Source organism: Leptosomus discolor, chromosome 1 (genome assembly GCF_034619465.1).
Source record: "Leptosomus discolor isolate bLepDis1 chromosome 1, bLepDis1.hap2, whole genome shotgun sequence".
Classification (NCBI taxonomy): domain Eukaryota; kingdom Metazoa; phylum Chordata; class Aves; order Leptosomiformes; family Leptosomidae; genus Leptosomus; species Leptosomus discolor.
In genome coordinates this window covers 100,940,156-101,062,051 of record NC_141391.1, presented here as the reverse complement: position 1 = coordinate 101,062,051, position 121,896 = coordinate 100,940,156, and the positions used below count along the sequence as shown (strand labels likewise).

At 40.1% G+C, this 121,896-nt stretch overlaps 4 protein-coding genes across 6 annotated transcripts; 2 read left to right on the top strand and 2 right to left on the bottom strand.

Moving 5' to 3' along the window:
- Nucleotides 1–2,516: 2,516 nt before the first annotated feature.
- On the top strand, nucleotides 2,517–7,490 carry RIPPLY3 (ripply transcriptional repressor 3). Its single transcript, XM_009949431.2, has 3 exons — nucleotides 2,517–2,537; nucleotides 6,047–6,114; nucleotides 7,343–7,490. The coding sequence occupies exons 1-3, from the start codon at nucleotides 2,517–2,519 to the stop codon at nucleotides 7,488–7,490; spliced, it is 237 nt and encodes a 78-aa protein (XP_009947733.2).
- Nucleotides 7,491–17,356: 9,866 nt separating this feature from the next.
- PIGP (phosphatidylinositol glycan anchor biosynthesis class P) lies at nucleotides 17,357–21,473 on the bottom strand. Its single transcript, XM_086482134.1, has 4 exons — nucleotides 21,392–21,473; nucleotides 20,057–20,129; nucleotides 19,414–19,532; nucleotides 17,357–17,597 (listed from the first exon to the last, which is right to left on the bottom strand). Exons 1-4 carry the CDS (start codon nucleotides 21,471–21,473, stop codon nucleotides 17,467–17,469), a joined length of 405 nt encoding a protein of 134 aa, XP_086338260.1. The 3' UTR covers nucleotides 17,357–17,466.
- Nucleotides 21,474–22,964: 1,491 nt separating this feature from the next.
- TTC3 (tetratricopeptide repeat domain 3) lies at nucleotides 22,965–89,000 on the top strand. Its single transcript, XM_086477693.1, has 45 exons — nucleotides 22,965–23,039; nucleotides 26,003–26,048; nucleotides 27,243–27,375; nucleotides 27,785–27,869; nucleotides 29,116–29,169; nucleotides 31,316–31,439; nucleotides 32,391–32,476; nucleotides 33,258–33,352; nucleotides 35,244–35,306; nucleotides 39,019–39,073; nucleotides 39,762–39,924; nucleotides 40,037–40,085; nucleotides 41,205–41,328; nucleotides 44,886–44,940; nucleotides 50,537–50,597; nucleotides 52,954–53,020; nucleotides 55,096–55,233; nucleotides 56,276–56,356; nucleotides 57,094–57,206; nucleotides 59,512–59,638; nucleotides 61,240–61,362; nucleotides 61,542–61,643; nucleotides 62,339–62,431; nucleotides 63,100–63,164; nucleotides 64,552–64,688; nucleotides 66,918–67,232; nucleotides 68,050–68,313; nucleotides 68,756–68,802; nucleotides 70,432–70,488; nucleotides 71,883–71,959; nucleotides 72,811–72,963; nucleotides 73,322–74,222; nucleotides 76,180–76,245; nucleotides 76,953–77,102; nucleotides 78,382–78,521; nucleotides 79,931–79,999; nucleotides 80,715–80,811; nucleotides 81,810–81,910; nucleotides 82,564–82,657; nucleotides 83,256–83,354; nucleotides 85,474–85,895; nucleotides 86,358–86,478; nucleotides 86,633–86,842; nucleotides 87,058–87,147; nucleotides 87,762–89,000. The coding sequence occupies exons 1-45, from the start codon at nucleotides 22,965–22,967 to the stop codon at nucleotides 87,870–87,872; spliced, it is 5,898 nt and encodes a 1,965-aa protein (XP_086333819.1). The 3' UTR covers nucleotides 87,873–89,000.
- A 1,758-nt stretch (nucleotides 89,001–90,758) lies between these two features.
- On the bottom strand, nucleotides 90,759–115,425 carry VPS26C (VPS26 endosomal protein sorting factor C). Of its 3 annotated transcripts, none has more exons than XM_086482112.1 (8): nucleotides 115,369–115,425; nucleotides 106,682–106,825; nucleotides 105,265–105,414; nucleotides 101,000–101,080; nucleotides 98,362–98,436; nucleotides 93,416–93,566; nucleotides 92,920–93,072; nucleotides 90,759–91,286 (listed from the first exon to the last, which is right to left on the bottom strand). In XM_086482112.1, exons 1-8 carry the CDS (start codon nucleotides 115,423–115,425, stop codon nucleotides 91,204–91,206), a joined length of 894 nt encoding a protein of 297 aa, XP_086338238.1. In that variant the 3' UTR covers nucleotides 90,759–91,203. The 3 variants fall into 3 exon arrangements, with proteins under 3 accessions (XP_086338238.1, XP_086338246.1, XP_086338254.1); XM_086482120.1 differs by having other exon boundaries at nucleotides 115,384–115,425; XM_086482128.1 differs by lacking the exon at nucleotides 101,000–101,080.
- Between the last annotated feature and the right edge of the window lie 6,471 nt (nucleotides 115,426–121,896).

Sequence of the window (121,896 nt, the reverse complement as noted above, 5' to 3'; positions counted from 1 at the left end):
AGGAAAATCAGTCTGACTTTCAAATCTGACCTAAGCTCCTCCCTGCTGGAATAAAGACATTGAATTTAAGCAAAAGCAGTAAAAGGCGCAAACCCCCCACACGTGCAAAGGTATATGTACAATGTTTTATAATACAGGACAATTTCAAGGGAAAATGATGTCTCCAAGAGAAAATATCCAGTGGTCTTTATCTGTGAGTCCAGCCCCTTCTTGCTGACTGGACACGTGCTACCTCCAGCTGGATCATAACTTGAAAAAGAGCCGCAGGGCTTACCTCGGAGGGATCTGACTCCCACTGAGAATTTTCAGTGTCCTCTCTAACCGACTGTTTTGATGGTTTCTTCAGCTAAGTCAACTAGAAGGAACCTAATTCATGCTAAATAATCAATGGACATTCCATTTAAGTAAAGAATATTACTTTTCTCTATTTGGGAAGAAAGTTCACAGTAGAAACCAATTATATTTGGGACCTGAATCTGTTCCCTTTGATATCAATGTGTAAACAGCACTGGTGGAAAGAGAATTCAGCTTTAGGTTCTTATGATCCTCTGCTGTAGTTGGGAAATAAAGGAAACAAAGGGAACTGTAGCAATGAACAGCAACAGAGAAAATCAGACAATGTCACCCACCAGGTAATAAACTGTTATTGTACAATATAGCAGGCTATGAGTGATGCACAATACGGATGAAAACAGCGGGAAGAAATCTTGGAAGAGATCTGTTTCTCTTCAGTCTTTGTAGGCTTAAAGCACATATTGCATGCTTTGAAATAAAAGTTTCCTCAAAGTGATGGCATTCATAACACTTATTCTTTGATAGACAAAGTAATCTTCCTTGGCATAAGCTTTCTTCTCCATCCATCAAATAGCAATCATACTAAAGGAACATCCCTGCAGTCTTGAGGAATTCACTAGGCCTGACTTTAAATCCTCTCACCTTCAGTAAGTTTTGGTATCTTTTTCAAAGTTAGGACATGGAAAAGACTTTAGGCATTTAAAAAAAGATTTTACATTTAAAATTCTCTTTGAGTCCCTGTTACACTTTTTTAGGAGAGGATATTGATGAGTTTTCCCAAGAAATGCAAAAAGATTATTTACATCATATATTTCCCGTAGAGCAAATGTGGATTTTGTAAACCAGCGACAGAAAGATAAAGGCCAGAGATTATTTTCCATGTGATTTGCTCAACACAAAGCCTCTGTTTCCCTAGCAGAGCTCTCTTCAGGATGGCCTGCCCACGTGAGAGCCCTACGTGTTTGGGGGAGACCAAAGAAATCTCATTAAGGACTGTTTCTCTCCCTTTACCTGAGGCCGTGTTTGTTTTAGGTAAGTATTCTTTGGGAGTTAAGATAAAGGAGGGGCTGAAAGGCCCAGGCAAGCGCCCAGCCTGCCGCAGGCTTCAGACCATCGAAGGCCATGGAAGGTGCAGCTGCAGGTCTCCCGCTCCAGGCTGCCCCGGGCCCCATCTGTCATCGCTCCCGGGGCGCCTGGCGGCAGCCCCGACAGCAGCAGCAGCAGCAGCCGCCGCCCCGGCCCCGGCCGAGGGAGCACCGGGAGAGGTAAGGCAGGCACAGGGGTCCTTTTTCAGCAGCCTTCCTTTCAAAACTCCCACTGTAAGTATCGCTTGAATGCAACGATTTCAGCATTGAGTAGACAACAGAAAACAGTACCTGACTGCAGAAGTAAAGGGCAAAATATGTTTCTGAAAGCGTTTCAGTTGGAACCGCTGTTTTATTTGTTTCACCGATATTTTGTCCTTTTCAGTCAAATATTTCAGAACTTATAAATGGAAGTAAATGAAAATTAAGGCTATGGTAACTGATTTATTATTATTTTTAAGTTTATTTATCTTTTGTATCTGAAAGCACTTTTCCATTTCCCCAACTGTACGGATCTGTTACATGGCAGCAGAGATGGAAGGTACTGTTACAAAGGGCATCCATAATTGTAGTGTTCTCCCCCAACAAAAGGCAGACGTAGCACCCACCACTGCGTATGCTCTCTTGAGCTGATTAGATCAGATCGTCCATGTCAGTTTAATGCTGGAGCTGCTTACTCAACAGATAGCCAGCCACTCAATGACGACATGGCATCTGTATTTAAGCATACTGTCGGAGAGGGAGGGTTACTTTTTATGTTGTAGCAGTGCCGCATAAATAAGAAGATTTCAGTATTAGTTACATCATCATTTGGAGTTCAATGCAGTCACTTTGAGTTGTGAAACCTTAAAGAGAAATGACACCTTGGTTAAAAATGTGCAAGTGATTGTCTAGTTTGTTTAATCAGATCGTAGACAGAAGACAGACTAATATCGCCACAGAAATCAGATTTACCAAATCAAAATGTGTTGAGAAAAAAAAAAGTTATTTAAAAACATGCCAGCAGAATCTGATGAAAGGAGCTGTGCTGTATGAATATTCCCACAAAGAATTAACTGTGGGAGCGCTATTCTATCTTAATCTTTCAGCAGCCCTGCTTTATGGAGGCCCTGGATGCTCACAGCAAGAGATGGTGAGATGACAGAGAATCAACAAATGGTGAGACTAAATTCTGGGGAAAATAATCCTTATAGAAAACAGGTGCAGAAATTGAAACTATTTCAATACAGGAATGGAGGCTTGGTCATCTATTCGTTTGTTCTTTCAAGTGTTTCTTCAGTGTTAGAAAATATGGTTCAAATTACAGTGTCCTGTACATGGTAATGCTAAGAGTACCTCTAATTTTGTATCAGATACAGAATCATTATCAGTTCTTAAGCTGCAGAAAAGCACTACTTGCTTAAAACAGCCCTCGTTTTAACACCAGTCTTTATTTGCTTAATTATAAAAATAAGAATATCCTCAGTTTGAAATTTCCAGGCCTAGTCTATATGCAATATTTTGTACATAGGGGGAATTTGAGTGAAAATTACTTCAAGGTGAAATTTAAAACCCACACTTCCGGTTGCACAATTTTATTGATTGTTTTGGGGAGGGAGCTATAGGTAAACCAGCTAGGAAATCAGCAGAAAATTGCATTTTAAAGTAGCTCTTCCTGCCAAGTGCCGTTGGAAGGCACCACGATTATTAGTTTTACTTACTCGTGTAGGATTTGTTAGGCTTAAAGGACAAAAAGAGAGGTTGAAGCACATTCAACATAGGTCCTGACACTGCGAACTTTAAAAAATGTATTAAAATGGTGCTACTCCCATGCTTAATTTTAAGCACCTGCATAAGTTTTTGCTTCCATCCGATCCACAGTTACATCGTCAACTTTTTACCAACGGCTCAGCAGGTTAAGACAAGAACTCTCCCTTGTGCAAGTCTCTAAAGACTCACAATTTCCACTATATTCTAACACGTGCAACACCTTTTTACCTTGCACTTTTTGTCTGCTGAGGATGGAGGTTGTAGGTGTACAGATCTGAGAGAGCACCACACTCCTCCCGGCAGGCATCTTGGGAAAGCCTGCAGAAGAACATCTTTCCCAGCAGTGTGCCAAGCTTTGCCAGAGGCACCTGTACATTTGCTGAGGATGGGAGAAGTCTTGCTCTAATGAGAGTACACGCTTATAGTGATGATTTCAAGAAACTAAGGCTTCTGAAATCAGGAAGTTGTGATTTATTACTGAAGTTATGTTTTTGTAGACAATTTTATTCAACTAGCTCAAAAGTTTCAATTCATACTTGGGCTTTTGCGCACTTGTGTGAGAAAAACAAACCATAGATGAAGTTTTCCACATTTATGCTAGTGGCCTGGCACTGTTTCAAGCCAAGCATAACTGAAACAGTTGGTTTCAATTTTTTAATATTTCTCCTTCTCGCCAGAAGCTTCTCAGATCCTTCTCATCCATGTCTTACGGCTCATCTACACTGCTTCAGCATCCTAGATGCCTCTGTACCTTGGGCCCTAACGAGGGCTGAAGGAAGGCTGTAGGAGCCCTTTCATATGCTTCTTAACAGGGCCACAACAACAGAGGAAAGATGCTTGGATACTTTGTGTGGTGCATGGGTGGGAAGAGGTGCTCACTAGTGCAAACCTACCTCTCACAGCTGTGGAAAGCGAGAGGTATCTTCCTCAGCGAGGTTACTGTGTCTTCTAGCAGAAGGCCTTCAAAGATGGACTGAGCACGATGTTTTTGCTAGTTAGTTGCATGCTGGCAACTTTCATTTTCTGCAACGGATACATACAAATCCTGATGTTTTACAGATCAATAGACACTCCAAACACTGGAAAGTGAGGCAAATAAAAGTTTCATTATCCTCTGTGTAATTAAAAAGATGTTTAGGAATATACATATGAGAATCCAACCTGAGGAATCAAAAAATGCAGAGCAAAGCACTAAAAAAAATAAAAATACTGCTAAAAAAAATTAAACTAATAATTTTACCTCTATTGCCAAGAACATGTGTTACAATGTACCCTGTAGTTACCTATACATAATATACTTTTCCTTATATGAAAGGTAACACTTTTCCTAATACCTAAATTCAAATACATCATTATTTACGCCTGAAGAAAAACCATTAAAAGTAATTTGAAATTACTATTGCCGTATCTACAACAGAATACAAATTGACACTGAACATTTTCTGCTGTATACGAACTTAGATTTTGCAATTAATTGGCTTTTATCAGAATTGCTTTTCAGAAATGCTGTATTATAGTCTGACAAGAAAAAGCATATAATGTCTTTAATCAATATGTATTATTAAATATATAATTATTAAAAAATATGTATTCCAAAGAGAAGACAGAGAAAATACAGGTCAATAAAGATTAAAAAAGACTATTTTCATTTTTATGTAAATATGAAAGGAGAAAAATAACATATGGTATTTAACACCGCTATTATGGTCACATCCACAATGTTCAGCCAGATCAGGAGTCCATTTTACTTAGGCAGTGTGGAAACAAAGTAAATGAGTCTCCTGATTAAACACCAAAAACGCTCAACAAAACCCTAACAGCCTGAAGACAAATCATTTTGGCTACAAGACAAACAGGTGGGTGTGAGAGAAATAGACCAACATAAAAGTTACAGAGAGAATGCTATAGGACTTCTTGCTCAGTCTATAGCCCAAGGGCTTTTTGGGGCCCACCAAATTATCCATGCTGAAGCTTGCTTCCTCAGAAAGACAGATGAATCACTCTGACAGTGGAAAAAGTCATCTTTGTCTCTTTATAGCAGAGCGGACAGTTTGCAGATTCTGTTCACTAGAAGTCCTAGTATAGTGAAGCGAAATCTTCCTATTCTATGCAACACAAAGGTTATAGCAATAGGAGGAAAAAAGAAGTCGTCTTGTTTTAAGATGTGGAACATGCCTACAAGATGAAGTGATAGGGCTCAGCGAATTTGGGAGATGCTTTCAGGTTTACGTTCCAGGCTTATAATCCTAATAGGATTTAGTAACATTAACATTTCCAAATCATTGGTTTTTATTGGTTTTTATTGTGACCTTAATTTGAATAAATTTATTCTGTGCTAAACTTAATTTTGATGAGATTTAAAATGTATTTTTGCTACCTATTCTGTTGCATCAAAATGCTTGCTTTTTTATCACTGTTTGCGCAGAAATATGAGATGCCAGTTGTGTCTTGATTTTACTGTTTGGACTCTTAATGTGCTTGTGTGATCTCTGATTAGAATTAAGCTTGCAAACTTCAACATTCCAACTCCAAACTACTGGTTAGTGTAGTTAAAGAGGTATTTTGTAAAACCCTAACCTCCCAATCCTTTAAACTGATTAAAAATCCTTTTTTCTTCAATCTCGTGGTGTTATTAGTTCAACAGTTGCTATAGATATTTCGTAAGAACTTTCATAAGCAAAATGTACAGTTTCATGGCTTTATGGCTCATAAAATGTACAAGTTCAAATGCTTTGTTAAATATGCAACTACTGGCAGACTATGAGCACATATATTCTCTGAAATACACTTAGAGTAAAACAACATGCAGCATGGCAGACAAAGCAACATTACCACAGAATTTTACAGTTACCTGTAGAAGACAACAGTGAAATCTTAATTTTTAGCCTATTCTAAATAATAAACATGTCTCTTTACAGCCAGAACCTGACGGTCAACTAATAAATTTTAGATCAAAAGGAGCCCTGGGCTTTCAACATCCAGTGAGGTGAGTTAAATCCTATCAATTGATAGAGGAAAAATGACACCTTCCAAGCAAGACATAATCCTTCTTGGGAGAAGTATGTTTGTCTTTGGAGTCTCTTTTTAGTTTAACTACTCACCAGACTCCATAGATTTTTATCCCTCCCCAAGGAAAGACACGCAAGCTGAAAAGAATCTGAAACAATATGTTAATAACAAAAATAAGAAAAAAGGAATCTTGAAAGAAACAGTGTGCTTCTTCCCCGTCTAATTTATATTTACATTTATTAATATGATAATAAGCTCACAAAGCCCAAATAATTAACATGAACAGCTGCTCATGGAATGTGAATTGTTACAGATATGTGTCTTGAGGTATCTTAAATTTGCTCTTGAATAAAAGCTGAACTCCAGGTAAAGCTTTTCCTGTGCTTGGGGGATTTATAAGGGTTTTCACCAACATTTGGATTCTTTAAGGCTTAATGATGCAGAAACTCCTGATTTAGACTTTCATTTGGAGGCGGAAAATTAATGGACTATCCCTCCTCTTTACAAGCATTTCTTTTTATAAAAGTTGTGGAAGCTTATATTCTGTGTGACCTTTATCACTGCCAAATTTAGTTGAAAACTGGCCAAAGTGGAACCAAGAGGAAGAGATGTATATGCATATGCACCCAAAACCACATCTGTATACAGACTACGTAAGTTTTGATTTAGTGAGAAAGCTGGTAAAAACCTGAAATGTAAATTAAGACATTTATGGTTTCAATACAAAACAGTAATAATTTTGAAATAAATCTCTCTCGGTGTGCACCTTCTCCTCCACCTGGAGACGCAAAATCCACTAAGAGCAACCTCCGTGCAACAGACAACCCACCTCCATCTTAGCCTGGTGTCTTAATCTTAATTCCAGAATCCCCGAACATTCCTCACACTTCCCCCAGTTGCATTGGACACTTCCATTCTGAATGGTGCTAAAAACCAAACCATCTCAAGTACACATCATTGCCCTTGCAACACTTTATCAGGGTGGGACCTTAGATAAATTCAATACACAATTTACCCAAAGCAACTGAGGTAACTTAAAATCAACAGTACATTTTAGTTACCAGCTTTTATTTTAAAAGACAAGTAACCCTAGGATATTTCTCTCTCCAAAGAAAGATAAAAATAGGGTTTAATACTCAAGCTAGCTTAGCTGGGAAAGCATCGTGTACTTCTACATTTTCTCTTAAAATATGTTTTCTTATTAGGCTTTATTTGCCCAAATCCAAATCCCAAAAGTTTCTTAATAACATCGGAGAGAAGGTTCTGGCAAGTTTTCCAGTACAAGCTACAATTCACTTCTACAATGATGACGCTGACTCTGAGGAAGATGAAGAAGAAACCAATTCAGCCTGATAATGAACAGTGGTCAGCCCCGACAAACAAAAAATAAAAATTAAAAAATCAAGAGATAAAAAAAGACCTGCCAGAAACACACGGACAAACATCTGACTGAACAAAGAAATATACCAAAGCTCAAAAGAAAACTATTTATAACTATCTTACCAAGAAGAATGAGTCAGTGCAACTGGAAACTAAGAGGAAATCCTTTTGTTTTGAGAGACTTTTGAATAAAACCCTGAAGCTGAACAAAACATTATAAGGGTTAAATCAAGTTGGTTCAAGTAACATGGATTAAGAACTTTGACCACTGTACTTAGTTGCTATTTTTTACATTGCAGTCCTGATAAAATGAATATAGGATTGATCATGAGGCAAAATAATATAATGTACAGCCCCAAAATAATCCAAAGGCTTTGAAACACAATGTTTGAATTTAAACAAGAAATTATTTAAAATGGAAATACTATTGCTTATTAGCTTAATGGGGCCTGGTTATTCTGGTATAAATGCTGTATGCCAAATCGACCTAATCCATTTCTAGTATAAAAAGAAATGTCAAGACAAGTTCTCAGTGACAGTCCTGTCATTCTGTTATTATCAGATTTCCCCCCTGTAATCAGAAAAGTGCCTTTTTGTCGGTTAGAAAAGGTCAGCTTTGCTTAAAAACTATGATTTAATTTAATGATGCATTAAAACATGCATTATGTGCTACCTTCTTGTCTTCACCACAATATTCAAATCTTATTTCTATAGCTTAGTGTGCTTGAATCTGTGATTTCAATATAACTGACCTACTGTTGATTCCCAATTAGCAGGATCTGGATGTGTATCTCACCACCTTGACATTTCTTTTAGATCGATGTTCAGATGTTTAGATCAATAACTTAAGTTACTAATTTTTATAAGCATCTTTATGTTATGTACAATGTAGACACATTTATTCCAATGCTGTTATACCACTAGCAAAACCTGCTTTTTCAGTACAGTTTATTTCATTCAGAGAATTGGTATAATCTGTTCTGGTTAACCTTTTGTTTGCATAAATTGTGTGTGCTCAGAGAGTTTGCCAGTACTTGTCTTGCTACACCAGCATTTTTTAATTAACTCAAGGATTAGCTATTTGGCATCACTATGTTTCAGAATTATTATGCTTCAGGTGTCTTATCTCTAACCAAAACTGCCACAGTTTCCCCAGAGACAGGGCAAAGGCAGAATCCAAGATTCTTGACCTTTTCTACGCTACTGTTGGTGGTGTAGATAAGGTCAGACAGTTGCAAGAGCCACTTGAAGTGTGCGTCAGATCTTCCTCTTAGTACAATGTACTGTCAAACAACGTGATCGTGTTATAAATTCTAAGTCTAGCAAATTAGGAATCCAAATGAATGAACGTATTAGAACGGTGGATTTTTTAAAAATCTCCATTTACAAATGAAAAAGTAGATCTATGAATTAAATTTACACAAGGAGACAGCATTCTACAATATATGGAATTACAAGAACCAGTTGAAATTGTAAAACCTGGTGTGACACAAGAAAACTCAGCTTTTACATTTCACTCACTCATTCATCATCTCCACATCCTCATTCCTAACATACGGAACTAAAATACAGACGTTTTAAAGTCTTTCACTTCTCTCACAAGATATCCTAAAATTATTTATGCTCCAGCTTCATCATTATTCAGTCTGTGGCACAAACAAACAGAAAAGGGTCCAAGATCACTTAACAGGTCAGTGATGATGTATTCCCTACATCTCAACCTATTGTCCATTAAGCCTCAACTTCGTCCTTGCAAAGTCTCCATCAATGCTCAGCTGAGTTCACTCCCAGCATTTGGAGTTCTGCCCTCACCTTCCAGTCCTGAACAGGGCTTTTTCTCACCTTTTAAGACACCTCTGTGTGCAGCTGTGCTGCCATTTTAATCTGTGTGATGACATAAACAAGCCTGGTTACTGCTGAATTGCTCAGGCCTTCATTGAGGTTTACTGGAATCCAGAGGCATGTGTTGAGGGCACCACCTCTTTTACCTGTGAAAATGGTGGTTACCACACAATCCCCACACAGCACGGTGCTCCCCAACACACACACTGTCCTCAAGAGCCATTTGCCTTATACAGATATTGCCACCGTTTAAGGATCCGTCATGTAAAAGGAACACTCTGTAGGTTCTTCTTTGCCAATCCTCACCTTTCTATTGAGACCATGCTGCCAGGGTTTACAGCTCCTCTGCCTGCCCTGCAGACACCCAGCAGTGAGTGGGCTGTGGTTACTCTTTAGAAAAGCACCAGGTGAGACCCGTGTGTGCTTGCGGACACAGATGCCCAGCAAGAGCTGGTGTTAATATTGTTGCAGGACAGCAATAAGGAATATCCGCAGGACCACGTGACATAAATGGAGGCCTGCTTCAGTTGCAACTGAGACTGATCTTCCTGCATTAAGGAGATGTTTTGAGCCAGAGGGATTAGCGTCAACAGGCGGGACTATGTGTTGGCGCTGAGGACTGGTTATTAACTCCTGACAGGAACCTTCAAAAGCTCTATCTGAAAACACCGTAACTGCAGCTTGGATGACCAGCAGAAGTTATCATGTTCTCAGAAAGACAGAGCTTTTGAAGATCTGTGCCTGGAGTTAATACTCAACCTTCAGCATCAACACATCATCTTCCAGGCACTCACTCCACTTGTGTGGGGCTGTGTTAACCTGTCCTATACTCTCACTAGCTGGTGGTCAACCAGTCTGGAGAGGCAAGTGGCTCACTGAGATCTGTGAAAAAGGCTCCTGGACTTTCCAGCAGCAGCATGCTGGAAGACTGCCAGGTTCTAAGTAGATTTTTGGCTGCTGAAGTCTACTGAATATTTTGAGAAATCGAAAGCATTGGTTTCAGTTTGCTGTTTCTCAGGAGTGTAAAGAACTTTGGTCAGTAGAAGAAGCTTCAGATGGGGAAACTAGTAAAACAAACAACACGAGAACAGACACAGTGTAGACCGTAGGTACAGTGAACTGGCACAGTGTAGTGGCCATACATACTAACAGAACTACCACATCAATACTGGATGGGGCATCTTATTCCAAGTTTCCTGGTAACATGTCCAGGCAGAATCTGAACATTTTAAACTTGTCCAGAATTTCCAGACCTACAGCAAACCAAGTGGGACAGTAGCTTCATTAAAAATATTCCTAGGCAGAAAAGAGGAGCAGTTTTAGACAAATGCTGGAGGTTTGAAAATCCCAGATAAGTGGCCACTGAATAAATGCAGATTGACCTCACAGAATGTGAGCCATAAGTCTGCTGCATCCTAGAAAATGATATTCATACTTGACATGAAGGCAATAAAGGGGGGCGTATGATAAAGTATATAGATTACACAAACAATAAAACAGATCAGAACTTTTCAGCCTGGAAGACATGACTGAGTACATAAACGTAGTCTTTAACATCTTAGGTGGCTTGTAGATGGCAGAGAATGATTGAACAACAAATGAAAATAGTGAGCAGTGAGTTTAAAACAAAAGGAAGCACTTATCCCAACTTGTGATTAAGCTGTGATGTTGTTGAAGCTAACAGTTTACCTATTTACAAAAAGTAAATTAAAAATTTTCATAAGAAAAATACAAAGATACAACATCTGGTTCCAAAGTTTCGCATTGTTGCAGGCTGGGGAAGCATTCTGGGGAAACACTACTAGCTTCTTGCCCTAACCTTTGCTCTTGCTATTATAGCAGGCACTACTAGCCAGTGCCAGAGGCAGAACATTAGCTATATTTATCTTTGATCTCCCACAAAATAGCCATTTTAATATTCATTGAAGGGCTACATCCTGGATGCATCAGATGTAGATTTAATGACATTAAGCAAGTGCTGTTACAAATCGCCATCTCTGAAACAGAAAAAAGAATCTTAAGTGTGTTCTTTAAGACAGTAGAACAGGCACTGTTATTAGAAAAATACAATTGGATAATGGATGACAGTCCTATCAAAGGCTGTTAGAAATATCAAAACAAATCATCTTGCACATCTGCCGAGGTCTGACAACATTGTATCAGCCTAAACCGGTTCAATCTCTCAGTCTCTGCCACACATTCCATTTGGTTTCCCCTGTACTGTCAAATTCCATTTTCAAATTAAGGTAATATTACTGTACTAATTATCTGATTGGTAATATTTAAACACAGTCATTAGAGGAAGCCAAAACTGTATTATACTTTTTCTGCCAAACCAGCATCTTTTTTTGTTGAATAACTGTCTTTTCATGTTACAATGCCAACATACCCTTATCTGCACACTTGAATAAAATATGGATTGCGAACCCTTACCGGTTTGTTAATAATGAAGAGGCTAAAAGTAAACTAATATAGCATCTCTGTTACTCAACTGCAGTTAACTTTCTGTTTTCAGTTCTGGTTTGTTACTTCATCTGCGATTTGACCTTGCTAAGTTTTCAGTGACCTTAGAACCATCCATCATTTACAGGAAAAAGATAACAAAGCATCCCCAAATAATGAGTTTATCATGAGCTTACTACTTCAAAGACAACGCTAGAAACACAGCATTTTACAGATTAAATTGTTGGCTCAGGATCTCTGTTCCACAGAAATTCCCTTAGTAGTTCAACAGCTGTAACATTTCCAGCAAATGCTACCTTTCGATTTTCATTGTCTAAAATTATGGGAGTTAAAAGCCAAGTTAATGTTCCACTGGTATGTGAATGCTGGAGAGGTATCCAGACAATGTCTACAATTTTATATTACTATTGTATGTATGCACATGAAAAACAAAATTAAAGTATGTTCATAAAACCATCTCGAATTCTACTTCCAAGCTCTTAAGACAAGCTCTTGAAGGATACGTATGTCCAAGGGAAGCATACCCTCACATGACCTTAAAGTTTGCTGAGTGTTCTTTCTAAATATGATGCAGTAATAATTTGGATTAACAGAGAAAGAACTATCACAGAGACAATTTTTTTTCCTAAGCTACATTTATACTGACAGAATGACAACAGTAGCAGGACTAAATTGCCACACACAACTGAGAAAAGGTGATCTTCACAATAGCAGTTTTATGAGCTCTAGAGACAAAATCCATTTAATTCACTGAAAAATCTACCATTTAATTACACTCCATATAATCATGATTTCCAGACTGGGTTAATCTATCAGCCGCTTTTAGCAAAAGGCTGAGAATTAAGTTGATACACAAACTGCACAGCATACCAATGAAATTTACCTTGGCAATCTCCCTGTAAGGAAACTGGCAGGACAAGACTAAATGCTTCCAAAACTTCCTCCTGAGAATGCAGTTCAATTCATGAATAGAAGGAGATATAAAAACCCCCATTGATCTCAGTCGTTCTGGAGCTGGCCGGAAATCTAACAGCACAGCAGCAAACAAGACTTTGCATTAAACATTTTAGCCACTCAGACTCAAGTGCCCATGGAAAAGGTGCATTATGGAACAAAATATATTCACACAAAAGAATTTATTAACTACTTTGTTTGTAGGTCAGAAATACTTTATCATTTACACCCACAAATGAAACTGAAGTCCATAGAAACTGCCCGGTAAAGAAATTAAGTATTCGGAAAGTCTTTTTCAAAAGAGCTTTAGTGGTGAGTTTCTCATTGTACCTGTAGGTGGGAGCTTTGGCATGAATGTGAATTAAGTATTAGAGAAACACTGTATTAGGGCAAAGATCTTGTAGCTTCTTATCACTCTTCTAAAACCGAATTGCTACAGATATAGCCAAGATACTGATTTGTTACACTCTCCTGGGACAGAAAGATGGAGCAGGGGAGAAGAGGGGAGAAGAGTCAAACACTGTTTAGACGATCTCACCATTACCTCCATTCTCACATTTAAGTTTTGATGGAAACCTCACTGTTTCTACAGTTACAATCTCTTCTCTCCATTAAGGTATCTTTTCAGACTAACTTTTCCCGATTTGACTTACAGCATCTTAAGGCCCACTAAAAAGAATGACAAAACCTGCTGGTATTACTTTACCATCATCTTTCCTTTCATACACTTTACTTGCCATTGGTGGTAGGGTTGCATTTTTAATGTTTCTAGATCACCTGGCACAGAGGTGTACCGATGAACAACCGGAGTACCACTAAGAGATCTACACTATGGAACTAAAACATACACACAGCATTTCCCCTGCTCCCACTCTCAGAAAAGCTTCAGGCACACTACCTACACTGCGGGCAGTATGAGCCCTCCTAATTCAGGCCAATTTTTAACTTCACAGAAACGCTGTCTGCAGCAACAGTATAAACACTTAATATTAAAGCTTTCTGATTTATATGAGAGTGTCTTTGATTGTGCTTGCTGATATAGTGACAACTTTTGCCATAAAAAAATCCAGGCTAATACAATCCGTTACTCACCTTTTAGCCTATTCTCCCCCCCCCCCCCCCCGCCCCGCCCCACCCCACCCCAACCATAATCAATGGCTATTTTAAAGATCATGAAATCAAGCTGACAGCATTCCATAGCATGCTCAAAGTATTTTTGAGATGGCCTGTACACTTCAGAATACTTTACCAAAAGTAGACCTGCACGTCCCAAAGAGAAAGACAACTCCATTTTACTACTGCTGAAACAAGTTTCTTCACTCAGCATTGCTTCCTGCAAGGGCATCACTTTCATGCCTACAAACCGAAATAACATTGGTGATGCTGTTTCTTTTTTTCTTTTTTCCTTTTCTTATTCCAGTCATCCTACCTTTAGCACCAGTAAAAACGAACACACACAAAATTGGGCTAAGTTTTTACTCATCTGTGCGTGCATATTTTACTCCACATGCTTTATGCTTTGAATGTCACAGCAGAGCATTTACCTCTTTACGATAGCTTCCTGTTGATCTCAATTAACGTAGCAAAATACTTCTGTTAACACTTACAATAAAAATTAAATTATGTGGATACACAAAGAATTTAGCTCTTCTGCCACTTCATATGCATACACTCTGTATTTGCACTGAAGCCTCCAAGCTTATGGCATTCCACGCAGTGCAATGCAAAAGACCACAATCCAAGACAGCCTCCCTTTTTTAAATCAGTTGCCCAACTCTATAGTCCAAAGTTTCTCTTTCAGTTTCTCTTCAGCATCATAAACACAGCGTCTGTGTTGTTACTACCCCTACCCTTTATGGCTAAAATAGAAAGAAGAGAGACGTACTCTACCACCTTGACACAAATCCTGCAACCACAGCTCTATTATTTCCTTTGGCATAAAACCTTTTTGTTTGAAACAGAGCACCGTTATTTTTTGACACGTTTACACACAGATTCATTCAAATACCATTTGGGGGGAACCTGTCTTAGAAGATTACATTTACAGCAAGACAGCTAAAAAACCATTGGTCTCTGGTATGATAAAAACTGCAGAAGAATCCTAGAAACTGCATTAAAAAGCAAGGCTGAAGTTTCATTGTTCAGTTACTTCAGCAGGGACAACGCAGCTGGTCTCACTCTACTGGTTGTGCTGTAACAATACGCCATCAATAAGTCAGAAGGGTGAAAATGGGGGCAAATTCAGGTTTTTGCCTTTATTTATTTAGTTTTTCCTCGGTGTCTGAGAACAGATACCTGATATCCAGTCTTTGAACAGGTATGTTTTGTAAAGAAAGGCACTACTAACCACACAGTTCAATCATTTCAGGGTTTTTTCCTGAGTAATATCAAAGGCAAAATCTATATAAATCCCACTAAGTAACTACAGCTGTAAGTGTGCTGTGTATTTACAAAAGGCAGAATCTCTCTTCTCTTTGCTGGCAGAGTTGCCTATTTTTTCCCTAATTGCAGTTATAGGCAAAACTGTGAAATGATGGATCCCAAACACCTGCAGCTCCCCACAATGTATTTATTGGCCCACATACATAGTGTTACCTGGTTTTATTTTGATCACAGAGGCAATTTCTAAGTGTCAAACATTACTCCTAAGTTGAAGAAAAGGTCACTACGCAGTCTTTGAAGCCCCGCTACACAGTAGTGACAGAAAAGCAAAGATTGAGTTTCATGCCTGCAAGTTTTACTTAAACAAATGGCCCCACTTTGCCTACTCACTTAGGTGCCTCTGTTAGTTTTCCCATAATTGTGAGGTCTGCAGTTAAATGAAATGGCAGATTCATCACTGATACAATCTTTGTCCAAGGTTTACAGTCCTTTAATTTGTGTGCTTTCAGGGCTTGTGGGCATTTTCCAGTAGCTTTTCTTTATCCCAAAGGGATTTGGGTATCCTTAACGGGACTAAATTAATCCTTTCATCAAATGATAACAGAAATGTGTCATTCACTTGTCAATTTAGAATTAAAAATGAAATTGCTTTCTCAGAAAGCAAAAGGAACATAGAACACAGGTAAAAATTACACAGAAAAAAGATTACAGTCAGTACTTCAGTGTCTACAATGTGATTAGAGAATTGACAAAAGAGTAAATACATCTTCACATCTGTTGATGGTAAAATCTTGAATTCACCCTATGTATGGGTGTTTGAGCACGTAAATTAAAATTAATAGAAGGGCAAAATCGTGTCAGGAGGGGGAAATAATAGCAATTAGAGCCAACTAAAAGAACTTCACAAAGTCTACAACTATCAAACAAAACCATTGTACTAATTTACAGTCATTAGGCTTAGGTACAAATAGGCACCCTTACAAAATGTCCCCAAAGCACAGTATATGTAAAATCTACTATTTTAGAGTGAAATGTTGAAAAGCATTTTTTCCTTCATGTAGAAGGTATTATTCTCCTACCCATGATACCCAGCATGTTTTTTATTTCAAACACAGGTGGAAAAAATAGCACACTATGAAAGACTAGAGGACCAAGAAACTACACATTTCATATTCGTAACAGATTGATTGTTACCAGGTCTTAAGACTTCACACAACAACTGACAGTTGTTTTGACCAATTTCTAAAGAACTGGCATAAGATTCTTCATGCAAATTTTCAAAAATGTCTTATTTTTTAAAGAAATAGTGACACTTTTAACTAAATTCTCTGCTGGTCAGAAGTTCATGTACAGACCTAACAAATCATAACGAGGCTCTATTCACTGGTCTTTATAGCCAAACTAAATAACGCTGACTGCTGAAGGTAGCTGGGTTTGTGACCCTTGGAAGAAAGGAAATAAAAACTGTGTCTCTGCTCAGCAATGCATACATGAAAGAAAATTCACTGTTGAAGAAACATCTGAACCATGGCCATAACAAGGTAACATGTGCTTTGTGCTATAACCTAGACTGTAATAAGATGGATCTGTTGGTTCCTGTATTTCCAGGAATTTCCTTTAACCTAATTTTCAGTATTCTTAAGAATGGTTAAAACCCCCATGTCATTTCAAGACTTGTTTCAGAAAATCTTCACAACCCACCTTCCTTATTTCTGGTAATCCTGGTATTTCAATGAGGTCACCACTGTGTAAAGACTTGTGTAAAGAAAAATGGACAGCTATTCACCTTTACCCAGGGCAAATATCATAGAACCACAGAAAAACGGCTAACTTTAACATGTAAAAATTAGCTATATTTTATTAATATTTACAAATGAAAACTGTCTATTTACAATGTAAACACCTCAAATTCAATTCAAATCTTCAAGCATTTGACTAGTGGAACGTTTTTTCTCCCTGAATTCAAAGGGAAATAGAATTAAGCTACGTCCAAAAGCTATTTCTTTCACTCTCCGCGGGAAATTACAAGCAGAAATCTACGAGTAATAGAACACCTGAACTCATAAGAATGGTTAAATAAATTACTGTGGCATAATTCTCAGACCCATGCAGGTTATTAAGGTGGATGCATAATAAAACCAAACTGTCTCAATAGAATGTATAAACATAAATTGAGTTAGAAATTCAGGAAAAAAAAAAAAAGCTTTATTCTACAAGCAGAAAGAGGTTTTCTTTAGCTTGGAGAGGTTTTGATTTTCCTTATGTAACACTTCCACTAATCCTTTATTCAAACAGATCATAACAATGACTATCTGCTATTGCAGACTCCTTTTTCAGGAAGGAAAAACATTCTGTTTACTTCACTGATGGGAATATCCCTCAAGGCTGGAATTGCTTCTTCTTGAAATCTCTTCTGCTGCTGCTTTTTTGCATAGTTATCTATAGGAGGCAACGAGAACATTTCACATATTAAAGATCTTTTTCTTTCAAGAAATGTTATATAATGCAACACTATATAAATTTAGCTACTATAAGTGATGCTGAAAACCCCATCTTGCTGGGGTATGATGAGATGGTCATTTGAAACACTTTACACCAACATCTATTAGCACAGCCCCTGAAGAAATCAACCCTACCCTCCTGCTGAAATCACTGTCTGGGACTTTGCTTGCTCTAAGACGCTGTATGACACTAAACCGTAACTACCCCCAGAGAAAAAGAACAAACAAACAAAAAAACCTGCCCAGTGAATAGCTCAGTCTGTAGTTTGAACACTTTGTGCTAGGATTTCCACTGAGAGATGCTGTCCATCCTCCCCTTATCTTGGCTGCTTGTTCCCATCACCACACAGCACCCATTCCTGTAACCGCATAAACACTTTTACAGGTGCATTTTGAACATAATTATGGCACTGCTCCCTCTGAAAAAGAAAATTTTCAAATACAGCTGTTTTTCAAACAGAGTAGATCCATCATCCCACCTGCCATACAGCCACACAAACTCTCGGGCTGACACCAAATGAGAGGGTGACATGAGAGTGTGAACGAGCAGCCAGGAACACAGGGATCACTAAATGGCAGTTCTCAACAGAAGCACTCGAGTAATACAGCCTTGACTGTTCTTTTTTTTCCTTAGCAGTTCAGTGTAAGGTAACACTATGTACATGGTTTGTTAAAATAATGCAAATTCTTAGCAATTGTCTTCGCAATCGGTAACTTTCTGGCCAAATTTTACCACCTGCATTTTTTCTAACAAAAATGGCCACCTGCAAGTAGTGGTGGAATTCCTCACGTGGAGGAAGATGCAGCTGTCTGGAGCATATTGTGAATGCCTAGAACACGTCTCCCTGGAAGGTGTAAAGGCTACACAAAAGTTGAGAGAAAAACTGAAGAACAGCTTTTTTAGGCAGGGAATCACTAACACATCTGATGAAGCCTCACTACCGCAACATCCTCTGCACCACCTTGACTCCTGCACGCCTTCCCACTTCTGCCACTGCCAGGCAGGTACTCCCGCCCTTCTTCCCATGACATTCTTCACCGGTTTGTAATGCAGGGTGTGCATCTCTATATGCCTAACGCCCGTTCCACTAATGTGGCCTGGTTTACTACCAAAGTACGTTCTACTAGTTGGAAACCACTGCCATAAGATGGCAAAGACTCAGGCTCACAGACTCACAGCATGGCACAGGTTGGAAGGGACCTCAAAAGATCGTCTAGTCCAACCCCCCTGCCAGAGCAGGATCACCTAGAGCAGGTCACACGGGACAGTGTCCAGGTGGGTTTTAAATGTCTCTAGGGATGGAGACGCCACAGCCTCCCTGGGCAGCCTGTTCCAGGGCTCTGTCACCCTCAAAGTAAAGAAGTTCCTCCTCATGTTTAGATGGAACAGCCTATGTTCATGTTTGTGCCCATTACCTCTTGTCCTGTCACAGGGCACCACTGAAAAAAGACTGTTCCCATCCTTCTGAAACCCACCCTTTAAGTATTTATAAGCATTGATAAGATCCCCCCTCAGTCTTTTCTTCTCCAGGCTAAAAAAGCCCCAAGTCCCTCAGCCTCTCTTCGCAAGAGAGATGTTCTAGTCTCGTGACTATCTCTTCACTCTAGTACTTCAGTAATTCCAAGAAGTCCTTTTCTAGATCAAAATATTTAAAGGCTTAAAATTTGATTTATATTATATACGGCTATATATACAGACTTACAGAAATTACCAGTTAAGTATCAAAACCTTAAAAAAAACCCAATAAAATTACCTGTAATGGTATTTGTGGAGTTAAGTGGAGCTGTACTCATCATGTTAATACCAAAAAGTAATATATAGCCAATTCCTATAGCCACTAGTAGGTACGCTGGCAGAGCAACTGCCCAGTACCTGAGGAAAAAGATGTTAAAATTCACAAATTATATTAACAAACACCAATGATATAACAGTTTTAATGCAGTGGTTGTTATCATATCTAGCACAAACTTAGCCAAGAGGGAAAGAAACAACATCTCTGAATATGGACCCTGGTCTCTCGCAAGATTACTCACTGCAGAATCACTGTAGCTAGTTTGGTGTAAACCATCAAATGGATTCCTCACAGAAGGTTTTTAGTTTTTTAATTACAGTTTAAATTTAGCTGTATTTTCACTATCACACTTTCTGAAAGCAAAAATGTCAAACTTCTAAAACATTTGAATACTATTTCTTTCATCACACAATGAAAAATTTTCATCATAGCTACTTATCTACCTAAAAAAATGCTTCCCAATGATTACAGTCCTTTATCATCAGGAAAAACTGGATAAAATACAAGGCCACTATTTTTAAAAAAGTTTTGTTATTTGAAAATAATTAAGGGTGTCCCTTACTTACACATATTCAGGCTAAAGAGTTTAATTGGTCGAACTTACTTTTGAGGCCAGTATGTTAGTCCCAACGAGAACAGCCAAGTCTCAGGAACATATGCCCAGATAAGATACAACACTGCACAAAAGAATTAAAAAGTCATAATAGTACGACTGATACTGTTTTAGACTTCCTTCCTAAGTCTTACAGCATGTACTGACACATGCTGAGACAATACTTTGCTTTTACACTATTTAAGCCAAAGTTGGTCTACCAAAACATTGTAGAATATGCCTCTCAGACAAAAACCCTGCCCAACATAAGGGCAATGATTTGTAGCTGGTTATATGACATCACTTTTATCTTTGCTTTGGCATTTCATTTTTGATTTCCTATGTAGACAGACAAGAATTTCTTGCAAGCTGAACTGCAGAATATAAAAACCCTCAGTAGAATGATGACAAATGCAGAAAATAATGAAGCAGAAAATGACTACACAGTGGGTTGTTTGGTTGAAAGAACAGTTGGTAGAATTGCAGTGCTTGGATGGAGCTGTTCAGAAAAAGTTGCTGGAAACACTTTCTGATTCTTGGCAAGTTAATCATTTCCATGTCAACCACAACAGTACAGAGAAATTTTGCTCCCTAACAGCAAATCCAGAGAAAAGTTTAACAAAATTTGATGGGAACAGGTTAGTACCCAAACAGTGACATGAGTGATAGAAATGCTGACAGCTCCTGTGAGAGGAACAGAAACCAACTTACTGTTATTTCTACTTACTTCCTAAGGAAGATTTACAGTAGGATCTTGGTTTATTATCTGACTACAGTATACTCACAGCACCTTTTATTGTGTGGAGTAAGTGTTCTCACCCTCTCAAGCCTTGGTCCTGTGTGGGGACGCAAGGTATCCCCAATGAAATCCTAAAGCACCCGTCACATCAGCAATGAAATGCTGGTACAACACTGATCCTTTTACCATTGCCATTGACCAGATTAACTTTTTTTTTTTTTTTTTTTTTTCAGTGTTTGGGCGGGGAAGCTTGCACTACTACTATCAACAATGGTTACCCAATAGCAACAATATATGAAATTTGAGTAAAAAAGTTACTTAAATGAGAACACAGAGAATTTTTTTAATACTTTGACTCCGTAACACTACTAAAGACCCCATAATAAGGTTAAAGGCAGACAAACCGTGAGGGAACCACACAGAGCAATGGCAGATCTTTGTAATAACTGACAGGTTTGGCAAGCGATGCTCAGTCCTTCATCGCACCCCTTTAGGACAGGCGGTGTAACACAATTTTGATCCTTTTCAGACGGTCTTATGGGAATTACACCTGTCTCGTGAGCAAGGCCTCAATTTTCGGTGAAGCACTCGGTCCCCAACATACTTACTGAAGCCAAACCACGATCCTAAAAAAAGAGCAAATCCGTATATTGCCCTTTCTGGCAACGGGGCTGGAGAGTTTTCAACCATAGCGGTCTCTTCCCTTTGACCCCGGGGGGCGGGGGAACACGGACGGGACGGGGCCGGTGCCGGCGGGCGTGGGAAGCGCGACTCCACAAGCTGCCAGGTTTGCGCCCGAGCCCGCCCCTCACCGCACACACGGGAACCGCGATGCTACCGACCCCGACACCACCACCACTACCCCCCTACCCTCAGGCCCCCCGAAGCCGCTCTGCCTCCCGCCTTGCGAGGTCGCGGCCTGGCTGGGGGAGGAAACCACACCCACGTCACCCTCCGCAACGGCGGCAGGTCCCCACACCCCCTCCCGGTACCGCGCACCCGCCTCCCCGCCGGGCCGCACGTCACACATGCGCAGCCACAGAACGTCGCCCCCCCCCCCCCTCCCCGGCGCATGCGGAGAGCGTGTGAGTTCGCGGCACAGGGGAAGTGCAGGCTGCTCGCTGCGCGTTGGCTCGTTCCCTTGACGTCAGAGGGTAGCAAGCAAATAGCGGGGGGGGGGGGGGGGGGGAGGGCTGGCTGCGGGGGGGGGGGGGGGGGGGGGGAGGGCTGGCAGCGGGGGGGGGGGGGGGGGGGGGGAGGGCTGGCTGCGGGGGTGGGAGCTGCCTCGGCCCTGCGGAGCCGGAGGGGAACGCGGCGGAGGTGGCGGCCGGTGAGCGAGGGAGAGAGAGAAGGAGCGAGCGAGGGAGCGACGGGCGCCCCCCGCCCCTCGCCTTGCCGAGCTCTTGACCCCGCTCCGCCGGTGGGGCTGGCTCCGGGAGGGTGACGCCCGTGTCTCCGGTGCCCGCGGGAGGGTGACGTTCAGCCCGGCCCGGTCCTCCTGGGGCGGGAACCGGTGCTGTCGGCCACGGGAGCCGCGGCGGAGCCCCTCCAGGTCCCTGGAGCTCTTTGCCGTGGGGAGGACCGGGCACGGGCAGGGCTGTCGCGGTGGGAAACGCCGGGTTACGACACGTCGGTAGCGAAACTCGGGGCTTCCGGGGTGTAACGGCGGCGGGGAGCCCAGCCGGCCCCCGCCTCGCCGCTGGTGGAGCTGTCAGGGCGGGACGGGCGCTGCCGGGCGAGCCGCCGAGCGGGAGGGGGACGCGCGGCCTGGGCGGGGGCTGCGCCGCCGGTGCTGTCAGGCGGGGCTGCCCGGCGGAGCGGGTGACTCCGCTGTCCCGCGGTGTGGCAATGGTTCCTGAGATTCCGCCCCCTGACCCGGCGGGTAGAAGCTGCCCTTCCCTCTCCTGCCGGTCAGGTGTGGGGCAGTGTGCTGGAGTACCGTCAGGCGCCAGGGGCTCGGGAGACTGTTGGAGTTAGTCGATTTAACTAGCTTTTAACTGATGCTTCGGGCTACTTTTTTTCAGCATTAACCGAAGCGATGTAAAAGCAAGAACGCGATTTCCATGAAACTCTTGCAAAGCGTAATTTAATGTTGTTAGCATCTTAAGTCCTGCAAAGCAGGTATTATTTGATTCTTTCCTTCCCCGTGTGTATTTCTCATAATCCTGTTCTTTCAGGGTCATGGGTGAACCTATATCTGAGTCCGAGTTTGCAGCCTTGGCTTTTTATGCTGGTGATAAATCTTGCTGTGAATTGGTAAGTAGGTCTGAAACTAGATGAAAAACTTGCAAGGTGTTCCAGTGGGGTTTATACCCAGATCTGATCTACAGAGTAATTGCTAGTGTTGATTGATTCCGACTGATGCGAAGATATCTTATACTGCTGTATGTTACTCACTTGCAAGAATACTAAATTGGGGTAGGGCATAGAAAATGTGCATCCTCCATCAGGCAAGTTTTACTGAATGCATATACACCTATGTAAAACGAGACAGTGATGCATAGGTCCTGCTAACATAACTCGACCGACCTCTTGGCTGTGTATCCAGGCCGTGCTCGGGATGCTGTACCTCAGAGTACAGTTCCTTTAATTGCGAAGCAATGGCAACTTAGTTCATGGAAGTTCAACTTTGCAAGTTAACTGCAGAGTGTTCACCTGTTCTTTGTTCTTGTCATCTCTTACATTTTTTTTTCCTAGTTTTTTGTGTCCAGTAAGGCCTCTGCTTATTTAGTTGTTGCTTTTATTGAATAAACTGTAGCACTCTTCTTTTTTCGTGTTTTCAAGAATGCTTTCCTTGACTCTTGCTTTCAGCTTCTTGCTATGCTTAAGGAGTCTTAGAAAACACTGTGGTAGTTAATCTTTCTGCTGCTTGGAGAGTTCAGTTACCAGTTATTTATCGTAAGTGTTGCTGCTGCCAAATAAAAACTAGCGGTCTTAGGACTCTTCTTCCTATGCAGAAATAAAAATTACAGGTAAACAGAATTTCTTACTTGTGAAGGTGTATCTTTACAGGGGACCGTTGCCAGTAGAGTAGTGAGACTCGTTGGAAACTTTGTATCAATAAAGATATTTTTTGTGTGCTATGGACAAAATAAAGTAATTTAACAGTTGTGTTAGCGTAAGATACTAGACATTTCTTTCCGTAAGGTGATGTGCATGCTGTGCTGTGGAAAGCAAGCCCTTGGTTCTGTGCAAGTGCTAACTCCTGGTTTTCAAGTTTGCTTTAGTGGGAGTACCACCTTGGGCTTGACACATAGAGGGTGTGTGTGCTTTGTTTTGTTTTTAAATGTAGCAGAATCCATGCTGTGGAGTGAAGGTGACGTTCAGTCATCTTTCGAGATTAACTAATTTTGAAATAATAGTTAATTTTTTTTCTCTTTGTTACTGGGTGTCCTGGTCTGTTAAATAGGTTGATGTTACATAACTTATTTTTGAGAGTAAGCCTTGATTTACATGTGATACTGTAATAGTTCATTCATAAACGCTGCTTTGGGTAAATCGTGTTTTGCTTGTCATCACGTCAGGTCAAGTTAGTAAGTCATCATTGCACAGCATGCTAGTATTCCTGAAAGTCTGCCGCTGAATGAATAAAAAGTCTGTTAAAGAAACTTTATGAAAGCTGTGCTTGTTTATGCTTTTCTCCAGTCGCGTTCAGAAATGGCTTTGCATTTCTTTGAAATGATAATGTGCGATACATAGGCATGATACGTCGTGTTTATTGACACATAAATAGTGTTTGTGAAAATAATAGACTTTGTAGGGATCTGTAAAACAGAACGAAGTCGTCTGTTCTTCAGCTTGAGAGGGTCATATGGTGTACTATGTTTTAAACCCATTAAAGTATTGATACAGTGTGCTGCCATGAAGTAGTAAATTAACCACTCCACTTATTTTGAGATATACATATTTAAGTATACATGCGCTGTCAAAGCTAATTACTATCTTTTGAAAACCTGTGTTGTCTTAAACGTGTTTCATTAGGTATTCTTGAACATTATATTGCTGCCTAGTACCTGATTTTTGAATTACTAATTTTTGGAATGCTATTCTAGTGTGATTTAATATGTTGTTTAAACTATTAGAAGTTTTCCCATCTGTTCATAACTACTGATCTATGGACATATAGTGGATATGCAGGTAAACTTTTTTTTTTCATGAGACAGCAACTGAACCATTATGTTAGATAACTCTAGTAAACATACTTTTTTTCCGCACTTGTCTTTGTTTGCATTTTGGCTGTGCTTAATGTGAATTATGAAGATTGGCTCCAAAGGGGTTTGTTGTTTGGTAGTGCGAAATATTGCAGACTTTAAGCTTCCTTGTTTTCCTCAGAAAACCATTGGCAGAACTGCAGAAATGAGTGGGAGAATGGGGAATATCAATAGTATTTTATTCTTGGGGAAATGGGATGGGGGGAAAAAGCAGGGGGAATTCACCCAGCTCAGGTTGATGTTAGAGGATAATGAGATGCTGATGACTGTTGAATGAGCATTATTAACATTTTATAAAAAGCTTCTCTTCAGAATGAGTAGGTACATAGAAATAATTTTTCTGTCTGGGTCCATGGTGTATGTGTGAGTATTTTAATTAGTTACTAAATAATTATGGTTTATAATGGTTAAATAAATAATTTTAGTTAATTATGAATTAGTTTTGTTAATGTGTCTGCATTAGTATTTTTGGATCAGGAGAACGCTTATTGGAGCAAATATCCCAGTAATCCCTGTCTTTCATGTTTTGGCTTATGCTGTGAAGAAGTCTCGGAGTGTGCTAGTGGGATTCACTGGGCATGAAACAGATCTAGAAGGTGCTTTTAGGAGTATAGGTAATATGCATCAACCACAAATGGATGCTCTGTCTATGGGACTAAATTTGAACCAGTGCACACTAAAACCCCTTAAATAGCGCGCAGTGTGAAAGCAGGCTGCTCAGTACTGAATGCTTTGCTTTATAGATTTGTCTCCTATCTGATCATGCTGCTTGCTTATGAAGGTACAACCATAGACCATCTTTTATACCAGTCTAAATATACTCAATATTTATCCTTTCTTGAGAAAAGGAATTGGTGACAGAACGTAAAAATCACTTTCATCCTTCCTTCCCCTGACGTAAATGGTTTATGTTGGTTTAAGATTTAGAAACAATTAAGCAATTATTGCTTATAGTTAGTGTAGCACATTTGCAAGATGTGCAATGTTAAAAAATATGTTTCTCTTTAGGGTCATGGAGTGTTCGTGCAGCAATCGCCGCAGAAGCCTAAAACAGGTATGTAAACTAAACCAGTATTATGTAACTTTCTAATGCACTTTTTGTGGTTTGGATCTTTTGATTGCTATTTCACTTTTCCTTATTTTGTCTGAATAAGTAGAAAATTGTCATTTCTGAGCAGAAGCATTGGTATGTTCTTTCACACTGGAAGAATTCTCGTATTTTTGTCCTAATATAATGTGCAGAAGACTGCTATACCTTTGTGAGAACAGTGTAAATAGTCAACAATATGTATATGTATGTAGTCAATTAATGTTGTGAGGCTGGAGATTTAAGGCTTGTGTTCATTACCTGTGTTTTAACTGTAGCTGTGTTTTAGCTGTATAGGCCTAAAGACATCTTCAAGTTGATCTTTGTAGGTAAAGGTTTGCAGTTATAATATTTAAAAAAAAAAGTTAGTAGTTGCAGAAAAGCAGGTGGCTCAAGAGTATGTCAAGTTCTTCAAAACTGTATTCACTGTACAAATGATAACCTGTAATATGTAGGAAATTCAGATGAATGCAGCCAACCGTGTAACATTAATTTTTTGCGTGTGTGCAAACTCTCAGATACTCTTAGTACCATCTTCTTCTCTGGGAGTACTTGGTGCCACCTCAGTAGTCTGATAAGGATCTTTACCTTTTAAAGACAGTCTCTGAGGAAAATGGATTGTATTTTTGAAAGAGCCACGCATCACACATGTAGTGGCCTCTGGAGAGAAAAGAATAATATTGCTGATCTTTTTATACCATGTTGCTATATGCCATACTACTCTCAATTTATTGTAGGAAATAATTAATCGGGTACAGTTAGAAGGGGCTCATGTTTTATCTTGAAAATAGCATCCCTTGTAGCTGTTAACCAGCTCACAGCCCTTGTTAGGCTCCTTCTGTGGAAGCAGGCTGCATTTGTTCTTTTATAATGTGTTATATCAATACCATTCAGAACATAGGCGATTCCTTGAGCAAGGAATGTGAAGCCTGCCAGCAGGTCCTTATTCTTACCTGCGTAGAAACTTCCTCTCCCCCTTCAATTTTATAAAAAACCCTCAAGTTGCCAGATGCATTTAGAGTGTTCAAGTTTTTGTATTTTGGTTAGGGAGTCCTTAGGAATACAGTGTGGAAATAACTGATGTTTTTGAACATTTATTTGGACTTTGATTACTGGTAATGCCTGAATTGTGTGGTCTAATTCCTAACTGTTTTCTTGAAGATGTTGATCCCTGTGAAGTGTGGTGCAGTCAGCCTGTTGACGTATTAAAGGAATATTGCAACGTTATTAAAATACGCATATTTTGGCCTCTTCTCTTCAAAAGTGAAAGTAATTCTTTGGTTTCTGATTGGAGGTAAGTAATCATGTTCTCAACGTGATATCCTCAACCTTCACATTTTTTTTGTTACCTGTGAGAGATCGTTGTATCCTTTCAGTAGTGGTTAAACTGTTGGCAGCGATGTTTTTGCCAGTGGGCTAAGTTAGTTAAGGTCAGGAGGCGTAGTGCTTGAATATACAGAAGAAAATATTAAGAATGAATTTCTGAAGTTTGGAATCTTAAGAGTGTATTTAAGTATTTAAATGGATGCCGTTTATTTCAAAAGTACCAAAAGCTTGGCAGCTCTTTTTTCCCTTCTCTGAAGGGCTTGATGAGTTTGTAACCATGCTCTTGCTTAGATCTAATTACAGTAAATATTAGTAATTAAGATCATATAACAGAGTGTTGTTTTTCTAATTAATAACTTGTTCTCTTTTTTAAGCAGTTCACAGATTTTGGACAGGAATTGGAAGAGACTCTGTGATTTAGAGGTTTTGGAAGACCTTGTTGATTTAATTAAAAAAGTTGTTGTAAGTAGTATATTTTAACATTGTGTAAGTTTTCAAGTATAATAGATTAATTGAATATGTACCTTATGCATCTTGGGATTATATCTTAAATTATACATTTCCTTTTGCTGGAGTAAATAAACTGTTTAATAGTTGAGTTGCTTTCTAGAAAGAAAGTGTGTCATAGGCTTTATTACAGTTGAGATAACTTACAAAATATTTGCAGTGTCAATAATACAGTTGATGGGGGCCCTTGTACATTGCTAAGAGAGTCATATCAGTGAGAAGGATAGTGCCATTTCTGGATGAACAAGTTAAATACTTTTTTGGGTTTTTTCCCCTCAACAAATGATATTTAAAATTTGCTATTGTTACTGACTTAAACCAGAAATATAACAGTGCAGAGGACAGAATGGTAATAAGAAATATTCTCATCAGCTAAAGGGAAGAGATTTTATTATTTTTTTATTAAATTGAGTTACGACATGTTTTTAAAAACATTCATTTGTTGAAATTCTGTGCTTAACCCCAAGATACATTTTGCTCGTCCACCTTACTGTTATAGGACTTTCTGTGATTAGGTATTTGTGTAATATGTTGATCTTGTGGATTCATACTTCCTTATGCTCTTTTTGCTGCTTCCTTCTTCAGGCTATCTGAGTGCTCTGTTTTCACCTTGTACTTCAGGATATCCCTGCAGTTTTTCCATTTTGTCTCATGTGATGGGTTCTTTATGCTGTTTCCTCCTCTGGTAGTCTCCCATTTGACCTTTATACAAGAGGATCTGTCTATATTCGCACCTCCCTGTTTACCTCCGCTTCCTCTTCTTGCTTCCTCAGCCTACATCTCCTTTTCCATGTAAAAGATTGTATATCCAATAGTAAAATTTATTTGGAGGAGCAGATCATCTCAGGAGAGGAAGTACTGTTGTTTTGGATGGTTTTCATTGGATCTATCAGCTTGTTCTTTGGTATGTAGATAACTGCAGAAGTGGTTAAAGTGGCTGGTTTACCTAACCAGATGTCACGGCATCCATGCATTCTCTATTTCCAGGTCAACATTTACTTATTTTTCAACAAAAATGGTAGGGGATTTGCTACTGAACACAGGAATATTTCCTGAAACTTTGAAATGGACCAGCGCAACTGTCCAAATGGTACTGCATTCAAGCAGAACAGAAAATGTTATTGAGTTGAACCTGAGCAGATAGAAACTAAAGTTATCAGGTCTTAACTGGTTTTTTATTTGTTTTCTATCCCTTTTCCAGAACATTCCGCCTTTTATCGGTGGCATACTGAGAATTGGCAGCAGAATAGAAAATGTAAGTTTCTCAAATTGTTTTTAATAGAGATGCTTCTTTCTGTGTGAATACAAACAAAATATTTGTTTAAATATCCAAAACTTTAAAATGCTTGCATAAGTAGATTGAGTCTGTGGGTTTTGGAATCTCCAGTGTATAGGACTGGAGCTGCCAGTGGTTGCAGCGGTGAGCCACAAAATGAAATCTGTGCGTGACATAACTATGAAATAAATATTGTCTGTTTAAGACTACCAAAATGAGTGAGAACTTCGGGGGTAGTTCACATGCTGAAAATAAACAATTTCTCTTGGGGGTTGCTACAGCAGTGTGGATTAGATTGTGCAGCTGGAGCCCAGGTCAGCTCTCCAGTGTCTGCTTTGGTACCTGCTGGTGGCTTTCCGTGTTGGTTGCTTGCAGATTTGCCATTTCTTGTTGAAGTTTATTCCTTTGAGATGTCTTGATGCTCCTTCTGCCTTCAGTCTTGACGATTTCTAGATTCCCTCCCGCAAGCACACAGTCCTGTCTATGTGGTGTGTTCTGCTTTGTCTTCTCTTTCTGTGCTGGTGTTGGCGTGTTGTGTTAAAAGTCTACGTATGGCCAAAAGGCAAACACAGTGCGTGTGTAAAGACAAGAAGTTATTGTTAGCATAGTTGAAGTCTTCCAGAACGAATTACGGCAGAAGAAGAAAGAAAACGAAGAACCAAATACCACTAAACAGAAAAACTCTCTAACTATAATAGTATAGTTAAGATTGTAATATATGCACTTCCTAGTATCTGACCCTTTTCCAGGTGTTGTGCTTAGCCTTGCACTGCTCCTTGGGATCCTAAAGCGAACGGCTACTGTCTGGTTTTGCATGTGTGGTGTGGAGGGTATAGTCACCCCAGCTGGAGTTCTTTGCTGACAGAACTGCTGCTGATGTTTTCTTCTTCCTCATCCTAGGGTCTGCTTACGTTCATTTTCAAACCAAGTTAGTCATAACCACCTGCTCAGAAGAAAAATTACTGTTACAGTTAAAACCAAGTTAAAACAGAGCTCTAAGCAGGTCACGACAAGCTCAGAGTAAACCTGACAAGTTACAGTCCTGTGGCCTTGCAAACTCTGTACGAAGCCTGTGGCCTGCTGCTAGCTGTGGCAGTGCTGTGTGGTGGGGCTGCAGGGCTATGAGCAGGGCTAAGCTCGATCCCTGAAACGGTGCGGAAATGCTTCTCTTTGGAGACAGGTTAGAAATCTTTTATGAGATTCTCAAATAGTGATACCAATCCAATCTGAAGGACTGTGAATCACAGGATAAGATTGTGATTTGGAAACGTGCTGATCTTTCGTCATTACTATGTTCAGTGTACGGTAGTACTATACTCAGCTTGTAAACTGGACTGTGAATGTTCTTAGTTTCCCTGTGTTTGTCACTTTCTGCTGCGGGTTAACTGCAGATCTAAAGTAAACCTATTGAAATTAGAAGACAATATCATAGCTGATAGTAGCGATAGGAGAAGCAGAATATGTACAACTGTATGTACTGCTGGATTACCCAGTTCCTGTATTTTTAGTGATATTTGTCTTAGCCGTGTGGGTTTTTACATTATTTTTTGAAAACTGTAGGCTCAGATAATGTGGCAGTATCCCAGGCAATGAACATTCTTCACTCAATCCCTCTCTCTCAAATAAAGCTCTATAGCTCAAACAATTAAATTTAGTTTTAATAGAAGGGAAGTCTTGATTTACAGAATGAAGTCTTATCCCTGCCTGCACGTTTAATGGCCTGGAGAATGTTGCTTTTTTTAAATTAGGCTTGTTGCTTCACACTGAAGCAATTTTGTGTGCAACTCATCAAAAAAGTTTCTAAATCAAATTCTATAATTTGAATGGCTCCCCTGTCTCCTGTTGAAAGAATGACTTTCTTCATTTAGTGAATATGCTGTATTACGCTGTGCTTGAGTTATCCAGATACTTGTGTTTGTGAGCTGTTGTCTATTTCAAAGGCTAACAAATTGGGAACAAGTGCATAGTGTAGGTGCTACAGCAGTATTGTTTGTACATTTACATTGAATGTTTCCACTATATTGCCAGCGGGCTGTTGCTTTGTGTGGTGTTTGTTGGTTTTGTTTTGTACGGAGTTTGCTACTATTTTTTATTTATTTATTTTCCTTTTTTTCGATTGAAATAGGGTGTCTTTGATGTTGGGGATGCACTTGATTGGGTCAGATACACAGGTGATGTCAGTATTCTGCAGAGGCTGGAGAAACTTGGTGATTTTGGTTGGATCTATCTTGAAATTTTCTTTGCTGAATGTAAGTATGAACACTTTGGAAGAAACAATGGTGAGGAAAGTCACTTGTGTTGTAATTATGGAATAGTTAATGTTTGCATGTGTTACATTACTCTGGGAGTGACTGGAAGAGTGACTGGAAAAACATTGGTGGTGATGTGAGGTGTTTTTCTCTTGTGGATTTTTTTTTTTTTTTTGCTTGTTTGAACCAGTCAATTCTTCCTTGAGTCTCTGTGTGTGGGTCGTATCTACAGGGCACGTGCTCTTTCTGAGCAGGAGTTCAGAACATTTTTTCACTTCGGTGTCCATTAAGGGCTGTATGTGTGCCTTGTATTCCTTCAACTTAGGGTTAAGTTGAAAGTTGCCTGAAATACTAATTGGGTCTTTTTGTTAAACATTTGGCAGAGCATTTTGACAAAATGTTGATTGAGATGTTAGTCACCTATCAAAAATTAGCTTATGTAGCACATGGGAGTTACGGTGAGATACTTAACACTAGCAGCAGGACTTCTGCTGAAATTACGAAAAGCTCCCAGGCCTGCTGTATTTGACATCTGTTAAATGGCTTGGATTCTGGTCTTACTTTTTGCATATACGCTTTCTAACTCAGCTGTTACAGTAAGTAACAGGGTAGAAAAAATTGAACTTGCATATAAGGAGGAGAATCTTTTTTATAGTTAAGTACCAAAGTATAAATTCTTTAAAATACAAATCTTTCAAATCTTCAAAATACAATTTCTTTAAAATACAATCACACTGCACTTGGTTGCTCCAGTTATTTTGGGCTTACCCAATAATAAATAATTCCATTTCTTTTCAACATTTCTGTTGCTTAGTTTCTTATTTAGTTGGCATGTCAAATTTTGCTTCCAGTCAGAAAACAGAGCACGATTCTTAGCAGCGGCAGATAAACCCTACTTCTTGTCTTTGGTAACATCTTCACCCACTGTATTTTTCTGAATTTTCTCTCTAGGCAAACGTTACATTAGTAAAGTTGCTTTGGAAGATTGTAATTTAGTTGAAGAATTTAAAGCTGTGACCTGTGAAAACTGTAGGAAGGTGAGAGAAGATACCAGAATGTGTTTGTGCTTTTGCTTGTTTGTTTGTTATTGGGGGGGGGGGGGGGGGCGGGGGAGGTTGATGGTCAAAAATTATAAAAATGACCAAATGATTAAACATAAAGGTTTCAAAAGCATGAGTGGGTAACTGTCCTGACATAAATAATTATCTTGAGAGATCCTGGCCTAATAAACAGTTGTTGCCAGTGTATGTCAGAGTGTATTCCTGTCCTCACCCCCCAAAAAACTCAAGAAAATGCAGTTAATATTCGTAGAAGGTTGTTCAACTTGATCCTTTTTAACTCAGAAAGAAGATGCTCTCAAATTCTTTGTCATGTGTTCCTTTAGTTTAGATGTTTGGCATCTTTCTAGTTAGTTCCTGTGTCTCCCTTGCTACAGTTCTGTAGATCGGGAGCTACGCTGAAAGGCACTGAGTAGCGAACTGGTTGAGCTGTGCTGTGCTCAGTCTGCTTTGCTATTTGACACATGCTCGCTTTTGATGACAACTATATTATGGAACCAAGGAGAGCTGCTGAGTTCATCCTGCCTTTTAATTACTGTTCATTGTATTCTTGTCTGCATGACATTTCCATTTGTACACTTTGAAGCTTATTTATTGCAATGAATTAAAAGTATTAAATTACAAATAATAATGTATACATAACATTCTGTTTTTACAAGCATAAAAACTTAGCCTCCTCTCATCAAATGTTTTCTTTACTTCTCATTGGAAATGGGTTTAATTCCAGTGGTTGCTGGATTGTTTTTTCTTGATTTCACAGAACAGTGAATCCATGAAACAGAAAGGAAATGAGGAATTCTCCCAAGGAAACTTTGATCGTGCTATAATGTCATATACTAAAGCCATAGAGTTTTGGTAAGAGCTAAACTGTTTAACTAGATTGTGTTATATAACGTGTGTTCAGCTTATTCAGATTTATCCTGATTTTGTATAGTTTTGCATGAGCCACTCTACTTAGAGGCCAAATGATACCTAATTTTTTTAAAAGAAAAACCCCAAACAAAACCTACGTAATGCATTTTTAGTTCTATTTTCTTTCTTGTTGCTAGGGGTTGTTTGCACTTTTACTGCCCTGAAAGTCCTGTTAGAGTTTAAAGCTCCTCTAAAATGTAACAATCTTAACAGTAAGCATAGCAAACCTGAAAGGAAGTAAGTTACTAGCTGTGAACAGCTGCTTTTGGTATCATCCCTCCTAAATACTCTTCCAGCAGAACAGTATGACCAACTATTGCAAATATTTATCATCTCAGCTATGATGCAGCACAGGTGAACGAGAATAAATACTTATTTTTATGTATCTGCTCTCGGCAACTCTGTATGCAACAGGCTTAATTTCCTTTTGTAAGTCTTGTTTAATTTCTTCCTGAAAGTTGTTTGCTGAAAGGCTTTAGAGGCTTTCCTGGGCTCTATAAAGGGGCAGGGAGACAGAGATTAAATGGGAATTTGTTGTATGCATATGGAGCATTTTTCCCCTTCCTGTAGTCTGCACGGAATGTCAGCTAGTTACAGAGTGCTGGTTTGGTGTAATAGCTAGTTGTGTTGCAACTGTGTTGGTTGTGCAAATGCTGCTTTTCCAAGTTCAGGTGTCTATGAAATATGGTGAAATTCATCAAGTGCCACCTTTCATAAAAATTTGATTGTGCAAGCTGTTTCATTTTTTCATTTTGAAGTCTGTAGCTTTATAACTGTGCAGTTGAAAGGATTAGCATTTTGCTGATGTCTTGCTTCAGATTTTGGGTCACTTCATAGGATACATTTCAATCCCAAATTCAAGCTGATTTCAGACTCCTTGAAAAGTTGGGTAGGTCAACATGACTGTATCTGAGATGATGGAGCAGGCTAAGAAAGTGTTACTCAGAGTGGCTGATGAGGGAGAGGGAAGAGCAGAATTCAGTGAAAGAGCAGAGGAAATCCCAAGGCTTGGAAAGAGCAAAGGAAGTCTCATGGTTTCCAGGGGCTGTAGAGCTGGGCTGTCGTTACAGCTATTTGTTAGAAATTGTTCTTTGTCCTTAAAACCGTGTGGAAGGTGAAGGATAGCTCAGTGATGCCTGGCAGCTAGGGAATCCTTCTTCTTCCGCTCTGTGCACTGTCTTCCCTTTCTTATTCACCCAGTGTGAGCTGACTTTCATCTGCTTCATCATCACACTCCTTCGCTAGCTAGCTGCATCCTCTCTTGGCTTCCTTTCAGGTGGTTGCTGGATTACATTTATCGATTCCCCTCTCATTCTCCATTAGGTATGTTTGGGGCGATGCTTTAGCTCTTTAGAATTGCTGCTTAATCTGCCCAGTCAGGCAGTCGAGCTAGCTTTTCCGTGCTTCATGCCTTTTTTTCCTTTTGAAACAAAACGGAGATTGTAGGGAACGTACTAGCCACATATTAGCCATACCTTTGAACCATTTGAGGAGTGCTTTGATATGTTTCTCAGAACCTAGTGAGTTGGGGAAGGAGTTTAAATCTCTCTCTTGCACTCTCTCTTTTTCTTTTTTTTAAGTAGGCTGAGAGTGATTTGAATTCATTGGAGTTGCATTAGTGGGCCCAAAGCTTAAAAATTATTACATAATTAAAACTAATATTCTCAGTAACTTAACTTGTAAATCAATGGGGCTATTCAAGGAAGCTTGTATATAATTGTTGGTGCTAGAGTGCTTGTAGACAACTGTTGTGAGAAGATACTTTTTTTTTCTTCTTAAGATTTTAGAAAGTAATATATGTTTCTAACTCTTCATAATTTTTTTTTTTTTAAAGTCCTGCAAACCATCTTCTGTATGGAAACCGAGCCCTTTGTTTAATTCTCACAGGGCAGTATAAGTAAGTAACCCTTTGTTTATAACCTGAAATGTGGTGATCTGCAGTTAAAAATTGGCAATATACTTAGGAAAATAGTATTTTTAGAACCGAAGTATATGGTAATTGTGACATTATTACCTCAGAAAACTGATATTAAGAAAAATGAATAACATTAGCTGTATCTGCTGGCAGTATGTAATACCATTTAAAATTTGTGGGGGTTATACAACAGGGAAAAAAATAAATCTCAGTACCAGTGAGTATTGTGATTTTTTTTTTTTTTTTTTACTTTTTTTTTATTGAACCTCTTGAAAAAGAGATCAGCGTGGGTATGGGGGTTATTTTCCTGAAGCCAGTTGTTAAGCTAAAAATCTTTTTTATGAGCAAGGTGGATGTATGCCCTTTATGTAAAGCCAACCCAATAATTTATTGTTAGTATAATTGAAGTCTTAAGGGTCTAATTGTTATTAGTCTAGATCTAATTGTTGAAATAAAAAGAAATAATAACAATGTGATCAAAATTGGTATCCACATGATTCTTAGTTTCTGCCCATTTTCGTCATGTTACGCTCACACCTCCACTGCTCCTCCGGGTATTGAAGTCAGCAGTTTCATCACTATAGCAGTGGGGCCAGAGAGCTGTCAGCGTGCAGAGTCCTCCTCTGGGAGGAAAGTGTTGTTCATGCCAATGGTTTCTTCTTCCTCACTCCGGGATCTACTTGGGGTCACTTTTATGTTTACTAACATGCTATTGCACCCTTACTCTGTCTTTGTTAGTCTGCAGCACCCCGTTACATCTGAGTTTACTCTACGTGGTACTTCTTATGGATATTATTTTTTCTTTCTTACTCTTGAAGTCATATTTGTCCAGATTTGGCCTGTCTTTAACTGACCACTGGTGAATTTTTTTATAGCCGTGGGGTCTTGAATCCCAAGCCTGTGCCCCCTCTCATTTCATCTTCTGCCTGTACTCCTTTGATGTATCCTGTGTCTCCACTTCTCAAGGCCTCTGCTGTCATACCAGGCTTGTATTTCTTTACGGGACGTTGTCACTTTGGAGTTGTAAATACCTTATTCTGTATAAACAGGAGTCATAAGCAGTTATTGCATCTAAAGCTATGGTTGTGCCACACATAAACAAAGGTAGAACAAATTAGCCATAGACACCTGGTTGATCAGAGAAATTGCCACTGTTAAACCAAATAAAAAACGGGCAGGTCAAGCTGCAGTTCAGGCTGAGCAAAACTGAGAAGCCTTGTTCTTGAGGCTTTGCAAACTCATTACAGAGCTTATGGGCTGCTATTGGCACTGGCAGTACTGTGGTACGGGACTACGCAGTTATATAGCGCTCTCCACATCATCTGCTGGAGTGTCTGTGGCTCTGTCCAAGGCGTCTGTATTCCTCCCACTTCCAGAGCCCCTGAGAGGCAGTGGTCGTGTCCCCTGCCAGGCTTTGGTACGGGACAGCACCTTTCGCTGCAGCTTGGCCTCCTGTCCTGATGTTTTCGCAGTGTCGGGGGCGACTTCCCTAGCACTGCACCAAGCTGTCGAGAGGTGGCACTGGAGGAAGGGCTGAGTGGGTGAAAACAGAGCATAACGGCACATTAGTGCTAGAGAATGAGACAAGGGCTTCAGTTTGTTTTTCTAATCTTTTCAGCTGCCTTTATAATCTCTTAGTATCTTGAGGTTCTGTACCCCTCTATCTGTGTTTCTCCTCAAGCATTTTTTCCTTACGTTTGCTTCCTTTGCAATATGAATATGGTGCTATTCTCCCATTCTAATCACTAATTCTGTTGTGGGTTTGTCTTTTTAAAATGGATTGCCACATCTCTAAATTCTGCCATTACTATCTGAGGTTTCTCTAATTTGGAGAGGGGGGGATTTTTTTTGTTCTAACTTGCTTCCGTTTCACTGAACTAATTCTTCCTGAAACCTCTGAAAAATTTTGTTGTGTAAAACGTGCTCCTTGTCTTAAAATTACTGTCTCTTTCAGGCTATTCTGTAGCATGCAGCTTTTGCTACCACAGAGCATCTCATTCTCCTCCTTCAGATCCCTCTGCACAAGCTTTCCTGCTATCATGGTTACAAAAAATGGTGGTAGTGACTAGGCAATTTATGAACACTTCCATGAGAAACAAGTTTGTTGGTTTTTCTTTTAATATATGTTCCTTCCCTTTGTGGAGGTAAAATAGTTAACGCCTCGTAAGCCTTTGCAGTCCTCTCAAGTTAGGTCTCGCTGCAGACATTTTCTAAAGGCCTCACTGTGTCAGTATGACCCAGCTATCAAAGCAGTGAGGTTTTATGTGTAAGCCTCATCTGAAGTAATCCGTATGTGACTGCTCTTTGAAACTTTAACATCCTGCTTATCTCATTGACGGAAGGTTGCAATCACGACAAACTTACCTACACAGTTGCAGATAAGCTGGCACTTCTTTATTGCAGCGCTGGGAAGCACGGGGGATAGCTCCACCTAACGTGCTTCAAGGTTATTGAATTCAAAATTTCAGCATCTTTATACCCTTTTTCTGCAAAGTCGTGATCTTTAACGTATTTTAACATAAGCATGCATGTTATGCCCGCTATTAGTTTTGACATTTACAATGATTAGTCCACCCTATTATATAACTTTATTAATATTCCTATACTAATATAATAATTGGTTATTTTACTGATCAACATCCCTGATAGACAAATCAGGATGGGGAGGATGTGAGTCTTCACAGCAGCATTCCTTGTTTCTATGGTTTCGTCACATAAGATAACTAGCTAAGAATGTACGATTTCACCCCTCGTACCTGTCTCCCTGCCTCCCCGTTCTGTGTTCTGCACAATTTCACAACCCATAGCAGCTTTAGCTTTGGCCATCTTTGTAAGGCCTGCATCTGCTGTGTCTTAGCATAAGTGAGGTTTTATATATTTCTTATCGTAATGTCAATTAATTGAATCAGGAAGTAATGAAATATAAGATGTTAGTTGTTCATTAAAAACAATTATCAATGAAAAGTAATTAGCTACTCAAAATTGAGATCTGATTATAACAGTCTGGCACATGGATTAGTTCAGTGAAGAACGAGCAGTACGTCCTAAAGGTATATAAACTCTGTAACTGCCTGCTTTGGGCAGCATTGGTATCAGCAGAGGCCATTGCTGCTGCTCTGTGTTCTCTGCTGTAGCCATAAGGATAGTCTGCTTCTCTCCTGACCTGACCAAAATTGTAATTCTGGTTGTTACACGACACCTTGTGTATAAAACGTCAGTCAGGCATGCTTTTCAGGCTTCAGTTGTTGGGCGTTTGGGAGGTTACTGGCTTTCAGTGCTCAGCAGTTAAAACTTGCACCCTCAAATCTGTGGCTATGATGACATAACTACTCTCTAATATTATTTCTGTCAAAATATTCAGGTTTGATATTCAGGCTTTTTTATTATGGCTTTGCTTTTGAAAGGAACATTTTGTTAGAACCCAGTTAAGGGGTTGGTACACATGCAGAAATGCTGGAAAACCTCGTAGGCAGGGGGAGGGAATAAATATCTCATGGGTGAAATAGTTGAGACTGTAACATTTTAACCCAGGTAAGTTTCAGCTAAGAAGTGTTATCTGATCATGGCTTTGCACAGCTGAATGAACTGTTCTTTTATTCACTTTGTGTTTTTACAGTGCCTTACACATCTGGTCTGTAGATTTTTCTGAAGTGTAAATAATAAATAGCTCTTCTTTTTCCCTCCCTTTTCTAAGGAGAGCGCTCGCTGATGGGAAAAGAGCCACTATTTTGAAGCCTAATTGGCCAAAGGTTAGTTTCATATACATTTCAAAACTGTCTTTTGTTAGTACTGTAAACTAACATAAGAACCCAGAGTCTTAATTACAGGTTTGACCCAGGTAGATGTGACATGTTCTTATCTGCATTTAGTGCTAATCACAGTGGAATGAACACAGTACCTTGTGAACTAAGAATTCTGCTTCAGTCAGCCAAGTACATAGTTTGCTTGTATTTTGACTGTTTGTAAGTGTTGTTACATGGTGTCTTCCATGTGTAAAGACAGAAGAAAATGTCTATTACATTGTTATGTGTAGCTATGTTATCACAAGGCTTTAAAAAGAATATGTGTAGTCCTTACATGTTGGTCATTAATCTGGATTTTTTTTATTGTATTTCCCAATATTGTTGGCCTAAAGAAGAGTAAATAAGGGATAGTTACAAAATTGCAAAGTAGTAGTTGAGATTAGGGGAAAAAGCAAATTTGCCCTTTCCCAAAGCCAGAGGCTAGATGCCACTCCCAGTGCATTACCTTTCTGTTTCAGTGTGCTGAGTAGTTGAAAACTTTGATTATTCATCATTTGACTGAGACAGGTGGAGTAGATGGTTTTCAAGTATGTAAAATCTTAACTTTATATTGTGTACTGCAGCCATTTTGGATATAAATTGTTTTCTTATTTGTATGAATGAACACCTGAAATTCAAACTTCTGTCTGTGTAGGGTCACTACCACTTCTGTAAGGCGCTGTCATTACTAGGGGAACACGAACTGGCTTTGGAAGCTAATGAGAGAGCTCAGGAACTGTGCAAGAATATTCTTGATGGACTTAAGGATCTTATTCAACAAAATGACAAGTTAAAGAAGACATTAGAAGAAATCAATGGTAATCTTTTCTAATTTCAAGATCAACGTTGAACAGAGCAAAATTTCTTCATTGGTAACTTTCCTTTGAAACTAGCTTATTCCTTTTTTTTTTCTTATATAATTTTCTGTAGGTATTAAACAATATAAACAGAAACCAAAGAAGTTGCTTTTTGAGAAAAAGTAAGTTACTGTCAAGTTTACTTTTTTTTTAATTAGCAATGTTTAGTATAAGATTTAAGTAATACATAGCATAGATATTACTTAAGTTTTGTTATCTATCAGTAAATAAAAATGAAAAGCATAAACTTATCAGAACTGCAACCAGAGTGCAGCCTGGGAGTAAAGAGGACTTTTAGGAACTAAATAAGCCATCTTGAGATCTGTTCCACTTCCAAGCAGTTTCCTTCAGCATTAAGTTTTACCCATGTTGGAAATAACAGGAAACAGTTACATTTTCATGGTTATTTTTGTCTTCCTAACTTAAAGTACTTTGCTGTTGAGGAAATTGGGTGCCTGAAAATGCCAGTGCAATCACACCTACTTTTTTTGTGTTAACTTGGCTGTACAAAGTTCTCTAGGAGATCAAGAGGATTTGAGGAACTGAATGCTAACAAATACATTTTGGCAATGGTGAAAATGAGTGTGTATCCTAATTTGTAGGAGCTTGGTTTTGCCACATCTATTTTGTGCTTTTTGCCTTGCCCGGAGAGCATGAGAGAGATTCCATATTCACAGGTTCATCTAAGTTACAATATATGCCCTAACTTTTGTATGGAACACTTTTCTTAAAGATCTTTTTGAATTTTATTGGTCTGCTTGTAGTGATGTGCTGCTATCTGTTGTCCAAAACCAGTACAGCGAGTGAACTATTAAACAGCTTACTGTAAAACTGAAAATTCTGGAGGAACTTAAATTTGTTTTCCTTCTATATTGCACAACTAAAATGAGGCCTTGGGCAAGACTAATATTTTACATTCATTACCATTATTATTTATTTATTTTTAAGGAAACAGGTGTGCAATAAGTCAGTTCCAGTCCCTTTTATAGAAAACAGTGTGTGCTTTTTTGTTGTCATTGTTTTATTTTTGCATAGCCTTCGACTGTGGAATTTGAAGGTATAAAAATGGCTGTTTGATCAAATCCTTTAAATATGCTTATGCCATTACACTTCTGTGAGGGGTAGACTTCTTGTATTCATCTTTTTTTTTTTTTTCATGACACATGTATGGTATATGTCTTAAATGTGGGGAAAAGACATCAACATTGGAAGAACTAGGGTTCTCTCTTTTTACACATCAGAGACTGCAGTTCTTCAGAATCTCATTTGATAATCTCTCAAGAACAAAAAGAAATAGAAAAAGACAGAAAGAGAACACAATCTGATCCTAAAGATCATCATTGTCATCAAAAACATGATACCAAGGTAAGTTGCGTTACAGCTGGAATTACAGCAGTGTGTTGATTTTCATCATCCTAGGATGTGTTGTTTAATGGTGTGGCCATTTTGCAGCCACTGTGTTTTAATAATTGTGTGCTTTCTCAGCCAAGTGTACTTCTCCTGTAATATTTAACTACCAAATCTAAGTTTAGAACTTTGGATTTGAAAGGAGGTGGGAGGTGGTTGCTTGAATGAGGAGGTGGAGGCTGTATGTTATGAGGAGGAGAGGGGTCTCTTTGGGCTTACTGAGAGTGAGACTGAAGTCAGGTCTGATTGACTGTCAAGTTGTGACTGTCAACGTGCAATCAGATGTAGGCTTCCCTTGGGCTTTAGGAGAGGATTCAGGTAACGTGGTGGTGTAATGAAGTTCAGTGGAAGATGCTTTAGCCAATGTTAATTCGTATACGGGGCTTTTGCTATACTGGAGCATTGTTTTGCACTGATATTGTGATGTCAAGGTATTTGCATGGTTATAGACCATTGTTATCATGCTCTGTAAACAGATTTCTTTTGTGTGGGGAAAATGTTCGTTAAACAGTAAGCTTTACTGGTTTGTATTTAAAACTAGGGTTTTGTCGTTCCTGAGTATCTGTTTGGCTTGTGTGTTTAAAACAAGCCTAGTATAGTGCTAAAATGCAAGATGAACTTGTGTTGTTTTAGTAGCCCTTTATAGTTCTTTAGATTCATTCTTTCATTTTGAAAGACTGTTTAGAAGCACAAATATTCTACTAGATTATTTTTACTAACTTTTTTAGTGAGGAAGGCATAAAAGAGAAAGTGAAGCTGTTCTTAAAGAACCACTGCCAAAGGTAACAGCAAAAGTGGTTTTATTGAAGTACAATGGAAAAGTGAGGCTTAACAAAGTCTAATGGGAAGGCTCAATCTATTACTCTACTGCACAGAGGATATAACAATGATTCAGGAGGATGGAGCCGGGCTCTTCTCAGTGATGTCCAATGACAGGACAAGGGGCAACAGGTGCAAACTGGAGTACAGGAGATTCCACATTAACATAAGCGAAAACTTTTTCACTGTGAGGGTGACAGAGCACTGAAACAGGCTGCCCAGAGAGGTGGTGGAGTCTCCTTCTCTGGAGACATTTAAAACCCGCCTGGACGTGTTCCTGTGTGACCTACTCTAGGTGGTCCTGCTCTGGCAGGGGGGTTGGACTGGATGATCTTTCAAGGTCCCTCCCAACCCCTAACATTCTGTGTGATTCTGTGAATACGAGATCTTAACTGCCCTGCGATTACAAGGTTATGTGCGCTGTTGGTCATTTACCAAAGCTCTGCAGGTGGTAAGGGGTGTCTCAGCCTCAAGGAGTGACCTTGAGAGGCATCCCAACTCGAGGGGAGATCACTGCCATACTGCCAGCTACTTAGCAGGGAGAGCTCAAAAAAAAGCCCACTCAGGCTTTCATCTTTATGGAATAAAGTGGTTGGCTTGTAGTCAAATTACGTGTGATGGAAACAGTAAGCCTGAGACTCCTTGTATCCATAAATTCCTTTGTTCCTTGACCAAATTAGTTTTGTAAAAACCATCTACTGTTATGCGTTAATCGCATGATCGGTGTTCAGGTTTCCAAGCTGATATACATCAAAGCTCACCATGTCACTCTGTCGCTGTGTGGGTTTTCAAAGAACAGGTTGGAACTAGAGAAGTTCATGGCCTGGTCACAGCCTAGGCCTTTGCTTCTTTTGGAGCCTGAACCAAACTACCACTAGTTTGGTCAAGGAGTTGAGTGCATCCATCACAGAAATTTAATAAACTTTGTTCTCTGTTCATGGTTGACTTTTTTTTTGTTTTATTGTTCCTGAAAAATAATTAAACTAAGGATACATGTTAGTGAAGGATGACCAAAACTCCACCAACAAAAGCCTCCAATTCTGCCATTTAGAAGGTTGTTTTACTGTTGAAAGTGCAATGCCGTACTACGTTGTCATGGTTTAACCTTGGTAGGCAGCTCAGCCTGATGCAGCTGCGTGCTCGCTCCCCTGAGCAGGATGGGGGAGAAAGTACTAAGTGTAAAAGTCAGAAAACTGGTGGATTGAGTAAAGACATTTTAACAGGCAAAGCAAAAGCTGCACACACACACACGCAAAGCAAAATAAGGAATTAATTCACTACTTCCAGGCAGATTTAGCCTGGAATTTAGCCATTTCCAGGAAAGCAGGGCTCCATGGGTTACTTGGGAAGACAGATGCCATAACTCAGAACTTGTCCCCCTTCTCCTTTTTCCCCCGACTTTTATTGCTGCACACTATGTCATGTGGTTTGGGATATCCCTTTGGTCAGCTGTCCTGGCTGTGTCCCCTCCCAACTTCTCGTGCACCCCCAGCCTACTCACTAATGGGGTGGCGTGTGAAGCAGAAAAAGCCTTGAGGCTGTGCAAGCACTGCTCAGCAAGAGCTGAAACAGCCCTGTGGTACCAACTCTGTTTTAATAACGAGTTCAAAGCACGGCACCATATGAGCTGCTATGAGGAAAATTAACTTTATCCCAGTCAAAACCAGTACATATGTTTTATATTCCTTAAATAACAAACACAACCCCCCCAAAAAAAATGGAAAGTTGGGGGACTTTGGTGGTGCTTACCTTGTTTTGTGTGGATTCTGTCAGTGGAATTTCCCAGCTGTTGCTGTCGTAGTGCCTGTTTCATGGCCAGTATCATGGGGAGCCTGTAAATCATTGCTGTGAGTGGTTTGCTTTGCTAGATGCCTGCAGGCTGTGACACTGCTGCTGTGACAGCACAGAATAAAAAAAATTAATAATCAACCTCCAGATTGCTTACAGTTTGTCTCTTTCAGACAGTTTGTCTCTTTCACACTAATTATTAATTTAAAGAAACATTTATACTTCTTTCTGATCGTCTTTACCATCATTATTGTAAGATAATGAATAAATTGTTATAATTTAGCCTATAAAGTGTGTTATAAATAAGCTATACAATATGGAGAACAAGATCATAAATGATGTGAGCAAGGTCAAAACACTTTAGCACATGTATGTGGAAAAAACCCTTTCAGGTTTCACAGGAGGACAGGGCAGAAAAAAAAAAGGTGACTCGTTAGTGGCGAAAATGAAACCAATGTCCAAGGGCAAAGGGAAGGAAATGAAAGTACTTGTTGAAAAAGCAAGCGATCTATAGAACGCACACAAAGTGCTTAAATATTTTTTTTCGCTGTCCTACGGAAACTTTCATCTGCTTTTATTCTATGAAAATCTTCATAATGTATGTCTGTAAATTCATCTTCCTTTAGGATCGATATTACTCCAGAAAAGGCTAGTATTTGTCAGACTAGTAGATAATATAAATTGTTAAGAATTTTGGAGGGAAAAAAGTTTAAGTATACAAATGCACTTTGATTAATAATATGATTTTTCTTTACCTCTTGATTGGGGGCATCATATACTGTGTTATTATTGTGATTTCTTGGTTTAAATGTTAGTGTTTTAGGTTTTTTCTCTGTTTAAATTTACTGAGTGATATCTATTTGTTTTTTGTTATCGATGTAAAACCAAACTAATGTATTTGTCATTAGGTGACTGACATCCAAAGAACAGAAAGCAAAGGTTGGTCCCTGGAGTTTCCACCAAGTGAGTTCGTTTTTGCTATTTATCAAGTCAGAGTCGGTTCTTCCCCTGCTGTTGCCATTATTAATAAGCGAATGTGTACCTAGTGTTATTTTCACAACAGTAAGCTCTCATGTTTCGCTTCTTTTCCTGTTAGCGTGCAGTTACATAGATACTGCTTCTCTCGTGTGTTTCTGTCTTTTTCTTTTGTGCTTTTGTAGTTTGAATCTACTTTACATGGATGAATTCAGAATTGAAACTGGAACTAAAAAAAGTAGAATGTTGAGTCACAGGCTAGAAATGCTTTCCCGCCTTCCAAGACAGGTATGAGATCTAGAAGGATCTAAATTTAAGAGAAATGTGTGGGTAGTTTCAATACTCATAATTCATTTGTGATTACTAAAAGCTCCATTTAGATCCTTGAGAAAATAATCCTGCAGTTAGAGGGGAAGGAGGCCACAAAATAGTTGTCAGAGTGGATTTTTAGCTATAATCTTTAAGAGGTATAAGTTGGTGTGATTTATTGTTCATGTTTGGGGTTTTTTAATGAAAAAAAAACCAAACCCCAAACAAACCGCAAACAATCCTTTTATAAAGAGAGCTTCCCCCCTCAAAACTCTCACAGTGCCAGAGTTACTTTTCTGTGGTGAAAGTGAAGTGCAAGTGGTTCTGATCTTCAAAGTGAAATCTTTTCCTGAGTTTTGCTTGGGTTTTTTATCACCTGATAAACCTGCTGTAACCAAGAAAGTGAAAGATACCTCCCTGACAATCAGAAGTTTTTCTTATTTATAATGTTTGTGTGGCATATTCCTGCTGGATCTGGAGCAGCTGCCTGCTCACGCTGTATTCTAAAGTCGTGACCTCCAAGGCAGGGTCCTTCTAATCCTCACCATGCAACAGTCTGAAGTCCTTGGTGCCCAGCCATGCTGTTTTTTGGACTTCACATACTTAAATACTTAGCTGAATAGGTGCCGAAGCACAGAGCACTTCAACATTTGATTCTGGGAAACTAGTGTAGTTATATTACGAAATATTATTTTAAAATGAGCAATAGGAGAAGTGATCTTGCTTTTGTGGACTTTAGGCATATGCAAACATCTTGAAGAATTAAAGGATTTATTGTGAGATGGAAAATGTGGGAAAGGTTGCAAAAGAGGAGTCAAGATGAATTTGTCAAAAAGTTGTTATACGGTAAGATAATAAAAAAAGAAAAGAAGAAACTATAAAGTGTTGAAGGAGCTTAATGAAGAAAGCATAAATTGGGGTAGGGTTTTAGAAAGGGGAAGTCAAGCTCTGGAAGACAAATCAGTTTTGAGGAGCTATATGTAGATGGTGTGAAGGAGCAAAATATGAGATGCATATTTTGCATCAAGTGGATGGGGCCAGGCTCCTTTCAGTGGTGCCCAGCAACAGGACAAGGAGCAACAGGCACAAACTGGAGCACAGGAAGTTCTGCTTTAACATTAGGAAAAACATCTTTACTCTGAAGGTGACAGAGCACTGGGACAGGCTGCCCAGGGAGGTTGTGGAGTCTCCTACTCTGGAGATATTCAAAATCCGCCTGGACATGGTCTTGGGGCAACCTTCTCTGGGTGAACCTGCTCTGGCGGGAGGGTTGGACTAGATGATCTCCAGAGGTCCCTTCCAACCCCCAGTGTTCTGTGATTCTGTGGTGCATGGAGGCCACAGGAAACTTTGATTGAGTTTGAAGCAAGTGGCAACTAAGTGAACCCAGATGTTTTCCTGAGGGAGAAGGTATGATCTGAATAGTGGTGGAGTCTGATGACATGTTATAAAACAAGGCTTTATTGAGGCAGTGGAAAAGGTCATCAGCAGTGTGCTTGTACGACAAACCACGATGCCAGAGGTAGATGTTCACAAAGGAGAGAGAAGAGTCCTGTAAAAATAAAGGGAGAGTCCACTGGGCATATCCCTGTAGGGTCTCTCAAATTATTGGAGGACTCTGTCTCCTTTTATCCTAATTTCCGGACCGCATATGACCCTCCTCCTTTCTGTATTGGCTGAGGTGCTACGAAGGTACAGACTTCCTGATCTGCCTATTACATATTCCTTCTTAACACGTATACCCCCCGACCCTGCAACGTACATCGAATGTATCATCATTTCTAATTTTATGCTGTCCGGGGTGGAGAAGTTAATATTCATAAGTCTACTAAGCTTGCGCATTCTTTCTTAAAATTCAAAAGTCCAGACTATACTTGGATTTCGCAACAAATTTTTGGGTTTGGTAGAGTTATCTATTTTTCCCGAGCCTGCTTAGTTTCAGCTTATCTAGCAACTGACACTCGTTGTGTACTTCTGACAGATGCTCTTCTGATTAAAGATAATTGTGGATTAAGGCATGACTAAGACTTCTGAGAAAGTAAAGTTATACGTACCCTTGTTACAACAAACTTTATTTGTAAAGACATATACGTCTATATTTCTATGATGCTCCTACGGCCACCCACCCGGTCACCGGTAGCAAACAGAGGGTTGTAGGTGATGCCCTGGCTCCAGACGACTGCCAGGGGCACTCGGTGTCCAGCTCTCCTGGCAGCAAGGTACAAAGGCCTTTTGAACACGGGGAAGAGTATGTGAATAATGTGGGCAGCGTCCTGCTGCCTGTGTGGATCGGGGGCAGGGTGTTGGCAGCCTGCCTGCCCTGCTGATACTCCTCAAGGGCAGGGTGTCTGCAGGCTGTCTACGCTGCTGATATTGGTGAAGGGGCAGGGTGTCAGAAGGATAGCTGATTTTTAGAGAGGTTGAGGACAGAAGAGGGATGAATTCTGGGAGAGAACTGAAAATTCTTCTAGGCTAAACAGATTATACGAATATGGAATGTTGTGTTGAATGTAGTAATTAAAAAGAAAAAAAAAAACTGTGCTGATTTCATGGTTGGTTTTTCTTTTCTGTTCCTCCTTCCTCCTCTGCCCCTCATACTTGTGTCAGTACTGATGGTAGGAAAAAATATTTGATTTGGCTTTGATTTGAAAGGAGGAGTTACGCTCTGGATGACTAGCTGGTACAAGTTTACTGTGGGTGGGGAAGAATAGCTTTCTTTTTCTTAGCCTTTGTTCACTTAAAGGCTTAAGACTTCCAGGAGACTTAATGTAAAGAAACTTTATGCCACTGTATCTTATCTTAAAGTTCCTGTTCTTTTTAGTTTCAGTTTTTGTTTGCATGTACTATTTTTTGGAGTATGTGTACATTTCTGTTAAATATCTTGGCTCGCTTCTAATGGGAATGTCTAGCAAAAGCAATACTACTACTACTATTTTAAAATGTTTGTGGGGTAAGTGAATCATGTTTGCTGTTGAATTAATGTATCTCCTTAAGTATTTTAACTGTAATTCAGCAGGATTTGCTTGTTACTTCTAAATAAAAGTATTTTTTTTAAAAAAACTGAACGTAGTGGAGTAGTAGATTCTGTAGAAAAATTTTCTGAAATATTTTTTGTTGAATGGTTTTTCAAATTAGAGCATTCAATGAGAAAATAATGCTATTTAGTTCTTTCTTTTGATGGTGAGAGGGAAGGCTTGTATTCCTATATCTTTATTAAGATTCTGTTTTGAATGATAGATCGGTTCCTTAAGGGAAAGGAACCTATATAATGAAGAAAAGGTGACATATCTCTATCTCTAAATGGTTCAATGATGATATGGTTGAAGTGGTTTTTGGGTTTCAAAAGGATTATTGTTTTCCACATTTAAACGTCTCTATTATGAGGAATTTGTGATGATTATTAGGATAGCTTTGGAGTTTTTAACGTGTATGAACTGTTTCAGCGGACACCTAGTCAGACTCCTGTGTGACAAATTGGGGAAATTGTTCATTAAATAAATCTGAACATGTTCAGTCTTCAGGATGCTTGATTTTTTGTTCTAATGAATTTAAATTTTATTATAAATTTAAGTAGTTTTTAATAAGAAATTACTTTTGGCACAAGGCATGAAGAGTGTATGTATACAGTTTAACTTGAGAAATGAGTACATGAAACATCCCACTGGCTTGAGTGAGATGACTCGAATGGATAGATTTGTATTTTTCCACAATCGTTGTCTTTCAGTATTTCTATCTGATTATATAAAATAATTTTCTATGATATCATGAAATAAACATTTTTAAGCCTAGATAGATGCTGAAACTTTATGTATGAAATTATTAACTCCTTTTTTCAAATTTGGTTTTCTGGTAGTTCAGCCTAAGCATAATAATAAATCAAGCACTACGTAATGATTTAGGTAGCTGTACCTTATGGTTGTGTTCTGGGGCTTAAATAGCTCGAAGCCAGACGCTGGACTGTATGTTGTCTGTGCGATTGTGTCCCACGTTAGGAAGCCACAGTTGCCTCCTAAACTGCTTCTGAAAGTGTAACTATCCCCCCCTTGGAACAGGTAGCTGAGGCAGAAGGCACATTCCTATATGCCATGCGAAATCTATTAGGTTTACCTAGCAAAAATATCTGCTGCTCTGCACCCCTTCAACTTGCCATGTGTAATGAGGAACACCTGCAACATGTGATGCTCAGCAGTTCTTCAACTGAATTCGTCAGCTGCTTTTTGGTTCCTTAGCAGTCCAGAAATGCTATTTTTTGCCTTGCTTGCCTAATCATCCGGTTACTGGAAGGCAGCTCTCCCATAAGTGGATTTTGTCACTGTTGCTGCTGAGTCGTTAACGCCTTGTAAAGTTCTACCATAAAATTCTTGAAAATGAAAAACTTCTTGACTTAATCATGAGTGTGCATATGCACATCCAGATGCCTAATGTTATGTTTTAATTCCGCACAAAACAGCTGAGAGGTTATTTTTCAGTTAATGGCATGGCTTCCTGATTTTGACCAATTGCAATGAAGTATTAAAACATGTTTTCTTCCTTGTTGCCAGTGAATTGTATACTGAGCTTGTAGAGCCCTGTAACTAATCAACGACAGTGTTTAGATCTCTTAAGTTGTAAAGTGTATTAGTAAAGTTTTGCGTTAAGTCTTTGACATTAAGTTTCAGAGTAAGCAATCAAACAGTATCACATGATAGATTCTTTTGTGTCTTTATGATCCAGTATTTCCACACTGTCAAACACTTCTATTTTGTAACCCAAGACGTTTATCTCGATCCAACTCATATGTTTACATTTCTGAGATTAACATGATTTGAACTTAACTCCTTTAGCAATGTATTTTTGAAGTAGCAGACTCTAAATCTGTAAAATTTCTGTAGTCAAACTTGGTGATCTATTACACCCTTTAAAAAGTCTAGTTGTCAGCTAATAGTGAATAATATAATCTGTGGTTTTGTGTAATATGCTGGCTTCTTTAGCTTGGAGTCTACCCTAATAGTTGTTACAATATTGTAGGGTCAGATCATGTCTTACAGAATGTTAAGATTCTTCTGTTTATTTGGAGTATCTTTTCCCCTTTATAGGATTAAAAAAACCCGTATAAAGATAATACCAAATTCATACTGTAACACTGAGAGGTGGCTTTTTGAAAAACTTTTTGGTTGTATTAGTTTTCAGTGTTGTAACCATTTTAAGGTTTATTCCTTATAAAGGAAAACATGAGTTCCAAGTGCATTTTTTTCCCTTTGTTTGAGGTGATGATCATTTTTGTTTCTCACTACAGACCAAAGTCACCAGAACAAAGGAAGGCCAAAACCCAAACCTGGCGACTCTGAAAAGGCGAGGTATGAAATTGTATTTATTTTTTAATTTATTATTATTTTGAGTTATTTTATGTAGCACTTAAAAAGGAGTTAATGCAATGCTGACTTGCCGCTTGCTCTTGTGAATTGCTTTATTTACATTGTTTGCATACTCTTCACAGTACAGTTCGTGTTAAGATAGCTGATTAAAGTTCACAAAATTCCAGTTTTCATGAATATCCTGAGTTATTACTTGAAAACTAAATATTTTCCAAAGCCCAGTTGAATTTTCGTAACTGAAGGCATAATTTTAATAACCACTGTTTAGAAACTGTTGCCCAAAAGCAAGTCACACAGTATAGCCATAACAAAAATTGTGCTTCCTTTACAGCAAAAGATAATAGGAATCTTGTTCCATTTGTTACATTCAAACTTGCACTACAATGCAACTCAAGCTCTATTTTTATTTTCAAGGCCTCTTTGTACTAGTTCTACTCTGCGTACCAAATAATTTTTAACACTTCTTGAACACTTCATATGCTTGCTAAGAAGAAGAGGCTTGACTGCGAGAAAAGCATTGTATAAGTTAGTGTCAGAACTGAATACTAGAAAAGCACTTGTACTGGAAGAGCCCTTTATTTGTTTGTTGAATTTTTGCTTAAAGCATATCAATGTCTAATTTTAAGTACTCCCCGTAGAACATGCTGAATGTAAGTGAGTATGTTTGCTGGTTTGAGGCCAAAGTTAAATTAGTTGAGATAAAAGGCATGGACAAAATTTATGCTTCCCTCTGTTATAACATTTAAAACAAAGTTTAACAAAAGAAAGCATTATTTCCAGTGATACTGGGACCAGCATGCTCCAAACAGGTTTAGGGAAATTGCTGCATGTATAGGTGATTCCATATGCCCATGTAATTCCTCACCTAACAGATAGTTAAGGACTAAAGAACTGTTACTGCCGACTTAATTTGTGAGGCAAATGATGACTTACTACTCAAGGACATGCAGAGATGGAAACTTTCAGTGTTTTCACCCGAGCTGTGAAATTAGACCAATTAAGCTATGACTGTACTTTCTTGCTTGTATGCTTCTTCAGCTAGTGCTTTTTAGTTGTGTTTAGCATGATTAAAACCAGACGAGGGGTACAGCAAAATAAGGTGTTTACATTGAAATAGGAAAGTTTCCATTAAGTGATAATTTTTAAAGGCAGATTTCTCATGTAGAAGAGTCCAAGCCTTTAGGAAACCTGGGAGATAAATTTGATTATTCCCAGTCCTAATCTCTACATGTGACCACAAAACCTAATGTCTTTTAATCTGTATTTATTACAGTACAATACTTTTGTTTTTCCATAACTGTTTTTGGATACCACTGTAGCTAGGAAAACTGAAACTGTCACAGGAGAGGCACATTTATCGTATTGAACTGGGTTGCCACTGACTTCTTTCTCCTTTCACTTTGAGGGGGGGAAAAATGTTAGAATTTTCTGTGGGAATAAATCCTCTTTAAAGTAACTGAACCATTCTCAAAATTGCTTCTCTCACGGGGAAGTTTATTAGACCTATAAAAACCCCATCTATTTCTCAACGAGTGAGGTGCATGGTCAGTTAGAATCTTATCTACATTTCTGTAATTAGGTTGTGTGGCTTCTAGAAATCTAGGGAATCCCCTGACACTGTAAAGAATTTATCTCAGATGATGAGTGTTTGATGCCTTTGAATGTGGAACAGAACTGAATGTGTATTAGCAAAAGGCAATACAGTAGCACTAAGCATTGACTGGCCATGTTAGCACTGAGGATTTAGAGTATTAAGGAGTACTTTGCCTCGTCGTTACCTTTCTCCATTACCTAGTTGTGCGTGGCGTTTCTGCTGCAGCGGTGGAAAGGAAGAGCTGGGAAGAACAGCAGCTCTGTTCCTCTCTGCTCTCCCTGCCGTCGCCATGCATAGCTGCTACATGTATTTGATTTTAAGTGGTGCTTGTGCTAGCGTGAAGTATCTTGTACTTAGGAAGAGCAGAGAAGGGGAGAGAGACCTCAGCACTGCTGCCTTTGGTATAGGAAGTTCTCTGTTCACCTATCCCACCTCTTCATGAGATCATCTCAGCTGAGAATAAGGTGGAGAAGATAAAAGAAAACAAATAAAATGGTGGAGAAGACTGCTACTTTGCCTAGTGATTTCTTAGCCAGAAGTAATATATGAACTAAATGAATAGTATCATAAGTACTATAGCACTATCAAGGAGTATCACGATCGTGAAAGTGGGCCATAATGATCTCTAGCATGTAGGCACATGTGATGTGGTTGATTAAAAGTGCAGAGATTTGTTTCTTGAAAATAAGATTACGTATAAAGTACATGTACAAACTCATGATGACATTGTCCTGTTATTTGTAGAGATCACCTGGGTTTGAAGATAGAGTCTAAAGCTATCCAAGATAAACTTTTCTGTACTGTGCAACAGGTAAGTTGGAATTCGTTAGCGTATGACCTTAAGCACGTATGATTTGTCACCTTCTGGTAACACTTCCAAAATCTCGGTTCATTCAAAAATGTAACACTTTATGCTTACCGTGACTTTTTATCAGGAGACAAAGTTTATGTGATTACACTGATTTATACCATCTTGTTGCTGGTAGTCTTCTTTTTGCTTCTCCCACTTCCCCTCCTGTAAGCACACTGGAAATTAGTGTAACAAAACCCCATGTAGTCATAGAATAACTTGCCTAAACCCATGAGTTAGTAATATAGCTCCCTTGTATCTTAATTTGTAAGAAAAACTACAAGAATCACTGGGAATCATTCAGGGATTTATGATACCCCTCCTGAAGTTCTGACTAAATGTGTGTTTGATACATACATTTGAAAATAATCATAGAACGTTTTGTTGAATGGCTGTTTAAAACGCTATAAAATTCATAAAGTGAGAATTCTCCTTGTCATGTCTGATCAGCACTGAATGAGGAGTATCCCAATGTCGTTAAATGAAATCATGGGGACATACATAATTATTCAGTTCCTCTCTGTTAACTTGGGGAAGTAGATACCATAAATCTCTCTTCTGATTAATTACGTGATAAGACAAAACTGGATTCAGGAGAAGGTGCAGGTTCTGCCTGCACTAAGACCCCTTATTTCCTTTAAAAGCCCTGTTTTTGTAAGGCTAATGCATTACTAGTATCAAAAGTAACATTTTTAGTTGGCGTAATCAACTTCATATGTCATGTAGCTTAACATTATTAGCTTAACATTAAATTAATGTAATTTGTTTTGTTCTATATGTTCTGACAGCATTAACTTGTGTCAATAGTTCTAGGAAATTAAAGTAAGTCTTAATCAGTTTTTCATTAACTCATTTCTGCGTTTTGGTCTTTTCTGTATCTATTTGTAGTTTCCACTGGCCCTGACGCTTTTGTTTATAACTGTTATTAGATCATGGGTATTTTACTTTATGTTTGTTCTTTTTGGTCAGTTGATAGGCTGAAGACAAAGTAAGCATCTATGAATTTCAGTCTTAGGAAATTACATTCAGGACAGGCATTATGTTCAGTATGTCAAGAGCCTAATTTAGTTCACAGGAATACAGTTAGGTACACCATTAGAATAATGAGGGGAACTCCAACGTTAGGTTCTGTTCTTCCCCAACCTTCCCATTCTTTCAGTTTTTCCCTGCCCACAACTCTGTCTTCAGAATCCCAAACTAAAATATTCACATATGGGGGGGAGCGGGTGGGCGCTTAACAAAAAGCTTGTAAAGTAGGATTACTTCGTACTGAAGATTAATTCGTACTGAAATGAGACAGTGGCCTAAAATACACACGTGGGCCTCCTTGCTTACAATTTTTTGCTTATGATTGCAGTAGGTGTTGGAGGAGCTTCTTAAATAGTCAAATTACTTCTACCCTGGCACAAAGATCTGCTTCCTCAAGCTGGTTTTATTTTAGTGTTTCAACAGATTAAGGGAATAGACCTTCCTAATTCTGCAACTGCTTGTCTTGATTTATGGTCTCACAGCTGGAAATTCCCACGAGCATCAGGAACTATCTGTAGTGAAAGGCTAATAACAGAATGCATTCTGAAACCTCCTAGCATTAACTATTAACCTAGATGGAGAGAAAGGCAGAAGGAAATAGTTCTCAGGTTTTTCAAAAATGTTTGTGCACAAAGTGGAGTGTACAAGTGAGGAAATCCATAAGCCTGGGTTGGTTTTTTGGTTTTTATATGTAAGAAGGATTAAAATGGTGCTTGAACTAAACTTGAAACGTTCTGGAGAGAAAAGGTTCTAAATTTAGAACAAAAAGTAGATTTTTAAGAGGTTAGCAGCAGTAAGTCCATGAAAGTTTTTAAAAGTTGAATTTAAAATAGAGTTTTATACAAATATACCTGATTTGCTGCTTTTGAAAGTGAAATTGTGATAAAACTGTAGGAAATACAGAATTTTAACAGTTGCCTGTTGGTAAAGTATTTTAGCAAATAATTGCCTGCTTTAGAAAAAAAAAAAGGATGTTTTCTTTTGGACTGTTTTCCTAAATATTTTAGGTGGATTTAACTATGTTGCCAGAAGAGGTTAAATCCCTTGTTCATGATGGTTATACAGCCTTGATGGACCAGCGGTGTCATAGTGCTGAACAAGCCTTTTCACGGTTATTGAGCATTCTAAATCCTTCAGAATTAAAGGTAAACTGAGATTAACTACATAGTTTATTAGAGCAGTTGAAATTTATGCTTTCAATACCGTGTTTCATTCTTTCCTTGTACCAAAATAGTCATTATTTTTGAATTGTTGCCTGTGATGTTGACTACAATGCCAGCCACTGATAAATGTGCCAAGGAGCTTGTAAATGAAAACAGGATAGAAAAAACAATATTAGCATAGGATGTATTTTTGTAACGTTCAGCATACACATGTATTTCTAGATGCAATCTAAAAAGTATTTACCAAAATAATATTTTTATAAGAATAATATAAAATACTCCTATCAAATATCTTATCAAATAAGAAACTACTGTCCATTGTCAGCGTAACTGTTGTTCATGATAATCTAGGGTAAAAAGAATTTATATTCTTCAGGTCAGCTAACTCTTTGATGGCAAATACTGTGAGATTTTGTGTATGTGTATCTAGCCAATCAACCATTGATCCGTTTGTCATCGTGGATTTCTTTACATTTTTGTACTGTGGTATTCAGTTTTGTGTGGCAATGGGTGCACATATGCCTTGCTGGTTTCAAGCTCCCATTTTAGCAAGGGCTGTTGCGGTGCTGACAAGTCTGTCCAAGCAAGTAATGCACCAAACCATCTGGAATTGTGACCTAGTTTATTAGGGAAGAAAAAGGTTGAGAAAGGAGTTTATTTAAAAAAAAAAAAAAAAGAAAAAAATCTGCTCAATTCTGAACATGAAATATAGCAAAGACACACTGCACTGCATGAAGTCAACATAGTGAGGCCTGTAGTTACAGCATTTCTAAAAGTGGACATTTCAGGATGTATCACTTTGAAATATATAGGTGTGCCAAATGGCCAGCCGTAAAGGTGTAGTTAACCTTCACTTTTTATGCTAACTGTAACATAAATTTGCATAGAGGCTATGATAAGAAGGATGAGAAAAGAGTTTCCTGGCTCTGTTGTAGTGAAGATCTTCACTTCATAGTAGACTGTAATGCTCTAATGTTACCAGCAAAGAGCATATGCTACTACTGTAATTTGACTCTGTTTGCAGCAACTGAATCTCCGTATCATTAATTATGTTGTAATCATCTACGGACATGCCACTGCTCTTCTTGGAATAGGACAACCTGAGGTATGACGTTAAGCCAATGCTTATATTCAAATACTGCTTTTATTCAAAATTCGAGTTCAGGTAGTTGGCCATCCATTTTTGTCTCTTAACAGGCATAAAATGAGTGGGGAAGGAAAGCTTTTTGTCACATTTTAGGATCATACAGTTGAATACCTGCAACTAGATCTTTAATGGTTTTGGACAAATTAAGCTACCAAATAAAACTTCTTTTTAAGCTTTCAAATGAGATTTTTAAGTGTTAATGCAGTATAGTCAATTATTTTTCTTCTACTTTGTTGTAGTGTGGTTAGGCACTAGTCTTTCTAACACAAACATTCTAATTCTAAAACAAGAGAAAGAGAATGCTTTTGGTTCTGGAAAACACTGAAACAGAAGTGTGGGTTGTTTGGGGTTTTTTGAGTTTGTTTTTTTTTTCGTGCAGTGTTTAAAAATACTCAGTGTCTTACAATGAATTTTAAAATGTCTGGGTGTTTGTAGCTCAGTGAGCTCAGTCATTTAATTTCATTATTTCAGAGAGAGCCCATATTTACAGATAAGTTGTTTTTGTTTTTGTTTTTTAAAAAAAGAAGGGAAGCCTTTGTGTGTGATCATAAGGTTGCTTAATTGCCCTTGCTGTTCATAAGACGGATCAAAGAATAGGGCATGCTGACCCACTCTACTGAAGCAAAAAAAGCAGTGGAAAAGTGAAAAGCTTCTGGCAAAGTGTCACATGCTTTTGTCTTAAATTTATTTTGAAGGCATTGACAAAGGCTGAAGACCAGTTTAAGAAAATAATTGAACAGTACCAGGAAGAAAGATTTGGTTGTTTGGCATACTATGGAATTGGAAAAGTATACCTCAGACAAAACAGGTTGGTCTAGTATAAAGCTTCGATATTTGATACAAACAGTGTTTTCATTTGAGAAACAATGTGTTGGGTTTTTTGGTTTTCTTTGTTTTGTTTTTAATTATTCTTTGTTAATCACTAAATGCATACATCAGACTGATTTATTACAGCTTTAAGTCTGTCACTGCTAAGGGTGTAATAAAAAGCTGCTGAATCGATGGACTCCAGGGCACAGGGATATGACTGACCAGCAGACCGCTGCACTGGAGGAGAGCTCATAGGAAATGGGGGGAAAACTATGATCTCGGGGGGGGGGGGGGGGGGGTGGGGACGACGACGTATTGTAGAGAAAGCTTAACTTATCTCAACACCAGGCAGACTGGAGAGTAACCTTGGTTTTAGATAAGGCAGCTGTACCAGTGAGTCATTGGGTTCCCTGAGACAGATAAAGAGTAAGGTCTTCCTGAGCTAGCCAGGCAAGCATGGGGAGAGGGGGGGAGTGTATACGTGGCTCAGCCGAACATAAAGTGTGGAAACTGGACAACTAATAAACTTGAGCACAAAGGGCTTGAGCTGTCTTCAACCCCCGTGTTCCTGGTGGCATTTCTTCCCAGCTCCCTGATGGTGAGCATGTAGGGACTGGTAATGGGAAGCGTGTTTGTATTGATTCAACTGTATTGCAATTTTATTGCATAGTATTGCAATTGCTATGGATGCTTGTGTTGTGATTTCAGTATATCACTGTATTGCTCTACTTAATCAAAATCCCCCATAATGCCTGTGGTGGGTTGACCTGGGCTGGCTGCCAGACCCTCATCCAGCTGCGTTCCTGCTCCCCCTCCTCCACCAGAGAGGGGAAAAAAATACGCTGAAAAAGCGTAGGGGTTGAGATAAAGACAGAGAGATCACTTGCTAATTACAGTCATAGGTGAAACAGACTCCACTTGAGGAAAAATTATTTAATTTATTGCCTGTTGAAATAGAGTTGGATGGTGGGAAGCAAAGTAAAAAATTAAAACGACCTTCCCCCAACCCCCCCTTTATCACAGGCTCGACTTCACTCCCTTGTTCCTGACTCCTCTCTCTCCCACTCCCTTGAGCTGCCCAGAGGGATGGGGAGTGGGGGTTGAGATCAGTCTGTAGCAGCTCTTCTCTGCTGCTCCTTCCTCCACACAAGCCTCCCCTCTGCAGCATGGGGCCTCTCCCCAAGCTGCAGTTCCTGCGGGGCGCATCCACCCTCGGGTCCCCCACGGCTGCAGTGTGGATACCTGCTCCAGCCGGCTCCTCTCCAGGGGCTGCCGGGGAATCTGCTCTGTGCCTGGAGCACCTCCTCCCCTCCTCCTTCTTACCTTGGTGCTTGAAGGGCTGTTTCTCACACTTTTCTTCCTTACTCCTCACAGCCGTGCAGTATGTTTTGTCCTTTCTTACCCATGCTTTCCTGAGCCCTGCTTACCCATGCCACTGTCTTGCCTGAGGGGCCCAGCTGTGCCCTGCGTTGGGTTCGTTGGAGCCAACTGGGACTGGGACGGTTCTGGTCTGTCCTCACAGAGGCCATCCCTGCAAGCCCAGGTCCCTACCCCCCTGCCCAACCTTGCCATGTAAACCCAATACAATGCCAAATAAGTAAGTTTGATATTAAAACTTAAGCCCTCCTCATGTGGAATATCTAAAAGCACCTGCTCAGAGAGCGTTGGATGCTGAAAGGGGATTCTTCCTTCCCACTGCCGCAGCGTAGCTGGGTGCAGTCTGAGACCCCGGAGGTGCCCGTGTCACAGTGCCATGGATGTGGCTTTCGTTTCCCTCGGCAGTTTTGACCTGTAGTGAGGCTGCGTGTGTGTCCCAAAGAGGTGTGTGTACACACGCACACGACAACTCAGCTGGCCACCCAGACTACCCCAGGCAGAGCAGCTCCCGCGTGCAGCCCTACTTGAACTCATGTAAAACCCGTGTATAGGTAGCAGAGTCCTGTGCCGCCTCCTTGGCTGGTCAGGGTTGAAGGTCACCTGTGAACATATGCATGCCCTTGCTGTCTGTGTTGACAAGCACACCCATGTTCATGGGTACCTCGAATGTCAGCGCAGGCTCTCAGTTTGCCCCATACCCGTGCCTGGACTCTGGGCCCCTTAGCCAGGCTGGCTCACTGGCTCACACCTTGAGTCTTTTATACTGAAGAGTCCTTAAACAGATAACTTAATGAACCGGGTGCTCTTTCATTCCACGTACAGTTACCTTTTTTTTTTTCCCTTGGATCATAAAATGAATCATGAAAGTATTACAGGCCATGTAGAAGTTATTCATAGATGATCTGAACATGTTATACTTGTTTCAGATTTTCAGATGCACTCGATCAGTTCATGAAATCACAAACAATGGTTAATCGCAAGATTGTACCTGGAGTATTAACTTGGCCCATATCATCTCGGGTCATTGAAGAGACACGAATAGAGAATTTACAGGTATGTTACCCAAAAAAAAAAAAAAAAAAAAGACATAAAACCCCTGTTCTATCAAATGGCCTCTCTAAAAAATAAAAAGGTTGTCATCTGCCTGCCTCCCCATTGCCAAGGCCAAAGAAAGATGAAGGGCAAAATGGAGGTTTTGGCCTGAAGTAGCCAGTGCAGGTCCTGCTGCGTATTGTCTAGAGTGTTGTCAGCACCAAGGCCTGGTCTTTGTAAAGCAGAACTACTCTTAGTACAACAAATTTGGACATGTGGGAAGCACCATGTTTGCAGGACAAGGGCAGGGGCTCTGTGTCAGGCTCTATGCTTGGGCATTTCTATGTAATAATATGGTTTTAATTTGCTCTAATCTGCTGTTGCCGTACACAGTAACGTGTAAGTTGTATGTTACCAAACCTCAAGTAGATGTGAATGCTATACACAACGTAATGCTAGGGGGAACCGGTTAAACATCTGAACTAGCAAAACTGTGAAGTTGAAAATTGTAGCAATGGTGCTATATTTAAAACCAAATAGGGAAGTTTGGTCATGTAGTTCTTGGTTGATGCAGTGGGACTTGTATGATAAAATTCCCTGTTTGACTGGAAAAATCTAACTTGTGGTTCTGACACTGCAAATTGCTTTCTCACACTAAACAGCTTTTTACAATTACTACAATTGTTATTGTTTTTAAACTATAATTGAGTCCCTGTTATTTGTGAAGTATTTCTGGATAAACCATGCTGTGACAGGCAAGATGTGTGAGCTCCTCTGCACAGAGGCAGTGTGACGCAGCAGAACTTGCTAGGTTATTCAGTGTATGAACTTGGGTGTACTATACTGACCTGTTTCATTTCTAGTAGAAGCAGCAGTACTGTTGTTTCCTACTCAAAAACTGACCTCAAGATTTCTTGTAGACCCCCAGCTGACGCCACGGTAGTCTGGCCACAGTAATACCTCAGTGGTCTGGGATTTCTGGAGAGTGTAATGCAAATATCTGAAAGGCTGTAACTGGTGGTCTGCGTGTTTCTAATAATGTTTTATTAATCTGGGCTCAATGCCAAACCTGTGGGTTCTGAACTGACTTTACAGAAAGCCACGGTAATGTCCTTACCTCAGACGCTGTTCTGGGAGATCCCACTAGCTCCAGTGCAGGGCTGGGTCTGAGCTGTCCCTGGGAATGTGCTTGATTGCGTAACCCAGATCCCAGGTGACACAGTGCTGAAATGCTGGGAAATGGCGGAAACAAAGAGATGCTCCGTTTTTGTCACATTATCTGAGTAATCTGGCTTATCATTTTGGCAATGGAAAACGCAGTGTATTCTCATGCATTTGGAATTGGTCAGAGTGTAAAGCATTGGTCCAAGATAAACCTGCATGCAGGGAAGCTATGAGTGCTTAGGTGATAGCAGTTCAACCACACTTTTGAATGTTTTGCCTTGAAAGGATAATCTTCCATAGCTTTCACTAGGAAAGTGTTGTTCTTTTGGTATTAGTTGTCTGCTGTTCAAAAAAGAGATGTGTGTTTTACTGCAGAGTTCCCTAGAAGTTTGTAAGTAGATACTGAATCTTTTCCTGGTTTCTCTGAAGTTTGTCTTACATCATTTTGTGTTTCTCAGTTGATGTTAAAGAATTGTATTGAGGAATGCAAGTTCCCTCCAGAACCAGATGCAATTTGTCGGTATCAGCAATGCCATGGCCACTCCAAAATACAAATATTTTTTACAGACCCAGACTTTAAGGTAAATTTTTAGTTTAAAAGGGTTTGGGAAATACAACTTCATGTTTACGTGTTTTCTGCCCTCTTTCATATTAAAGAGCTATCTGGAACATACCATCTTATCCTATCTACTGTTAAGTTGTGCACTGGTTTTCTGGGGTTTTTTAAAGATGTTAAATTCATCCTGTTTCTCAATATTAGGGTTTTATACGTATTACTTGCTGTCAGCAGTGTAGAGTGGAGTTTCATATCAGCTGTTGGAAAAAGCTGAAAACCACAAACTACAGTGATAAAAATGATAAGGTAAGAGCTGTGTCAGACTATAAGCATTTTATTTTTTCTTTAGTCAAGATTATAGCATTCCTTTGGTTCGTGGTAAGTGCAGTGGTGCAGCCTGATGTTCCACCTGCATGGCAATGTCAGGAGGAGAGACAGGGAAGAGGAGTCACTTGCTAAATTGTCTGACGTACAAGTAAAGCAAGTGGGTAAAGCTTGCTGTTGTCTACAGAAGAAAGGCCTGTCTGTGTGAAGGCTTGATGTGCTTTGCCTGTTTATCTTGCATCGTTTATAGGCTCCCATATGGAAGTTTTATTCCTTCTGTAGTCTTGCTATTGAAGCAATGGTTCCACATTGAGTGTGTCTAAAGGGATTTTACAAAATGCAGTATCAGCAGCCAGTATAAAATGAAGGGAAATCCGGGCAGACTGTGAACTCATAAAAGAATATTCTTAAAGTTGAGTCTTGAATGTGAAGTTGGAGGAAAAGGGGCTTTGCTGTAGCTTTGGGACTAGCAGGTATATGCCACAAATCTAGGATTTTTCTGGTTTGCAGTCCTCGCCAAGTCAGCTCTCACTTGCTTTCCTCATCCACTAAGAGTTTAGGACTGTGTTAGCTTTAATTACCTTGGGTCACCTCGAGTTAAGAAACTGTAATCTGTATAAGAACAAAGTTTTTTGTATGAATTTAGATGTCTTTGTGTGTGTCATTTTCTCCTACAGGATTTTCTTCAAGAATTGTGTTTCACTCCTGATTGTACAGGCCTTATTTCGAAAATAGTTATTTTCAGTTCTTCTGGTCTGGTTAAATGTGAAGTAAGTATAAATAATCTTTAAAATATTTACTCTGATAAAGGAGATAAAGTGAAGATAAGAATGTAACTGCAAACTCATAAGTAATATGCTGTCTTAACTACAGAATCTAGGCATTATTTAGGAATTTTAATTCTCTTCTTACCTGTTCTTCTTGGGGAGCAGGCGTTACCTTATGGTATTGGTTAGAATTCATGGATGGGAACTGGAGCTTTGTTTTATATTTAGCTTGTGTAACACGAAAGGAACCTAGTTTAACTCAGAGCTAACCTCGCTAAATGAAATAATGCTATTGGAAGAGTGCTCTACAGAGTCACAGGGAGATGGATGCTTCTTCCCAGAGCAGTATTGGTCTGTGAGAAGCAAAAAAAAAAAAAAGTGGAGTTTGCTTCCTGCCCACTGGTAAAGCAAACAAGCCGCCAGTTCTTCCTGACTCTTGTGTTATCGCTCAACCTATCTTTACTGCGGATAAAGATGTATTGCTATGTACCAAGTTGTAGCAGTAAAAGATAATTTTAGGTAGGCCTTCATGAGGCTTATGTAGGCTGCATTATCTCTTTGGTAGTGTTACTTCTGATGTTTTGGAAGCAGTAAATGTACCTGGGTTTTGATAACAGCAATGTTTCACTGTAACTGAAATTTAATTAATATGATGTCACTTACTTTGGTAGTTTGAACAAAAAATCGCAAAACCCAAGGAACCACCAAGGGCCAGTATTAAACAGAAATGTTCAAGGTAAGCTCTCTGCCGTTTAAAACTAGGTTGAGTCAATTTGAGAACAAACTAGTTTTTTCTTGTATGGGTTTTCGTACCTTCTCAAGAACTGCTAAAATACCATAAATACTTTGGAAAGCTATTCTTGCCCTTTGCCTCTGATAAACTAAAAAGTCTGGTAACGTATGTTATGATTCGATTATGAAAGCATTTAAATTAAGTTGTAAGACAAGATGGAGAGCTACAGATTTATAAACTCAGCACAGGAGGGCATTAACTGGTATTGCTGAATAAATTATTGGTAGCTCTCTAGTGGTCGAATTGTTCTTCAAAAACAGCATTTACGGGAAACTGTTTTCAAATATACAGCGTATGAGTTGATGTGAATCTGATTTTCCACACCTCTATATTGAGGGATAAATTGTCCATTGCAGCATTGACTTCCTGGCAATTGGAATCACTAGTTTTGAACAGAAATTGCTGCAATCATCTTTAAGTTGAAAAACCTAATTTCATTGTGAAATCTGTGGGCAGGGAAGTAACATGTTTTGGGGAAAGTGTGATTTGGAGGCTGTGTGTAGGACTTGAGGATTGTTTCTTTACTTTTGCTCTGCATACATGTCTTTTGTTTGTGCTAAGGGACTTAACAATTGGAATGCTAAAAGAATGAGTGTCTGATATTCTTAATGAGTTGAGTGTACGTGCAGTGAAAGTCGAGTGTACCTAGATTAGAATACCAGCTCTGTTTTCAGTCTGAGATTGCAAGCATTGTTCTGTTCCTTCCCTTTGCTAGGGGAAAGAAAGTCAGCAAGATTTTTAGCTGGATGGGAGAGGTATCGCTGTGAGGCATAAGTTCAAGACCACTGTTCCACAGCATTTACTGTCTAACTGACTTTGTGTGAATGTTTAGACAGAGAAAATAAAAGCAGCATATAATGATGCTACTTCAGTTGGTGATGCCCGTACCTTTGACACCTGAGTTTATGCTTTTTGGTCAAGTAGGGTTATAAATAATGAGGAGTCATGCTGAGAGGATAAAATTATTTTTAATAGTTAAGGAAATCTGAATGTTAATATCATGTTCAAAATGCTGAGTTATAAATTAAGAAAAAAACCCTGATAGTATTTCAGTTAATCCTAATTCAAACATCAGTAATGGGAGCAAAGATTATTGCCTCTTGAGGATATTCTTATACTTTCATACTTGATTTTTATGAAAATTTATGAAATTTGTGGTCTCTTAACTTCCAAATGAAAACTGGCTTTATTATATTCATACTTGTACTACTATTTTATGGTAGAATGGGAGCTTATAGCTATTCTGAGACATGGAAAGTAACTCAGATGTGCCCGTCTCCTTTGGCAATTTAGCTGGCATTAGGCTCACCGCTTCATTGCTTTTCTTCAGTCTTAGGAAGTTAAAAATGAAACAAGAAAAAAAAATACGAAGAAAACGTGCACGAGAAGAGGCACGGAACTCTGCTAAAAAGGAAGTAGAAGAAAACCAGATGGGGAATGAACCATCTCAGTACAGTGATCGCAGTGGTATGTGGAAGTAGAGGTTATTGTTCTAAGTTATCACGAGGTGGCATAAATAGCATTCTGAATGTCCTAAGTGAAACTATAGAATACTAATATTGAACATAATCCCCCCCTTAAAGACTCGCAGTTTTACTTAAGATTACTTTTATTTCAGTTCTGGTTTTAACTAAATAACTGTAAAATGTTAGTGGATGGTTGAGTTCCTTGTAGAAAACTTTTATTGTTGCTTCATTGGTTCATGAAGAAGCAGCCTGAAGAGGGCAAAGGCTCAAACTCCAGGTGAATCTGTTCAAAAGTGGTTTGAGAAAAAGCTTTACACTCAACAAGTTAGGACACTGCTACAGAAGAAAAATAACTGCAGCTCGCATAAAGAACGAACGATATCCTAACTGCAGAAATGGCAGTGACTTGAAATATGGATTTCGGAGGATTGGTGAAAATAAAATACTTGAATCCGTAAGTATGTAGTTAGTTAATGCTTCAGCTTTTGTGTCCAGTTACGTTGATCTGCAGTGCCCTGCATTAGAGGTGTGAACTTCCACTGCGTTTTGTGTTGGGGCAAGCTACAGTGCAAACAAAAATGGGCAATTTTTTTTTTTTAAATTTTTGTCTGTATTATTAACCTGAAAATAGTGCTCACATTCATTTCCTTGTAGAATTTCATATTAAATGCTTTGCAGGCACTTTTTCATCCCATACATCGTGTACTCACAGTTCTCCAGAACCCTGTTGCCTGTTCAATGGCATATCCTGGCACTTTTTCTGTTAAACGCTCTCAGGTGCTAATCTTTTTAGTTTTTGTTTTTCCTTAGCCGTTTCATTTGGGAGTGGTACCTTCCATTAGCACCACAGATTACTAGTTTTGCTTCCCTGTGGTTTTCTAAAATCACGGTCAGTTGACTTTGTGTTGGGTTTTTTTGTTTTAAATCTAAGCTATCTCCTTTCCTATGGCTTATCTTTAGTTCTGGTCCTCGGATCCACTGCAGGTCACTGACACGTATGTGACTTGACTGTCACAAGTGTCCTTAAACCCTTTAAGAACTAAAAATGCCTTTGGCGTGACAAAAACCCTCACCCTGCAGTACTGCGAGTAGAGAAGATGGGATGGTGATGCAGGAATATGTCAACACGAAGCAACTTTAACACAGTTCTGCAAGAATCTGTGCGTTGGTGTTGGCCAACCTTTTTAATTTGCCTGGAGTTATTTCTGTAGTGGAATTGAAGTCTTGCATGTCTTTGGAGACAAGTTATCTGTTACTGTGGTTCTTTTGCTTGGGGAAATTTCCTGAGGAAATCTTTCAAAAGAACATCTAATTTAATCACCCAAGCTGTCCCAGAGGCTGAGGCGCCAATTTCAGGGAAGAGGTAGATCAGAAAAGGGTTTTTTTGTTTTGTTTTATTAGCAGGCATAGCTACCTTTAAATAAGAACAAATCTGCTTGTGAATTGGAGTGTGAGTGCGAGGAGCACTTGTTTGTAAGACGCAGAGGTTTTTAATGCAGACTCCTGCAGGATAAACTCGGGCATGGCTTATACCTGTAGAGTTCATTGAATCTGTTAGTATGCTTGGAATTTGTGTTCCAATGCTTAATTATCCTGGCTGTGATGTGTAGTGCTTTGGTTTTAAAAAATTATTTTCAGATCTACATCTTTTGACTATGGCTGCTGTCAGTTAAGCTCTGACAGTGGCATTCTATAAATGTGTGGTCTTGAAGAATAACAAAAGGTAAAGGCTGATGTGAGCCAGTAATCTTTTTTGCTCGTTCCACAAAGATCCAGTGGCAAGGTCAGGGCAAAGGTTTGCTTCTAGGTGTATGCTCGGGCGTGCAGAAGTGTGCCTTGCTCTGAGAGCTGCTCCTTGGGGGAATTCTGTCTCTGCATCGGGGCTGGTGTGCAGCCCACACAGGGAAATCTGTATAGACAATTGCTTGAAGCTCCTATTACTGGCAGGTAATTACTTTTTTTTTTTTTCCTTTCTGAAATCTAGTTAAGATACTAAGGGTTGTTCCTTTGTGTAAACCAAATTTAAAACAATTTTGCGTCAAATTCATACCGCTAAGGCTGGTTTATATGGAAAGTTATATATTCTGAAACTTTCAGTGTTGCAATAAATAATTAAACAGACCACTTAGTCCAAATTATCTGTACTTTGAAGTTGATGATTTTAGTTGTGATAAACTGACATGAAATTTTATTTTGTTTGGTTTTTTTTTGTTTTTAAATCCCATTATAGGTTATATTCAGGATTTATACGCTGGCGATCGAGTCCTGCAGCATATCAGTCGAAATGCTGAGCAAATAAAAACAGCTGTTCGCGATGCTTCTAAACTATTAAAGGAATTACTTTCATGGTTTGTAATAAGTGAGGAGGATTATATGTCGTACTCCAAAACTAGTAGCATGTCGCACGAAGTGATGGAGCAGCTCATCAGTTACTTAACTCAGGAAAAAAACAGAGTGAAAACAAGGGGTTTTATCCATGTGCTGTGTGAGCTGGAAGAAGTGGATCCCAAATTACACAAATGGCTGAAACATCTTAACAACTTGGGTAGGCTCTATGTTTGTGTAACAGCAGCAGACCTTACCCTGTCATAATTGTTGAGCTTACAAATGGAAAGATAACCTCCCTATTTTCCAGTCTTGCTTTCTTGACTTTAAATGGTAAAGCTTTGCTGCTCTTAATTTACTTCTTCCTTAGCCAGGATTTCTACAGTAGAAAGTATGACCCTTGGTGACACAGGAACAACCTCTCTGGTCTCTGCCAAGTAAAGCATTCTAATGTGGACAAAGCTTTGGCTGTGCAGGAAAGAGAAAATCGAACAGATTTATATTTTTTAAATGTCTTTAAATTCCAGAATAGGCTTAAATAGTAGTATTGGTATAAATAACTTCTTTCTCAAAAGCAACTCATGGTGGGCTTTCTGTCATGGAAGTTTAGCCAACTCTGTAACTTGGAAGTAATTTACCTTGGTGCTCTTTGGTAGAGTTGCCATGCTGTATAGTTTCCTATTGAATTTATGACTGGATGAAGGCAGAAGTTTGGTTTTGCAGGAAAAATGGACATAAGATGCCAAAACCTTGAATGAGATTTGGATTCTTAATTCTCTTCTGTTGCATCCGTGTCCTTTATGGAATTTATATAGATTTATTATACAAATAATAATTCGGTGTTAAATAAGAGTAAAACTTATATAAACTCCATTTATAATTTTTGATAGCATTTTCAAGATACAAAAGGTTTTACATAATCTGTTTCAGCTATTGTATATTCAATTTCTAAAACAAACTTCCTCTTTGAAGAAAGTCACACTGTAAGCACTAAAACTCTGAAACTGGAATGAATGTTGGGTTTTTTCATCTTTTAGGTCTGACAGCTACAAAGAACTTTATCCTTCAATATGGACAATTTTTAAAAGAGCTTGACCTTTCTATTTTAACCACACTCTGGAATGAGAAGTATGGTAGTAAATTTGACTATGTGACAACTAGTTCTGAAGACAAAGAAATTCGTGATTATTTCTTAAAACCACCCCTAGAGAAAACCCGTTGCTTTGTATGGCTGCTAGAAGATAACAGAGAGAATTTTCCATTTCTTCATCAAGCTTTAGATGAATTCTTTGATAAAATGGGTAAGTGTGAGAAGGTCATCATTCTTACAAGCCTTGTATTTCGTCTGGTTTTACACTATGTGTGATGGGCTCTGTAAAAGGCTGAAACCTCGGCCAGCTGCTGACTGCCTCCTTATGTAGCATCTTTTGCGTTCAGTGCTTAAAAGGCAGTATGGCCTCAAAAGGCAACTGCCCTTTTTTAGGTTACACTCTGCTGGGGTTTTTTGTGTGCCACAACCAGCGCGTGCGTTTACCTTTATGCATATATGATATCCAACCAAGATGTGCTTAAACTGTAAGATAAACCGTTAAAGATTCTGCAGCTACGCTCTTGGAGATGCTTTGGTGGTATTTGACAAAGGATTATTATAGTTATTACTATAATTTCATAGCTCACAATTATGAGTTACATACAATAATGCTATTTCCATTTACGAATGTGCCTTTGTTATCTGTTCAATAGATGACCCTACCATTATATTAAAGAAGGAGGGAAATGAAAGTATATTGGTAAGTGAACTTAATGTCTATTTGGTATAAGCTCAGAAACGAGTATGTGTGTGTGTGGTGTTTTAAAAAACGTGCATCCCTTGCTTTACTTTACATCATCACCCTTCACGCCTCATTAGAGATCTGCCTTCTGTTTTATGTGACACCTCCCTGCCCCTTTTCTTAAAGCATTTGAAGACTGTGTACCATTTTTCCTAAACTTCCGTCAGTAAAATACTTGTTGGGTTTTGCCTTTAGTTAAAGCACAAACCGACACGATACCTCATAAATTATGAGCATGTCAAGGATGCAGATGAGGAAGTTGCAGTGAAAGCAGAGGAGGGAGCACTGATGGGCTGTATCACCTCCTTTGGAGAGGGAGAATAAGGCAAATAAGGTGCATGGGAGTAGCATTTACATATTACTTGATAACAGCAGCTTGGTGTTAACTTCAGAAAAAGTCTCTCTGAAAGTATCATTGGGGAATTTTTTTTTTTTTTTTTTAAAAAGTGCCAATTTACAAACAGAGAGACTCTTCTGCTGCCGGATCTGCGTATTTACCGTGACAACTGAACTTGAGTGTGCTTAACTCTGTTCTTCATCATTTTGGACACTAGTTGGACTGTATATTTTAAAGTCCAAAGCAACAAATGGGACAGCAGTGTAACCCCGCTTTCCCTTCAGATGTCATTAAATTGTAAGGCAAGGAATTTGACGTTTGTTCCACCAATAACCAAAGTAAATTAGAAGTGAGTTAGACATACTTTTCATCTGTTCATTACAATTTATAGATGCTTTTGAGATTCAACCCGTAAGTCTTAAAGCATACATCATTATGAATCACTTTTTGATTAGTATCTTAATTAAAATCCATTCTAATTGGCAGAAGTATATTATGTATTCAGTTAATTATGTGTTTGAGGGACTCTCATTTACAATTATTCTAGCCTGCAGATAGATTTATCTGTACAAATTCAAGATTTGGTTTTGATACAGAATAAATCTTCGGAGTTAATTAATAAATACTCTTTGTCTTCTCATTTCATTAATTGGAAACCCAAAAATGAAATGAAAGGCCTTACAATAACACTACTTCTGTTTCAGTGTTACTTATATCCTAAGATAGTAACTTCGTGTTGGTGAGTTATGTTAATCTATAAATGAGAGTCCTGTGAAAAAGTGAAGATGCATTTTAGGTCCTTCGTCTTTGCATATCCTAGAAAACTGAAGTGACCAGAACCAGTTGATGGTTCTGTTTGCTTCTTGTTCCCCACGCAAAACTGTGGTGTGTGGGATGTCACAGCTCTTTTTAAATACGCAATTTCAGCTGTAAGTAATGAGTAAGCCTCTGAAATACTAAAATGATAGAATGTTCTGGTTTTAAAAATCAGTCTTCTGTGCATTCAAAGAGAAAAACGAGGAAAAGAAACAAAATGGCTAAAGTCTTGCAAAGCTCTGTTTCTTTTAGTTTTCTACCTGGGGGTGGATTGGAGGGGGAGAAGATGGCATACCTCACCTTGTAAATCTTGCTGGTCAAACCAGAATGAGAATTTTAATATGGAACTTTGAAATTTACATACTGGTTTTGGAAATGCATTGTAATTTTATTCTAATGGAAAAAAACAGTGATGTTATTTTTTTCTGTTTCAGACTAATGGTATCAAAGTTAAAAACAAAAACAGGAAGAAGAACTCAAAAGACTCAAAGGTCGGTAACTTTTTAGCTGCTTACTACAAACAGGTTTTCAGGGATTGCTGGCGTTCAGATGCATAGAGGCTGTTTTCATGAATACCTTGTGGAGACACATTCTTGAAGTAGTTTTTCCTGAAGCAGAATAATGCTGTTAAGACTCAATTAATACAGTTCTGTTTTGTTAAAAATACGAGTTTATCAATACAAAAGGTATTTCTAAACTTGAAAAAGAAAGTTATTTATGAATAACTTTGTCTCTGATACCAATACCGTCCGTCTGTCCAGTGTCTTAATTCTGGACAAGTGTTTTGATCTTAATTTGCCATAAGGGAAAGTGTGCCTATAGCGCCCTGGCTGCACTATGCCATCAATACTTTGCGCTCCATTTCAGTTTGCACTGACAAAGAACAAACTTGGAGAAGGACACTTTACCAGTCAATTTGAGAAAGAAAAATGTGTCCTTGCATCTCATGAAATAGATCAGAAATTATGTCTTTAACTGTCTTTTCTGATCATTTTTATGGGCATATCAGTGACTGAAGATGCAAGTGTTCCATTTATTGCTCAGAAAAATGTTACTTATTCAGTATTTTATAGATTTTGCTAGGAATAGTGTTCTACCTGAAACTTATACTGTCTTTTGTCCTGCTTTTCTAGGATTTTGCTTTATTGAAAGCTTCACATACAATCTTATTTGTTTCCTCCATGCCTCCACCTTTTTATAATTTTAGTAGAATTTCAGGAGTACTCTTAAGGTTTTTCCTATTCTCATCAGCCAGGTTTTTACAAGGATTTATACAAGTCTGTGTGTTTCTAAATAAATGTTTTTTGATTTTTGTTATCTAACTAAAACACTTGTAATGGTGAGCATAAGAATAACATGTGTCATATTAAAACCATGTGGAACTAGAGATAACTCAGACTTACTTGTAGTAGAATTACTAAAGCTTGAAGTAGAATTACTAAAGCTTGAAGGCTCTTGAATGTAAAGGCAGAGATTCCTAGGAAGTTAGCTGATGTGCAGCCCAGTGGAAAGAAATTGTACAAAAGCCTTAACAAAGCGAAGCTCTAGTGTTTGTTTTTTTAATCTGAACTCAAAGAAAAATCAGTCACATCTAGGATTTTGATGGAACTGGTAGAAAAAGAGGGAGTTTGGGCTGAATATCCCAATTTATTTTCCAAAATAAGTTCTGAAGAAGAAATTAGTAATTTTAAATTAAGAACTTACTTGCTATGGCTTAGTACTGATGATTGTACTTAAAAGTTTTGCAGTTTGTAATATGGCCTCTGAATCTGATAAAGTTACAGAACAAGGTTCAGTGTAAGTTACTCATAGTCTTTACAGTGGATCATTGTGCATATATTTCTGTGAGATAAAAAAAAAATAATAATAATCTGTTTTTAATTAGTCTATTTTAGTATTATCCAGTGGAGTTAGTACAGCACCACGAGAAGAAGATAAGATATTTATAGAAGAAAATACTTTGTAAGTACTGTCATGTATCTTTGCTTTTATTGCCCAAACTCCGAAGTGCTTTGCAGGTACTGGAGAGGACAATGTCTTAGAAACACCAAGGCTGAGTTAACATCCCAGTGTTTTTGATAGGAGGTTGTGTAGAGCCATTACTTCTCTGCTTCCAGGACGGGTGTTAAGGGGCATTACAATTTTAAAGATCTTAACAACGTAGGAAGTAACCAAATGGTTGCCCGGCTGCAGCCCAATTCATCGTCATCTATGCCAAAAGTTGTTCTTCCAAGTAGGATTTTACTTGCAAGTAAGATCTTACTTGCTCTGTGCTCCATTTTAACGTGGCAAGAAATTAGATGATAAACTTGTACGTGCTCCATCAGTCACGACTGGTGTTTGCCAGCCCTGCTGTACCAAGCAGGTTGGGATGTTGAGGCAACCTGTAGTGCATTGCGCAGAGTCTGTGTGTTCACCAGGAGTCAAACTCTTTGTGTTCTGAGCCTGGTTTTGCTCTTGCTTATAGATGTGAGTGACAGCTGCCAGCCAGAGCTAGGCCTTATTAGTATTAGCTAGTGGCAGGTCAGTTAAGTTTAGCAGTTAAGTATTTTGGGGACAGTGTTTATTCTGCTTGTTAGGAAAAAGTTTGCTATTGGGGTGTATTTTTGGCGCTGTGTAGTTACCATATGGTATGCTGTTCTCAGTGTATGTGAAAAGTACAGGTATTTTCAGGGCAAGAATTATTGTTCACATGCACTATTCATTTCTTTCTTCTTCCTCTCTTTTTTTTTTTGTTTTTTTTTTTTTGTTTTGTTTTGTTTTTTGTTTGTTTGTTTTTGGGTTGTTTTGGGGTTTTTTTGATTATGCTGCAGAGATTTTACAAATTCTTATGAACCATTTGTAATCCCAGAATATCTTCGGGGGCAACTGGAGGAATTTGAAGCTCTCTGTGACGTTTCAAATAGTAACAGTTATCACAGACGTATGGAAAATAACCCAGATCAAACCTGTGAGAGCTTGTATGAGTATGTATACGTTTCTGTGCTTAGCAGTTTAAAGGGTTTCATATTACGTCATAGGTTTATAACGTATTGAGTCCAGATTTTGAGGCCTTGGTGATCTGGTATACGTAGGTATGTAGATAAAGGTATGCACTAATGCTTTGAAATAGTTGCATGTTTTTAGTAAGATGTGGACAGGCAAGAGTATTACAGAAAGTCGTTATGCTTAGCTAGAACACCAGCTTCCAAATGATTGTTCTTCAGCAGTTCTAGAGGTTCTTTGCTTTCAAGTATTATTGTGAAAATATAATGTGTGAAATAAGATTTTTAGATTTACATGAAAGAACTTTGATAACGACAGTGGTTTATTTTTTCTTTTAAGATATTTCTCTCAAATCTTGGAAGAACATGGCCCTATGGAAATTAATAATAAATTACTAGTTGGGGAGTATCAACATTTCCCTGAAGAAGCTCGAAAGATTGTAGAAGATGAAGGTGGTCTGCAGTCCTTTCTTCTGAAATCCCTTCGTTTCATTATGGTGGATAATCTTATTGGCTTAAGAAAGCATGCAATTCTTATTGAAGAAAATACGAACAGAAATGAGACTGGAGATAACGAAGAAGAAAATTATAGAGTCTGTGGTGTGCAAGAAAATTCTTCCCTGAACAAGCTACAGTTAAATCCAGCTGCTAAGGAATTCAAACCCCTGTCCTATCCTAAGCAACCCTATATATCAACATCTACTGACTTAACAGTAGCAAGTTATGAGACTCCACGATATTTGCCCTGGTCTTTTCCTACTTCATGTAAATCGGTGCATTCTTTGCATAGTCAGAATATTGATTCTATAGAAAATAAGTCGTCGTATTCAGACATTTTGCTGAAGTGCTTTGATTCTAAAACCCCTGGTATATTTTTGCCTCGGACTTCCTGGGGTTATCAATATGAAAGGATATTGACAGTGCCTTCTCACATGCCTCTTATGTCAAGTGTTGCCAAGCAGCCTTGTTATATTCATGCTGATTGTGTAGCTCACCAGGATAATGACGAATCAGACAGAAAATACGTCTCCAGCAGTCTTATACCAACTGAAATACAAACATATGAAGACCCTCCATGCCAGCTGGAGAACTCTGATAACACATTGTATGAAGACAATTTTGCTGTGGCAAGTAGTACAAAAGAAGCTGAATGTGGTGTGCAGGTTATTAAGATGGAAAAAGAAAGCAAAGTTGTACCTCTAAGGAAGAACAATCCTCATACAAGGATGATAGCTGTTCAGGTAAGAACTTAAAAAGCTTGCAAGTAACTGTTGTGTTTCAGTGATAAATGACAGTGTTGAGCACTGGAAAGTGCAACTCCTTTTTGAATGATTTCTTTATGACTTCCCAAGGGGTCAAATGTTGTGTAGAGTTTCAAGAGCAAGTATTGAAGTAATACTTCCAGCTACCCAAATGTAAGGAATCTTAAAAGTAGTATTTAGCATTCTCTAGGATTTATCACCTGAAAAAAAGGCCACGAGTTGGAAGATACCGAGGTGTTTATCAGGCTGGGAACTTCCTTAGAAAATGTCAGCAACAAACTGCAAGTTCTACAACTACTCTTTGTTTTTCAATTGTAATTCTTTAAAGAGGTCATCACTGAATTTCATTCTCCCTGAAATTTTCACGGATCTTTTGACCCAGGATCAAAGGAAGGGAACTGGTGTTCATCAGTTTAAACTTCTCTTTAGAAGTTAAAGAAAGTCCTTCTGTGTCTTTCTTTTTTTGTAATTAGTTCTGTGATTTGTTTTAACTTTTGCAATATTTGAGGATTTAGATAGTTCGTACATTCTAACAATTGCTGGCTGATGCTTCCCTTGTGGTCTTACAGTGGCAGCCCGGCTGCAGGGTGAGTTCAGGGGGCAAACTCCTTCACATTTCCTTTTCTCCCCTGAAGTAAAAAATCCTGAAAGTTTTGTCCTACAGGCAGAGAAAGCGTTGCTGAACAGCCGGAAAGGGGCAGGGCACACAGCTGAGCAGAAGAGGGGCTGGACCATTCACTCTTTAATGGTACCCCAGAGGCAGATCAGCGTACGCCACTCGTGAAAACACTCTTCAAGTAGCAGGGGGAGACAACGGTCACCTCCACGTTTGTTACAGAAACCATTTTGGACTAAGATGCTGAGTTTTCAGAGTTGTGGATATGGCAGTTTCACACATCCTTTTTATGTGTGAGAGATTATCGAATGTGCTAGAGGGGGTGCTGGGGAGGAGTTCCTTATCTTCATTCCTCATCTTCATATTCAGAGGAATAGCTGTTTATAGGTGTAAGATAAATAGCTGTCTTTTTATTACTGCTTTCTAAATTAGGAAAATGTTAGCATGTTGGTTTTTTCGAACTTGTGTTGTGTACAAAACTTTTCTGCATTTTAAGCCTTTCCTGAGCAGTTGCTGAAAGACAGTTTCCCATTTGTCTTGGCAGATTAATTTTGTCACTTGGCTGACTGGGCTTTTAAAGCGGGATTTCTCTTTGGTTCATGAGCACATGCAACAAAGAGATAAAAGAAGAGGCAACAGTTTTCAGTTTAGTGAATTCTGGTTAGCAGAGATCAAAAGGGCACTAAGCAACAGATATGTTTGGGTTTGCAAATCGTGTTAGAGCGAGGCATTTAACATTGTCTGGCTTTGATTTTTTTTTTTTTTTTTTCTTTAATAGCCTATTAGAACACTAACATCATAAACTAGATCTTTAATATGTCACCTGATGAGATCTTAAATTTCAGTTCTTTCAGTAAGTCCTTGATGGGTGGTATTAGAGGAAAACAAGCAGGGGCTCTGAAGGTCCTGGAGTCTAGTCTCTGCTGAGTAGAGGCACTTATGTAGTAGGTCTTGAGTTTAGGAGGAGCCACAAAACACAGCTCAGTGGGCTGCCAGACACAGTGTTTTCAGGTCTTAAGTTCTCAGACATTTAGAGCACAGCTGTGTTTAAAGACTCGGAGAACTGTTCTCAATATAAATGCTTCGTGGTCATTAAACTAGGGAAAGATCATGACAGAAAGAGCACTTTCATTATAAATTGAAGTTCATTTCAGAAACACTTGCATGATTTTTTTACACTGTAGATAGACCTACTTCGTAATGTAGTTGGATTTGTAAAACTGTAGGTTAGGTACAAATGCTCCAAACCAGAGCTGACCTACTAGTTGCATGTATAAACTGGAAAGCTTTTTAACCAACTCATGATTCTTTGTATTCTAGGTAAATCATGAAGTAGCTGATAGAGAAGCTAATACCCTGCCTTTTCATCCATTTGAAATGCAACAAGTAAGTTACCTGCTTATTTATTTCTGTTTCTCATGAAGGAGGTTAAAGGAATGCCCAAAACTTCAGTAGTTAAAAGATAAAGGTTCTCTGAAAATTACATGTTTTAACAGTTTTGGTTTGGTGCTTTTTTTTTTATTTTGTTTTGTTTGGTGTTGTGTGTGTGGTTTTGGTTTGGCTTTGGTTGGGGGGGGGGGGGGGGCGGGCAGGTATGTCACTCCACCCCTGCTTCATGTTGAGCTGTATTCTGTGATGTTCTTCTTGGAAAATTCACATTGGCTCACAGCAAGAAGGTTTTGGAGCCTTGTTCTGGAGCTATTCAGATGCTGGAGTATGTTTTAGAGAAATTTAGTATTTCCTCTCCAAAATTCTTGAGGTTTGATTTAAATATTCCATTTGAGCATACAGACAGCTCAGACTGAGGTTAATGGCAGTCTTATGTCTGTAGGGAATAAAAGTGATAAAATGTGGCCTTCAAACTAATCATATTCCAGTCATGGTCAGAACTGAAACTGTTACCCAACTTTCTCTTAAACAGCACCCCCCACCCTGCCCTGCCCCAACAAACAAACAAAAAACCTCCCCCTCCCCCCCCCCCCCCCGGTTTTCAGTCTCAACTGACAGCAGACTGTTCGTTTTAGATGTTACGGATGTCTGCTGCCCTGTGGTAACAGATATTAGATTGGTTTTTGTATTTGATTTATTTTTAGGGAGATATTGTACGTATGGAAAAAGAGCATCAGGTATTAAAAGAACAACTTAAAGAGGCCCAGGAGAAATACGAACAGTTACAAAGCCGAAGCTCGGAGGAAGTCTGTGCTTTAAAAGAGCTCCTAAGGAAAAGTGTTGAAGAGACTGAGGTAAAGTTTTTATCCACGCAACAGTGGGACAACCGGCAGCGGCTCACAAGATTGGTTGTAATTGATCAACAGGACTTTTGGAACTTGGCTGGTAGCCCGCGTAGCTGTGAAGTCGTACCTCAGCAAACCTCACGGGCTTTGCATGTCATCTTCCTGGGAGCACGCCTGAACGCACAGCAGATTGGCTGCTTCCCTCTAGTGGATAGGTACTGGTTTTGGCTGAACCAGAGAACGAGGAAGCACTACGCTGCTGACTGTTTCTTTCATCTTGATTTGCTGGGTTTGTTAACAGGCTTTATTTCCTTGAAAATGTCTGGGAGCAAGAGGGGTAGTCCCCAAACCACGCTATCAGCCTGTTATCGCTTTGACTGGATTAATTTTATAGTTAAAGCTGTAGATGCTACAGGCTACCCTTTTGGCTACACGAAAAGGAGTTTTTCCATTTTTTTAAAAAAAAAAAAAAAACATTCAGGTGAACCCAAAGCTGTCTCCCCATGCCCTCTCTTTAATCATTAGAAAGATGGGGCCTGTCATTCAGTATCAGTTGTTTTTTTTGTTTGTTTTGGTTTTTTTTTTCCTTTCAATGGTGCACTGGAGTAAATTCATGTACTGCAGCTTGGGAGCTCCCAAGTTCTAGCTTTACCGTTGGCTGTGAGTAGCCTGGCAAACTTTCATATCGCCATGATGGAGTCCAACGTCTGTTTGTCCTGTATGAACGTTTGGGGAGACTGTGACCTTGAAAAGTTTTGAGCTGAAAGCACGGCTGTGTGCAGGGTGGAGGAGCTTGTCCATGAGCATCGTAGGCACTTTTTAAAAAATATTTTTTTGTATTTCCCAATGATGCGTTGATGCTACCTTGGGTTTTTTTTAAGCAGTTATGGCAGCCGTAAGATGCGCTGCTGTCTTGCTGTGTTATGAATTGTAACTTCCCAGCTGTTAGTACTGGTACAAGTGTCTGTACTGATTTGGAGCTGGATTCTGACTGGGATTTCAGTGCGTATTTGTATGTGACACTGTGGACCTGGGTTGTTTCTTTTAGCTGACTGCAGAACAGGGTGGCAAGTATTCTGAAGGCAAGTAAACGAGTGTGCAGATCGTGTGGGAAAGGGTTTTGAATATGTTGCCCATGCTAAGCACCTGAGCTAACACCAAAGTAAGCACTAGTAAAGCTCTGTTATTGTTGGCCTAGCTTTTGATCGTGTGTCAGTGATCTGCTCTAGCTTGTATTTGAATAAAACAGTATTTTCAGAAATAATGTTTCCTTATTTTCTGCTTTTAGGTATCAAAGAATGAACTGGCTTGGTTTCATCAAGATTTAGAAATACAAGTGAAAAAATGGCAACAGGAGAAAAAAGAAAATCAAGAGAACTTAAAAGCTCTAAGGCACACAGCTAAAAAGCATACAGATACCAATGACAGGTACTAATTTTAAATACAGATTTACATTTAAATACAGATTTACATTACTTTCCCTTTGCTTGATTTCTTTTTTTTAAAGAGCAGTAAGTACAGTTATTCATGATGGACTATGGCAAGTTTCAGCATCTACTGATTCCATGATGTACGCAGAGTGAGAACTCAAACTTGTTGCCCTGATTATGTAATTCTGAAATGAGTTAAATGCAATTCTTGGATTAGAGCTGCTGTTAATAGGATCTACACACAATGCTATTTAACCTAATTAACAAATGCTACTCTGTCACTATTTAAGATCTTCCCACTTTTTCCAGGATCCTGGAAAACTTCTTTTTCACTTTTCTCCTTGGTGACTTCACTTTCTCAGCGTGCTCCTCTACTGCGTTATGATGAGCTTTACATTTTCATTTCCGTTTCTGTTGTTCTACTGTACAATCAACCCAACCCAACCCTGGTCTGCATCTATTTTTCTTACAGGCTTTTTGTCTATTCTGCCCCATAGCCTGAGGGTCATCCAAGGATGCACGTTTCCTTCTTTTCTAGCCCTGTCACTCCTTTCTCAGATTCAAGTAAAACTGCAAGAACCACATAACTGCATGTATCTATTGTGGGGGTGTTTTTTACCCATCCATCACCCTAAAACACAAGTCTGCAGGGCTTTCCATGGAACTTAAATCAATAACATCAGTGCACGAATCCCATCATGACCCTGTGTGCAGCAAATCCAGCTGTTCCCTGTGGCAGTGAGCTCTCCTGGCTACGGAGGAGCAAGAGGCAACTTCAGTCAACTTCTACCACAGTCAACAAGCATCCATGGGATCATGTCACTGATGTACTGAAAAATAAACCATGTGTCACCTGATGCAGTATTACCAGTAGCTTTTCCTGGAACGTTCTAAAGCCTTAGAAATCTTTAAGTAACCTAATCATTGGCTGGGTAACCAGCGAGATGTTTATCACAGCAATAGGCTGAAATATGTACATGTCTGCTTTCCTATTTTGATTTCTTTTTTTTGCAAATTATGCATAAACATTTAAAATAGCTTCTAGATAACTGATGAAGCTGACTGCCATAACAATAATTATTCTAATCAGAGTTGACAATTCCTACTGTATTTTTTATGTTCTTTGTTAGTTTACAGACCTGAGAAGACTTCTGTCCTTGAATGCTGATGTATTCTCTTTAGTCTAAGTAGTTTGGGCCAAATCTCCCTTGAAAAATTATCAGCCTGCTTTTGTATTGGTTCCTGCTTAATTAGGAATACATTTAAATGCACTTGCGGTACCAAACAGCATGTGAGACATACAGGTTGTCACTGCTGCGTGGCTGTCACTGTGGTTAGAGGACTGTGTTATGTATTTGCTAATGAACACTTTTCAGAACAAGCTTAATAAATGTTTGATTCCTCCAGGTGTTTGAAGACCATTGATGAGAAGGAAAGGCAGTATAACATCTATTTAAATACATATCTCGAGACCAGGTAAAACTCTTGTACCTTTCAGCAATATTTATATTTTTCTGCTGACTTGTCATTGTTGGGAGTTGTCTGCTTCACTCTGGGTAAAGGCTTAGAAAAAATAAGCACTTTAACCTGTATCTTTTATTCTATGTTAGTTTACTTTTAGTTATTCTAAGTAAATGTTATTTACTTTTAAATATTTAAAAAAAAAAATCCATCTTTTCAACATACTCACATACATTTCTCTTGATTATACGATACTGCGTGTTGGAACACACGTTAGAAGTTGGGTGTGGTACAGACTTACTGAACTGTTGTATGTAGCTTTGGATCTTTGCACGGTTATAGTCCCAAACGTACATAAGGTTAGCTTAAACATTTTCTAAAAGTTACTGGTTTGCACAGAGTATAAAGTCAAGGTTCCATTTATAGATACGTTCTTATAGATGTGATCAGGCTCAGAACAACGATGCTTGCATGACTGCAGTAAAGCTGCTGTGAGCTTTTTAGGTTGCACAGTGAAATGTGGTTAAGAAACGCCAAGGTCGTGTCCGTGGAGCCAGCGGTACGGCTGCGCGAGCACGGTGCTGCACCTGAAGGCACAGGCTGTACCATGGAGATGGAGATGGGCGGTTCCGAGGAGAGAGAATAGCTGTAGGAAAAAACCTGCCATAAATTTTTAATACTACGCTGTTGTAAATGTTACTCAAATATTTAACTTCTTTTCATTTCACAGTAATAAACTTGCTAATGAGAAAGTAAAATTGGAAGAGCTTATAAAAAAGAGTCAAGAGGACTGCCAAGAGTGTGTGAAAAGAGCTGTTGAAGCAGAGGTATGAGCAAAAAATCTTAAAATGCTTTTGCTAGAGCTTGGATTGTTTGCTCTGATAGTAGGTGGGGAAGACGACTGTGAAGTCATGTCTAACAGTTTACTTTTTAAACAGCCTCTAAACCTTTTCACAAGCCTATATCAAAAGTGTTAATCAAGTGCTGACAAGTGCTGTTCGTGGTGTTCTCCTACAAAACTTGGCAGATCATCGAGGCACATTATTATTATTGACCAGTATTAGAAGTGCACAGAATTGGGGGCATATAGTATTGCCCCAACCAAAATTCAACTGAGTTTCATACTTACCCTCATTAGGAATAGGTTCCATTAGTAAGAATTAACCATAGGAACATAAAAAATTCCTTGTTAAAGGTCGGTCATGGTTAGTGAACATAGAGCTGCCTCTTCGTCAGGCAGAATCAGAATGCAACAACCGACTTGTGCGTTTCACTGAAAGGAGAAGAGTACTGATGAAAATCAAGATTTTATTTTTTTTTTTTTCTAAACCTGTATGTTTTATACTGGAAATGCTTTGAATATCATGAACAATTCTCCCTTCTTAAGAAGGGCTCGAAGACTGTCTTAACTGCAGTAGGGTTTTTATGAAAACATTAGACTGTTGACCCGCATTAGTCTTCAACCATGCAGTATTTAAAAGGCTGCCTTAATCATTTAACGTGTGTGTGTGTGTATGTATTTATATACAGGTTAAGTTGCAAATGGAACATTTACAGAAGCTTTCTACTCGGTTGAAGTGAGAGTAGCCTTTTTATCCTCCTGAAGGCCTGTCAGGGCCGTTAATTCCGCTTAAAATTCCTCACCATAGGAACTGTGTGTGTGTTGTACTCCGTGTCATCAAACTATTGTCTCAGATGCTTATTAAAATATATTTTGAGGTCTTATTCCTTATGCTACAGCAGTGCTTTTACTGCAGGGACTTTGGAAGGGTTTTTTTTGTTTTGTTTGGTTTGGTTCTTTTTACTCAGTTACATTTTGTTACAGATATCAGTACTCAAGAACTGGAAGGAAACTGAAGTATGCAAGCTAAATGGCATAGCTGCCAATGCAGAAGTAAATCTCAGGATACTGAAGTCACTGAGCAGGTATGGCGAGTTTACACCAGACATTTCAGTACTACTGCTAGTGGCTAAGTACAACTAACTACGGAATGTTTAATCACCCTTATTTAACTGGATAAATCAGTTTTGTTCACAAAGGGACGTAGCCTGAAAGGTGCGTAGAAACACAGCAGTTAAATACAAATGTCCTGAAGCTGAATTTCTTCCTAGTCTTAAATTACTAAGATGTGTGATACTTACAGGAGCAAGCTTCTTGTCTTACTCTTTCTTAGCCAGGGAAGATGAGGCTACTGGGAACATTCCAGTTATTCCTGCACAGTATCACTGGAAAAGGGCCGCAATGTAAACAGAGAAGAGTGCAAACAAAACTGCTGGGCATGCAACAACATTGTTTTCTTCTTTACTCATTTAGCCCTTGGTGTTGCCTTTTTTTAAAACTTAGCCGTGTTCCCTTTCCCTGTCCTTATGTTGCTGCAAATACTCATTTACATTTGAGGAGCCCACTTCTAAGACTAGATAGGATTGAAGTACCAGTCACGTAACTGATTTTAACTTCAAATTGCTTGAAGTCTTTAACTGTGGTTTAGTTGGGAGGGGAAGGAACTGTTGTACTAAAACCATTGGTCTTAAAAACAATGGGAATGTTGGAGTTCAACTGAAAATCTTGAATACTTCAGCAGCTCGGCTTCAGCAGCACCTAAGTTGAAGTCACAGATTGATTCCTGGGAAACATTTATTTTGAATATAAAGAAACAACTGGAAAAAGTAGAGGTAAGCCTTAATTTCTCTTAACAAGCTTTAAGTTGAACTTTGGAAACTAAAAAAGAATAAATACCTTAAATAATTTTGCATTCTTTTTTTAAAACGCCAGTAGCTTGGACTCCAAGTACTGAACGGAGTTCTTTAATTACAAAAGAAAGATACAGTTTTAAGTCCAGGTTATGTAAGTGTAGTTAAGTTACAACTAGTTATCTTCAGTTTTCAAAAATCTGTCCTTTATACGCTTGTGTCAAAATTGGATCCCATGTTAACAAGTCTAGTCTCCTGGTTCTTCTGTCTTTTTTTGAACTTCAGAGATCCATGCAACTTCTTTAAAAACAACAGAAAACTCTCTGAAAAGTTAAGATGGAAAGTGTCTAGGCTGACTTTTAAGAACTAGAAAGGGTTTCCCAAACCCTTTCAAGCATCAGTGCAAGTACTTAAGTAGAGATTGATGTTACTATAGCAGCTGGTAGCCTTAGGTCTCCATTTGAAAGGCCTGGGGTGTCTGTGCTGTTTAGCAAAAAAGTAGTTGTGTTAACGCCACTTTAAATAAAGAGCGAGCTTTGGTTAATGCCGATGTGGAGGGTAATGCCTTTGCCTTCTGCAGGCCGAGTATGAAGAAAAAATTCAGACGGTGAAAAATGGTGCACGGAACTGCCTCACTAAAATGGAAACTGTGGATCTTCCTTCTCCTCCCAGTGTCTTAGTATGTATCTTACCTTTGATTGCAGTTTAAGATGTTCTTTGTTTGTATCAGCGTGGCTATCTGTTATAGGACACATAGAGAGCTTGAATATAGAGCCTTGGATACCAAGTAATCTGGCTCTCCATACGTCCAGGTAATGTTCCAAAGGACAAGGAGAGTGCAGACGGGTGTGATGAAGTCCAGTGAGAAGCAAATTCTCAAGCTGATGGAGAGGCTTAAGCTGTTTAAAGTTAACTTTAAAATGCTTCGTGGTCTGTCTAAATTGGGACTCGTATTTTTGCATATTGTGACTTTCCTGTAGCACCAAAATCCATAGGGACAAGGCCCCGTTACACCAACACGTGTAACTGATTACAAATACCAAAACCAACTTCCATTCCCAGCTGTTACAAACCAGGTGGTTCATGTAGCCATTTATGGAGATGCATCGGTACTGACTACATCCCAGATAGATAAACAGGATTTAGAAACATTTTCTCATGGGCCAACAGTCCCACGAATGCTTTGCTGACATCATGTCAGTTACTTCCAAACCCTGCGATTGTTCCTGGTGCAAGAACGAAGTCAGTGTAAGTCAACGCTCCTTGAACTGTTCCTCGGCCTGGTGGTGGGGAGGCACGTGACGGTGATAAAACACTTAGGGCCAAGGTGGCTGCAGCAGCGGTGCAAACCACCCAGTGCTGCCCGTCACTGACGGGAAAACTGAAACCAGGGCACGGAGCTGACGCCCCGTCCTGAAGACAAAGAGCTTTCAGAAACCACTCGACCTGGGACAGTTTGGAGTAAGGAAGAAAGGGTTCTGTCATCTCTCAAAACAGGGGAGATAACTGACTCAATATGTAAAATGCTTTCATAGTGCACACACATGTGAAATCCCTGAATTCACTGAAGATGCCACACAACTTTTTTTTTTATATATATATTTTTTTAAATTATTTTTTTTTCTGCAGAAAGTCATGTTTTTTTCTTTTCTTTTGTTTTTCTTATAACTTAGACTCAAGGCTCTGTTCTGATACTGTATATTTATGATTTACTACAGTTTTTCTGGACTCATACAAGTAATAGTTAAGCTTATGCTCTCCTGCATACCTTTTTTTCCCCCCACTTATTTCTAGGTATCTCCTTTCTACACACTGGCACAGAACTCTTAAGTATGTAGATAACTTTGTTACCATCCTTAGGTTACCATCAATTTACAGGTTGGGAGAGAGCAACTCCTGAGCCTCTTGTTCTGCATTTGGTGTCCTTTTTTTACTGCAGTAACATGGGAGTAACCTTTTAGAAGGCAGTTCTGTAACTCCTTCAGCTTTGAGAGGGCTTTAATAGGCACATACTGAATCCAAATGAAAAAGACTTGATGAACACCTTTTTTCTTCCTGTTTAAATAATTCTGTTAAACTCCTTTACAGAAAAGGTAAAATATCACTTCGAAAAGGTGGTAACTAAAGAACACAGAATAAGAACGAGCAGGTTTGACTATGAAGAAATGTGGAATTTTCATTCTGTGTGTTAGAAAGCCACCTTCCTAGAGCAGTCAGGTTCTGAAACAAATGGCAGTCATGGGATCAAACAACTAAACTTATTTTAAGGCGTTCTTTCCATTTACGGAAGAGTTGTTATGGTAAAAAGAAGTCTTCCTAGGTCATGCCAGCTCCAAGTTTTTCAAGATGACTATAGCTGACATGCATTTCTGTTTAAAAAGAATTGCACTGGATTATATATAGATTCTATAATCCGCTAAAAGCAGTGAATTTTGTATTTTCAAACTGATGGCCCTTATTTAAAGCAGTTCTGTTTCTACCACCAGCTTCAAGCTATACTTGTGTACGCCGTACGGCTGTCCAACAGCCCTGCTTTCTTTAGCAAAGCAGGAGTAAGTTAAAGGAACAGTTTGTCTATGTGCTGTCCTGTTTAATCCCGTTTCAGACAGGCTGCCTCTATGTAGGACCTATTAAGGAGCACCTTTGTGCAATATTTTTAGCTAGCTAAAGGAGGTGAAGATAAATTGGTGCGACCTCCAGCTCCTTAGCATGACCAAACGTGCCATAGTTCATGCTCGAGAGTTCTGCTCAATTTACTTTTAATCACTGTTTCTCCTGCGAAATTTGTTTATTTCTAGACAAAACAGGGCAGAGCTCCAGCCAGTGATCCAGCTGTTGCCACGTGTTCCTCTGCATCTGCCCGTCCTAATTTACTTCCTGCATTTTCAAGTTCTGAAGATCAAGGTCCAGCACATGCTTCATTTAATACACAGGCTGGAGTTAAGCCAACATATGCAAATGCTAAGGCTTGTTCTGCAAGTGGCAGATCGGTGAAAACACACTCCAGACCTCTGGAAGGATCATACTCTGATAAAGTTTTGGCAGCTGACAAGTCAGGGACTTCTGGAAGTAACACTCGGAACGTCCAGCCAAACCAGAACCACCAGGCTGACTCAGCTGTGCAACTCGGGCCTTCTGGACTTCCAAACAACAAAACGCTTCCAAAAGCATTTCAAAATATCATTGCACATCTCCAGAGCATATTCCCAAACCATAGCAGGTATTTGTTTGAATGAGCATAACGTGACGTAACAGACCTTCTGCCCACCCAGTGATCACGTACAAAAGAACTGATTTGTCAGCAGGTGGCTTCCGTTTCACGAGAACAGTAACATCAGTTGTTCCCCTTCCTCCCCTCCCATTCGGTGAGACATTCCTCAAGGGAATACACTTAGGATGTTGGCTATGCATCTTGATTTTTGCCCCCCAGTTAGAACCACTAACAAATAGAAGTATTATTATTTTATTGTTTGGGTTTTTTTACGATTAAGGTAAAGCCTGGTTACGGAGAGGTACTGGAAGCAGGTACTTGCTACAGTTCATTTGAGAGAAGTCAGTATCTCTTAAAGGCTCTACTGCTGTGAGCGTAACGTGGAAGCCACAGCGTTCTCCAATTCTGTGATTCTGCTGATAACAGCCATGGTGTGGCCAAGCAGTAATTGTGTCGTCTTTGTTTCTTCAGTTCAGACTTCACTAGCTTCATAAAAGACGTGCAGAGAAGAAATGGGAATACATTGTCAGGTTTGAGCTTAGACGAAGTTCTAAGCAGAGTGACAGAACTCATTCTGGACCAGCAAAATAAGGTACTGTGCTGTGCGCAGCTGCTGCCTCTTCTACTGTGCATCCTCTGTCAGAGGAGACGGTGCAGCACAGCCCAGAAGAGAACGCAAACTTCCCTTTGCTGTCCAGCTCTGAACTACAAACTTGCTCCACGTTCTTTTTCCAATACCTGTCTAGGCACCGACTGCAACGGGGAGACCTGTGAAGTCAGCACAGACCGGGACTCGGAGCTGGGAAATACCTGCAGAAGAAAACGTGCCCGGCCCACCCAAGGCGAGACCTGCACATAAAACAGCCTCGAGTAAAAATCCGTCTCAGCCACACCTCCAGCCCTGGGGAAATGTTGGAGCAACACCTAAATCCAAATGGAAAAAACTAGACTATACAGTAAGTTCTCTGCTGTTTCAATGGGTGTGAAGTGATGGCCATGTACTTCTTTGGACATGAAATAATCAAAGTGTTGCTGGAAAAAATAATTGACTTGTTCATTTTGTGTACAAAAGCTTAAATATACTTGGTTAAAATCAGTAACGTCATTAACTTATTAGAATTTGCTGATTAATTGTTGCTAGCTGTGAAATAACTTCACATTTTCTGTGCAGGCCTCCAGTGATGATCCTTGCACAATCTGTCACGATGAGCTAAGCAGAGACTTGTGTGAACTAGAATGTGGGCATCGTTTCCACAGAGAAGTAAGGATTTTTGTTCTTATCATGTAGATGCAAATGTTTACATGCTCTGTTCAGTTACACTGTTGTTCCACTTTCTAAAAGCAACCCTCACCCTTCAGAGCCGAAAGAAGAACGCACAATTTCTGTTACATACTTTGTACAACCAAGACTTGCTATATATCTGGTCTTACTGTGTCAGAAAGTTTCCAGTTTTAGATTTATTTTTTTAAGTAAAATGGTAATTCATCAAAGCGAATTTAAGTTTATTCCTCAGAGAATAAATCTGGTAGTCAAGTCACAGAGTTGTCGCAGCACACTTAGAGCGGGCTGTCGCCTGACAGCAGTTGCACGTCTAACTTCCTGTAGGCAGAAGGTCAGCATTATGGCAGAATAACTTGATATTCCTGGCCGTGACTTTTCCCCTTACCTGATTTGTTTACTGCTGATTTGTTAGTTGCAGAATAGGCACAAATGTAAACTGATCAGCACAGCGTCAGAGCTGGAGAACAGTTTTCTAAGTGCTAACTTCAGTAACACAGAACATGTTGGAAAAGTGCTTTCCTCTTAGCGACAACTACTTAAGCTGAGCGATTTACACCAGGCTTTGTTTCCTCCACATCTCCCTGTTCTTGCAGTGCATTAGAACATGGCTCAAGCAACACTCAAGTACCTGCCCTATCTGCCGCGTCCATACTCTGCTACCTGAAGACTTCCCTGAGCTTCCTGCGTGGAACAAACACGCCTAAACCTTGTTTTATTTGAACATATTATGATAAGATGCCAAGGGGCTGCAGAGTAACCCCCACGGTAAGGAAGAGAAACACGATGCCTAGAAAGAGACAGAACCCTGGTTTTACTGAGAACAGTAGCAGAACTCGGACTGACTCGGAATTTAACTCCTAGCACCAAGCCGCCAGCCGCTAGCACTGCCACGGCCCCTGCAGAACGAGGCGAGCGTGCTCTGCCATCCAGCGCTGTTCCCGGTTGCTGCCTGAACGTGTGAAGCCGACGTCGTTCAGAGGCCAGCAGCACACAACTGGTCCAGTTTTTTGGCTAAGGGATATTGGAACTGTTGCAGCCACCCTTCTCAAAGGGTGGGGCGTAATTCCTGTGAAGAGGGGTGCGAGCTCTGAAGGAAAGCCCACACTGAAAATAAATTCTAGTATCGAACAAGTAGGTGACCTGAATGACAGACTAGCAGAATTTGGAGCAGCCAAGATGTTACTTTCCTCTGGCATAAACAATTACAACTTAACTGCAGGATTCAAACTGGGCTGCTTGTGATCATTATCAATGCAGTTCACATAATTGCAGCTCCTTTCTCTGCATAAATCCATAGCTAGTAATTCAAATCGTTTAAATAATGACTTTTAGTAATATTCTGAAGCAAGAATTTTTAAGTGTTCATATGATCCTTTCTGTTTGTGTATCATTGAGTTGGAATACTGGGGCTCAGTTCTTCAATCTTGAAGTGTGGTTTGAATTTCCCTCATCGAAGAGCTGATTACAGGATTTTTATTTTTGATGGACCAACTGTGCATCTCTATTCTGTGCATGAATGTTCAGCAGCAGCGTGAGGTACAGAATACACCCAGGTGAAAGAATGGTTATCCTGCTGCTTTTAAAATTCTTCTCAAATAGCCAAAAGACCAGGACTAGGGAACGTACAGCTTAACCACTCTGAAACTAGAATCTGACTGTTGTTTGCATACAAGCAGTGTTAAAGTGATAGATGGGATTGTTGGCCAATTCTAGGGATCAGTTGTTCTTCCAAGTCAATATGTATCTTCTAGATGAAGTTTTAAACTATTCTGTGGTTAATCAGTGTAGTAATTGGCACTTGGATCAAAAATAAAGTTACTACTGCAGCCGAAGTGGGTTTCCTGTGGAATATTTTTGCTAAGCCCAAGTTACTGGTGAAGGAATCTACCGTATGCTGGAGAGCTAAGGCACCTTGCTGCCTGAAGCAGTGGGTACTGCGCTGCTCCGCCTTGCAGCACTTGCATCGGTACCAGCTTCCATTACTTTCTTGGGGCGGGGGACACAGATGTGTCATCGCCTGAGCTCTTCACAACAGCAGCCCAAGTCCCTGGTGCTGGGGATGCTGTTGCAGAGCAGAGGTCTCCTTCTCCTGCTTAGCCGCGGCAAAGCAGTCCCAGACAGAGGAGCATTGGCCAGGGAGAACAGAGTGTGCCTTGGGGCGGCTGTGGGAGCAGTGCAGGGTCTGGGCGCTGAACTGGCACTTAGACACTTGCTTGTTATCAGCCAGTCTTGGGTTTCCTGTACCCAGAGAGGACCCTGAGTTCCCCAATCAGCAGGCTGGGGTTTGGTCTGTGTTCCTCTTCTCTGCCCTGACTCCTCCCACAAGCTGGACAGATTATAGCGATTTCTGGAGGGAGTTCATTCACACCTTTAAACAGGACGCCTTAGGGCCGACATTTCTGGCTGGGGGGGCAGGCTTCAGCTGATCTGCTCTGGGGGCTGGGGCAGAAGGACACCAGTCCATCTTTCCAAGGAAGTGTTGATGGTGGGAGGTGACAGTGCCTCTGTGAACAGCAGGTGGCACTCTTATAACATCATGTAAACTAAAAAAAGCGGCTTTCATTTTCTGAAAGTCATCCTGTACAGTTTCCTGATCTTTGAGAAGTTCTAGCAAGTAGCTCCCCCCGCCCCCCCAACTGTTATAAGACATTGAAGTAAGAATTTTGGATGTTTATTCCTAAAATACAGATTATACAGAACCAGGACCAAACCTAGAATTACATTTTCCTGCTGGATAAAGCTAAAGAAAATTATTTTTAGCAGTTTTCTTAATTCTGTCTTTTCAGATTGTCATCTTTACACTTATACTTTATATACTTAGCCTGCCACCACCCCACATAACAGTGTATGGAAAATTCACAATTAGAATGAAATTGTGGCTGTTAAAACATCAACATCTACAACCTGTTGTTCCCATGGGGAAGGTTATTTCCTGCTGAAAAAATTTCCTATGTAGTTCCTGTAAGATGTACAGTTACAAACACTTTAGTGTATTTACCTTAACTTACCCCTTTCCTGGCATTTACATTTATACTTTACGTTGAACAAGTGACAATATAAAAACGGAGACTGTCTCCCTTGCAGTGGTTATTCATATAATGGGAAGTCACATCCTAAAGGCACAATGTGCCACAGCAGAGAAGTTTTTTAATGCTGTTTTTCACCAGCAGCATAGGCTGGTCTGCCACAAGTCAGCAGTCCTGTTTATCACATAACAGAGCTATAGAAGTCTTATAAAAGGGAAGACTATAATGCACAGAGTAAGTGTATTCTCAAACTAAAAAAATTCTGCCTGATTTTCTTTTACAGTGCTATTTTACACAAATTGCAGAGATAAAGTAAGGGCATCATTTTTCTAATCCAGGGAAGAGCCCAGGGAGAAACCACATGCAAAACAACTTCAGTTCTAAGCATTCCTCCCATACAGACTCATATTCCCAGTTTGACCAATACACGTGGTGTTATTTCACATCACTTATTTCACATGCATCTTGCAATACTCACCGCCCCCCCCAACACCACCTTGCATTGCTGTATTGCATTGTTATAGCACCATCGTACTACACCTTCAAAGGCACCATTCAGTGTTACAGTACAAGTCCCGTACCCTCCCCCCCCCCCAGTACAGACAGACCATGTGTAACAGGACGTACTAGCTTTAAGGGGTGTTTAAAAGACTCACTTTGGAACAAGTATTACAAAATGAAATAAGGAGAGAAACTTACTTACTACCCCTTTCTACAAGTTGTAGAAATACACAGAATCATTCCTTCAGGGTTTGCCAAAGGAAAACATGGCTGTGGCAGTCGGAAACACACCTGACAAGGCTGGCTGGATAGACACATCCATGTAGGCTATCGCAGGGCAGGTAAAGTCTTTGCAAGATTCACAGAGAACTGAAAGCACAAGAGCTACCAGCAGGAAGAAGGAAGTGATGTGTTTTCAGTTAAAATAAGACACGGTTAAAGTTTCACTCTGCCTCTGAAGAATTTTGTCCTTTTCCAGTAAATCCTTAAGTGAGTCTCCTCTGGCTGTTTACATCCTGCACAGCTTCAGCGGGAAGTTCTCCGTGATGAGGTGATCATCATGCAGCAGGACAACAATGTTAACTTCAAACTCTGTAAGAAGAGGGGTGGGGGAAGAAAATAAGAATTCCGTATGAATCCGACTGGCATCAGCAGGGCGAGAGGCAGGCAGCTCCTGCTCTCAGACACGGCACTTTGCCAGGCTCTTCCAAGCTGTTCCAGTACCCTGGATTTTCTTGTGGCAGGGGTGAACATGGTAATCGAGGCAGAACCAGACCTTGGGCCGTTCCTAGAGACCCTTGGCTCAGTTTAATCTTTGGCACTCCTCTGGATTCATTTCCGTGTCACTGAAAAACTATGACATACGGTGTTCGGGCCAACAGGCAGGGCTCAGACATCTGAGATCAAAACGTCTCGGGAAAGACCCCTCGCACCAATATACGCTGTTTAGAAGCATGGAAGTGGATGAGTTGGGAACAGACCCCTCCCCTGCTGTAAGCATGTACCACTGCCTTCGAATCCTGCCTTATGAAATTAAACATCAGAATACAATATACCTGGAAACTATGGAAAAAAAAAATTAAAAGAAAATCTACTCTTTCGATATTATATGGTGTTGTTCAGAACCAAAATCGGTATCAGATCTATAAGCAATCCTAAATGGAGATGGAATACAAAGTCAGAGTTAATAAATTAAGAGAGCCAGAGATGAAAAACTGAAACTAACTGTCTTTTTTTAGACTCTTCTTAACTACATTAAGACTGTTCTTATAAATAAAAGTAGGTACTACACTAACAGTAGCCATTTGTCACTGTAAATGACTATTCAATAGCTAGAAATGGCAAAAAAGTAGAGCAGAATACTATTTTGGGGAAAGTCACTGTACACATCAGGTGCAAAAATACTCTTGGGGGACAGATAAACAGGTAGAGCTGAAAGGCTAGTTGTGCGCGCTTGTCCAAGGTGTACAGCAGAAGCATGGGAGGGGCTTCAGTTGGGAAGGATCCTGAAGGCAGGGACTTGGAGCTTCAATCTGATACAACAAAATTAAAAAAAAAAGAAGAACCAACAAATTCCAGCAGGATGAAAGGAAGAAAAACACAGGCTAGCAAAGAGATTTTTGCAGTAATTATTTGAACAAGTGAGGAAAGTCCTAAATTTCAGGTGCTTGTTTAGGAAAGTGTTGGATGTTGGCAACAGTAAGCAGGAAGAAGCAGCTGGTGTAGACGTAGAAAAGCAAAGTCACATGCAGCCTGACCTTGCTGCTTCTACTTCTGCAGGAGAATGGGAAACACGAAGGAGTGGGAATGGAAAGAGGGTTCTCACCAGAGATGAAAAGAAGGAAGAGATCATCTTGGCATTTTATTCTTGGGCTATTACTCGTGTGTTTAATCATACGTAATTTTTTGGCAGAAAAATATTTATTACCTGCCATTACACTGCTTCTGCTGTCCCCCTAACATAATTCTATTAGTCAGAAGTAGCTCAAGAGTTGCACAACTGTTTGTAGTTAGAAGTATTGGGGCTGTATTTTCTCAATCGATATGAAATACAGCAGACTGCAATCCTGTTCAGGAAACCTCTACAGGGAAACAGATGGATGTCCTTGGTTCCTCTTGCAGTGCGGTCAGCGATTTACCCTGCTACCTGCCAGAAGCTACAGCGAAACTAGAAACTCCTCTCAGGTGCAAGACGCCAACACGCCGTACAGTCCTACACACTCACCAACTTTGAAGTTTGTTGTTTCCAGGGTAGGGCAGGTGAACAACCTGGGAAACACCATGTAGATAGGAATTGGTAGGCCCCTGCAGACATCCCCATCAGCGATCTGAATATTCTGTATCTCTGTGGCATCTCTGGCGTAACCTTCCGCGCACCCTGGGGAGAGCGGGTAGTTCAGAGGGAGAGGAGGGGAAGGGAAAGAGAGAAGAGAAGGCAGTGGCCAACGTTTAAAACAAAGATACCCTGGGGCTGGGGGGGGGAAGTGTGTGCGGGCAAAACATCTTGCCCTTTGACCTGCAAGTTTTCTCATTAGCACGCGGAGTCAAGGATCGTAGCGGTTATTTACATGAATCTTTAGACTGTTCCGCCTGAAGGGCCGAACAGTTTTTGGGAAGGCTTTTTAATCGTACGGCTTTTGACAGTGTCTCATATGTACGCTGAAAGAGCGCAGTCGGCAATTACGGCCGTCCGCACGCGTCCCCTTTACGGAGAAACTTACCACAGGTTTCCACCCGAACTAACTGCAGCTCGATGCTTTTGACTGCAGCCTCTGCACTCTCCACTACCAGCTCCCCTGTTAGTGGCTGCGTGATAATACAGTTTGTGGAACTGAGATGACCTCTGATGAGAAATTTTGGAAGTGAAGCTCTCTGAAAGGATGGGGAGGGAGGGGAGAAAAAAAAAAAGAGACACTACTGTAGGAGCAGATTAAGAAAAAAACCCCACCTTACAACAAGACAGTTATCAAAGTATATAGGAAATCCCCAAAAGTTGCAAAGTTAAGAGCTCTAAAGTTCAGAAACGCCTCGAGTAACTTAAATAACGTAACGCTTTAACTATGCATCCTTACGCAGATGCATGAAGATATCTCTTACTACCCTCCTCCGACATACATCCCCCCTACTCATTCCATCCACAGGAGTGTTTTTCCTGGGATGAACTGCCAAAACTTGGCTATTACAATGAATCCAGAAGTTAGGAACGGCCTGGTTGAGGAGGTAGCTGGCAGGAACGAACAGGATGGTCAAGTTAAATGAGCTGGCGGTGCTCTAGAGAACTGCATCCTAGTCCCCTTTTGCTATGGATTACAATACAGTCCATTACTTTAGTGATTTTTCTACCTTTTAAAATGTCTCTCTCCTGGCCACTCTTGGGAGGGAAGACAGGCATTTAAAAGTCTTCACTTAATGCAAGATGTAGCATACTGCTTATGTACCAAGACGCCAATTAAGGACAATTAATAAAGAGCTTAATTTGAATACAGCATCACACTTTTAAAGCTTCCTTAACAGCAAGCATGTTTGCTGCTTCTTAAGGAAGGAGCAGTAAGAGCAGCTGAAGGAGGATGATAGTCTATAAATCGGTTTCCATAAAAGACTGAAGCGGGGGTTTTGCTCCCCCTGCCCTCCCCTTTTTCAGGCCAGCAGGCATCACAGATACTCTCTGCCAGCAGGGAGACTCATACGCCAGAAGCTCCAGTTACATTTCAAGTTCTGGCAGGAGGCATACTGAAACAGTCAAGTTTTCTGCCCACATCTTCAGCTCCTATCTTCACTATCCAACTTTCTTCAAACTCTTTGAGCATCCTGCTCTAACCTTCCCCTTCTTTTGTGAGCCTTATTCTTCTCTCCTCCCCCTCCTTAATTTTTTGTTATTGACACCTTTGATGTTAGCCCCTACCTTCCAACCATCTGTTCACATTTGCTCATGGTGTACGATTTCCTTCCCCATGTAACTGATTCTCCCTTCTTCCAAACCAGCTCTCTTGTCGCAAACTTTGTTTCTGCCAATCTGTTTGTTTTGCTTCTTAGTCCTGGCTGCCAGCAGCAATGGCAGAAAATTTCTCCTCAGCTATTGTTCAGACCGTTTCACTCAGATACCCAACACCTCTGCAGAATTTAGCTGTTCCACTCAAAACAAATGTTGGGGGGAAATAAAGAGACAAATTTTTGTGTGTTTAGTAAACATGACCTCACTTGTTTTTTTTCTCCTAACTTAAATAGCAGAAATTACATCCCTGACAAAATCACCCTATGAAATATTGAGTCCTAATGACCTATTAGTAAAATGCTTTTTTATTGTATGATCCCACCTTACTACTCTTCCCAATATCTTCATATTTTAATCCTAGCTAGGTCTTCTCTCATAGGACCTATCATTTACACCGTATTTCATAATCCTCGAAAAAACCCAAGAATCAAGAACATACCAGCAAATCTATCCCGGTTTTTCATCCAACTTCTTTGTGCTTTGCTTAGCTACTGCAAACTCATAATCAGTTTTCTAGTAGTCTACCAGAAATTACAGTTCAGTCACAATCTCCAGACAAGCATTGAAATTTTAGTATTTTAAATATACCAAAACAGTGACTTTTTCCACCTGTCCATCAAGTAGTAACCTCAAACCTATGCATTCTTCTGAGTCACAGGGAGATGAACAGAAGAAAAAAAAACCCGACAAAACAAAAAAAAGCCCACTGCTTGTGCTACCACACACATTCAATACCATTCTTTAGATAGCTCCACAATTAAATACCAAGATCTGCTGGATCAGAGATGTCAGAAGTTTTAGAACCTACTTTTGTAGGTTTGTACTTTCTCTATGTTGAAACAGAGAAAGGCACAAGGCCTGCTATTAAGAAAGACCTGGTAAAGGACAGGACTTTCTCATGATGTGCATCACTGAGTCTTTGCTAAGCCAAGTAGTAGAGTATCAAGAGACAGAAGAGAAAGAAGGAACAAAGTCATTTATATGGAAACGTGCTTCATAAGAGCAGCAGACTGCTGAGAGCTTAGTACTTACCAGTAGTCTCAAAACGAATTTTACCGCTAAGAATAGTTATTATAGCCTTAGATTTGGAAAAACATGCTTTCAGCATGCAGCAGCCTCCAGAGATGTAAGAGGGTGCTGGACACAACGTGCTCATCCTCTAACTCAGCTGGATTTACAGTTCAGCCATGACAGATGGTTGGTTTTCTAGAATCACCTCCTCCACGCTCAAGAATGATCTATTCCAACACGCAGAAAGTCAAGCAAAGGTAGGAAGAGGTCCTGCAGGGATGAACAAGATGCTACTGATAAAAATCACAAAAAGGAAGTACACAAAAGACATAACAAGTAGGGTCAGGGGACCCAGGAGGAATATAAAAATACTATCAGAGCATGCAGGGATGGCTTCAGGAAAGCCAAAGCCTACCTGGAGTTAAGAGACATGATGGGCAACAAAAAGGGGTGTCTGCAAGTCTACCAGCTGCAAAAGGAAGATGAGGATAAATGTCATCCTGCTACTGAATATGGCAGGGGACCTAGTGACAAAAGACATGAAAAAAGACAGAGGTACTTAATGTCTTCTCTGCCTCAGGCTTTACTGATAAGATTTGCCTTCAGGAATCCCAGGCCCCTGCAACCACAGGGAAAGTCTGGAGCAAGGAAAAAGTTATCCTTGGTAGAGGAGGAGCAGGTTAGAGAACATTTAAACAGACTGGAGGTACACAAGCCCATGGAACTTGATGGGACGCACCCACAAGTGCTGAAGAGGCTGACCCACGTCACCGTGAGGCAAATCTCGGAAAGGCTGACATGAACAAAGAAGGTTCCTGAGGGACGAAAGATAGCAAAGGCCACCCATCTTCAGTTAGGAAGATCCAAGGAACTATAGGCTCATCTGCTTTTCTCATATCCCTGAGAAAGCAATGGAGCAAATAACCCCAAAAGCTATTTCCAAACATATAAAGGACAAGAAAGCGATTGGAAGCAGTCAGCATGGATTTATGAAAATGAAATCATGCTTAACCAACCAGATAGCCTTCTGTGATGAAAGGAGTAGCTTGGTGGACAAGCTGAGAGGAGAGGATACTGTTTATCTTGGCTTCAGCACTGGTGTTGATACTGTTTCTCCTAACAACCTCACTGACAAACTAATGGAGTACAGACAAGATGTACAGATTAGACACTGCGGTGGACTGAGAACAGCCTGAACTGCTGGACTCAAAGGTTTGTGATCAGCAGCACAAAGTCCAGCTGAAGGCCAGTCACTGGTGTACACTGGGTTAATGTTGGAGCCAATATTACTTCACATCTTCAGTGATGGCTTGGATGATGGGACAAAGTGCATCCTCAGCAAGTCTGCAGGTAATACAAAATTGGAGGGAGTGGTTGGTGAACCAGATAGTTGCGCTGCCCTTCACAGGGACCTCAGCAGGCTGGACAAAGGGGCCTACAGCATCCTGAGCTGCGTTACAGAAAGTGTTGACAATGGGTTGAGGGAAGTGATTCTCCCCATCTCTTCAGCACGGGTGAGACAAAACTGAGGATTGTGCGTCCAGTTCACAGCTTCCCGGTACAAGAAACACAGAATTACTGAAGCAAGTCCAGCTTGTGCTGGATTTGGCCATGAAGATGGTTAAGGGTAAGGCAGCAAGAGGCGGAGAGCTGGGACTCTTCACCCTGCAGAACCAAAGGCTCAGGGGGATTTTATCAATATGTCTAAATACCTGATAGGAAGGAATAAAGGAGATGGAGTCAGACTCCTCTCAGTGGTATCCAGTGGAAGGACAAGAGGCTACAGAACACATCGAAATAAAAGAAACTACTTTTAAGGGGTTTTATTTATTTTTTAATCCTGTGAGTCTGGTCAAACACTAACATTGCAGGGTGCTTGCAAGTCTCCATTCTTTGAGATACTGAAAACTTGACTACACATGGCCCTGAGTAATCTCCTCTAGATGACTATGCTCTGAGCCCAGGGGCCAGATTAGCCAATCTCCAGAGGTCCCCTCCAACCACAATGATTCTGTGAATATGCCGAATAAGGTCAACCATAGCATGAAAAAAACCAAACAGCTGATTAAGAGGTCTGTTTTGAGAAACAAGTGGAAGAGTAGGTCTAAATTCAGAAGACGGGGACTAGAGCAATGGAAGACAAGTTGGGGATGCAAAAGCCAGACCTCAAACAGGCAAGCAGTCTTATTAACAAAAAGAACACAACAGAAAAATCTATAAAATCAGAACACAGGTTTCAGTGGACAAACAGAAACCAGTGCTCAGAAAGCTAAATGACCAAGACAGCTACTACTGTTCATACAGACTTCCCAAAGCCACATGGGGCTGTAAAACAAGGCATAACCAAGGAACAAAATACCCTTTTTTAAAAGGATCTTGGCTACATGTGGTATAGAGCGTCTTCCCTTGCTTCACCACCACCTTTCACTCAGAAAAGTGATAAAAATGTTGAACCATTACTTAAAGTTCCACCTTATATTAGTCACCACTATCACAAGAGATCAGGCAGAATCATTTTATTGCTTATAAAAGTAAAAAAGGAGAAAATGAGGAAAAAAAAAAAAAAAGAGCTGATTATCTGCAGGGCAGCATTTAGCCATTCCTCTCTTGTTCTCACTCAGAATCACACAAGCATTACACTTAAAATAACAAGAAAACCCTTACCTCTTTAACATTTTGCAAAGTTTCAGGAGTAATTGTGAAATCTACTGGGCTTGGCATCAGTTTCCCTTTCTGTGACTACAAGTAATGAAAAGAGTTAAACCGTAAACTATGCTTTATAAAACACACAGAGAGAATATTAAAAAAAAGACAAAGTCAAGCAACTGTTGGATGTGTTAGTTCCAGGATTGTCTTCATACTGAAAGTATGCATCTATGTAATAAAACACCTGAGATTGTCTGCCTTTGTTATTAAATAACATTGTTATTTTGTCGAAATACAACTCACAATGCATCACAAATCTGAATTGCAGAAACAGAACCGTGTCAATTTTTCATTACTTTGCATTTGCCATTGCAATAAACCACAACACCCTCTCCCTTTGTAAGTTTTTGACATAAGCTCTACCTACATTGGGGAAAAAAAAAAATAAAAGAGGAGAAAACAAAAACAAAGCATGTGGTTGACTAAAACACCTGGAAAAGAAGAAATACACTACCTACCTGAAGCATATGGTATGCTATAGAAAAAAGTTAGTTTCACATTGCTGTATTTACAAATAACTACATTTCTTGTGTCACTCTCAAAGTTTCCTTTCATTATTAATGGAAAATTCAAAATTAATGGAAAAAAGGAAGTTTGGGCAGGGGAGAGAGGGGAAGACTATAAATGAACTTGCTTCATTGCTTCAAATATGTTTTATAAACTCTCCCTCCCTCTTGTTATCTCTGAGCACTTTAAACATTTTCTGCTGCCCTTCCAATACCAGCTCAGGTCTCCTAAGCCATCCTCATATTACTAGGAGATCCTCAGCTGATAAAATCTAGTGTAGTGTTGATTTAGTGGGCTTAGCATTCCAGCTTCTTTGACTGTAAAATAAACAAAACTTGGTCCAGGTTAGCCTTCCACACTAGAGAAGCAATTTTGGGGGCACATTATTACAGTTCTTCTGTATCTATTTGCACCATTTATCACAAAACCAAGTAGTTAAGTCTCTCCGTAAGTGGCTGAACAAGGCCTGAGCTCTGCTGAGATGGCAGCCTGTACTCTGAATCAGCAAGGCAAGCTTCCCTTACTGCTCACCGACCTCTCTCCAGCCTTATCTCAGTGAGGTGCGCTGTCTTTTCCCTACGTATTTAGAGTAAGTGGCCAGCACAGCGTCAATTATGAGGCCCCCAATTGCATGTAACTGGGAGTTGGCAGACCACACCACCACGACCAATGGGCTTAGCTTGAACCCTTAGTTAGGATCTACCCTCACTACTTAAGAATTCAAAATAGCTTCTGCTGCCCAGCGGCAAGATGGAAGATATTAGCAAAAGATTGACTGTATTTTCCCATAAATGACAAATTCTGGCAAAGAATAAGGTTAAGGGAAACGGTACATTGAGCACTGACAGCGAGAATTATATGTTCAGTAAAACCTCATTAATTCACCCTGACTGAGAGATCCATGATTTACTGACTTGTGATCTAAGAAGTGCTGTGGTGGGAACAAGAAATAAAACCAAGAAACTGCATAATACGTAATTTGTTCACTATTTTGACAAGTGTGGCTTACTTATAATGTAATAATGGACCAATAAAACGTTGCATTATATACTTTAGAAAATAATGAAATCTTACCAACAGGAAACTTCTTTATAGCACCTTGCTAAATCTTTAAAAAGGGTACCATAGAACTAAACCAAACATATTTCTACCATTATTCATAAGTAAGACAAAAGAGTCTAATAATTTACTGTCCTGTTAGAGTACAAAGGAATGGTACAAACAGTATGTTCTAGCAAGTTGTGGGTGGAAAAAGAGATACTTAATTAGGCCTGCACAGTCTGTACTGACATCAGATGCACTGGACATGCATACAAGTCAATATAAACTAAAACCCCATCTGATACAGGAACTTCAAATAACTAGTAGCAAAGCATCTCTTGTGAGACAGTCAAATTTCATCCCACGACATTGTCTCCACAGGAGGAAGGCTGTTTTCATGTTGCTAACCTCAGGATGGGGATATTTGTTAACCCAGTTATCTTAGCCTATTGCCAACCACGGGCTTACTTAATAGCAAAGGTGATTAAGCTGACAAGCTTCTTATTTCCAACTTGATGCAGTCCCAGCTTTGATACTTTGAGTCAGAGCTCTAAATCATAATTAGTCATCTGAAGAACAGAAATCAGATACTTTCTCTTCACCAACCAACTCCCACTTCTAGGACAGGCATTGTGGGTGACTGGAACCTTTGACTAAGAAATGCTCAGATAACCCGAAACAGTGTTTAGAGGAACACTGTAATATTTATCTAACCACACCATTGTTTCAGGACTGAAAGGATGAGTAACAGAATAAACTCAGTGCAGTATAAAAACATCTTAGAATCCAAATCCTCCTTGTACTATTTTCTTTACATGAAAAGAGAGATGTGTTATTCTCATCGAAAGCAACTGACACTCTAGCTCTTCTGGATGTTTTTGTTTTGAGACTAACTTCCTTTGCTCATACATATCCCCTGTACTGCAATTACAAATTATATGGTTTTACTTGGTTTCTCTAACCTTACTGCCAAACTTCACTGAAAGTGGAAAAAAAAAATTAAAAAAAAAAAATCTCACTTTGTATAGTTAATACAAACGACACTTACCAGCGAGTGGACAATGAATTCACAAGTCTTAGTTAGGTCTTTTGCCAGCAAGGAACGTCGCATATCACACCGCAGGGTATACTGGCGGGAACAGGATAGCAGAGAAAATGAAGAGAGCCTTAGTTAAGCTTCCCTCTACCTCTCTTAACTTCTTATCTTTTTATTGCATGTGTGCAGACTGTTACTGTTATTAATACTTAACACATTGTTTAAAACAGATTAGTAGGCAACGTACATACCAGTGATGGGAAGAGGGGAAGGAGATAAGAGGCATACAATGATTTTAGATGCTCCCAAATGAAAGCTAATTTTTCTTTGTGTTTACAGTCCCACAATCATTTGCAAATGCTTTCCATACCTTCTGTGCTACATAACAACCGATGAGATCGAGGGACTAATTCACTGAGAGAGCAGCATTCTTGTACGGCTTCAGCACCCAAATGACATCCAGTGAAGAGCGATCACGGTATTGCTTTTCACCACCCTTTGGGTAAGTGATTATCAGTAAGATATATTCACAGTAAAATATCTAATTTTAAATTTATTGTACAATTGAATTTACCAGTGGTAACAGTTATACGCATATTTAATGGGGAACTGTCTTAAACCATATAGCTGAACTTAAAAGCAGCAGCGTGCAGTAAAGTCACGTAACAAGGTTAATTTTGCTGTTCAATGTTCCAAAACTTGCTGCCAATTTCCCCTGCTTTCTCCCCTGAAAGGGGAACCATAAACGAACGACTGAAAAAAGTATGACCTTGGTTATCACAGTAATCATACACTTCAGCATCTATAGCATAGCCTTTCAGTGTCCTTACGAGACAGGGAATTTGTTGGGGTGGGTTTTTTTGTCTTTTTGTTTTGTTTTTAATTCCTTCTTTACAGATGAGGAGTTGGCACTCAGACTAGGGACCCAGCTTCATAACTTCTAGTCGACGGTGTCTCCCTGCACATAACCTGAACGTGCATGCAAGAGCGAGACCAGGGAGCCTATCTCTTTCCCCATCACAGACCATGGTTTCTGCTGAAGTTGATGCCTGTTGAGTAAACCTTCTATTACTGCACTACACCTCACCCAGACCAGGGAACACAGTGCAATGAGGCAGCAGGACCACACAGCCCTTGCAATTTGGCCCGCAGCTTCCCCATCAGCGTCTAATTAGAAGGTCTCTGCGTGAGAACAGAGACTTGAATCTTGATACTGAACCCCCAGCTAATATACTAATACCTAGGTCAAGAAACAGTCTTGCTTTGAAACTGCACAGGACTTGGACAGAGGTCTAGGAAGTGTTTCTTAAAACAGCATCTCAGCACTACGTTTTCCTCTTCAGGAAAGCAGGACTCCCAAAGGTTGGCTGAAATTGAATGATTAACCTTTTAATTACATTTTATCCCCAGCTTGTAAAGAGAAGCTACATACATGAGAGAGGGAACGACAAACCACAACAAATAGTCACCAATAAAGGATACCGTAAAACAACTGATCTTGATCATAGGCAAGTTATCTGGATTATGGAGAGCAACTCAACCAGTTTTGCACCATTTTTGACATACTTACTACAAACAACAGATACTACATTAGGAAGAAAGCCAAGACTGAAAAAAGACATGGGAAGTACTTAGAGTAACACCTGAATGTAGATAAAAAACATGGGAATTTTTCTTTTAGTTACTTCTGATAGGCTAGTATGTGGGGAGGTTTTGTAGCTTTTTGATTTGTTTGTTAGGGGTTTTTTTTAAATCCCAGACTGTAATATAAGACTTCCAGTTTAGCTAAACAGCTAACAGTTTTATACTTCGTGATCAAATCCAATACTCGCATCAGTGAGCTACAAGTGGGGGTGGGGGGGAAGTTTTACAACCCAGTGATTCCTCACCAGCCCTGGTCTGAAAATTTTTGCATACAGTGACTCCTTCAACTTTTTCCTTGAAGAAAAAGGAAAACCCAAACCAAAAAACACTCCTCAGTAAGAAAAAGCATTGTCTAACACAGTATTTACATTCAAGAGATAGCTGAAGAAAGACTTTCCTTCAAAAAAACACAAAACCAACCCAAACAAATGAACCTACCTATGGTAAGACATTTTTAAACTAAAAAGGTCAAATTTCAAAATAGTGTTTCCACAAGATTCTGTTACAAGCACGTAGTATGTACAGATTTGGGCAGGAAGTGTTACTACTCATCTCCACAGGAAAGCAAACAATTCATGTTTTTGAAGATGCTACAAGCTCTCAAATACTGTGGTTTAAGTCTTCATTATGAAATTACACAGCCACATTAGTTTTGAACAAAAGGACACTGTGGTGCAGTCTTTTTCATAAAGGGAATGGATTTAGTTCTCTACAACATAAGAAGGGATCAGATATATGTTACAGTAGTTCTGACAAAGTATTTCAGGTAAGATATCTTGTTACTGTTCTGTTTATTCCATCATTCTTTAAAGATTTACTTGATATGGAAGGCCTGAAACAGTAAGCGACAGAAAGGTTTCTGCTAATTAGAGGACACTTCTCCCAAATGAATGCAGGAAAACAGACTCTGAACACTAGATTGCTTTGTTCCTGTAGGACTCACCCCTGTGTCTTAAAATGAATCTGGTAAGTCAGTACACTTTGTTTTTAATATTTAAGTAATTGGTTGCCTACTATGCTAAAAAAGTTGATCTGCTCAAGGGTAGGAAGGCTCTACAGAGGGACCTGGACAGGTTGGATCGATGGGCCAAGGCCAATAGTACAAGGTCCAGACAAGACCAAGTGCCGGGTCCTGCGCTTGGGTCACAACCCCATGCAGCGCTACAGGCTTGGGGATGGGTGGCTGGAAAGCTGCCTGGCAGAAAAGGACCTGGGGGTGCTGGTCCACAGGTGGCTGAACATGAGCCAGCAGTGCGCCCAGGTGGCCAAGAAGGCCGACAGCATCCTGGCCTGTATCAGGAGCAGCGTGGCCAGCAGGAGTAGGGAGGTGATTGTCTCTCTGTACTTGGCACTGGGGAGGCAGCACCTTGAATACTGTGTGCAGTTTTGGGCCCCTCACTACAAGAAGGATGTTGAGGCGCTGGAGTGTGTCCAGAAGCTCGTGAAGGGTCTGGAGAGCAGGTCTGATGAGGAGCGGCTGAGGGAACTGGGGCTGTTCAGCCTGGAGAAGAGGAGGCTGAGGGGAGACCTTATTGCTCTCTACAGCTACCTGAGAGGAGGCTGTAGTGAGGTGGGGGTTGGTCTCTTCTCCTAAGGAAGAAGCGACAAGACGAGAGGAGATGGCCTCAAGTTGCACCATGGGAGGTTTAGATTGGACATTAGGAAAAATTTTTTCACCTAAAGGGTTGTCAAGCATTGGAAGAGGCTGCCTGAGGAAGTGGTGGAGTCACCATCCCTGGAGGTATTTAAAAGACATGTAGACGTGGCGCTCATGGACATGGTTTAGTGGTGGTCTTGGCAGTGTTATGTTTACAGTTGGACTTGGTGAACTTAAAGGTTTCCAACCCAAACAATTCTACGATTCCATGATTCTAATGTCTTACTGGTACTAGGTTAACAGTACACACACTTGTATCTGGCTATGTACCACTACACAGATTATCTACGAAAGGGTAAATGCAACTTTTTTCACAATAAAATCAGAACTGGATGAAAACATCACCCTGTAAGAGATCTGTACAAGATTTAACAAGTGTGGCAAATACATCTTATCCTTTCTCAACCCAAAGACCCTCTTCCCAGTATGCTTTTAATTCTCTCTTGTACGTCCCACGTTTCATTAGCATCAACTATTTCCAATGAAAAGCTTAAACTTGCTGGAAAAGAAAAGGGAACAGGTGTTCAGAAATTTTTTTAAAAGCAGCATTATATAGATGGGATTCCAAGGTCTCAGGATGGTTCCTTTGCCACATTTAAGAAGTGTTACCACCTGTGGAAAGTGTTGACTCCTAGGTGCACTGGAACTGAAAAAGGCAACTAGAAGCTACCTACAAACTAGCACCTAAAAGATTAACATGTGTCATGAATTTTAATCTTAAGTTATATCCAGAAAACACAGTACACACCAGAAAAATGCTATATTAATAAAGGGAAGCTTAAAAGCTACTTACTTCAAAGGATCTCAAAACTTTCTGCTCATTCTTCAAATTGAGAAAATAAAACATATTGCACCATGAAAAGAAAACTTTATCACAAAACTTTAGCCTCTGCTTCCATGGAATAAAAGACGCTTTAAGAATACATTCTGCAGATAACAAAAGTTCAGATTTTCTTTACAGATACGACTGCCTTACCTGAATATTAACAAAGACACCGTGATACGTCTCATACAGAACTTTGTTCCCCTTCATATTCAATGGAAATTCAAATGGAATTTCTGTCTTGCCACTGGGAAGTTTCCCTGGTTTTACCATTTCAATAGTGCTGTTAATAATCTGAATAGGCTGCAAAGATAAACAGTAAGAGGTTCAGGTTGAAGGAGAATGACAGCCCCACCATTTCAAGAACCAACACATCCACTAAACTCTAACAGACTTCCTGAATTTCCAGAAACTCAGGTATTTCTTCACGACACACAGCTCTCCAGTCTTACAACGAAAAGAAATACTAAGAATGCTTTCCTCAGGAAAACAATTTGTGATCTATTTTATGGTTGCATTTTACTAATGACCAAACATATTTAGACAGCTAAACAGCAGAGTCTCAAGCACTCTGGAAAGTGGAGTTCCATCTGCTACATTATGACCCTTAATAGTAGGAGCAGGAATCAACAAGTATGTATGCCAGTTGAGCAGTTAGTCATTCCCTCCTATATTCTCCCTGGCCGTTTCCCACCCTAAAGATCTATATTTAGGGCTAGGCTCTCACTGGAACAATGGTTAACCACAATTCAAGTGAGGAAGCCTGCTTGAAGATTACACTTCTTTTCTCTCTGGAGTTTTACTGTTCTTTTTCCCCCTGATAGACAGGAGAAAGAAAATCTATCGCTTCTACTGTTTTTCATTCATGGACAGATTATTCACACCATAAACAAATTAACTATGATACAAGTGAAGACCTTGGAAGGCCCTGCACCAAGGCTGTCCTAACTTAAGCAAACCATTAGCTATACTGCCTCTAGACAGAGACAGCCTTGCTTCAATCAGTACAGCCACGTTTGTGTGCAGCCCGAGATAACCTGCTCTGCTATATTCCAAACCCTACACTTCCAAACCTGGAGAGCAGTACAGAGGCCTTCCAGGAGCTCTGCAGTCAGTCTGTGCACAGCCTCATACTCCACAGAAAAATCTGTGCAGGTCCTGTGTCATGCCTAATAACACGCAACCTCAATGGCCTCCGCAGAAACTATTGTGATAGTGACTGATCTGGCACAAAAGTCCAATTAAATCCAGTCATGTAAAAAAAAAAAAAAAAATAAAAAAAAAATCACAATTTATTATTTTTCTTTAAATCACAGTCCTTCAATGCATCATCCAGTAACCATACCATTTATGTTACTGTACTTCAGCCCTAAAAAACCCTCTCCAATTGGTGCAAGTTCCTCCCCCAAAATGTCATCATATATTACGGGATAATGCCGAGCATTTCTCTGCTTTTTATCATTTACATACCACGAAGTGCTATAACTACCTGAAAGCTATTAAGGAAAGATTTAATTTGATAAGAGAGACAAAGGTTTTGTGCTAAAATATTAACACGTACAGGTCTTACCTTGACAGAGTTATAGAAAGCTTCGAACACACCCACACTTTTGGCACTAAGCTGCAGATTTACCGATCCTTCCATTGTTAACGAGATACCTTGGTGCTGGACTGTGTCCTTACTTGTTATGACCACGACTCCAGAAAGAACTTCCTAATAAGAGAAAAGACAATACAAAAACATTTGCTTAAATAAATTTCTTCTACAGCTGTTATACAGACATCATGCTAACCGATTTTCAAACTCAAGAAAAATGTTCCTAGAGAACAGTCTAACCTTGTCAGAAAAGACAAATACTGATAACAAAAGCAATGTGATGAAGAGACCGCTGCTGCTGGTTTGTTGTTTTTTTTTTTTTTTTTCTTGTTTTCTTTAAAAATATTCTCCTCTTCCTTGCAGAAGAACTAATCTGAGCTTCAATTTCTTTCCAAAGTTTCAAGACCTTCCTCTCCAGGAAGATTAAAAAAATCCGCATAAACAACTATCAGGCCAGTTGGTAACAGACAAGTTCCATTTCACATGTTAGAATGAAATCCCAGGAGGAATTTTTATATGAAGAGTGGGACCGTCAGCCATGGGAGATGGAAGAGAAGGCATAACTGATGGCCAAGCTGAGGATAAGACTTGCCTCAATAGTGGAACGGAATAGATTTTAAATAAATAAATAAATCGTTGTTCTGCTACACAAGCAAATTCCATGCTACCTGGGAAACAGTTTAAAAGTGTACCTGAATCGAAGGCACAAGCTTTATGACTCAAGAGATGCATCACTTATCCCATTAAGAATGTTTTGTCTGCAAAACTGTATTTGCAAAAGAACACTTCATCCTGGAAATACCAACTCAGAAGTTCTAACACTGAAAAAAAGATTAACTGCAGGAGAGCAACACACAGTTCATTTTACATACCCCATAGTTTATCCTTTCCCCTCTCCTACAACAGAGAATCCACTCCAATCCAGAGTTCCACGTCAACATTCATACACATCTGGAAATAGCAGCAAGTGATTTGAGAACCTGAAGAAAGTTTCTCGGGGCTAACCTTCTCTTCTGCTCGATGGTGATGCTCTCTGCACCTTCACCAGGCTTGCAAACTAGACATCAAACTACAGATCACTCCAACCAATGGAGAATTCAGACTGCCCACTCTACACTCGACCAGTTAAAACCAGTCTAGTTATGTACATCTCTGACAGACTCTATTTGAATTTTGCCAGCCTTTTGTCTTTACTAGTGGTACAGGATGACAATATAGAAAATGGGTCAGGCATTTTAAAGCAGAACAGGACAGCAGCAGAACATCAAGCATCACAACGAAGGCTGACACGCTCCAAGTCTGAAAAGAGGACCTGCAGCAATTGGGAAATGCCAGGAACAGGAGGCACAAGCACAAAAGGACAGTGAAGAAAAGCTGACCTAAATACTGTACTGCTTTGCTAACATGCTTTAATTAGTACAAGCAATTAGGTTATTGCTTTGAAAAATGAGTACAGCTGAACTATAAGAAGCAAGGACAATCCTGAACATATGAACTGCTTTAATAAATGAGAACAGTCTCCCACCACACAGCAACAACCTATTCCAGAGCTATTGCCTACATACTTTCACACGGTAAGGGTGTATGTATTTGGGGCAGAAAGGAGAACAACAATTTGAAGTTAAATACGATTTTTTTCTTGTAACATTCAATGTCTCTTCAGAAATAAAAACACACCTCAAAACCACCTTCTGACAAAAACTTTTAAAGGTCACTAGTGTGGGGGAGAGGGAAGCATCATGAAAAAGATGCTGTAATATTACTTGAACTATTTATGCGCAATCAGATTACACTTCTGTTTGATGTATAAGGGGAAGTCAGCTATGTCTTTTCCAAAAAAGAGCTACTTTGTCCTTTTTGTGTAAAACCAGGGTCCTCTCTAAATACAAAGCTGTCAGTATACTTCTAAAAAGTCCAAATCAAAGAACATAAGCTTACCAAGATGTTAAAATACTTGCAGTTAGCACACAATTTATGAGAAAACTTTACTTGTGCAGTACATTAGCAAACAGGTACCATTTGTAAGCGTTATGTGGCATCACTTAATATTGTTACTGTTTTCAGTCCATATCAAAAGGGGTTCATTTACCTTTAACACCACAAAACTAAAGGTGTAGAGAACGTCACCACTGGAATTCATCCCCACGTACTACAATGTGATCACTAACTTAGAATCAGTTGCTCTTACTCACTTTCTGCCTTCTCCCTTACTAGGAACTCCTCATGGCTTCACCACATGATGACAAAGCTTTGCAAGATGGAACTAAGCTAATTCAGTTCTACACAGGATTACTCATCTAAACAGAGTGTCCACTCCCAGAAAGACCAGTGTATTACGTGAGGCAGACAGGGAAGTGAGGCACAGATGCTAAACTGCAAGAACATTTGTTTGCAAGAAGACTGTCTCAGGTTAATGATCCCAAAGAAGCTTTTTGGCTTCCTGTTGTCAGTTCCTTACCATTCGGACATGTACATGAAACTGCCAGGAAGACTGACACTTTCAAAGTCACAACTAAGATGAACACCTGCTTCATCTGATGCAGCAGCACAATCCCCGATTTCTCTAGTTGTGCAGCAGAGTCACCCAAGTCTGGCTGAGGACAATTTGGAACAATCTTCAATTGGTAACACGAAACAGTGCATAATATGCATCACAGAATGTCATCTCGAGAGTCCTAAGTCACATCTAGACTTCTGACTGAACTAGACAGCTATTCATATCTATAAACTTTATGTAAAGACTGGAAGGGTCAAAGAACACACTATACTGTCCCATAAATTGTTGGGAAAATTACTTTCAGTGTTAAAATACATACCAATTCCAACCTGACCGTTCACATTGTCAGGTCTGTTTGCTACATTAAAGAACAAACAAATAATTTGAGCTAGATATTATGTATTTTCAGATTGTATCTAATCGCTTGACACCATCCCTGATAAAAAGAATTAGGCTGATTTTCCTTTTCTCAAATCCAAAGTAGCTTTGAAAAAAATAACAAACAAGCCACAAAGCGGGTTTTCAAGACCACTTGAAATCTGTCATCACACTTCTCTAGGTGTCGACAGCAGCAGAGGACATCATACTCAATGCCATACAGAAATGCCTAACATTTCTCTAGTTCCATTTGATATCCCCTATACATCTATGGATTAAGCTTTTCATTATTTTGGTAGAATGGAAGTCCACGGTCAGTCGGTTACCACCAAGATGCCTTAGGTTCCTTTCGGAGTCCACTTTCCACATCACAGAAATTCACTTTCAGGACAAAGGACAAACATTTGGAAATTTTAAAATTCCCATTAAGTTCATGTAAGTCACTATTCCTAGAAGTTCCTGATCATTTTCTTCCACATCTACTCCTCTGTGCAAACCACCTGCAAATCCTAGCCACATATTCTGATTATCTAGAAAGAAACTGACCACATTCAAGAAAAAGTCTGCTAGACCAAACTAACTAGTCATTATATGCTTTAAAACCTCAACGCTCAGATTTACTAATTAGTTTGGGTTTTTTAGAAAAAGTAAAAGGCTTCCTTACAGGCAAATCCTGACTTAAGTGTATTTTGGACTCACTTGCCATTAAAAGTCTTGGCTGATGTTCACTATAGCACCTTTCTTTGTACAATGCATTTTTGAGGCCTTTCAGCCTAGAATTCTTTTAATTATCAATCTCAGACTAACAGCCACAGTTACTCCAGTCATCCTGTTTAGGTTTTCTAAATAAAACACATCATTAGTTGTGCCTGTCCCCTCATTCTTCTAGCATTCCAGAGTTTATTAAATGAGCCTCAATGGCTCAAGAATCCTCCATTCAATTAAAAAAAAAAAAAAAAAAAATCTCCTGAACACAGATCTTCTGTTCCTAGGAACTTAAACACAGTTTTGCTGCAATAAGCCTTATTTTGCTATTATAGGATGTGCTATTAGGATCCATTTTATCATTTTATTGTGTGTTTGTTCTTAAATCTGCTATCACTTTTTTTTTTTTTCTAACTATGCTATCACTCTTCTGGTCCAAGAAGCAGCAAGCTTGTTTTTTACTCACAATTTAAAGTAATCTGTTTAAGCCAGCTTTTCTCAAATTGAAATCTGAACAAAACAAAGGTCTTTGTTTACTTAGTTCCTCCAGTTTCTGATGATTATAACTAATGAATACAGAAATTGCTTACTGTTTATCACAGCATGTTATTTTAACCAACTTCCTTTTCAAAGCAGGAACACAATCTCAAGCTTGCACGATGCATGACTATTTTAGAATTTTTGCGTCTAATTTCTCCCAATTAAAAAAGAACCACCAATGCAGAAGCAAAGAACAACTAAAAAGAACAAAATAGTTGCCTACTATTTTAGCAAGTTTTAGGAAGTGAAGTGACTTCCACTTGACAGAGGAGATTGCTTTGCAACAATGAAAAATCATAGAATCACAGAACTCCAGGTTGGAAGGGGCCTCAAGGATCATCTGGTCCAACCGTTTTTGGCAAAAGCACAGCCTAGACAAGGTGGCCCAGCACCCTGCCTGGCTGAGTCTTAAAAGTGTCCAGTGTCGGGGAATCCACCACTTCCCTGGGGAGATTATTCCGATGGCTGATTGTTCTGTGAAACTTTTTCCTCTCGTGTCCAATCAGAATCTCTCCAGGGATAACTTGTACCCATTGCCCCTCGTCTTTTCCTTGCGACTCCTTGTGAAAAAGGAGTCTCCATCTTCTTTGTGGCCACCCTTTAAATACTCAAACATGGTGATAAGGTCTCCCCTGAGCCTTCTTTCCTCAAGGCTGAACAAACCCAGTTCTCTCAGCCTTTCCTCATACGGCAGGCTTCCCAGGCCTTTGATCATCTTTGTGGCCCTTCTCTGGACCCTCTCCAGCCTGTCCACAGCTCTTCTGTACAGTGGGGACCAAAACTGAATGCAGTGTTTGAGGTGTGGCCTGACCAGCACTGAGCAGAGTGAGGCAATGACTTGGTTTTCTCTGCTGATGATGCCCTTGTTGATGCAACCCAGCATCCTGTTGGTTTTCTTTGCCACAGCAGCACACTGACACTCATATTGAGCTTGCTGTCCACCAGGACCCTCAGGTCCCTTTGCACAGAGCTGCTCCCCAGCCAGGTAGATCCCAGCCCGTGCTGCATTCCTGGATTATGTTTTCCAAGGTGCAAGACCTTACACTTGTCCTTGTTGAACTTCATAAGGTTCTTGATAGCCCACTCTTCCAGCCTATCCAGGTCTTCCTGCAGGGTGGCTCTCCCTTCCAAAGTGTCAACTTCCCCACTCAGTTTGGTGTCATCAGCAAACTTCATCAGGGTACAGTTGATCCCATCATCCTCATCACTTAGGAAGACATTAAACAGCGTTGGGTCCAGTATTGATCACTGGGGGACCCTATTTGTGACAGGTTGCCAGTCTGAGAGAGCACTACTTACCTTGAATTCAGCTGGATTTAGTATAACCAAGGTCACCATACCAGGATGAGAAGCAGTCTGACCCAACCCAAGACAACAGTGGACAGTATTTGAAGGTTCTGTTATATGATATTTCAGCACCAAAGAGAAATTTTAAAGATTGTGGCCTGATGGGGAAAGCCTATAAAGAAAACATATGCATCACTTGTTATTCAGCCTTAATTTTCCTGGTCAGCTACTTGCTTTAGATACACCCTTATCTTCTCCACTCAACAGCTTTTTCACATGTACTTTCCACAATATTTTCCCCTAACAAGACTCAAATTCAATTCTGCAATAAAATTAAAGATAAGCTTGTTAGTCTTCAGAATTCTTCCGTAGAAGTTTATATTAAACTCCCGCACTTTCAGGGCCTTATTCAGCATGGAATTTACCATTAAGAGACTCTCAGAACAGTGACTTGTTAAATATGGGTCTTTCCTGTATGTGCTTCCCCTCACCCCTCCCCTCTTGGAAGGAGTAAAGATGTATAGCAAACACACTCAACAGTTGTAAAGATGCTGGCTGACGTACACACAACAGACAGAGAGATGCTGTTTGCTAAAAATCCCTGAATATTTCACCTGGACTATGCACTCTCAAGAGGTATAAAAATAGAGCTTGAATGGAGGAATCAGCAGCCATTGCCACTACCAGTTATTTGGTCTATTATCACCTAAAATCACAGGCTGAGATCCTTTAGACTGTTCTTCAACCACTTTATTTTGTTTGTCCAATTCCCTGCTCTGTTGGAGCTGCTCCACTATGTCTAATCCCTCTTCTGTAGGCCATCCAGCACAAGACCATTCCGATACCAATTGTTAAATATTCTCAGTTCCACTCTACTTGAGAAGACATTCATAAGAAAAACAAAAAAAAGGATATTAATGTTTCAAACAATCAATTGTTTAATTATTATTAACTTTTTTAGTGTCACACCAACCAAATACTTTGCATTTCCCTGATCTGGTTTAGGGCATAGCCAATCCTATCAGAACAAGAAAGGCAGCAGAAATTAAACGGCTAGGGAGGTGAGCGGCACTGTGGGGTTGTGCTGGATTAATCATGGTCTCAGGCAAATTATGACTTAGAAAGCTCTAATGTTTTAGCAATTTTTTTGCTATTATAAGATAATAGGCATAACAGAAAGACTGTTACACCAGTGCATAATTTAGACATCACCTTCTTCCATACCCAAATGCAGCTTTAAATAAGTTCAGAAAAAAAAAGGTCAAGTCTAGCCACAGTGCCCCTATTGCCTTCAAATGCATAGCTAGACATGTACATTGGGATGAACCGTCTTTAGTAGAGGAATCCCTTCATTCTCAAGTAGTACTGATGCAAGCATATTTTGGGATGACAGTTGCCATAGACCAAAGGTATTATTAGCACAGCTATCGTCACTGAGGTACACAACAATCACCAAATTTCTAAATAACCCCACAAACCTGCATACATTCCATGCCTAATTAAAGAGAGATTTTTAATTCCTTTCTATACCTAGGAAATGTCTATTAAAAATTCATGCTGTACCTCTAGTGTACAGCCCTTTCATCATCGTGTTTTCACATCACTCAGACCTCCAAAATTCAGGCCTAGTTAATGAACTGAAATGATAAACATTTTCACATGGAGTTAAAGTAGAAGCAAACACACAATACTGATAGATTAACTTAAATATTTTACTTAATTTCAGCTTAAAGATAGAAGAAATATCCCTTTCCTGTATTAAAAAAAAAATCTCGTTTAGAGAGACATAAAGCAAGCCACATGAAGAAAGATAAAATGTGCACAGCATTATGACATTGAAATAAATAACTGAAATTCTTCTAATAATGTGCATTAGCAGAACAATGTGAAAGTGAGATACAGAAAGTAGTCTTTACCACTAAGAGACCTTGCCTAAAGGGATGTGTTATCCACAAAATGATAATTTAGCTTTATGAAAGTTACTCTCTAGATGATTTAAGAATTGCAGAACAGATGCTGTATACACTTCCATTCAAATTCATTTAAAGCAGTTTTCCAGCATTAAAACATTCAATAAATTGAAACATATTTTATGCACTGCAACAGCCAAACTACTAATGTATGGGAAAGCTGTGTGTGAAAAAGGTTTTTATTATACAATTGTATGGCTGGATAGAAAAAGTAAGAAAAAAAAAGACGTGGAAACTTCTGCTTAAACAACACAAAATTTATAGAAGAACGCTGACAAAAATAAATCTTGAAAACATGAGCCATGTGATTTTTTTCCCAACTGCGCTTGAAAACTTCAACAATGAAAAAAGGCACAGCCTTTTTTCAAGTAGCTGCAAAAGCTGAAGCATGCACAACCACTTTATCGCTATCAGCAACGACATCAGTGAAAAAAGTTAAGAAATCAGTCTCCTGCCCAGTGAAAAAATAATTAGATCTGCTCTTGCCTAAGTACTTTATCCAAGAGGAGGTTTCCTATCAGGTACGAACAACACCTTAAGACACTTTCAGGTTTCTTGCAGAGCACAGAAACTGAAGAAGGCTCTGTCAGAGCACCTGGCCGCACCCGCACACTGTACCAAAGCATCGCTCCTGCTGTACTAGACCAGTGCTAACAACTGACGCGACCCTATCCTACAGGTGAACTCCAAATCGTCGTGCCTCAGGGGGCGTCCCTCGTTCGCTCCTTCCTTCCTTCCCTCCTGCAGCCCTGCCGCCCTCCCCAGGGGCACGTTAGCTGCACTCCCGCCGGCTAAGGGAACGAGGAGGGCAGCCAGCAGGCCTGAACCCCAAACACGTGCCGGAGCCGAGCACCGAGGAGGAAGAGCGCGGCGTCCTCGGTAGGGACCTAAGGGGGAGCCACGGCGGGAGAAGGGGCGGCGGAGAGCAAAAGCTCCGAGCAGGGGCGGGAGCAAAGCTTCCCCCAGCACAACGGCAGCCAGCCCTGCCGCAGCCCCGCCGCCACGGCAAAGCGCGGCTCGGCGCGGAGAGCCGCCGCTACGCGGGGAGCGGCAGAAGGGGGCGAATTATCCCGCCTTCCAAGGAAGCGCCTCGCTGCCTTAGAGCAGCCGGGAGGCTCCCGGGGCTGCCGGCGAGTCCCAGCGGAGAGGCAGGAGCCAGGACACGGCACCGGGCGGGCAGACCGAGCTGGAGCTGGGGCCGGGCGCCGGCTGGGGCCGCTGGGCGGGGCCGCGCCGCGCGCAGGGCCGCACGCACGCACGCACGCACGCACTCACGCGCTCACCCCGCAGCGGTAGACCTTGTTGGCCCGCTTGATCTTGATGTCCAGCGCGGTGCCCATCGCGGCGGCCCCGCGCGGTCACGTGGCGGCGGCGGCGGCAGCAGCGGCCCCGCGCGGTCACGTGACCCGGCCCACAGGGAGGAGAAACCCTTCCCCAACCACCCGCTTCCGCCGGCGGGGGCAGAGGGGTGGGGTCTGTCCCATGATCATCCGGGTCTCTAGTAGCGTCATTTCTCAGCTTGGTGACTCCGCTTCCCGGTCGGCTCCGCCCGCTTCCTGATTGTGACAGCAACGGGGGCGGGCGGGAGCTTCCCGCCGGGCATGTCAGCGCCTTTCCGCCGCGGCGGGGGCGGCGGCGGCGGGCGGATCAGAGAAGTGGGTGACGCGGCAGGCCGCGGGAACTACAGCTCCCGGCGTGTCTGGAGCGCCAGCAGGGCCTGCGGCGGGTATGGGGCCGCCGCTTGGCCTGACGGGACTTGTAGGCGGTGCCCGCGGGAAGGTGGAGCATGCGCGGGGCGGCTCAGCCGCAACGGTCGAGCTCGGGGGAAAGGGGTCTTGCGCATGCGCAGCCGTTGCCTCGGGCCGGATGAGGCGGCGGGAGGGCGGCCGCCGCCTGCGGGGGCGCCCGGTGCCCTTCGCCACGGTCGCTGGTGTGGGGGAGGTGGCCGCGTCAGGCGCCGCTGTGGAAGCGGTGGTGGCGCCGGGACGGGGCGTCCTGCAAGCGGCGGCCGCGACGGTGCGGGCTCTCCGCTCCTGTGCCGCGGTGGTAGCGCTTGGGGGCCGCGTTCGAACTCGTGCGGTAACAACGGGAGATAAGGAAAGGCTTCGCAGTCTTCATCCTGCCTAGGCTGAAGGCGATTAGTCTTACGTACGCCTCGCAGTCATAAGGACCTATACATGAGGGCTGACTTTGTTACATACGGTTCAGCGTATTGAATTTGAAAACACATTCCGGCCTCTGTTCTCAAAGTTGCCTGCAACTTGTTAGGTAAATTTAAGAAGGCAATGCCTTGTAAAATACACAGTGAGAAAAATCTGGCTTAAACATCTGAAGCAAAGAAGTACTTGGTCTGGAAAATGTTGCAGGTGAACAGCTAATGTGTGTGGCCGTGTTTGAGTTCTGAGGGAAATTCTTCGGTCTCGTACAGATGAGGACCACAGATACAGAATTCCTGTGATTTCAGTGGGGCCAGAAATTGTCCATCAGCATATCTCAAGACTCAAACGAAATCCATAAAGCATGAATCTAGTTATGAATGTTAATGCTTTCCTAAAGTCATTAATCTTACTGCATTAAAAAGTGAGGGCGGCCATTTCATTGAGATGTTACAAGCACAGACCAGCTTCAGAGTTTAGCAACGCCATTCCTACCTCATTTTAAAAAGCGGGAGTTCTTGAATTCACTCTTAAACTATAGCTTGGTGGGGGAGCAGGGGATTATGACAGACTTCTGGGGTTTGACTACTAGCATTTAAATAACAAACCCTGAAAGCCTGAACTAAAAAAAAATCTGGAAGTGGCCTGTGCAGCTACTGTAAGCTGGCTCCACTGTAACAAATGTGCAGAGCTGAAGGGTCAAGACAAACTTGTCTGGGAAATGCCGTCTTCCAAGAAGTCTTTATCTTGCCCAAGATAGACACTTGGTGAACTGTTCATTGGTGGCATTGTGGATCTCCAAAGCCTGATTGTTAGAGCTGGTTCTCTCGATTGGAGCTTCTACCACTTTTTATTACTGTTCTCTGTGCAAACAGGTAATTTGAATGAGTCTAAATAAAATTAAGAGAATGAATAAACCTTTCAAGGACTCTGAAATTCTCTGTATTTTAATTTTATTGCCTAGTATAAATAACAGCTTTTTTAAAAGATTGGTATTTAGAAGCAGCAATCTAAAGATACATTTTCTTAAGCTTCATGTAGTTAAAAAAAAAAAATACAGCACCTATCAGTGCTGAGAGTACCATGCCCTAGCAACAGCGTGCAGAGGGACCATTCCTGAGCGGGAAGGGGTTTCCAGGAGTGGCAGGAGGGAAGCGCTCACAGCAGCCTACATGAAGCGGTCTGCAGCGCTCCAAGTCTGCTTGTGAAGCTGAGAAGACGGGTCTGTCCTATTCCTCCTCATCCTTACGCGCGCTTCGGTGCTGAAGACCCCCTCATCACTGTGCTGCTTGAGTGCTTACAGAAAGCTTGGCAAAAAACAGTGGAGAGTCTTGTAATGAGGAGCATCTTTTGGGAAAAGAAGTGAGATACTGAAGTCATTCCACATTCTGCAGTGTTTGTTTCAGAGGAGAGAGAATGAAAGTGGTCAGTGTAAAGAGAAAGGATTATTTAACTTTGGTTACTGAATATTAGTGCCATGCCTCGTATAGCTAGTTACTGTTACTGGTTACTGTGAGGCAGGTAGAGAGGGAATTTTTTCATTTTTATTTTATTTATCTACAACAAAGGAGAACTCAAAAGAAGAAAACGTCAGCCTAGCCAGTGTTGTTGCCTTCTGAGTGTGTAGATTTTTCTGCCATCACTTTCACAATCGAGTGTTTATCATTCTTAGGAAACTTTTTTAAAGGTACTTCAGTTACTCATTTCTAGGAACTGCAGTCTCATGTCCAGAAAAAGCTCCCGTTGGTACAAGCTGTAGCTGCCCATCTGCCTAGCAACCCAGATCATCACAAACAAACCTCTCTGGAGCACCCTGGCTCCCAGTGAGTGCGGTGTCCAAATACGGTCTCTGTATTGACAGTTCAGCGCTCCCAGTGCAGTTCTTTTTGCTGGCATTGGTTGTCTCCTTCATGACCATGACCTCTGATGCAAGGTATGTTCTGGTGGACTAGAGAGAATAAAAGAGATTAGCAGATGTGGCCATCAGTGTTTCTAAGTGTCTGGACCGAGCTGATACTAGTTAGAGATGCCCAAGCCAAACACCAACCTCATCTCTTCAACACAACTTGCCAAAATCTGACACTGATTTTCACTGTTACTTTCTTGTGATCATCCCTTCCCCTTTTAACCACTTTTATCCTAATATAATTTTTTAAAAAATGTTTTATCAGTGTCAAATCCAACTCTCTTGAGGGGAAGATCATGAGTCACCAAGTGATCATTTCTTGTATTACTTGTTTCTGTCATGTTACTAGTTACAGGCCTAACTGGAACCATTCGCAGGAACTGCTTTCTTTCGAGTGATCCAAGTTACAAATCCACCTTATACTGAATTATTTTGGAAGATTGGAGCAAAATCAGTTAAACAGTTCGAGCTTCCGAGAGCAAAGGCTTGAATTTTGGCACCAAGTCCTCTCATTGTCAGGAGTGTGCTGCTTCTGTCCACTTGAAAAATCCACTCCAAATTTGGACAAATGATGAGACTCAAATTTTTAGCCTTTGTTTGGCCAACGGGAGGTCCTTCAAAAAATCACAACTGTGTTTTGTTTGCCCCAGCCATGCTCCAGGCTGGAAGTGGAGAAGCAATGAAAAGGGAAAAGGGGGTAAGGGGAGGGGGGAATTCTCAGGGGAATGTTGATGCCCACAGAGTGGAGGTGGGAAGGCGGCTCACCTGCCACCGCGCCTGGGCTGACAGCCACTGCTGGCGGTGCCTGGGGCAAAACGCGGGGCTTGCTCCCTCTGAGGGCAGGCCTGTGGGGTGGCGACAGCCTGTATCGCTCCGAGGCCGTTTGGTGGCAGTGGTCTGCGATGGGGGTGAAGATATTCCCAGCAAATGATGTGTGTGTGGATCACTACTGTGCTATGTAGCAGAATCTGGGAGGTATTTTTGTTGCTTTCTTGGGCTTTTGGGAGTTTGGAGCTGCTAGTTAGATTCCGGAGTTAAAGAATCACAGGTTAGGTAATTACAGCGCTAGGGTTACTCTGCAATCTTCAGGTGCTCTCTCTCTATGTGCATTTTAATGACAAAGTCATACTGAATGTTTCTGTCCCTTAAACTAGTTCTTTCATTCCTCCCTTTTTCCCATTTGTTTGTTTGTTTGTTTTGGGTTGGGTTTTTTTTAACATCATTTTATTTAGGAGATCTGAATTCATTTAGAAACACAGTAGCTACTTTGATGTGAACAGCTCTTTATTACTTAATTTATATAATTTTTACTGTTGTTCGTTCATGCAGTGCTGCATTCAGCTTCAAGAATGAGATTAAATATATTCTGTTTATTCCTGAATTTGTAAGAAAGAACTAGACTAAAAGATATGTATTTTACTTGAATTCATCTTGAATGTAATTCTACTTCTGGAGTTAACCAAACCCAAACTTGACTTTGAACTTCAGTTGTTGTCTTCAAGTTTTGCTGAGCCTGAACCAGAACTGAACTAGAACAACTCTGGTAACAGATAAACCTAAACTGAAACCAAATGGAAGAATTATATTAACTTCAGTAGAATGACACATACATTCGTTTTATGCATGTAACTGGTCTCATGTAAATGATGGGACATTATTTTAACAAATATGTTAAAGTCATTAATCTTACTGCATTAAAAAGTGAGGGCGGCCATTTCATTGGGACGTTACAAGCACAGACCAGCTTCAGAGTTTAGAATTGTTTAGAATTGTTAAATTGTTTAGAATAATCAGACTTCTAGGTTTTCCTTAACCCAGAGCTGAAATGCATGCATTAACTAGTATAGAATGACAGCGTTTGTAACTTGGAATGAGCAAAATTTAGTCTATGCAGATTGGGTAACTGTCCATAGGGAAGCTGAAACATACTTCTTTTCTGCTTTTGTAATAGTTTGGAAATCTTTGCTTAGACAACAGGGGTGTACTTAAGGAATTCAATGGGAGAAGTTGTACAGGTAATATAAAGTCATGACAGTAGAAATGTACTCGAAAGTTTACTACTTGCCAACAGGAAAATAGGGAGTACATACTACTGAAAGAGATCAGAGATGGTTAAGTTTAATGAACCAGTAATTTCAAATATTGTTCATGTGTTGGAGAATTTTTAGAGCACGACATGGTGTATATAAGCATGTGTTTCATAAACTGAAAATTGTTTTCCAGAGCACCTGAGTGGAAAGGCTATTCTTTACTCCTAAGTAACACAAAGGAGTTAGCTGAAGTAATAACTGTAACTGGTACACTAAACAACAGGAAGCATACTGAAAATCATTCTCTTTGGTGGAGAAATCATGCCAAATCCCAGCACTGTAACATGTAAGTGGTAGTGTTTCTGAATGCCTCAGAAATTAGGAAGATAATAAAAAGAAATTAAAATCTCTGTACCACATGTAGAGGCTATATACACATTAAATCTTATCAATGTTTTCTAAAACATTTCCCATTGCACAGAAATTTCTTTTTCATTAAAACTTATCCTCTAAAGTGTATCAGACTTAACTACACATGTAGTAGTTGCCCCTTACCTGGCACTAGTGAGGCCGCACCTTGAATACCGAGTTCAGTTTTGGGCCCCTCACTACAGGAAAGACCCTGAGATGCTGGAGCGTGTCCAGAGAAGGGCAACGAAGCTGGTGAAGGGTCTGGAGAGCAGGTCTTGTGAGGAGCGGCTGAGGGAACTGGGGTTGTTCAGCCTGGAGAAGAGGAGGCTGAGGGGAGACCTGATCGCTCTCTACAGCTGCCTGAGAGGAGGCTGTAGTGAGGTGGGGGTTGGTCTCTTCTCGCAAGCAGCTAGCGATAGGAAAAGAGGAAACGGCCTCGAGTTGTGCCGGGGCAGGTTTAGACTGGACATTAGGAAAAGTTTCTTCACTGAAAGAGTGGTCAAACACTGGAACAGGCTGCCCAGGGAGGTGGTAGAATCACCATCCCTGGGAGTGTTTAAAATCCATGTTGATGTGGCACTTGTAGACATGGTTTACTGGGCACGGTGGTGTTGGGTTGACGGTTGGACTTGATGATCTTAGAGGATCTCTTCCAACCTAATGTTTCTATGATTCTATGTATATAAATGAGAAAAGGGTACGGAAGACAGCAAAATAAACCTATTTGTTCAAATGCCAAGGTGGAAAAAGCTAGTCAAGATGAAACTAAGCTGAGGAAAAGTCCATACAGAAGGTCTGAAGAAAGACAGATAGTATATCATGTTAAAATGAAGAGAGGTATAATAAAAATAAATGCTTCAAGACTTGGAAACAAGAGACATAAATAGAGCAGAAGAATGCAGATGTATATTCTTTGTCCATGTGTCTAATTAGATGGACATCAGTGGCAGCATGACAAGGACTTTTCTGAAGAGGGAAAAAACACTGCAAACTGATGCGTCACAGGAAATGTAGATGCACCTGATTTTATTTATGCCAGGCGACAAAGCAGTGCTGGAAGCTGAGGTGTTGAAAAAGCAGGAAACAGTGATAGAAAGGCAAAATACTGAATGCAGATAATCCCATAAACTAGATAATATTGGTCAAGGAATTTCAAAAATATTTAAGAATGAACTAACTCATTTTCCAGCAAAAATGCACAGTTTCTAAGGTAATTACCTCAGAGTAAATGTCACTAGATAGTTTAAAAAGTGCTTGAACTGACTGAAAATTGCACTGAGCTTTACTTCCCTTTCAAAGGGATAAGCA

Bases quoted from the DNA above. Each gene is read 5' to 3' on its own strand.
- PIGP (XM_086482134.1), bottom strand. From the start codon at position 21,473: ATGGTTGAAAACTCTCCAGCCCCGTTGCCAGAAAGGGCAATATACGGA. The intron at 20,130-21,391 runs GTAAGTATGTTG...TCTTTTGTGCAG, and splicing joins AGGATCGTGGTTTGGCTTCA to TGTTGTATCTTATCTGGGCA. The intron at 19,533-20,056 runs GTAAGTTCGACC...CTTTTTCCTCAG, and splicing joins CTAACATACTGGCCTCAAAA to GTACTGGGCAGTTGCTCTGC.
- TTC3 (XM_086477693.1), top strand. From the start codon at position 22,965: ATGGGTGAACCTATATCTGAGTCCGAGTTTGCAGCCTTGGCTTTTTAT. The intron at 78,522-79,930 runs GTACTAATTTTA...TGATTCCTCCAG, and splicing joins CATACAGATACCAATGACAG to GTGTTTGAAGACCATTGATG. The intron at 81,911-82,563 runs GTATGGCGAGTT...TGAATACTTCAG, and splicing joins ATACTGAAGTCACTGAGCAG to CAGCTCGGCTTCAGCAGCAC.
- VPS26C (XM_086482112.1), bottom strand. From the start codon at position 115,425: ATGGGCACCGCGCTGGACATCAAGATCAAGCGGGCCAACAAGGTCTAC. The intron at 106,826-115,368 runs GTGAGCGCGTGA...TTCTCTTATTAG, and splicing joins ACAAGGTCTACCGCTGCGGG to GAAGTTCTTTCTGGAGTCGT. The intron at 93,567-98,361 runs GTAAGGGTTTTC...CCATCCTTTCAG, and splicing joins CTTTGCAAAATGTTAAAGAG to AGAGCTTCACTTCCAAAATT.
- RIPPLY3 (XM_009949431.2), top strand. From the start codon at position 2,517: ATGACAGAGAATCAACAAATG. The intron at 2,538-6,046 runs GTGAGACTAAAT...GTCTCTTTACAG, and splicing joins TGACAGAGAATCAACAAATG to CCAGAACCTGACGGTCAACT. The intron at 6,115-7,342 runs GTGAGTTAAATC...TTTTCTTATTAG, and splicing joins GGCTTTCAACATCCAGTGAG to GCTTTATTTGCCCAAATCCA.